Raw genomic sequence first — 144,179 nt, 5'->3', positions numbered from 1 at the left:
CAGTAGTACAACGTTACAAATCGGCCCGATTACAAGCTAACCAAACAATACCAAAGGAGTATACATCCGGGGAGAGACCAAGTGGTGATCTCTCCCCCAAACACTAAAACTCTCTGTGAACTCTCTCAATGAGCTCTCTCTCTCTCTCTCTCTCTCTCTCTCTCTCTCTCTTTGCAAAAGAACAAGTGGTGGTATTTATAGCCACAACCCTTGTCTTGCAAACACACATGGTCAAACAAATAACCCTCTTGTTTGACCACTTCAAACGAGCGGGTCAACACACATTCTTTTGACCTTTTCACTAACTATTATATTATCAGCATAAAAATAAAACTAATCTATTCGAACAGCATTGGACACAAAAACTGTACCAACCAATTCCCCCTTGTATGTTCCTGTCGAATGCTCAAAATGCAACTGCAATCAATCTTCAGTCGAGTATTTGTTGATGTCATCTTCTCTGTGTTAACAAATTCCCCCTTGACCGATGATCCAGGTAAGTAGTATCTTCACGTGAATCTTTATACCAAACCCTTGAATCTTCTCGTATAATATTTCCCCCTCAAAGTACACGTATCCGGTTGAGTGTTGTGCAATTTCCTTACAAAGCTAAATTGACCGATCTTCCACTGATCTTCCGATGCTCCAACCGGCATTTGATAAGGGTTCCATTATTTAAAAGCTGCATCAAGTCTTGATATTGTCATAAGAACTCCATTTCATTCAAGCATACTGCATTGGTAGAGTTTTTTGGGGAATTGTCTTCTGTAAACCATCTTTGTGGAATCGACCAAGTAATGCACTTTGATCTTCAGCACCAACACTCAGGAAGTCAACTAGACCAAGTATATCACTTGCAAGCTCAACTAGCATGCTTAGTTGAACTACATCCAGATCTCATTGTCTCGCCTTTGTGAAGTTGACCAAGTAATGCACTACGGATCTTCAGCATCAGTACTCAGGATGTCAGCTTGACCAAGTACATTGTTTGCGAACTGAACAAATTGAATTACACAGAGATCCTTGTAAAATCTCATAAAGATTCCCCAGGTCTTCAGTGAACAGCTTTTTGAAACTACTATAGACTTTAGAAACCTGTTTGTTTCCGTGCAAAATCCTGCACGCTGGCTGGAGAATTAATTAAAATACTCAAATATGTGTCTGTGCAAAACATTCCACGCAGAACCTTTGGTATCACCAGAAAAATACAAACTCCACCACCTGTGATTGCGTTTAGAGATTTACCGAAGAAATTCCAAAACATATGAAAATTTTTATCCCCCCATTTCTTTGGTAAAATGTCTAAACCTTGACAAATTCCCTCCACTGAGCGAAACTGTCGTCAGCTACAATGAACAGATTCTCTCCACTGAGCAGAATCTTTCAAATATTCTCGGTTTTTCTAAAAATCACGAAAGGAACTTTCTTCTTTGCATATTCTAGTTGATAATGAAAGTCCCCTAGCCCCGTAGGATTCGACAATTTTACCCCCCAAAGTTCTGCTAACACCTAATCCGAAAGCTTCCATCATAGGCGTAACTCTTCAACTTTGTGAACTCGTTAGGATCGGTCTTGGCTCTCTAGGTTCCTTCAATCGTTAACAATAAACAAAATTCTTTCGACCATTTACGAACACCGATAACAAAACAAATTTTCATGTGCGGAAGAAAAATATACCGTTTTTGGCCCATAATAGTCACGTCACCAATTTTGACATTTGCATCGGTAACCGTGACTACCCCACGTTTAAAAAATCAAGTTTTCATCATGCATCATCATCCTGCGCGCTACCGAACCCGTACGAATTTGACGTTAAAAATTAACTCAAAGATCTTTCGCGAACACCCGACCCCACTTTACAAATCATGTAAAATCCTTGTCCCAAATATCCAAGTGATCCTATCATTAGACATTCATTAGACTCCAAGCTCCATTCGGTTAACAAAAAAAAATATGAGCCACTTAAAAATTATTTGCAAAAGAATGTTCATGTTAGTTTTCTCATCGACCAAATATAATTACCTGATGTTTAGTAATGTACTAATTGTAGAGAACATCCTAAGCCCATGTGACTTTTTCTTGAAAACAATGCTTCAACAATTATGAGAACTTCATGCGTGACCCATTAATCTAGTGGAGCCCAAACAAAATACACTACTTCATTCAACGGCCCAATCAAAACAAACAAAAAAGGAGAATCCATCTGTGGGGCCCAAGTTGAAAAAGAAGAAACCTAGCTGCCAAAGTCAGCCGACATCTTCTTATGTTGTAACTCATCCAACATTATCTTCCAGGTATCTCTCCTCTTTCTCTTTGATACCCGCCTTTCTCCTCGAAGAACAACAATAGCTGATCAACCTGGAGCCGACATCAACCTGGTACAACTCATCAACACATCTTCCTCTTCCTTTCTCACATTCTTCTTCATCAGAACGAGTATCAGTCATAAGAACATACCATTGTCACCGAAGATTCATTCTTCGTTGGTTAACAACAAGCCACGAAGAGACACTGTTCGTCAAAGAGGAGGAATACACTGTTCGTCGAGCTCGAAGAATCCAAGCTGGCGAAGAGTGTTATGGTCTACGAAGACTCATGGTCCACGAAGACTCTTCAATTTTTCGTCCAATATTATGTGTGCAAACCCAATATAAGTGCAGGCCCACTGATTTCAATTAAACATGATGCCCACAATAAAAAAGGCCCACGAAGAGTCTTCATGAAGAAGAATGATAATGTCCACGAAGACCTGAAGTGTTGAAAGTCCTCGAAGACCTGAAAGTCCACGAAGACTGATGGTTCGTCAGCCCAGTCTTCGTCGGCCCATGGACTTTGGTTCTGATAACAAGGAGTCTTCGTGGTATGACGAAGAGTTGTAAGGTTGTTCGTTGTTATTTTCGTTGACGTTGAAAATGGAGTCTTCATCACGAAGTCTTCGTTAACATCATATTCAATGACGAACAGTGGAGTCTTCGTGTGGAGAGACTCTTTGCCATAATGAGTGGATTGTTCGTTGGAAAGCAATGAGTCTTCGTCCAACATGGAGTGTTCGTTGGGGAGTCTTCGCCAAGGTGGGCTTCTTCGCTGGTCACTTTTGGGTCGAGATCTGAAGAAACCCTATCTTCTCTCAACAGCCGCCACCAGACATCAAGAACATAGCGAATTTTTTACTTGCAGGTCGGATGAAAAAGCTTCAAAACAATATGAAAAACTTGATTTTCTGGTGTGAAACAACAAACCCAACCTTCGGTAAGAAACGATTCACTTCAGATCTGTATATCTCGGTCTAAATCTGGGTTTTCTTCATGGTTCCACTATTTTACATCTTGAACAAAAATCACATATCTAGAGCACATGTGACTTAGCAAACTGTTAGATTCACTAAATCGGGCACCATGGCTCCAATACCAATTGTAGGTTCAAGATTCTGGACCGAAACCGTGATTAGTGAGTGATTATGTTCAAGATGGGAGAGATTAGAGATAAACAAACAACTCCTTTGTATTAATCCGGTTGTATAACTTTACAAAGAGGCCCGATTACAAGATAACCGAACAATACCAAAGGAGTATACATCCGGGGAGAGACCAAGTGGTGATCTCTCCCCCAAACACTATAACTTTCCACAAAACTCTCTGTGAACTCTCTCAAAGAGCTCTATCTCTCACTCGAGTGCAAATGAACCAAAGGGGTGGTATTTATAGCCATACCCACTTCACTTGCTCATACACATGGTCAAACAAATAACCCTCTCGTTTGACCACTTCAAACGAGCGGGTCAATACACGTTCGTTTGACTGTTTCACTAACTATTACATAATTAGCATAAAATAAAACTAATCTATTCGAACAGCATGGGACACGATAACTGCACCAACATGCTTCACTACCAGAAAAAGGGGACAATTTCCTCCAGAAATTTCCTATACAATTTTTTTCGTCACAGATTACAACACATATGTGATGAATTTCCTACAAAAAAAAATCAAGATTTTGTTACAAATTTTCGATGCATCCACAACGAGTAATAAGTAAACCCTATGGGCGGTTCCTTGAGCCAAACTGGTTGGATCATTGAGCCAAACGGGTTTTACCGGTAATTTCACCGTCGTGCCTACGGCGGGTGGGTTACCGGGTTTTCCCCGGAATTGGTGGTGGACTCGGGTTACTCTCGGAGTACTCCGTTTGTCTAGTGGGTGCCCCGAGAGTGCTCGGGATTGAGTTTGTTGGCCGTTCAAAAAAAAAAAAATAAGAAAACCCTAATTAATTGGCAGTTGAGTCACAAATTTGTCGAAAATAACCTACAAAAGGTTAATTATTATTCTTTACCGAATAAATATTTATATAAGCCAAAAAAATAAGGGAAAATAATATCGTTTCCTACAATTTTTTGATGAAAAATAAGAAAAACCTAATTAATTGACAGTTGCGTCGCAAATCTGTTGGAAATAATCTACAAAAGTTTAATTATTATTCTTTACCGAATATATATTTATATAAGCCAAAAAAATAAGGGAAAATAATATCATTTCCTACACATTTATGATGAAATATTTATTTTTTAATTAATTTAAACCATCCGTCAGAATTCTATCACAACTTGTGACAAGTTTCCAACAAAAAAATAAGGAAACCTTAATTAATTGACAATTGCGTCATAAATCTGTCACAAATAATCTACAAAAGGTTAATTATTATTGTTTACCGAATAAATATTAATATATGCAAAATAAATAAGTGAAAATAATAACATTTCCAACAGAATTCAAACAAAATATTTATTTATTAATTAAAATTAGAGTGAATTGCAAGTTTTGTCCTTTATCTTTAGGCCATTTTGCAAGTTTTGTCCTTTATGTTTAAATTTGACGAGTTTTGTCCTTTATGTTTAAAAATCAAGCCCGTTTTACCCTTTGGGCCTTAAAAATCAAGCACGTTTTGTCCTTTATGTTTAAAAATCAAGCACGTTTTATCCTTTATGTTTAAAAAATCAAGCACATTTTGTCCTTAAAAATCAAGCACGTTTTGCCCCAAAGGGTAAAACGTGCTTGATTTTCAAACATAAAGGACAAAACTCGTAAAATTTAAACATAAAGGACAAAACTTGCAAAATGGCCTAAAGATAAAGGACAAAACTTGTAATTCACTCTAAACCATATGTTAGTATTGCTTCACAACTTGATGTCTTTTTGGAATTACGTTGAATTGTATTAGCTTACGGTTTAAACATATTGGAACTTGCGTTGTGACGCATGATTTTTGAATTTATGTCATTGTAACTTTGGTGAATTTTGTAAAACAGGTTTTTGGTATGACAAATTATTTCTGGAATTTTTCGCCAGAAAAATGCAGCAATATTAATTACTTTTTTGCAGTTTTTTTATTCGCCAGGAAAATGTAGAAATATTAATTATTTTTTTGCAGTTTTTTATTTAATAATTTAGATGGTTGGAAATTTGTCACAACCGAAATAATGAAGTTATTTCTTATACATCGGCAATGTGTCACAACATAAAAAGCTTTTGTCGGAAAACGCTCAAAAATGGTAGACCTTTTTTCTTTATTTTGTCAAAAATTTGTAACAAAACATACTCAGTTTTGTTGAAAACCTGTTACAAACAATACTCACTTTTCCCAGAAATTTATAACAACACTTAAGGCTGTAAACGAACCGAACGTTCAGCGAACAGTTCGTGAACCGTTCGGCGGGAAGTTCGTTTATGTTCGTTCATTTAATAAACGAACGAACATGAACAAGAAATTCCGTTCGATTAGTTAAATGAACGAACACGAATAAAGGTCTCGTTCGTTCAATTGTGTTCGTGAACTTCGGTAAGGTGTTCGTGAACATTCGTTCATTTGCATTCGTTTATGTTCGTATGTTTGTGTTTTAATTAAAGATTTTTATACTTTCATATATTTTATCTATACTTTTTATACTATTAAACTTTTATTTATATCATTACTCCAACAATTAAACTAGGAAGCCCTCTTTCACCTTGTTCATGCACCATTTCCCTTTCTTTTCTCATTATTTACATCGACGAATATGATCTACCTCCGTTCCACAATAAGGCATTCAAGTTCTAGTGCTACTCTCTGGGCCATCCACCTTTATCCTTTATCGCGTTCGCCAAATTTATTTGTGTTCGCTTGTGTTTGTGAACCGTTCGTGAACACGCTCATTTCCTTAATGAACGAATACGAACATAAAATCTCGTTCGGTAAGTGTTCATGAACCGTTCGTGAACACATTTATTTCCTTAACGAACGAACACGAACAAGGCCTTGTTCGTGTTCGTTCGGTTCGTTTACAGCCCTAACAACACTGCTTATTTATTTGTCGGTATTGTGTCACAATAAATACTCAGTTTTCGTAGGAAATTTGTAGCAACACTTCTTATTTATTTGTTGGAATTGGGTCACAAATACTCGGTTTCCTCGAAAATTTGTAACAACACTTCTTATTTATTTGTCGGAATTGGGTCACAAAAAAATACTCAGTTTCCTCGGAAATTTGTAACAACACTTCTTATTTATTTGTTGGAATTGGGTCACAGAAATACTCAGTTTCCTCGGAAATTTGTAACAAAACTTCTAATTTATTTGTCGGAAGTGGGTCACAAATAATGTTGTACTAAAATTTGTTAATTTTTTTCTTTTTTTTTTGTCAGAAATATGTAGCTAAAAAAATAAACCCTAAAAGATAATAATTAAATATATTGTAGGGGATTCGTAGCAATTTGCGACGTATTAGTTTCGTAGAAAACGTGTAGGAAATGCGTTGAAAACTGGTTTCCTACAAGGTGTTTTCCTACATCAGGTGTTTGTCATAAAGGCGTAGATCGAAAAGTCAGTTTTATGATGCACTTCCTACGAAAACTGGTGTAAGAAGTTTCAGATTTTCTAGTAGTGCTTTGATGAAGAAACAGGTACACGTATGAGTCGAGTTGTTTTGGGTCATCTGATTTGTTTAGTTTAATAATTAAGTTAGTCTATTAGTACTTTATCAAGTTTGTTTAAGGATGCTTATTAGTAGGAATAAGAAGTCTAGTGGGAGTCTTGTTTAGCAAGTAATGTTTAGCATAAATAGAGTGTTATGTATTTGGTTTATGGTGTGATTTTTGTTCTTTATAAAAGAAAGAGTCGGGGCTAGAGTTTTAATCATAAAACCGTGATGTTTGTGTGGAGCTCGATCCAATTGTTTTTAAGGGGTGGGGGTGCTCCACTTTCCATCACTCACCACACCCAATCATGTTCCGCCACATCATTGAACTTGTTTCCATCACTAGTGATGGATTTTAGTGGGGTGCCCATCACTCACCACATGTGAAGGAGAAGGAAGAAGGGAGTGAAGGAGAAGGAAGCAAGGAGTGTTTGGAAAGAAATCTTCAACGCGTTGTCACCACCATGCATGGTCAGATTCGATGGCGGAAGTGTTACACACCATGTACCGCCCCGTCTCCCCTAACAGGGACAACATATATTCTATAATGTCTCAAAAGGGGCCCTTATGCACATAATTCAATGATTGAAAATATTGACAAGAGTTCATGATTACCCCACGAATTGAAGTTCCCGTATGACTAGTCCCTCACTCCACACCCTAACCACAAATTAACAGCAGTCTCACGCAACTATCTCCCTTTAAAGTCACTGTCTCTAGCTTTTCCACTTTTTTTTATTGAAATAACAATGTGACAAAAATCGTGATAGGGATCTTTTATGAGTGTTCATCCGCTTTATTTAACACATTCAAGATTTGATTGTTTTTATTGTTTTGTAACACATGTATCAACTTCTCTTCTGTGGTACCAACAACATGTATGCACCACAGGCTATCACTCTCTTTCTTCATGTTAAGTGGTCACTTATGTTGAGTTTAACACTTACACATTTATCTTGGTTTTCAGGAGAAACCCACTGGACCTCAACAATCTACCTGATGATAAGTTCAATAGGGACCATAGCAAACAACCACTTAATGATTCCTCTTCTGCTGCATCTGGTATGTACTTATTATTTTTTTATTCTTCTTAGAGAGATCACAAATCTTAAGAGTTGTCTTTCAAATGCAGACCTTATAAGATCTCTCTATTGTGATGGTTTTTAGGGATCTACCGATCAGACATGAAAAACAGCTCAGAAGATCATGAAAGAGGGAAGGTTTACGAGTGTCGGTTTTGCTCCCTCAAGTTCCGGAAGTCTCAAGCTCTTGGTGGACACATGAACCGCCATCGTCAAGGTCTCTCTCTCACACGCACCGAGTGTGGTTTTAAGAAACTTGACGTCGAGTTGGTGAAGTTTCCTCATGGTTTGCCATGGAGTACAGATTAGGAATTGTTGTAGGAGATGTTTAGTAGTTTGCGACGCGGTAGTTTTGTAGGAAATGTGTAGGAAGTTGCGTAGGAAACGGGTTTTCTATGAGGTGTTTTGCTACATTACGCTTTTTTCACAAATACATCAGAAAACGTGATTTGTGACACATTTTCTATGGAAACCCGTGATGAAAATTTTGGATTTTCTAGTAGCGTAATGTTTCATCCCATGATACATTGTCAATAATGTTTTTTATTATCCTTTCTAGGTAGTTTATAAGCAATTAGCTCTTGTTTTATATGTATGGTATTTAATTTAATTGTATGTCATTGAATTCTAAATATGTTTCTTGCAAATAATATCTTAAAGTTTGTGATGGTGGAATCAGAGAGGAAGGCAGAATCACTAAACCAAGCTCGTCAACTGGTCTTTGGGACTGATAACATGCTAACCCCTCACCAACTATGGTACGTTTGTAGACTCCTACTTTTATATCTTTTAACATTTGTTGTTTATTTAGGTTATTTCAACCCATTGTTTGAATCTATTTTTGTGATACGGATTGATAGTTGTAATTTCCAAAGCCAAAAGAGGTCACAAAACTCTAGCTGAAAATTTTGAACATATTTTAGGAGAATTACCCACATATCCAAACATACTCCTATAAGTCATAAACAATAATAATAGCCAAAATTAGGGGTGTGAATGAGCCAACGATCTTGAGCTCGGCCCGTTTAACATACGAGAGCTTGAGCTTTACTTCTAGAGTTTGAGTTTGACCCATGAGCAGTTTTTGAAGGTCAAGCTTTGCTCGGGCGCAACCCAATTATTATTTATTCACATATATATGAGGAGGGTGAACGCTAAATATTGCGATAACCGTGAGAACAAATGAAAAAACCAATTGAAATCAATTTTTTTAATACAACATTAAAAAAATCATTTCTTCTATCGAGATCACTCTTATTTGATTTTTTAACAAATTTACACGAGTAAATGGCAAACGTTATGTGTACATTTTCAATATTTACTAATACATATAAATTTAAACGTATAAATTTAATTTCTAACAAATTTACACGATTTTTCCGGCAAACGCTTTGTTAACCAGACGTTGATAAGTGGCACATGCATTTCTTAAATCAAAAGGCATTTTTTGATAGCAAGATATACCTTTATCAGTGTGAAATGTGGATTTTCTTCATCTTTTTTTTATTATTAGAATCTGATGGTAACCCTTTTAGGCATCAAGAAAACACTTGAATGGGAAGCCTGTGAGCGAGTTACCCTTGAGGTCTATCTCGGGCAGCGAGTAGCAATTCTTTAGGCATGCTTTGTTCAAGTCTTTAAAATTGATATACATTCTCCAAGACTTGTCGGGTTTTCGAACCATTACGGGATTGGCCACCCATGATTGATACTTGACCTCTCGAAGGATTCCGGCTAGAACAAGCTTTTCCATCTTTTGTATAATGGGCTTATTATCAGATGGGATCCATAACTCATGTTTCAACAATGCTATGAGGGATGTCGGTCATATCTTCAGGGCATCAAGCGAATACATAGTGCAAGAGCAGCTTTTCAAGGTATGAGAGGGTTTCATTGGAAAGGTTAGTGTTTATCCTTATCCCCTGTTGAGGATATTTTGGGTTTATTACCAACCCTTGTTCATCGTCTCCGTCCTTTCTTGAGCTTTCCCCTTCAACCACAAAAGCTTCTTGGGTAGGTTGAAGGGTTGCTATCCCTTTTCTCGTGGGAAACTTCACAGTGCCTTGACCAACTGAAACTGCAATTCTGAACACACCTTGCCCTGGCCTTCCTATGATGATATCATAGTTGGAAGGGATATTGATCACCGCAAAAGTGAGTTGTTCGTTTCGTCCCTTTGTTCTCTTATTGAACAAACATAATGGGTTATTTGGCCTAAAGGCTTGATAGGTATGTCTGCGATACCTTCGATGGAGGATTCAGAGTGTTGAAGCTTTGAACGTTCATCATCGCTGAGAGGGTTAAAGCCTTTCTCAAACATGATTTTGGTGGTTGCACCGGTGTCAATGTAAGCCTTTTGTGTCTTGATGGTTCCTATGTTGGATTCCATCACCCGAGGGTTTGAAAGCAACTCTCCTTATGTTGATGTTCCCATGCCTCGAAATGATGGCGTTTGTGGGAAGCTTTGTTTTAAAGGTCGACCATGTTCACTATTTTTTTTTCCAACCATCTTATCCTTGACCCCTTTAACCAAGTGAGCCAGTTCGGACTTGATGGTTTCTTCGATCCTCTTTTTGGGTTCGAAGAAATCATTGGTATGGTGACCTTTCTATTCGTGAAACTCACCATAGTGGCTTGATTTTTCCGATCTTTTGTTTTTTGGCAAAGGCTGAGGAGGGTGGAAGTTGTGTTTTACCTCTTCGGTTGCCAAGATCTCTTGCGGAGTCTTGGTTAAGGCTGTAAAGTTTATGGTTTTTTCTCGGCTTGGAGGGTTCCGGCCTTCAGGCCTTCTGGAATCCGAACCTTTGAACCGTTTGTCATAAGAGCCATACTGGAAGCTCCAGTTAAGAGTTCTCTCTTTTTTTCTTTGATGTATACAGCTTATTCTCCTCGGATGTGGGCTTCAGCCCTTTCGAGTGTTTCTTCAAGGGTTTTGGGCAGGCATTTATTGAAATCTCTTGCGAGATATTTGGAATTTATAGCATTCATTAACCCTGCAACCCTAATCTTTTCATCGGCGTAAGTTAAAACTTCCTTCTTGTAACTTTTGATGAAGTCTCTGAGACTTTCATCATCACGTTGTTTGGTCTCGAAGATTACCGTGGCGTCATTGACATGCCTCTGTTGTTATAGGAAACCTTTGCTAAGATCGTCAAATGTCTGAACGCTTCGTCCAGGAAGGTCATTGAACCATATGCGTGAAGACCCTTCAAGGGTTTGCATGAACATGAGACAACATTCGGAGTTGGGTCATTTTTCAATTGTAGTCCCGGCGAAGATTTGGAGGTAGTCTTTAGTACTGTGATGGCATCTTTATCTGGGTTTGAAACTCGTAATCAACGATTTGTTGGGAGAAGCAAGACAAGTTTGTTAGGCTTGTAGGGTTTTTAGAGGTCTTCTACTACCCTTGAAGCTGGGTTACCGTTTGAGGTACCCTGGTGAGTGGTTGGCACTTGGTTGATGAAGTAAAGCTAAAGCCTTGAAGGCTTTCCGTGTCATCATCCAACTTTCACGTGCTTCAAAGGAAATTGTACCATCATCTGTGTCATCATCTAGGGCATAAGGTTAAAGCGTTAAAGGCTTTCTGATGGTACTAATAAAAGATGCCATTATCTGTGTTATAAGGTTAAAGCCTTAAAGGCTTACTGTATAAGGCATTCCCATGGATGTGCTCATGACCGCACGTCGAGCCAAAGGCAGGGTGGCCATGGCTTGTTTTCACGAAGTAGCAATGGGAGGGGGAACACTTGAAGCTGGTGACTGCCATAATTGATAAAGAGTGGTTTTATGCCCCATGGGTGCACCGATTGTAACGCGTTGGGAGGTATATAAGGGAAAAACGGTTGGACTTGGCATCCCGCAAAAGCTAAAGGGCTTGAGTGGTTGGTTTGTCACACTAGGACCAGCTTCAAGGTAAGATGTGGCTGAACGTGAGCTGCTAAAAGGAAGAGATGGAGGGCCATGTGATAATGAGGGTTCAGACTCCTCATAATTTAGTCTTATTCTCACCCTTTTTCCCTTTCTAAGCTCACATGCTAGTTGAGAAGAAATCTCAGTTGTAAGAAATTTCTAGCTACTCCCTCGGGTGTTAGATCTATACGTTCCGGTGTACGCATTACATTGATTTGAGTAGGTGCAACCCCTGACCGAGATGGGTTTGTGTTTGAAAAGAAGTGAAATCCGGGAACATATCCCGGTGGAGTACTTCCGGGAGTAGAAAGAGGTGTAGATAGGACCAGTGAGATCCGACCCGAATTTGGTGTTAAATCGGTGTTGTTAGGCACCTGATTTACCTGACCGAGAGACTCGCTTTCAGACATGGTGTAAAGAGAAAATGGAGCTACACAACTGGTCTTTAAGATAAAGTAAGCGGCGTAGCCCCACGGTGGGCGCCAACTTGTTGATACAACAAATACAAGACCAAGGCCTGTAGCGATATTTCCGGGGTAAAAGGGTTCAAGGTTTCAGTTAGCCTAACGCAGGTCGTGGTGTAACACCTTGAAAATTTGTGTCCAATAAAGTATAAACACGTGTCATAAGCTCTGAACGTGAGAAAGAATACTTTGGAGGGACTAAAGTTGACAAACAGGGAAACTATGTGAATATAAGGGTCCAAAGTGTCAACAATGGATAAATATATTCTAAAATAGCCCTACATAATGTTTATACCTTCCAACGAATAAATCATGGATCATACGAAGCGAAACATAAAGGAAAGTGAGGAATTACAAACTACAGGGGCTAAAAGTGTCAACATGTGCAAAGTATACCTCTGAGTGACCTTTTGGCAGACCCAAAGCTTTGTAACGGTAAAATATACTCACTAGAATATGTGGTTAAAATTTCATAAAGTTTCGTTATCGTATGAGAAAGTTATGATCAAATTCGTGTTCGAGGGGTTAAAAGCGTCAACATTGAATTCTATGGCCTTATGAGTGGTTACAAGGTTAGTCAAGGACTTAACCAAGTTAGTAAAAGTCCCAAGGCCCTTAAAAATCAAGTTAGGAGGCTGGAAATGCAAAAACAAAGCTTAAAACCATGTTACAAAGGACCAGGGACCAAAATTGCAAAGTTTGAAAACTTGTTGACTGATCAGACAGGTCAGGCGGCCCGCATTAGAATCCCTGGTAACCCCAGGCGGGCCGCATCAGACTCCCAGCATCATAATTCGTGGACAGCTGCCATTTCAGGCCTGTTAACCGACTTTGAGAGCTTGTTTTATATACCAGGGGCTGCCCCAATGGTATTTCATGCATAGGGGGTACCTGTAATGATCTTGTATCATGTGTAGACTTGTTTGGCACCATCCTATGAGATCAAAATTAGTATATAAGAAGCTTGAAGTTGTGAACATCACTTGCATTCATTTACAACTTTGCACAAGTTCACTTCTGGAGCTCTCTGGACAGCAAGCACTCTTCCTTAGGCTCTCTAATCTCAATTAGGACTCTTGTAAGTGTCCTTAACCCTTCCTAATTCGTTTTAGCTTAGTTAATTAGCTAAAAGTCAAACCGTCGTAATTAAGGTTTGACTTCGTGATTAATTAAAATGTGCTCTGTCAAATCACGAATTAAAAGTACCTTTAAGTAGGTATTTATGTGGGTAACAAACCCTTAAAAGGGTATTTCCAGATTCCCACTCTAACTATGCTAATTGTCGAGTCAAAGCTTATTATAAAAAGTCAACAGAAAGGTTATTTGCGAATTAATGCATAATTAGCAATGTAGGTTACATGCAACCTGTTTGATCATTAAAATAACTTGGTAATTAATGTAAGAACATGTTCCAACATGTTCAACTCGACAATTTTCAGTTTAGGCTCGGTTTGGAACCGAAAGTCGCAGAGTTTGACTTCTGCTTTGACTTTCAGTTCTGACCCGTTTAAGCCAAGGTTAGGATTGCCTTAGAGCTTCTTTTGAACCTATTCACATGTTAGTATAACTCTCTGAGATTATACAACTTGGTTCATTAGATATCCTATTCACATGCATGTTTCCGTTAATCGCTTATATGTTGACCATTATGCCCATTTGACCTTAAAACGTGATTTTTGAAAATGTAAAAGGGTAGGCACCTTAGCTACCGATTTATAAACTTGCACCCAAAATTTGAAGTCAGTTTGAGGTCTAGAGTAAGAGTTATGCTCAATAGCGTAATTAAGAGCTTCTTTACTAATTAAATGGCGTAAATTATGTTTAGCCTATCAAAACCCAAATTTTTATACCAAACTTTTTACCCACTGTTATAAAATAATATTTTGGGATTTTTGGAGATTTTTATTTATTATTAGGCTGAGCATAACTTAGTGTTCTAAGATTAATTCGGTTTATGTCGGTTTTGTCCTTTTTAACCATAAATTGAGTTTTACAAATCCTTTTGTTATGATAAATAAATTATTTTGAGCCTTCTGGAATATTAAAAATATCAGCTTTTTACAGAAAACCCGGAAATGGCTCCAAATCGCCTTTCTAGGCATTTTTAACGCATAAGTGTGCACTTGAACCTTATTAAGCTTAAAGGATTGAACCTACTGATTTAATTAGTAAATTTTTATATTTTAAACAGTAGGCAAATGTTCTGAACTCAGAATTCCAGAATTGACCTTTTAGGCACATGTGAAATTACCAAAATGCCCCTACGGTGCATAGTAAGGTTAAAGATAATAAATTTCACATAAATTTGATACCCTACTGTTATAACTTAGTAAATTAATTATATTTACTAATTTCATCAGACCTGTAACTCAGGTTATTATTTTAACCCTTTTTCACCTTATAAAATGACCAAAACGCCCTTTTGAGGCATAGTTTTGGTTTAAAATCATTTGGGGCATAATGGAAGGTATCATTCTGATATCACAACATATTTTAAGTATATTGACTTCAGAAACTTGTTACGCACTATACGCGTTCGGATCGGCTTATGTGACTAGTTTGGCCATTTTAGCCGAAACGGGTCAAACCATATCTTTTCGGTCTCAAAATCCAGAATGTGATTATATTACCCATAGTAAACAAGTATGCAAGCTTGTTGGGTCAAAACCACATTCTAAAACGGTCTTCGCTTTATTATGCGCTTAAAACCGTAATCTTCCTTTATAACTAACCGGTCTAAGCTTAAGACCCGTTAGAATTCTAATAGGTTATTAAAACCTTAATTTCCAGATCTAGGAGCCTAGTAAAAGCTACGTGCATTCGCTGTTTTTGAATTATACTTTGCGCAGGTAAATACGTTTAACTTATTTTCCCTATACGGGCTTGGGGTACGGTATATAAAATACCGCTTGGTCGGGGAATTGACCTTAACCGGTCTTGGTTATGTGCAGTCAAATTAACCCGTTTGAAAATGTTGTTTTGTTTGTTCAACGCCTTTGGGGGCTTAATGACCATGTCCCGGATATACTTGGCATCATTCAAAGAATGGCCACGACCTTAGCACTCGGGTGTAGGCGTACACCCGTAGTGCTGTACAACATGTATAATCGTCGGTACCAGAGAAGTCTCGCAGCGGAATTATATTAATTGGTGTGTCTATTAATCTTTAACCCGGCACGACCCGGGCTACTGAACGCAGAACGAACATGTAATTCTTTTACAAGATTATTAAGCAAATAATTATCCCAAGTTATAAAAAGTTTTATGCCACGAGCATTTAAATCAATTTTTAAACATTTTCAAAACGAGACATATAATTGTATTTACCAGTGTAAACTGACGTATTTTCCAAAAAGGCTAAGTGCAGGTACTACGCGTAATAGGCTGGTCACTCCTTAAGCATCCATAGAAGTCTCGCAAGCTTAGGATGCATGAAGTCTGTTGAAATGAAGTTCCTTTTTCGTTTGATTCTGCCTGTGGATTCTATTTCGACATTTTGTGATATTTGAATATTACAATAATTTAAGTTGAAATAAATCTATCTTTGCTTCCGCTGTGCATTATAATTTGTGTTGTTTGACTATGATGATATCAACTACGTCACGTTAGTCCCCCACCGGGCCCACTGGTGACACGTGGAAATTAGGGGTGTGACAGGTTGGTATCAGAGCCAACACTGAGTGAATTAAACACTAGCCTTTTGTGTTTAGTCTCAGTGCACGAATTGCATATTCTTCGAGTTCCAAGTCTAGACAACGAACATAGGACAAACTCTGTTTTGTTTTATTTTGGTCTTATTGTTATATGTTGTTGTTGTTATCTAAAACATGTATGCAGGTCAACATGCCACCAAGATTTCTTCGCGGTCGAGGCAAAGGACCAGTCACGGGTCACGATCACGAAGCCGGGCCTTCGCACCGGCGTACCCCATCCATTACCATGAGCACTAGTCCACAAGAGCCGTGGAGGCTCTATGTTGAACCCGGGAGACGGTCAGTTTCCCTCAGCTCTTCACCTTCTTACTAGCACTCCTTTGGGCCCCAATCGGAAAATGAGCCCAACGAGCAACCACCCTCTTTCATACCCTTGCAGAGATCCAACTCTCACCACTCCTTTGGCGACCCAACCCCAACCTTCCAGAGTCGGTTCAACCCGGCTAATATCTTTCCAGAACTCGTGGGTCATAACCCACTAGGACCTGAGGATCACTTCTCAGGCGACCACGCTGATGACATGGACGAAGACACGGACCCCGTGGAGCCCGCGTCTGGAACACCCAACCATCCGATAGAGATCTCTGACGGGTCATCTTTTCACGGATCGCCTTATCGCGGTCCGGACAGCTACGAGGAGAGGTTCCGGAACATCGATTGGTATTTTACCCCCTCACACCACTCCTCTCCATATCAGCAGCAGCAGCAACAACAGCAACAGGATCCTTCTCAGGATTCTCGTTTTGTGGCAGTCACTCCGCCACCACCACCACCAGTGGAACAGCAGCCGCCTCCGGAGCCACCGAGGCGGAGGAGATCAAACGAACGGATGTCCGTGCGAGAGGGTGTCCGCATCAGCACTCCCCAACCATCTAGTGGCAGCCATTATCCGCCACTCCAGGAGGAAGAAGAACCACAGATGGGGGTTCTATCAAACCCCATTCCAGAGGTTAACTCAGTGCCTATGGCACCTCCGTTGGGTTTTGACAACCCAATTCCTACTTATTCCGCGGCATACAACCCGTTTGAAATGCCGGGCCACAACAACTTTAATTATGCGGAGGTCGATCCATATCAAGTAGCTCGGGACTACAACGCTCTTCACCCTGAAGGGCCATACGGAGGACCATGGACCACTGGTTACCCAACTCACGGGTACCAGCATCCACCTATGTACCAGCCCCCGCAGCCACAGCTTATCCCGCTGGAGCGTCAGCAGGAGGTTCTTGATAGGTTGAACCAGGTCGAACGAGAAGTTCGAGAAGACCGCAGAGAGCGGCAAGGCTTCTTCAAGGGTCTGTCAGACTTGCTAAAGGGGAAGTCCAAGAGGAGGGGTCACTGAAGACCTTGTTGTTTGTTGCTTAGTTGTAGTTAGTCCCTGCATGAACTTGTTATTTCTGTATTCAGCTCCTGGGCGAGCTTGTCTTTTTGTATTCTGCCCCTGCGTGGGCATGTCTTTCAGTTAACCCCTGCGTGGGTTTGTTTTGTTTATTGTTTGTTGTATTTCGCCCCTGCGTGGGCATGTTGTTTGTAGAAGTCCCGTTTAGGGCAAATATTGTACTGTTGAATCTTTATTAATGAAATGTTGCATTTAAATTTTCATAATTGTTGTTAAATAAGTATATAAACTTAAAATAAACAGGTAAAAATGAAAATAACATTTCCTAAATTAAAGAAGACCTACCATTAATATAAAATGGCAAAATCTAAAAAGGGACAAAACCTAGCCACATGTCATTTTAAGACAAGGCCAAGATGGTATCTCCGTAATTAGATTCAGGTCCATAATTAAACGTCTCAACTTAGGATTGATCTGCGTTATAAAGAGAATCTAAGGGGTAAAACCTAGCCACGTGTCGTCGCAGACATGGCCAGAATGGTAGAACCTGTCTAAAAGATTCCAAATTATGTTAACATCAGTAAGTATGTTGATATATTGGGCAAATTGTGACACAGTAAAAATCACATAGGCCATCATTGAAAATTGGGTTAATTTAAAATTCCCTGTAAGTAAATGACCATTCCTTGAGAATGAAGTGCCTACGGGTAATAATTAATGTCCTAGGGACTAAGAGACAGTTTGAGTCTGCAACTCACTGTCTAGAATAGGGTAATGAACTGTGATTCAGACCCTAATACCATGATTCTGTAAGAATCCGGGTTATGAACTAACACTGTCCTTGTGACTAAATTATATGTTAATTCTTAACTATAATATAGGATTATAATACAGATCCTGAATTAATATTTGATTAATAAATTAACCTGCAATGGCTATTTAAAACCATGGTTAGTAAAATACATAAAATACTGTATTAGCTGTTAAATAAAACCTTGCCCATTATTGTTTATATGTAGCAGTGAAGCTACATGGCTAGGTCGGACGAGGTAAATAGTCGTCCGGTGGAAAACCACGATAACGCAAAGATACAGTTAACTGGTGCGGAGTTGAAAGCACTGGTAGATGATGCGGTTATGAAGGCATTAGAAAGACAGTACAGTGAGTATAGTGGGACCCATAGTAGGACCTTGTCTACACCGCATATCAAATCCAAGAACCATTCGGAGTCTCACGGCAAGCCACCTTCTGTCCAACCCAAGTCTAAAAAGGAAGAATCTAAGAAGGATGATGATAGACATTCTTCGAATGAAAATGATAATCACTCCAAGAAGATCGTGCTTTATGATGCCCCACGTGCCAAGGGTTGCACGTATAAATACTTTGTGTCTTGTAAACCCCGGGATTTTACTGGGGAGAAGGGGGCAGTGGACTGTATGACTTGGCTTAATGAGATGGAGACAGTAGTGGATATATGTGGCTGTGCTGAAAGAGATATTGTGAAGTTTGTGACACAATCTTTTAAATGTGATGCACTACAATGGTGGAAGTCGCTGATTCAAGCCACCGGGAAGATACCTCTATACAACATGTCTTGGGAACAATTTGTTGCCCTGATAAAGGAGAATTACTGTCCCCAACATGAGGTTGAAATGATAGAATCTGATTTTCTGTCCTTAGTCATGAAGAACTTGGACTGCCAGGCGTACCTCACAACCTTCAATACCTTGTCAAGGCTAGTTCCCTATCTTGTAACACCTGAGCCAAAGAGGATAGCCCGTTTCATTGGGGGTCTGGCCCCAGAAATTAAAGCGAGCGTCAAGGCCTCTCGGCCCACTACGTTTCGATCAGTAGCTGACATATCTCTGTCCCTTACACTAGACGCAGTTAGACAGAGATCCCTGAGAGCTGCAGATGCCGAGAAACGAAAACGCGAAGATGACGGTTCGTGGCGCTCAGACAAGAAGCGCAAGGGCAATGACGACCACAAGAAAGGGTCGGGATCCAGGAAGGGGGATCAACAGTAGGGTGAAAAGCCAGGTGCAAAGTTTGTAAGAAGCACCATTTCGGGAAATGCAGGTAGGAGTCTAGATCCCAATCTCAGCAGAAACTATATGGGATTTGCAAGTCCCCAGATCACAAGGCATTAGATTGCAAAAAGCTTAAGGATGCCACCTGCTACAATTGTAATGAGAAGGGACATATTAGACCCAACTGCCCGAAACTTGCCAAGAAAGCAGAAGAAGGAAAGAAGACTAATGCAAGGGTCTTCCGCATGGATGCAAAGGAAGCTATTCAGGATGATAACGTCATAACAGGTACTTTTCTCATAAATGATGTCTACGCAAGGGTATTGTTTGACTCCGGGGCGGATAGATCCTTTGTAGATAATAAGTTCTGTGAACTGTTGAAATTACCTGTTAAAGTTTTAAGTATGAAATATGAAGTGGAATTAGCTGATGGAACAATAGAAACAGTTTCGACTGTATTAGATGGATGTGTCCTATCCATTAGGAACCACTCTTTTCCTTTATCCTTGTTACCCTTTAAGCTAGCAGGCTTTGATGTAGTAATAGGAATGGATTGGTTATCGCGTAACCAAGCCCATATAGTGTGCAACAAGAAGCAGGTAGTAATCAAGACCCCATCTGGTGAGTCACTCACTATTCAGGGAGATACTCAACACGGAATGCCAGAGCATGTGGCCATGCTTAAGGCATCCGGATGCATGAGTAAGGGTTGTGTCATTTATATGGCACAAGTAACCATTGACGAGAAGAAGCCCAGGATCAAAGACATACCGGTCATTTCTGACTATCCCGAGGTTTTTCCGGAGGAACTACCTGGTTTGCCACCAGATAGGCAGGTGGAATTCAAAATTGACATCATCCCCGGAGCTGCACCAGTAGCCAGAGCACCATATAGATTAGCACCAACGGAGATGAAGGAATTAAGGACACAGCTAGATGATTTACTAGCTAAAGGTTTTATTAGACCTAGTTCATCTCCCTGGGGAGCGCCAATTCTGTTTGTTAAAAAGAAGGATGGATCAATGCGTCTATGCATTGATTACCGTGAGCTAAACAAGGTTACAATCAAGAACAGATATCCTTTGCCTAGAATCGATGATTTATTCGACCAGCTACAGGGAGCAAGTTACTTTTCTAAGATAGATCTCAGGTCAGGCTATCATCAATTGAAAGTCAAGGAGGAGGACGTACATAAGACCGCGTTTAGGACTCGTTATGGTCATTACGAGTTCCTAATGATGCCTTTTGGGCTCACTAACGCACCTGTCGCATTCATGGATCTCATGAATCGCGTATGCAAGCCTTATCTAGATAAATTTGTCATCGTTTTCATCGACGACATCCTCATCTACTCGAAGAACCAAGCTGACCATGAGAAGCATCTTCGGTGCATTCTTAAGCTGCTCCATCAAGAGAAGCTCTATGCCAAGTTTTCAAAGTGTGAATTTTGGCTTCGCGAGGTCCAGTTCCTTGGACATGTTGTGAGTGAACGTGGAATTCAAGTGGATCCCGCAAAGATAGAAGCTATTATGAACTGGCAAGAGCCAAAGACACCTTCAGAGATTCGTAGCTTCCTAGGTTTGGCTGGATACTATAGGCGTTTTATTGAAAGGATTGCTGCACCCTTAACGTCCTTAACACGTAAGAACATTAAGTTTAATTGGGGGCCTAAGCAGCAAGAATCTTTTGATATCTTGAAGCAGAGGTTGAGTAATGCTCCAGTACTGACTCTACCTGAAGGCATTGAAGAATTTGTGGTGTATTGTGATGCATCACACACCGGAATGGGTTGTGTGTTAATGCAAAAGGGCAAGGTTATTGCCTACGCTTCACGTCAACTAAAGGTGCACGAGAAGAATTACACCACCCATGACTTGGAGTTGGGTGCCGTTGTATTTGCACTTAAGCTTTGGAGACATTATCTGTATGGGACGAAGTGTGTAATCTATTCCGACCACAAGAGCCTTCAACACCTATTCAACCAGAAGGATTTAAACATGAGGCAGCGACGATGGATGGAAACCATGAACGATTATGATTGTGAAATAAGATACCATCCAGGCAAGGCCAATGTAGTCGCAGATGCCTTGAGCAGGAAGGAAAGAGTGAAGCCGATAAGGATCAATGCCAAGAGCATTGAAATTAAGAGCAATTTGAATGAAAGGTTGTTAGATGCACAGAAGGAAGCTGTGTTGGAAGCTAACTATCCTGAGAAGAAATTAGGAGTAACTGAAGAACAGTTGTCCTACGACAAGGATGGAATATTGAGGTTAAATGGACGAGTATGGGTTCCTGTATATGGAGGACTTCGGGATGTTATCCTCAAGGAAGCCCACAGTTCCAAGTATTCCGTCCATCCTGGAGCTGATAAGATGTACCAGGATTTAAAGGCAAATTATTGGTGGATAGGCTTGAAAAAGTCTATAGCTGCTTATGTAGCTAAATGCTTGACGTGTGCTAAAGTCAAAGCTGAACATCAGAAGCCGTCAGGTTTGCTGCAACAGCCTGAAATTCCCACTTGGAAATGGGAAATGGTGACGATGGATTTCATCACCAAATTGCCTAGGACGCCGAAGGGAAATGATACTATATGGGTCATAGTTGATATACTGACTAAGTCAGCACACTTCCTGCCCATTAAAGAAACATTCAGCTCTGACATGCTAGCCCAATTGTACGTGGATAAGATTGTGGCTTTGCATGGTGTACCAGTATCTATTATCTCAGATCGGGATACTAGATACACATCTCATTTCTGGAAGAGTTTCCAACAGTCTCTGGGCACTCAATTGAATTTCAGTACGGCTTACCATCCTCAGACGGATGGGCAGAGTGAGCGTACTATTCAAACGTTGGAAGACATGCTGCGTGCATGTGTGATCGATCTAGGAGGTAGTTGGGACAGGCATTTACCGTTGGTCGAGTTCTCCTACAATAATAGCTACCATACTAGCATTAAGGCTGCGCCTTTTGAGGCACTATATGGTAGAAAGTGCAGAACACCCATTTGCTGGGCAGAAGTGGGAGATACGCAATTATCAGGTCCTGACTTAGTCTTCGAGACAACGGACAAGATTGTCCAAATTCGCGACCGCCTGAAAGCTGCTCGAGACAGGCAAAAGAGCTATGCGGATGAAAGAGTTTGAGGTTGGCGATAAAGTTTTGCTCAAAGTATCACCTTGGAAAGGGGTGATGCGATTTGGTAAGAAAGATAAGTTAAGCCCAAGGTATATAGGACCATTCGAGATCATCGAATGTGTAGGATCAGTGGCTTATAAGTTAAACTTGCCTGAAGAGCTCGATGGTATTCATAATGTATTTCACGTCTGCAATCTGAAGAAATGTCTAGCTGATGAGTCGCTAGTCATACCACACACAGATGTGCAGATAGACGAGAACTTAAAATTTGTGAAAAAACCTGTGTCGATTGAGGATCGAACGGTAAAGAAGCTTCGAAGAAAGCTTGTGCCTATTGTTAAGGTGAAGTGGGACGCCCGCAGAGGTCCTGAATACACGTGGGAGCTAGAATCCTCAATGAAAGAGAAATACCCTCATCTGTTTCCTTAAATATCGAGGACGAGATTTCTTTTAAGGGGGTGAGGATGTAACACCTTGAAAATTTGTGTCCAATAAAGTATAAACACGTGTCATAAGCTCTGAACGTGAGAAAGAATACTTTGGAGGGACTAAAGTTGACAAACAGGGAAACTATGTGAATATAAGGGTCCAAAGTGTCAACAATGGATAAATATATTCTAATATAGCCCTACATAATGTTTATACCTTCCAACGAATAAATCATGGATCATACGAAGCGAAACATAAAGGAAAGTGAGGAATTACAAACTACAGGGGCTAAAAGTGTCAACATGTGCAAAGTATACCTCTTAGTGACCTTTTGGCAGACCCGAAGCTTTGTAACGGTAAAATATACTCACTAGAATATGTGGTTAAAATTTCATAAAGTTTCGTTATCGTATGAGAAAGTTATGATCAAATTCGTGTTCGAGGGGTTAAAAGCGTCAACATTGAATTCTATGGCCTTATGAGTGGTTACAAGGTTAGTCAAGGACTTAACCAAGTTAGTAAAAGTCCCAAGGCCCTTAAAAATCAAGTTAGGAGGCTGGAAATGCAAAAACAAAGCTTAAAACCACGTTACAAAGGACCAGGGACCAAAATTGCAAAGTTTGAAAACTTGTTGACTGATCAGACAGGTCAGGCGGCCCGCATTAGAATCCCTGGTAACCCCAGGCGGGCCGCATCAGACTCCCAGCATCATAATTCGTGGACAGCTGCCATTTCAGGCCTGTTAACCGACTTTGAGAGCTTGTTTTATATACCAGGGGCTGCCCCAATGGTATTTCATGCATAGGGGGCACCTGTAATGATCTTGTATCATGTGTAGACTTGTTTGGCACCATCCTATGAGATCAAAATTAGTATATAAGAAGCTTGAAGTTGTGAACATCACTTGCATTCATTTACAACTTTGCACAAGTTCACTTCTGGAGCTCTCTGGACAGCAAGCACTCTTCCTTAGGCTCTCTAATCTCAATTAGGACTCTTGTAAGTGTCCTTAACCCTTCCTAATTCGTTTTAGCTTAGTTAATTAGCTAAAAGTCAAACCGTCGTAATTAAGGTTTGACTTCGTGATTAATTAAAATGTGCTCTGTCAAATCACGAATTAAAAGTACCTTTAAGTAGGTAGTTATGTGGGTAACAAACCCTTAAAAGGGTATTTCCAGATTCCCACTCTAACTATGCTAATTGTCGAGTCAAAGCTTATTATAAAAAGTCAACAGAAAGGTTATTTGCGAATTAATGCATAATTAGCAATGTAGGTTACATGCAACCTGTTTGATCATTAAAATAACTTGGTAATTAATGTAAGAACATGTTCCAACATGTTCAACTCGACAATTTTCAGTTTAGGCTCGGTTTGGAACCGAAAGTCGCAGAGTTTGACTTCTGCTTTGACTTTCAGTTCTGACCCGTTTAAGCCAAGGTTAGGATTGCCTTAGAGCTTCTTTTGAACCTATTCACATGTTAGTATAACTCTCTGAGATTATACAACTTGGTTCATTAGATATCCTATTCACATGCATGTTTCCGTTAATCGCTTATATGTTGACCATTATGCCCATTTGACCTTAAAACGTGATTTTTGAAAATGTAAAAGGGTAGGCACCTTAGCTACTGATTTATAAACTTGCACCCAAACTTTGAAGTCAGTTTGAGGTCTAGAGTAAGAGTTATGCTCAATAGCGTAATTAAGAGCTTCTTTACTAATTAAATGGCGTAAATTATGTTTAGCCTATCAAAACCCAAATTTTTATACAAAACTTTTTACCCACTATTATAAAATAATATTTTGGGATTTTTGGAGATTTTTATTTATTATTAGGCTGAGCATAACTTAGTGTTCTAAGATTAATTCGGTTTATGTCGGTTTTGCCCTTTTTAACCATAAATTGAGTTTTACAAATCCTTTTGACCTCAAACCAATTTCTACTGATTTGTTATGATAAATAAATTATTTTGAGCCTTCTAGAATATTAAAAATATCATCTTTTACAGAAAACCCGGAAATGGCTCCAAATCGCCTTTCTAGGCATTTTTATCGCATAAGTGTGCACTAGAACCTTATTAAGCTTAAAGGATTGAACCTACTGATTTAATTAGTAAATTTTTATATTTTAAACAGTAGGCAAATGTTCTGAACTCAGAATTCCAGAATTGACCTTTTAGGCACATGTGAAATTACCAAAATGCCCCTACGGTGCATAGTAAGGTTAAAGATAATAAATTTCACATAAATTTGATACCCTACTGTTATAACTTAGTAAATTAAGTATATTTATTAATTTCATCAGACCTGTAACTCAGGTTATTATTTTAACCCTTTTTCACCTTATAAAATGACCAAAACGCCCTTTTGAGACATAGTTTTGGTTTTAAATCATTTGGGGCATAATGGAAGGTAACATTCTGATATCACAACATATTTTAAGCATATTGACTTCAGAAACTTGTATTTGACTCTTATGGTTACTCGTTACGCACTATACGCGTTCGGATCGGCTTATGTGACTAGTTTGGCCATTTTAGCTGAAACGGGTCAAACCATATCTTTTCGGTCTCAAAATCCAGAATGCGATTATATTACCCATATTAAACAAGTATGCAAGCTTGTTGGGTCAAAACCACATTCTAAAACGGTCTTCGCTTTATTATGCGCTTAAAACCGTAATCTTCCTTTATAACTAACCGGTCTAAGCTTAAGACCCGTTAGAATTCTAATAGGTTATTAAAACCTTAATTTCCAGATCTAAGAGCCCAGTAAAAGCTACGTGCATTCGCTGTTTTTGAATTATACTTTGCGCAGGTAAATACGTTTAACTTATTTTCCCTATATGGGCTTGGGGTACGGTATATAAAATACCGCTTGGTCGGGGAATTGACCTTAACCGGTCTTGGTTATGTGCAGTCAAATTAACCCGTTTGAAAATGCTGTTTTGTTTGTTCAACGCCTTTGGGGGCTTAATGACCATGTCCCGGATATCCTTGGCATCATTCAAAGAATGGCCACGACCTTAGCACTCGGGTGTAGGCGTACACCCGTAGTGCTGTACAACATGTATAATCGTCGGTACGAGAGAAGTCTCGCGGCGGAATTATATTAAGTAGTGTGTCTATTAATCTTTAACCCGGCACGACCCGGGCTACTGAACGCAGAACGAACATGTAATATTTTTACAAGATTATTAAGCAAATAATTATCCCAAGTTATAAAAAGTTTTATGCCAAGAGCATTTAAATCAATTTTTAAACATTTTCAAAATGAGTCAGTTAAATTGTATTTACCAGTGTAAACTGACGTATTTTCCAAAAAGGCTAAGTGCAGGTACTACGCGTAATAGGCTGGTCACTCCTTAAGCATCCATAGAAGTCTCGCAAGCTTAGGATGCATGAAGTCTGTTGAAATGAAGTTCCTTTTTCGTTTGATTCTGCCTGTGGATTCTATTTCGACATTTTGTGATATTTGAATATTACAATAATTTAAGTTGAAATAAATCTATCTTTGCTTCCGCTGTGCATTATAATTTGTGTTGTTTGACTATGATGATATCAACTACGTCACATTAATCCCCCACCGGGCCCACTGGTGACACGTGGAAATTAGGGGTGTGACACATGGGGTCCACCCACGTTTGCAAGACGTGGAGAGAGGTTCACTAGTGTTATTGTTGTTCTCCTTGAATTCTAGACTGATATGAAACCAGCCCAGAATGTAATCGTTGGAGAGGATGAATTATTTAGAGTGAAGAAGATAAGCAAGTATGAAGCTAGTTCTTATGGGAGAAGAAGAAGAGAAGCAAGCATGAAGCTTGTTCTCGAGAGGGAGAAGGAGAATCAGAGAATTGAGATAGTTTTCTGCTGATTCCAGAATGAAATGGCATGCTTGTCATGGGCTGCAATTTATAGGGGAAGAGCTTTCTCAAAGGAGAAACCTTTAACTAGTGAACCTGGCTTGCAGTGAGGGGCTTACACTTTTTAGGGGTTAAAGGGTTTGGACCTGCGGACAAAAGGGTGTGCTCTCCCACATGGTCCGGTTGCGGCTGGGCAGGAAGTTTCACACGCAAAGGGTGATGTGACAAGGCTCTGACTTGTCTTTTTACTGTTTATGACCGTTGGACCATTTCCGAACCTTTTAACCTTTTAAGCTGTTGTGTCTCTAATAAGTTTATTATGGTTTGAGCTACCCCCGTCATCAAATGCAAATTAGTATTACCGAATTACTAATCATTTAATTTAACTTTAATTATCTTGAGATTTTGATATTTAGTTGTGAAATCCATTGAATTTTTCTATACAGAGCATCTTATTTCCATTGAGATCTTGATATTTAGTTGTGAATCCATTGAATTTTTGATACATCCAGTAAGAAAAATTGAATCCTATTTGTTGTTGCATTTATTTTTTAGTTTTTGCTCAAAGTAGACCATGGATAAAAGTTCATTACACAATAGCTCCTTGAAAGGTGAAATGACAAGAAAGTCCTTATGTGCCTTGTATATAACCAATTTTAACAAAAAAATCTAACTGAGTTAGGGCTAAAGGACATATCGTGCAAGATTTTGAAACATAAAATACAAAATTCGTTAGCTTTTGCGGCAAAGGACACCGCCTGAAAAATGGTGTTAACATAAAGAACAAAACTTGTAATTTACTCTAATATTAACTAGCAAACGTGCCCAAACCTCAAGAACTATTGTACTCAAAAAAATGTTACATAAGGTTTTTTTGAGTTTTCTTAACTCAAGTGGGTTTTCTGTGTATCTCTCCCCTATACACTATACAGGGGAATTATATATATATACACTATACACTATTTTGGTGTGTTTTTTAAGTTTTTTAGTTAGTTTTTCGAGTTTTCGCGTTAAAGGTGGTTTTCATTTGAACCATCCCTTATATATATATATATAGGGAGGGGCTCATGCGAGAACCACCCTTATTGTGAGAACCTTGACAACCAATGTGAACACAACCTAAAATAGCTAAAAAAAACCTAAAAAAACCTAAAAAAACCTAACCCCCACCCCCCCCCCCAAGCTAAAATGCTAAAAACTAAACCCCCAAAAAACCTTAAAAAATCTAAAAAACATCAAAAAAAAATCTAAAAAATGTTTTTTGAATTTTTTAATATTTTTTATGTTAAAATCGTTACTTTTAGAAGCCAAAAAAAAATTAAAAAAAAAAATTTTTTTGGCTTCGAAAAGTAGCGATTTTTTATAACAAATATTAAAAAATTCAAAAAAAAAGGAAAATTGGTATTTAATAAACCAACCTTTGCCCAGTTGGTAAATAATAATCCAACCTACAGAATTGGTATATAATAATCCTACCAATCAATATGTTGGTACTCAATGAACCTTCGTTAGTATTTTTTAACTGAAGTTAGTTTTTAAGTTTTATTTATTACACAAACAGTCCCTGTAGTTGTAATTTACTAGTTTTAACTATGAGTTAATAGCCAAAATGGTCCCTGAGGTTAATAGCCACAGCACCGCCACCGCCATCACCACCACCACCGCCACCACCACCACCGCCACCACCACCACCGCCACAACACCGCCACCACCACCACCACCACCGCCATCGCCACCACCACCACTGCACCGCCACCACCACCACCACCATCGCCGCCACCACCACCACCACCATCGCCACAGCACCGCCACCACCACCGCACCACCAACACCGCACCGCGACCACCACCATCTCTGTCTTTGATCATCGACGCCTAAGGGGTTTGAATTCAGATGCAGCAACAGACGATGACTGACCAAAAACATCACAGATCCAACAGCTCTAGCGACGGTGGTGGTGGTGGTGGTGGCGGTGCGGTGGTGGCGGTGGTGGCACCGCCACCACCACCGCACCACCACCACCGCACCGCGACCACCACCATCTCTGTCTTTGATCATCGACGCCTAAGGGGTTTGAATTCAGATGCAGCAACAGAAGATGACTGACCAAAAACATCACAGATCCAACAGCTCTAGCGACGGTGGTGGTGGTGGTGGTGGCGGTGCGGTGGTGGTGGTGGTGGTGATGTGGCGATGGTTACGGTGGTGGAGGTGTTGTGGCGATGGTGGTGGTGGTGGTGGTGGCGGTGCGGTGGTGGCGGTGGTGTTGGTGGTGGCGGTGCGGTGGTGGCGGTGCTGTGGCGGTGGTGGCGGTGGTGGTGGTAGCGGTGGTGGTGGCGGTGGTGGTGGTGGTGTGGCTATTAACCTCAGGGACCATTTTGGCTATTAACTCATAGTTAAAACTAGTAAATTACAACTACAGGGACTGTTTGTATAATAAATAAAACTTAAAAACTAACTTCAGTTAAAAAAAAACTAACGGAGGTTCATTGAGTACCAACATATTGATAGGTAGGATTATTATATACCAATTCTGTAGGTTGGATTATTATTTACCAACTGGGCAAAGGTTGGTTTATTAAATACCAATTTTCCAAAAAAAAAAATTTTGTGTGATTTTTAGGCATTTTTGGTGTGTTCACATTGGTTCTCGCGGTTCTCACGATAAGAGGTGGTTCTCACATGATCTTCTCCCTATATATATATATATATATATATATATATATATATATATATATATATATATATACCTCTTATTGCGAGAACCGCGAGAACCAATGTGAACACAACCAAAAATGCCTAAAAATAGCTAAAAATCACACAATTTTTTTTAATATTTTTTATATAAAAATCGCTACTTTTCGAAGTAAAAAAAAATTAAAAAAAAATTAAAATTTAAAAAAAAAAAATTTTTGCCACTAAAAGTAGCGATTTGAGCATAAAACTATTAAAAAAAAAATTTTTAGATTTTTTTAGATTTTTTTTAGATTTTTTTAGTTTTTTGGGGGGTTTAGTTTTTAGCATTTTAGCTTGGGGGTGGGGGTGGAGGGTGGGGGGGTTAGGTTTTTTTAGGTTTTTTGGGGGTTTTAGTTTTTAGCATTTAGCTTGAGGGGGGGGGGGGTAGGTTTTTTTTTTTTTTTTTTGGGGGGGGGGGTTTAGGTTTTTGTTTGGGGGGGGGTGTGGGTTAGGTTTTTTTAGCTATTTTAGGTTGTGTTCACATTGGTTCTCGCGGTTCTCGCAATAAATGGAGTTCTCGCATGAGCCCCTCCCTATATATATATATATATATATATATATATATATATATATATATATATATATATATATATATCCTATCTATTATACTAAATGAATTCTCTTAGGCCACAAGGGCTATTCTTAACCAATCATTTTGATGATGTGGACACCCTCCTATGCTAGAGAATTAGCTTTGGGCGGCAATTCATTTTCCTTTTTATTAACACGCGCTCTCTCTCTCTCTCTCTTTAATAAAAAACCCTAACTCTTCATTTCCTTCGATCATCGCCCCTTTTCTTTATCACCGAGTTTCTTTTGTCTTCCCCCTTCATTATCCTCTGTAAACCCTAAAGGAATCTACATCAGTTCTTCGAGGATTACTGATTCAATCCGATGGAATAATGGATCTTTCAAATGTCGTTGTTGTTCTGCAAGCAACAGAGTCCCAATCGTGCTGAACGAAAAGCCGCTGAAGATAACCTCAATCAAGTATACAATTTCATCTATCTTCGATTTTAGGTAATTTGTATTTCCATTTTTTATTGATATAAATTATTTTAGTTTATACATCATTTGCTATGTGAAACATTAAATCCCCTATTTTCGAAGATTATCAACAACAAATATGCTATACAATGTACAGTAGACTATGGCGATTCGATTACAAACCCTAATTCAAAGATTGCCTTTTATTCAATATGTTTTGCTTTTTGTTTTCATTAGTTTTCTTATTTCAAATCTATATAATATGGTTCTGTATTTTATTCTATTAGTGTTCATCGAGATTATGATATAGAGGTTGAGAGTTTGGTTTTTTATCTTGATTTTGAAGAGAACTGAATATAGAACATGTTAGTGGGTCGGGTTCAATCCGTATAGGAGGGTATTTGATAGACTTTCCATGTGGGTACCATGTGTCACACCCCGATTTCCACGTGTCTCACCGGTGGGCCCGGTGGGGGATTACCGTGACGATGTTGGCAACAATATAGTCAAACCACACAATTATTTAATGCACAGCGGAAGCATAAGAATAATATATAAATTTCAACCTCTGATCATAATATCAATGTATTACAGAGTTGAATATCCACAGTGGATCGTAAATAAAGGTAAAGTATTGTTCCATTAGATACTGCAATCAAGCTTGCGAGGCTTATCCCGACGCTAGGGAGCTAATACCAGCCAATTACGTTTAGGTACCTGCACTTAATCTTTTTGGGGAAAATACGTCAGTTTACACTGGTAAATACATTCAACTGACACATTTGAAAATGTTTATCAAAATTGATTTGAATGCACAAGGCACAAACTCTTTTATAACTTGGGAAAATTCATAATGATCTTGTGAACGTTTTACATGTTCTTTTATGCGTTCAGTAGCCCGGGTCGTGCCGGGTTAAAGATTTATAGACACACCACGTTTGCGTAAAACCGTAGTACAGAAACCAACGGCTACGTCTTTTAGTTTTAATGTCGACACTTTATACCGGGTGTACGCCTACACCGGGATGTCGATGGTCGTGGCCATTTCGTAAAATGATGCCAAGGATATCCGGGACAACGGTCATTAAACCCCCCAAAGGCTTATAAGCAACAAAACTGTTTAAATGAGCCGATCATATTAAATCAATTAACCACCTAAGCGATGGAATTATATAATGCTCAATCAAGCGGTATTAACATACCGTAACCCAAGCCCATATAGGGGAAATAAGTCAAAAGTATTTACCTTTGCAAGTATTAATCCTTAATTTAGATCAAGTCACCGATAGCTTTTACTGGGGCTCCTAATCTGGAACGAAGGTTTTAATTAACCTCTTAGAATCCTAACGGTCCTTGTATTAGCCGTAGCTTAAACCGGTTGATTCCGATATATAGATATGGTTAATTCGCACGAAAAGGCGAAAACCGAGAATGGAGTATGATTTGGACCCAACAAGTTCAGTGACTTGTTTTATATGGGTTTATAGTTCATACTCTGGGTTTTGGGGTTCAAATAATATAATTTGACCCGTATCGGCTATTGCACGAAAACTAGTTCCATGAGCCGTACCGTGTGCGCAAATAGGCGAAACGGTTAACCATAAGAGTCGTACGCTTATTTCCTAAGTCAATATGCCTTAAAAGTATTTTGGTATCAGTAGGATACCTTCCGTAATGCCCGTAACGAGTTTAAGTTTATATTATGCCCCGTAGGGGCTTCTTGGTCATTTTAAAGACTTTAAAAGGGATTTTCGAGTTCTACAGGAAATCTGAGTTTCCCGAACAGCTTATAAAGCTTAAAATACTTTATTTATTATTTAAAATCAGTAGCAACTGGAATCGGGTCAAAAGACCTTGTAGAACTCCCGTTTTGGCCAAAAAGGGCATATTCGGTATTTACCGAACCGTAGCCATAACCGCAGGTTATGAGCAAGGTAAAAATTATTAAAAATCTTTAAAATTACCAAAATATTATTTTACCACAGTGGGTAAAAGTTTTGGTGACGAAAACTTGGGTTAGATGGGCGTTATGCTAATTGCGCCGTTAATTACAAAACTTTCTTAAAAGTGCGCCTTTTAGCATAACTCTCATTCTAGACCTCGGATTGACGTGAAACTTTAGGGACATGCTTATAATTTAACAAGCAAGGTTTTGGTCCGTTCACGTGTCCGAAATACTCGTTTTAATTTTAAAAGGCCGTTACGGTCAACTTTTAGGCGAATGACGGAAATGCGCTAAAGACTTGGATAACTCATGAACCGACCACAGAGGCGTATACCAACATGTGACCTGGTCCTAAGAGAGTCCTAAGGTATATTCATACCTCACTAAAACGGGTCAGAACTGAAGTCAAAGCAAAAGTCAAACTTTTGCGACATTCGGCTCCGAACCGGTTCTATATAGTAAATGATCGATTCAAACGAGCGCAAACATGTTTATATACATATTATCATGTTTTATGATTGTCAAAACAGGTTCCATAACATATATATCACAGATTATGCTTAAATTGCTAAAATAGCTTTCTGTTGACTTTTTAACCGCGCGTTTGACTCGATATTTGACATAGTTAGAGTGGTGATCAGGGGGAACCATTTTAGAGGTTTAATACCCACATAAATACCAACTCATAACCATTTTTGATTCGTCATAAGACTGAATCATTTGCAAGATATTGCAATGACAACCGTTAGTTACGACGGTTGCGTTTTTAGGCTATAACTATGGAAATGTGAAACCAAAATGGTTATGAACGACTTACAGAAGTTAACTCTTGATGAGAGAACAGAAGGGAAAGCTAGAGAGCTCTTGAATGATCAGATATAAGTGTTTTTGAGTTGTGTGAATTGTTATGCTTAAGGCATGCTATTTATAGCCAATGCCAAGCTTTGTTGATCATTGCAAGCACTACCATCTGACCAGAGGTAATGGTAGGTGTCCCCTAAGTGATATGGGTCATTTGTAGGGTGCCCATGCCTCTTTGTTTGTGGTTTGATCGTTCACAAGTTCCAAAAGTCAAGAAAACACAATTTTTCTGCATCTGGGCACTTTACGCGGCCCGCATGAGAGTTCCATGCCATTTTAACGCGGGTCGCCTAAAGTTCAAAAATCAGACGCGAAATAGAGGAGGCTCGCGGCCCGCCTCAACTTATGTTGAAACCTTACGCGGGTCGCCTAAGGTTATATTTTCTGAATTTTTAAATCTTTTTGTAATTATTACAGAATCTGGCCATTAATAACGAAATCTTTCGTAATGATTCGCCTGACCTTTCGGTTTTGAAGGGGTAACTTTGCGGTTTGGCCCTCGGTTATTTACCGATAGGGGCCTCGTGTTAATTACCCGCATTATTAAGTCCCCGGTTTATTTATTAATTATATTGGAAAGCCTTAACTTTCATTGTTGACGCTTTTAACCCTTCTTCTACGAATTCGATCGTAACTTTCTCGTTTCATATCGAAACTTCGCGAAATTCATATATATTATTTTAGTGAGGGTATAACACCGTTACAAAGTCTTTGGAACGTTAAAGGGTCACTCAGAGGTATTATTAAACATGTTGACACAGTTAACCCCTGTAGTTTGTAATCTCTCACTTTCTTCCGCGTTTCATTTTTGTACGATCTATAATTTATTCGATTGAAGGTTTAAGCATTATTTAGGGATACTATACAGTATATTTACCCTTGTTGACATTTATAACCCTCGAATTTATATACTTTCAAGGTTTGTCAAAATTAGTCCTTTATTTATTATAGATGCCACGTGTAAACAAATGACACGTGTTAACACATCATTGGACACAAAAATTCGAGGTGTTACATCCTCACCCCCTTAAAATAAATCTCGACCCGAGATTTACTCAAATAAATAGGGGTATTTTTCTTTCATTGTAGCTTCGACTTCCCACGTATATTCAGGACCTCTACGAGCATCCCATTTGACCTTAACAATCGGTACGTGCTTTCTGCGAAGCTTCTTCACCTGTCGATCTTCAATCGACAAAGGTTTTTCTATGAACTTTAAGCTCTCATCTATATGCACATCTGTGTGGGGAATCACCAACGATTCGTCGGCGAAGCACTTTTTGAGATTGCAGATGTGGAACACATTGTGAATTCCATTGAGCTCTTCAGGCAAGTTTAGTTTATAGGCAACTGATCCGACTCGTTCAATGACCTCAAAAGGCCCTATGTATCTCGGACTCAGCTTGCCCTTCTTGCCGAAACGCATCACCCCCTTCCAGGGTGACACCTTAAGTAATACCTTTTCACCCACTTCGAAGTGAAAATCCTTACGCTTTGGATCAGCGTAGCTCTTCTGCCTATCGCGGGCAGCCTTGAGACGTTCCCGGATCTGGACAATCTTGTCCGTCGTCTGGAAAACAATCTCTGGTCCCGATAATTGGACCTCTCCTACTTCCGCCCAACAAACAGGCGATCTGCATTTCCTACCATATAATGCCTCAAAAGGCGCAGCCTTTATGCTGGCGTGGTAGCTATTATTGTAGGAGAATTCGATCAGGGGTAGGTTTTTATCCCAGTTACCACCTAAATCGATCGCACATGCACGAAGCATGTCTTCTAGCGTTTGGATAGTACGCTCACTTTGGCCGTCCGTCTGTGGATGGTAAGCCGTACTAAAGTTTAAACGCGTGCCCAAAGATTGCTGGAAACTCTTCCAGAAGTGAGATGTGTATCTAGTATCCCTGTCGGAGATAATAGACACAGGTATGCCGTGTAAGGCTACAATCTTATCAACGTATAATTGGGCTAACATATCGGAGCTATATGTCTCCTTGATGGGTAGAAAATGAGCTGATTTAGTCAGCCTATCGACTATGACCCATATTGTATCGTTTCCTTTCCTGGTTTTGGGTAACTTGGTTATGAAGTCCATAGTTACGCATTCCCACTTCCACTCGGGAAGTTCAGGCTGTTGTAGCAAGCCAGACGGCTTTTGGTGCTCGGCTTTGACTTGAGCACAAGTCAAGCACTTTGCTACATGGGCGGCTACAGACTTTTTCAAGCCTATCCACCAATAATTTGCCTTTAAGTCTTGGTACATTTTATCAGCACCAGGATGGACTGAGTATTTGGAACTATGGGCTTCCTGGAGAACAACATCACGTAGTCCCCCATAAATCGGAACCCATATACGTCCATTCAGCCTAAGAATTCCATCCTTGCTAAGAGTCAACTGCTCCTCAGTTACTCCCAGCTTTTCATTAGGATAATTAGCTTCCAACACAGCCTCTCGCTGTGCAGCCAAAATTCTTTCAATCAAATTATTTTTAACTTCAATGCTCTTGGCATTGATTCGAATGGGTTTTACCCTTTCTTTCCTGCTTAATGCATCGGCGACTACATTCGCCTTGCCGGGATGGTACTTGATTTCGCAGTCATAATCATTCAGGGTTTCCATCCAACGGCGTTGTCTCATGTTCAACTCCTTCTGGTTGAACAGGTGCTGGAGGCTTTTGTGATCAGAATAAATCACAAATTTAATGCCATAAAGGTAGTGCCTCCACAACTTAAGTGCAAATACAACGGCACCCAACTCCAAATCATGGGTGGTGTAATTCTTTTCATGCACCTTTAATTGCCTTGAAGCATAGGCAATCACTTTGCCCTTCTGCATAAGCACACACCCCATGCCTGTGTGTGATGCATCGCAGTAAACTACGAATTCATCTGTACCCTCAGGTAAGGTCAACACAGGTGCGTTGCTTAGCTTCTGCTTCAGTATTTCAAAGGACTCTTGCTGCTTCGGGCCCCAAATGTACTTTTCTTTCTTCTTGGTCAAGGAAGTCAAAGGCGCAGCAATCCTTGAAAAATTTTCAATAAATCTTCGGTAGTATCCTGCTAATCCCAGGAAACTACGGATTTCGGTAGGCGTCTTTGGCTCTTGCCAGTTCATGACTGCCTCTACCTTAGCGGGATCCACTTGGATACCACGCTCACTCACAACGTGTCCTAAAAACTGAACTTCTCGTAGCCAGAATTCACATTTCGAGAATTTGGCGTAGAGTTTCTCACGCTGTAGTAATTCGAGAATGCAACGAAGGTGCTTCTCGTGGTCATCTTGGTTCTTGGAATATATAAGGATATCGTCGATGAAGACTATGACGAATTTGTCCAAGTATGGCTTGCAAACGCGATTCATGAGATCCATGAACGCAGCCGGTGCATTTGTGAGCCCAAAAGGCATCACTAGGAACTCGTAATGACCATAGCGAGTCCTAAATGCAGTCTTGTGTACATCTTCATCTCTGACCCTTAGTTGATGATAACCCGACCTTAAGTCGATCTTGGAGAAGTAGCTTGCTCCTTGCAGCTGGTCGAATAGATCATCGATCCTTGGTAAAGGATATCTATTCTTTATGGTAACTTTATTCAGCTCTCTATAGTCGATGCACAACCGCATTGATCCGTCCTTCTTCTTTACAAATAGGACAGGAGCTCCCCAGGGAGATGAACTAGGTCTGATAAAACCTTTCGCCAGCAGTTCATCCAACTGGGTCCTCAGTTCTTTCATTTCCGTTGGCGCTAATCTGTAAGGTGCTCTTGCTATCGGAGCTGCTCCAGGAATGATGTCAATTCTAAACTCCACTTGTCTATCTGGTGGCAAACCAGGTAGTTCTTCAGGAAAAACCTCGGGGTATTCAGAAATGACAGGAAGATCCTCGATCTTCGGCTTTGGTTCTTCAATTATCACCTGAGCCATGTAAATTACACAGCCTCTGTTCAAACACCTTGAAGCTTTCAGCATAGATACGTCTTCGGGCAATCCGTAATGCGTATCTCCTCGAATGGTAAGAGATTCACCACTCGGAGTCTTTAAAACTATCTGCCTTTTGCCGCAAATGATTTGGGCCTGATTACGAGATAACCAGTCCATGCCTAGCACAATGTCAAAACCCGCAAGTTTGAAGGGAAGTAGAGATAAAGGAAAAGAATGGTTCCTAATGGATATTTCACATCCTTCTAGAACAGTAGAGACGGTTTCTATCGTGCCGTCTGCTAATTCTACTTCGTATTTTACGTCAAGGGTTTTGATTGGCATATTTAGTAGTTGGCAAAATTTCTGGTCTACAAAGGACTTGTCAGCGCCAGAATCGAACAGTACTCTTGCAAATATATTATTTACGAGAAAAGTACCTGTAAGCACATTGTCGTCCTTGACTGCTTCCTTTGCATCCAAGCGAAAAACTCTCGCGTTTGTCTTCTTAGTCTCTTCTGCCTTCTTGGCATACTTCGGGCAATTACTCTTTATGTGCCCCTTTTCATTGCAATTAAAGCAGGTTGCATCCTTTATCTTTTTGCACTCCACTGTCTTGTGATCCTTGGACTTGCATAGTCCACAGGATGGAGTCTTTTGTTGCGACTGTGAACCAGACGCAAACCTGCACTTCCCGGAGTGAGGTTTCTTGCAGACCTTGCAGTAAGGTCTTCCATCAGCTTGCCCCTCCTTCCTTGCCTCCGACCCTTTCTTGCCCTCACCGTTTCCACGGTGCTTTTTACCGGACTTTCGTGAGGTATCATCCTCACGTTTTCGCTTTTCAGCCTCCTTGCTCCTTTGCGCCCTCAGACGGACAGCATCAAGTGTAAGAGACAAGGAGAGGTCAGTAACTGACCTGAAGGTCGTTGGCCTAGAAGCCTTTACGCTGGCCTTGATCGCCGGCTCTAAGCCCCCAATGAATCGGGCAATTCTTCGTGGTTCTGGTGTCACAAGATATGGCACCAGGCGTGACATAGTGTTAAAGCTTGTCAGATAAGCTTGACAATCCAGGTTTGTCATCACCAGTGAGACAAAATCTGCCTCAATCTTCTCAACCTCGTGCTGAGGGCAGTAGTTTTCTTTTATGAGGGTAATAAACTCCCCCCATGACATTTTGTACAAGGCAGACTTACCTGAAGCCTGCACCAGAGCTCTCCACCATGCCAGGGCCTCGCCCTTGAATGATTGGGACACAAACTTAACCACGTCCCTCTCAGCGCACCCGCTGATGTCCACAATCGTGTCCATCTCGTCCAGCCAGGTTATACAGTCAACCGCACCTTTCTCCCCTGTAAATTCACGGGGCTTACATGATACAAAGTATTTGTAGGTGCAACCCTTAGCACTGGACGCATCAGTGTATTCTCTATCGCGATGAACGCTGTGCTCAGTAGACGAATGCTTGTCGTCATCTTTCTTGGGTTCAGAGGGTGGTTTGGAGTGTGTCTTTGGTTTAGAGGGTGGTTTTGACACAGATCTGCCTTGAGACTCAGTATTTTGACGATCAATAGCTGCCTGGACAGCATTGTTGATCAGAGTCTTTAGCTGTGCGCCTGTCAAATGTACTGACGCATTGTCATAGTCATCTCCATTTGTGTGGCTGTTCTCTCCATCGGGATCCGCCATTTGTAACTTGAATCTGTTACAGAAGATAACAAAATTTTAATTTAGGAGATTATTATATGATTGTCTTTTATGACAATTTGTCAACCATGGTACAGAGACCATATTCGGTTAACTTATTAACTCATTAAATATTAGGATTTGAATATATCCTATTTTAACTATATAAATAGTATTGGCGGCATAAAGCCTAATCACGATGATGTTTTATAATATTAGCCGAGATTCCAGAGAATCAAAGGCATAGAGAGTTGAACCGTAGTTCTTTTATCTCTTTCTGACAGAGAGTCATAGACTACTACTGCCTTTTGTCTTATAAGACAATTATTATGGCCCATAGGCACTACACCTCTAATGGATGTCTTGATATGGTTGGCCCGTAGGCACTACATCACTAATGGATGTTTTGATAATATTGGCCCGTAGGCACTACATCACTAATGGATGTTTTAATAATACGGGCCCGTAGGCACTACATCGCTAATGGATGTTTTAATAATACTGGCCCGTAGGCGCTGCATCACTAATGGATGTCTTTGTAATATTGGCCCGTAGGCATTGCATCGCTAAATGGATGTCTTTATAATATTGGCCCGTAGGCATTGCATCGCTAAATGGATGTCTTTATAATATTGGCCCGTAGGCATTGCATCGCTAAATGGATGTCTTTATAATATTGATCACCTTTATTGGTGATTTAACCCACGATTTATATATCATTTAGTTGGGTTTTGAAATCCTCAAAGGATTATTGTATAGGAATGACGTGCGTGATTATAACGAATCACATCTGCCATGAATGTTAACATGCGTACAGAGGTTAACAGGGAATCAGAATCTTTTCAGCTAGGTCGTACCATCTTGACTGATCTTAAAAGACCCCAAGCTAGGTTTTCACCCCCTTAAGATTCCTTATTAGGCAGATCAATATAAAAGGAATGGTTTTGATTTATTTTTATATATATTAAAACAAAACTCATAACATACATTCCGAAATTTCAAATACAATTACATATTGCCCTAAACGGGTCTTTCAAATAATACATACCTCCATAGAGGTTTTTAAAATAAGTGACAAGTCCACGCAGGGACTAATATAAGATAGGTGTCCATGCAAGGACTAAAGATAAGTCCACGTAGGGACTGAAATACGATAAGTTGTCCACACAGGGACTTATTTCAAAATAGAAATTACATTCGTACTACTATTAAGGGCTAGTGGTCACGTTTCTTCTTTTTGCCCTTTAGTAGGTTCGCCAAGCCCTTGAGAAATCCTCGGTGGCTTTTCTTTTCTTCCTCGAACTCTCTCTCCACACGATCTAGTCGATGGAGTATTTCTTCCTGTTCAGGAGGAGAAAATCGTGGTTGTGGCGCTTGTTGCGGAACTGGAGGTCTGGGAGGTATTGGATACCCATGAGCTGAGTAGTCCGGTGGTCCCATGTTTCCATGTGCTCCGTCAGGGTAGCGCGCATTATATCTAGCCGACACCACATATGGGTCGCGCTCATAGCCGTAGTTGTATTGTGCTTGAGACGGTTCAAACGGGTTGTAAGCCGTTGGACCTGTGTAAGCTGGTATGGGTTGGTCATACCCAAATGGTGGCGAATTTCGTGCAGTAGGTGCGGAGTTCGCCTCCTGTATAGGACTTGAAGGTCCTTCTTCTTGTAGCGGCGGATAGTGGCTACTACTAGAATGTCGAGGAGTGCTGAAGTGGTTACCCCCTCCTCCTCGTGTAGACATACGAGCATTGGTCCTCCTACGCCTCGGCGGATCAGGTATTACTGGTTGTGCCGGTGGCGGAGGTGGTGGCGTAACTGCCTCAAAGCGTGAATCCTCAGAGGGATCCTGTGGATGTCTCGGTTGCGATGTCTGATGAGATGGTGTGTTGTACCACTCATGTCGGTCAAACAAAGCCATAAAGCTGTCTGGGCCTTGATACTGCGGACCATGATATGAAGATCCATCAGATACTTCTATCGGATGCGTGGGCGTACCACGAGCTGGTTCAGTTGGATCCTCATCTTCCTCCATGGGATCTTCAGAAAAGTGGTCTTGTGGCCCTAGTGGAACAAAACCTGAAGGTTCCTGTATGTAGTCAGCCGGATTAAACTGAGCTACGTAGTATGGACTAGGGTCGTCATAATTCCGGTGCGAAACCGAACGTTGTAGAGGTATGAAGGAAGGTTGTGGGTTGTTGGGATTATTTTCTGAATCTGGCCCAAAGGAGTGCCGGTAGGATGGCGTCGAGCTGTGCGAAGTGGAATGCCTCGCTGGTTCGTAAAGATCTCTTCGTCGTTGTGGCTCTTCGCTCCTTGTCATCGAAGGATGTCTTGTACCAGATGGTCCAGCTTCTTGATTGTGATGTGTCACGATTTCTCCTCGGCCTCTTCGTCCCCTTCCTCTTCCTCGGAATATAACAGGTGGCATTTTCCTGCTCCAAAACTTATTAAAAATCAAATCGAAAATAAAGACAAAAATGGAGTAGTAATCCGAATTTGTCCTAAGTTCTTGTCTAGACTCAAGTATGTGCAATTGTGTCACTGAGATTAAACACATTAGGATAGTGTTTAATTCACTCAATGTTGGCTCTGATACCAACCTGTCACACCCCGATTTCCACGTGTCTCACCGGTGGGCCCGGTGGGGGATTACCGTGACGATGTTGGCAACAATATAGTCAAACCACACAATTATTTAATGCACAGCGGAAGCATAAGAATAATATATAAATTTCAACCTCTGATCATAATATCAATGTATTACAGAGTTGAATATCCACAGTGGATCGTAAATAAAGGTAAAGTATTGTTCCATTAGATACTGCAATCAAGCTTGCGAGGCTTATCCCGACGCTAGGGAGCTAATACCAGCCAATTACGTTTAGGTACCTGCACTTAATCTTTTTGGGGAAAATACGTCAGTTTACACTGGTAAATACATTCAACTGACACATTTGAAAATGTTTATCAAAATTGATTTGAATGCACAAGGCACAAACTCTTTTATAACTTGGGAAAATTCATAATGATCTTGTGAACGTTTTACATGTTCTTTTATGCGTTCAGTAGCCCGGGTCGTGCCGGGTTAAAGATTTATAGACACACCACGTTTGCGTAAAACCGTAGTACAGAAACCAACGGCTACGTCTTTTAGTTTTAATGTCGACACTTTATACCGGGTGTACGCCTACACCGGGATGTCGATGGTCGTGGCCATTTCGTAAAATGATGCCAAGGATATCCGGGACAACGGTCATTAAACCCCCCAAAGGCTTATAAGCAACAAAACTGTTTAAATGAGCCGATCATATTAAATCAATTAACCACCTAAGCGATGGAATTATATAATGCTCAATCAAGCGGTATTAACATACCGTAACCCAAGCCCATATAGGGGAAATAAGTCAAAAGTATTTACCTTTGCAAGTATTAATCCTTAATTTAGATCAAGTCACCGATAGCTTTTACTGGGGCTCCTAATCTGGAACGAAGGTTTTAATTAACCTCTTAGAATCCTAACGGTCCTTGTATTAGCCGTAGCTTAAACCGGTTGATTCCGATATATAGATATGGTTAATTCGCACGAAAAGGCGAAAACCGAGAATGGAGTATGATTTGGACCCAACAAGTTCAGTGACTTGTTTTATATGGGTTTATAGTTCATACTCTGGGTTTTGGGGTTCAAATAATATAATTTGACCCGTATCGGCTATTGCACGAAAACTAGTTCCATGAGCCGTACCGTGTGCGCAAATAGGCGAAACGGTTAACCATAAGAGTCGTACGCTTATTTCCTAAGTCAATATGCCTTAAAAGTATTTTGGTATCAGTAGGATACCTTCCGTAATGCCCGTAACGAGTTTAAGTTTATATTATGCCCCGTAGGGGCTTCTTGGTCATTTTAAAGACTTTAAAAGGGATTTTCGAGTTCTACAGGAAATCTGAGTTTCCCGAACAGCTTATAAAGCTTAAAATACTTTATTTATTATTTAAAATCAGTAGCAACTGGAATCGGGTCAAAAGACCTTGTAGAACTCCCGTTTTGGCCAAAAAGGGCATATTCGGTATTTACCGAACCGTAGCCATAACCGCAGGTTATGAGCAAGGTAAAAATTATTAAAAATCTTTAAAATTACCAAAATATTATTTTACCACAGTGGGTAAAAGTTTTGGTGACGAAAACTTGGGTTAGATGGGCGTTATGCTAATTGCGCCGTTAATTACAAAACTTTCTTAAAAGTGCGCCTTTTAGCATAACTCTCATTCTAGACCTCGGATTGACGTGAAACTTTAGGGACATGCTTATAATTTAACAAGCAAGGTTTTGGTCCGTTCACGTGTCCGAAATACTCGTTTTAATTTTAAAAGGCCGTTACGGTCAACTTTTAGGCGAATGACGGAAATGCGCTAAAGACTTGGATAACTCATGAACCGACCACAGAGGCGTATACCAACATGTGACCTGGTCCTAAGAGAGTCCTAAGGTATATTCATACCTCACTAAAACGGGTCAGAACTGAAGTCAAAGCAAAAGTCAAACTTTTGCGACATTCGGCTCCGAACCGGTTCTATATAGTAAATGATCGATTCAAACGAGCGCAAACATGTTTATATACATATTATCATGTTTTATGATTGTCAAAACAGGTTCCATAACATATATATCACAGATTATGCTTAAATTGCTAAAATAGCTTTCTGTTGACTTTTTAACCGCGCGTTTGACTCGATATTTGACATAGTTAGAGTGGTGATCAGGGGGAACCATTTTAGAGGTTTAATACCCACATAAATACCAACTCATAACCATTTTTGATTCGTCATAAGACTGAATCATTTGCAAGATATTGCAATGACAACCGTTAGTTACGACGGTTGCGTTTTTAGGCTATAACTATGGAAATGTGAAACCAAAATGGTTATGAACGACTTACAGAAGTTAACTCTTGATGAGAGAACAGAAGGGAAAGCTAGAGAGCTCTTGAATGATCAGATATAAGTGTTTTTGAGTTGTGTGAATTGTTATGCTTAAGGCATGCTATTTATAGCCAATGCCAAGCTTTGTTGATCATTGCAAGCACTACCATCTGACCAGAGGTAATGGTAGGTGTCCCCTAAGTGATATGGGTCATTTGTAGGGTGCCCATGCCTCTTTGTTTGTGGTTTGATCGTTCACAAGTTCCAAAAGTCAAGAAAACACAATTTTTCTGCATCTGGGCACTTTACGCGGCCCGCATGAGAGTTCCATGCCATTTTAACGCGGGTCGCCTAAAGTTCAAAAATCAGACGCGAAATAGAGGAGGCTCGCGGCCCGCCTCAACTTATGTTGAAACCTTACGCGGGTCGCCTAAGGTTATATTTTCTGAATTTTTAAATCTTTTTGTAATTATTACAGAATCTGGCCATTAATAACGAAATCTTTCGTAATGATTCGCCTGACCTTTCGGTTTTGAAGGGGTAACTTTGCGGTTTGGCCCTCGGTTATTTACCGATAGGGGCCTCGTGTTAATTACCCGCATTATTAAGTCCCCGGTTTATTTATTAATTATATTGGAAAGCCTTAACTTTCATTGTTGACGCTTTTAACCCTTCTTCTACGAATTCGATCGTAACTTTCTCGTTTCATATCGAAACTTCGCGAAATTCATATATATTATTTTAGTGAGGGTATAACACCGTTACAAAGTCTTTGGAACGTTAAAGGGTCACTCAGAGGTATTATTAAACATGTTGACACAGTTAACCCCTGTAGTTTGTAATCTCTCACTTTCTTCCGCGTTTCATTTTTGTACGATCTATAATTTATTCGATTGAAGGTTTAAGCATTATTTAGGGATACTATACAGTATATTTACCCTTGTTGACATTTATAACCCTCGAATTTATATACTTTCAAGGTTTGTCAAAATTAGTCCTTTATTTATTATAGATGCCACGTGTAAACAAATGACACGTGTTAACACATCATTGGACACAAAAATTCGAGGTGTTACACCATGATTCTCTTGATTGATGATTCATAATTATAAATTCAAATTTCAAATTTGAATTAATTATGGGGTCAAAGATTTGATGTAATTAGGTATTGATTAGCTGCATGATTTGATTGTAGATAAAGACGATATGTTCTTAAAGAGGTGGGTTCAATGAACCTGGACAATCAATGCATAGTTATATGTTAACTCTACTTATGTTATAATTCGTGTTGATATATTTACATTTAATAATGCATGTTAACTCAATAGGTAAGCAGGTTCTTCATTACGCATTATTGTATGTTCATGTTTTATTTGAGATTGTTAGATACAATGTGGAGGGGCGTATCTCTATTTTATTAGAAACCCTGAGTAATCAATTGATAAGTATAATCACTATGTTTGGGGTTTTATGTTTTTTCTTAAATTTTTTATTACAAATAGATATAACTCCTCTGTTAGCATTAGAGATGAGTTAAGAGGGGTAGAAATCTGTGTTGGTTGTTACATTTTTCATCAGATGATCATTATCCACCTCTAATTTCGGCAGCAGAAAAGCGATAATCAAGGGTACTGGTATGAAGGAAGAAACTCAATATAGAGTCGTCAAGATCGTCATTAATTATGTGATTAATCGCTTTTGTTTCATTAAATTTTTGATCTCATATTACTTCAGTCCCAATGAAATTATCGTTTGTATAATTTGGTTACGTTTGTGCAGGTGTTTGAGAATTGTAGTGTGGAGAAGGATGTCGCAGAATATATAAAGAAGAAAAACTTTGGTAAATTTATATTTTGTTATAATTTATGTTTCGCTTCATGACGAGCTCACAATTATATCGGGACTCAAGTAGCTTATATGGACCCTTGCTGATTGAGTTATCATACTTTTATATGTTTTTCAGTGATTAGTGTTAGTAATAATTTATAGTTGATTTTGAAACATAGATCTAATAATTTGGGCAAAAATAGCATCTTGAAAAGCTCTCAGTGAGTAGGATTGGTTAAGATCTAAGCATGGCGTCGCCTAATTGGAAGACGACAAGTTTCCTATCGATGGTTATGGTGAGATGATTGATTGTTCGGATATATGTTTTGAACATAATGATATTACTTTGAAAAAAGATCTCAAAATTGTTTGGATATGCAGGACATTTTGTAGTCCTCGGTAGGATTTGCAAAGGTTTTAACTTTTATGAATGGTTTATGCTGTGAATGATATTATTGTTATGTTTGGTCTTGCAGATGTTATTGCTGATGCCAGCAAAGCAATGGAATTGGACCACTCAAATCCAAGGCTTATTTGCGCAAGGGGTGAGTTTTTTTTAACAAAATAGAGTTTGTTATTATTAAGTTTTTGCATAATACGTTTATGTATCCGTGTTATGCACCAAGCTACTTAAAAGTGCGTGTTATTTCTTCTTGTGTGGTGATTTCAAAGTTTAACAGAACAATGAAACAGTGGTTGTTCATGAGATCTAATTTGATTGGTAATGGAGTTTCTTGGCTGTATTACAAATATGTGAACTATAATAATTTTGTAAGTTATTTTCTGATTTTAGGCCAAAAATCAGATCATATTGTTGTTAAAAAAATCAGATACATATCTCAATCAGGAAGTACTGTACCTTTTATTGTTGGTTAAAGCCACATTGTAGAGGTTTTTATCCAAGATGCATGCGTGTAACTTTTCGGAAGACTATGTAACCATCTAAAATTTTCTGCATTATTCATCTTCACCTAATATTTTATGATAAGATGTCTATTATGAGAACAATTATAAGATTTTTTATTAATAGGGAATTGAAACTATTGACAGTTCTTAAATTAGGGTTTTAATCAATTTATTCAAATAACAGTTATAAGATTTTGTTTGTTTTGTGAAGAACACTACTTTGACTTACTAAAGATCATGAAAAGGCCAACTCAGCGGCTTTAGCTCAAGGTACAAAAAGATGGCAAAACAAATTTCTTTGCATCATAGAAAGCGATGAGCATTTGGTACTGTACCGGTCATTTTCGGTATCGATACCCATTTTTTCGATACCTTTTATATCGGTACTGGTACTTGCTCATCCCTAATCATAGATAGACTTTGGTTCAATCTTTTAATTAGTTTCAGTGGTACTTGCGATTTGATGAAGATTTCTGCTCCGTGGTGTTCTGCTTGTGTAGAAATGGCGGTGAATACGGATAAATTTGAACTGTACTTCAAACGAGCAGATGTAGATCAAGACTGACGCGTTAGTGGCTCTGAAGCTGTTTCGTTCTTTCAAGCCTTTGGTTTACCTAAGCCGGTTCTCGCACAGGTTATTGATGTTTAGTGATTTTGCTTTACTGTTAGAATTTTGTGTTTTTTTTATTGAGTCTGTTTGATGTATACGATCATGTAGTCGTAGGATTGATTTCGGTTAGATTTAGGTCAGATTTGCTTTGTTACAGATTAGGATGCATATGTTAAATGTGAATTTGCGTGAGTTACATTTAGGTATAGAGTATTGACAACTGATTAGGTGTTTTTGCTTATGGATTTTGGAAATGATCGTTTGATTTAAGTTGTTAGAATTTTTGCATTTTACCATGTCAAGTGAATCCCAAAAAATTGGTGAATGCAGGATAAAAAGATGAAAATGGCTGCTTTGGCTTTCGGTGAAGATCAAAGAGGAACTTCAACTGCTCATTTAACCAATGAATATTTAAGATTTTTGTTCATGGGGCACGTTAAAACTTTCGATTAGTCAGGTGGTATTGTTGGGCATTTTGTTGAGATAAAATGCTCATTTGACATATATATCAGATGCAAATCACATAAAAAACGACACCTTTGAATTTTTAATCAATAATAAATAAGAAAACATTTTTTTATGGGAACGTGAAAAGCGCACGGGAAGATGAACTTAAACTTAAAAGCGGCAGAAACAATATGAGGAAAACGTTGTTTAGAACGTGTTCGGGTCTATATGTGTTTTGTGCAAGACGAGTTCAGATGAAAAAGGTGTCGTTTTGAGTACTGATCTATTTTGCATGTTTTTCGATATGTTTGTTTATTTCAACAGATCATGATAAATGTCTTCATTAACATTTTGAAACTATAACGCAGGCGGAATCCTCGATCATTGGAAACACAAATAAAAGCCATTCAGGAACATTATGCTGGTGACAGGTTATACCTTTTTTCCTATCCTTTTCAACTAATTCTTTGTGTATTTTGAAAATATGTCGATTACGTTAGATTGATCCACACATATGGGCAAGTAATCAACAAAAGTTTTGGACATTAATCTTGAATATTGAATAAGTAGATTTCGCGTCTGGTTATCTTTATAAGTTTACGCATGGTTTCTTAAGCGTGTAAATGTTTTCATACACCTAATGATCTTTATTTCGGTTCGTCTCTTTTGTTAGGGAAGTTGATTGATATATTAATAAAAAGGGTTGGGATTGATCTTTACTTGCTCGGCGGTTTGCTCACAATGTGGTTTTGTGCATATCATGTGTTCGACGAAATGCCAATGTGGTTTTAACATTTTTTTATGTCAAATATTTTATTAGAGAATCCAACTCACAAATCAGCTTCTAAGAAATCATGTTCTATATATTTTTATGTAAATATTACGTCAACTTAAGTGTAGTTTAATTACTTTTTTACTGTGTTGTTGTAATCAAAATGGCAGAGCTTATCTTCTGCCTTTAAAATTTCTAACTCTTGAAATATTGATTCTGGACACTAATGGTATGGATACCGGTTACTGAATTACCCGAAAAGTACTGATTCGGGACATTTTCTTGGAATCGGTTTGGTACCAGTATTTATCGGTTTTTACCTTCACATACTGGTCCGTACCAGTACTGAACCGTACCAGTACCGAACCATACCGCACCGGGTATTTTCGATATTGGTACGGGTACCCATTTTTTTGGGATTTTTGGTACCGGTACCTGTTGGTACCGAGCTCATCCCTAATGAAACATATATCTACTCATTTATCTAATTTGTTTCCCTTTTATATCTGTATGAATAATTATTGGGTATAATGGTTCAATATTTGTAATTCATTGTCTTATTTACAGATTGTTGCAACCTTTTCCATCCATATTAAATAAAGAACATTTTATTTGATGATGTAGCCAACAGTTAAATAAGGTAAAACCTTGGGTGTAGATCTCGCTTTTGAAATTGATGTTATGAAATTGGATTTAAGACCAGTAATTTCAGATGCTAAATTCTCAAAGGAAAGGTATGTGATTTCATACGCCTAATGTTTTCATGCATTTTTTTTTGTTTTTCTTGGATAATTTTCGTTTATTTTATGAACACACAACAGTTTGATAATATTTATGCGCAGAAACTGATTCATATTTCTTTGAATGTAGTCTTGAAACAACCCGTCATGTGTCTGTGATTACAGTTACTTTATCAAAGAAGGAGCTTGATTCGTCATCTGTCGGGTAAGATAGAGTTGTCTGCTAGTTTTTATTTGACTTCTATGGATTCGGTTTCGAAGTGTGTTGTATGTTTTTGTCACGGCCCCCGACCCGGTTTGACCCGTTTCAGGAGCCGCGGGACAGGAATCCCGTGGTATTTAATTTAGGTGACAGCGGAAGTCTTTTTAAAACAGGATCTTTCAATAATTTAAACTGCTCGTTTCATAACTTACGGATAAATTCCCGTATTTTACAATAATGTGATTTCCCAGGGAAATCTTTATTTTCAAAACATGTTCATTTTATTTATTTACATTGAGCCACTTTTCTAAGCTGGGAGTGCTCCGTGGCACTTTCCTTTGCTCACACCAGCTCACCTGAAACATGTTTGAAAAAGGTTTTGTCAGCGGGGAAATACTGAGTGAATCATTCATTTTACTGAAAACGACACATTTGTTATAATCTACAGTATTAAGGGGAATTACAGTGTTTCTGATATCAAACCAACTACCCACAGTATTTGTCACTCGACTACCCATTGGCTATCTCGTTGTCCAAATGGTGTCTGTGACTGTGGTCAGATCACCCCTTGGCTAACTCGTTGTCCAAGTGTGACGGGAAATAAGTAATGTATACAAAACCCCACATACCGGCTGTAACTTGGTGATTACATAGACTTAATCACTGTAACTATAACTTTGAAAATAATTTGGAGTTTTGTAAAACAGTTGATAAAAAGAGAATGACTCACATTGCAGATTTACGAGCAGAGTATAAGCTTTACTGATTAGCCTTCTAACCTAATTTAAATAACAATGCACACACAAACGGGATTAGTAACTAATTCAGCAGTTACGTCAATTCACGAGATTAAACCCTCACAACTATTATCAAGTGCGATACTTAACAATCCAATGGATTTACAACGAATGACAGAGCATAGTCCGAATTCGAACAGCACTCAAACATTCAAGTCGAAATCACAATGAATAACACAGTATAAGCTCAATTTGAGCAGCACTCGGACAATCGTTGGATAGTTATAATCGATCGGACGTTGAATCGTAATAGCGATCGAGTTATTACCCTGATTGCGGCAGCGTTCCGTGATTTGTGTGTGTTTGATAGTAATTTACGTATAACTCAGTGTATATTATGAGTTTTAACGTCGAAGTGAGCAATCTGATTCAATCCCAGACCCCCCCTATATATACCCGAATTTGGTACCTCCCGCGTGTCGCGACAGGTTTGCCCGTGCCTGTCGCGTATCACGGGGCACACCCCTATGGCCTAGGGTAGCCTTGTCGTCTGCATAGCCTAGGTGAATCAGTTGTACGATTAGTTTTAATTTGCACAACGAATTTTGAAGATAATTATCATTTAGGGTTTAACCCCCTTGAGTTTTAGGGGCCCTGATCCTGATTCTGATTATTCTGAAAATTTTAGGGTTAGTGTAGAATTACTTGGGTGTCTCAATTAGGGTTTTCTTATTGACTAATTATCGTCCTAATTTTTGATTTTAGTGGCAGTTGTTACATCCTCCCCACCTTGAGAAAAATCTCGTCCTCGAGATTTACTGAAATAGATGAGGGTACTTTCGCTTCATTTCTGATTCCAGTTCCCAAGTGTACTCTGGTCCTCTCTTGGATTCCCATTTGACTTTCACTAGCACAAGTCGTTTGTGTTTGAGAAACTTAATCTTCCGGTCTTCTATTTGTAAGGGTTTCTCTACGAATTTCATCTTTTCATTTACCTCTATATCTTGAAGAGATACTACCAGGGATTCGTCTGATAGACATTTCTTGAGATTGGATACATAAAACACATCATGTACTCCAGCTAATTCTTAGGGTAGTCGTAAACGATAAGCTACTGGTCCTATTCGTTGGATCACGGGGAATGGTACAACATATCTGGGACTCAGTTTTCTTTTCTTACCAAATCGTACTACTCCTTTCCAAGGAGATACTTTCAAAAGTACATTGTCTCCGACTTGAAATTCTAACGGCTTGCGGCGATTGTCCGCATAGCTTTTCTGGCGATCTCTGGTTGTCTTTAATCTTTCCTTGATTTGTGTTATTTTGTCAGTGGTTTCTTGCCCAATTTTTGGACCTGATAACTGACTTTCTCCTATCTCTGCCCAACAAACGGGAGTTCGGCATTTGTGTCCATACAGTGCTTCGAATGGAGCAGCTTCGATGCTCGAATGATAACTATTGTTATAGGAGAATTCAATTAACGGTAAATGGCTATCCCAATTACCACCAAAGTCACTTACACATGCTCGAAGCATGTCTTCCAAGGTTTGTATCGTCCTTTCACTTTGTCCGTCCGTTTGAGGATGATATGCAGTACTTAAGTTAAGTCGAGTTCCCATTGCCTCCTGGAAACTTGTCCAGAAACGGGAAGTGAAACGACTATCTCTATCTGATACAATGGAGAGTGGGACTCCATGTAAGGATACTACTTCATCTACATACAACTTGGCTAACCTTTCCATGCTAAAGGTTTCCTTTATTGGTAGAAAATGAGCTGATTTGGTTAATCGATCCACAATTACCCAAATAGCATCATTACCTTTTCTGGTTTTGGGTAACTTAGTAACAAAGTCCATTGTTATGAGTTCCCATTTCCATACAGGCATTTCTAGCTGTTGTAGTAGTCCTGAAGGTTTCTGGTGTTCTGCCTTAACTTGTGAACAACTAAGACACTTGGTTACATATTCCGCTATGTCCTTTTTCATTCCTATCCACCAGAAATTATTTCTTAAATCTTGGTACATCTTATTGTTTCCTAGATGTACAGTATACCTCGATTTATGAGATTCTTCTAAAATCTTATTTCTTAATTCTCCTTGTTTAGGTACCCAAATTCGCTTCTTGTGGAATCTCCAAATTCCATCTTTTCCTTGTTCTAGTTCTTTTATGTAACCTTTCATTCCCTCGGCATCGTTCTTGATTGTTGTTTCCTGAATTTTCTTCAATTGTTCCATTAAATCTAATTGTAGATTTATTCTAAGAGCACGGACTCGTCTTTGCTTTTCATGATACTTACGACTTAAGGCGTCTGCGACTACGTTCGCTTTTCCTTCGTGATATTGAATATCACAGTCGTAACCACTTAGGATTTCCATCCACCTTCTTTGCCTCATGTTTAACTATTTTTGCCCAAATATGTACCTTAAACTCTTATGATCCTTATAGATGGTAAACTTACTTCCATACAGATAATGTCTCCAAATTTTAAGGGCAAAAATTATGGCTCCTAATTCTAGGTCATGAGTCGTGTAATTTTCCGCGTGCTTTTTCAATTGCCTAGAGGCATATGCAATTACCTTTTTGCGTTGCATCAACACACATCCGTATCCTAATTTTGAAGCATCACAGTAGACTTCAAAGTCTTCTGTTCCTTCGGGTAAAGCTAAAATTGGAGCATTTGTCAATTGGTGTTTTAGAATCTTAAAAGCTTCTTCTTGTCTAGGTCCCCATTCAAACTTAACGGCTTTACAAGTCAGCTTAGTTAAAGGTACAACTATCCTAGAGAAGTTCTTAATAAATCGTCTATAGTATCCAGCTAAGCCTAGAAAACTTCTAATTTCCATAGCTGTTTGCGAAACCTTCCAATTTGTGATTGCTTCTATTTTAGCAGGATCTACGTGAATTCCTTCGTGATTCACCATATGACCTAAAAATTGCACTTCTTGTAGCCAGAATTCACACTTCGAGAATTTGGCATAAAGCTTTTCCTTTCTTAACAAAGTTAAGAGTGCATGCAAGTGCTCACAATGTTCTTCCTGGCTTTTAGAATAAATAAGTATATCGTCAATGAAAACGATCACAAATTTATCCAAGTATGGTTTACAAATCCTATTCATCATGTCCATAAATGCAGCTGGAGCATTTGTTAATCCAAAGGGCATGACTGTAAACTCATAATGTCCATACCTAGTTCTGAAAGCAGTTTTAGGTATGTCCTCTTCTTGCACTTTCAGCTGGTGATATCCAGATCTTAAGTCTATCTTAGAGAAATGCCTAGCTCCTTGCAATTGATCAAAGAGATCATCAATCCTAGGTAGTGGGTATCGATTCTTAATTGTAGCCTTATTCAACTCTCTATAATCGATACACATTCTCATCGATCCATCTTTCTTTTTCACAAACAACACTGGTGCACCCCAAGGGGATGAACTAGGTTGTATAAATCCTTTGCTTAGTAATTCATCTAATTGCTTTTTCAATTCTAGCATTTCAGTAGGTGCTAATCGATAAGGTGCTTTAGCTATTGGTGTAGTACCTGGAATTAGATGAATTCTAAACTCTACTTCCCTATCCGGTGGTAACCCAGGTAATTCTTCTGGAAAAACATCTAGGTATTCTGAAACTATAGGGATGTCTTGGAGTTCCTTACTTTTAGTGTTAATGATTACAGAAATCATATACACCATTTCTTGTTTCCTTGAATAACTAGCCAATTTCATTACTGAAATAAATTTCAGTGGCTTTCTAGGTCTATCTCCTGTAATTAGAATTACTTCTCCTGTGGGGGTACGGATTTCTACGGAGTTCTTATCACAAAGGATTCGAGCATGGTTGGCTATTAACCAATCCATTCCTAACACCACATCGAATCCGGCTAATTTCATAGGTAATAGGTTTGCAGAAAACTTATGACCTAACAATTCTATCTTTCCTTCTTGTAAAACCTTGTCTATGTTGACAGAATTTCCATCTGCCGTTTCAGCAGTAAAGATCTGCCTAAGGGTGGTTAGAGGTAAGTTAAGAGCTTGGCAGAATGAAGTATTAATAAAACTTTGGTTTGCACCAGAGTCAAATAATACTTTTGCATAGACGTTATGTACTAAAAACGTACCCGCTATCACGTCTGGAATGAGTTCAGCTTCTTGAGTGGTCAGCTGGAATGCGCGAGCAATCTTCTTGGTTATTCCATCGGCCGTTTTAGCTTTATTGTCTGCTGGTTGGGCTAACTTAGGACATTCAGGTTTGATATGCCCTGTTTCTCCGCAGTTATAACAGATTCTTGTTTTCCTTCTGCAGTCTTCTTCCCGATGTCCTTTCGCCTTGCAGAAGTTGCAAAATATATTGCACTATCCATAGTGTTTCTTTTTGCAATTTCTGCAGAAAGGAGATGACGAGGATTGCCCGGTTCCTCTTTTCTTGAATTTATTGCTATTATTACCCACACGAAATCCTTGGGTAATCTTCTAAGCCAATTCTTTCTTTCGATCTTCTTCCCTTGTGCGTACTAGTTCATCGGTTAAGGTATTAGCTAATTCCACAGCATCGTCAATAGTGTGTGGTCTTGCGGCCTTAACGATGTTACGGATTTCTCCGATTAATCTCCAAATATAACGGGAAATGAGTACCGGTTCTGGCGAGGCCAGGTTAGGTACCACCCTCGCATATTCAAAGAATGTCGAAGTATACCCTCGACAGTCTACACCTATCATACGATGGCTCAGGAACTTGTTGGCGATTTGTTCCTTTTCGTATTCGGGACAGAATTTTCTTTCTACAAGACTCTTAAATTCTTCCCAATTCATTGCATAGGCCACCCTTCTTCCTTTTGCTTGTAGCACCGTGTTCCACCATTCTAGTGCCCCTTCTTTAAACAAGTTTGACGCATACATCACTTGATCTTCTTCAGCACATTTACTTATTGCAATTACTGCTTCGGTTTTCTCTAACCAACGCAGTGTTGCAGTTGCCCCTTCGTTACCTGCAAATTCTGCGGGTTTACAGGCAAGAAATTCTTTGTAAGTGCAACCAGGCGTTGCAGCTTTCATTCTCTTAGGGAGTGGGGCCTGTTGCGGATCATGATCGTTATGATTGCCGCCTCCATTTATGCTGTTACTGCCGTTATCTTCCGGAGTACGTTTACTAGGAATTAATTGTGGTTCGGCAGGTTTCTGAACAGCAGCCACAATTTCTGGAATAGCATTGGCTATCCCTTGAGCAATAAAGTGCTCAATATCTTGTCTAGTTATATATTGATCTTCCTGATTTTGCTCAGACTGATTAATTGGTTCACTGTTAGCGTTTTCCATCTGCTAATTATTAGGGATTATTAGTGTTTAATTATTGATAATAAAATCACAGATAAACACATAAATCATTATAACATGCAAGCATAGCCAAAATTGTCGATGCCTCGACTTTTGTTTTATTTTATATATTATACCTGCTTCAATACACACTGTTTATCTTACATTGTTTTATTGCCCATTTTACAGAGTCAGTTTTACTATATTAGTTATAATACAAGCAAACTTCTCCAAACCCCTCCTATCTTTTGGTTCACTGGCAGTTTCAGTAACGACGCTCCCTCTCGTCGTACTTCCAAGAGATCTGTTCCCCCATTTCCCGGATCCTATTCCCGGTGCCTATCAGTTCTTCACCAAACTGACGCAGTTCAGCTAAATTTTCATAGCTCATTGGCGGATTAGGGACAGGTTCTGGATCAAATTATGGGAGAAAACTATGGGGACTATTGACTATATTTTGGAATTTCCAGTCATTGGTCCACCATTCCTCCATTTGGCCTAATGGTCGGGTGTGAACTAGTGGGTCTGGAATAGCTGGTTCTAGGTTTATTGGGAATTGGGCTGTAGCAGGGTAAGAGAAGAGATTATCGTTGATAGGCTCTAGTACATCACAATTATCCAGCAGGCGGTCTATTTCGTCCTGGAATGTGATTTCTTCAGGCTGTTTAGAGCTTTCTCCGATCTCTATTCCCTTTTGCTTTAGGTCTATCCCTATTCCTGCTGGTTTGGAACTTTCTCCGGTTTCTATTTCTTTTCCCTTGCTCACACTCACAGGATTTTCTATTTTAGGGATTCTCCTAGGTTTCCTTCTGCGCACCTTTCGCCACACTACATATCTTCTCCTCTTTTTAGGTTTTGCTTTTTCCAGCGGTGGAGCTTGGAATTCCAGAGGTTCCTCTATGTCAGCAATGTAACCAGTGAAGTTGTGGGAGACATCAATTGGCACAGGATAGAGGTTGAGGTTCTGAAACGCCTCGGATAGCTCACTCATGCTGTGTAGCATATATGCAAAATGCACAAAATGTTAAGTTAAAACTTTGGAACAAAGTTTAACAAATAAACATTTTTATTGCACATTTTAATTTGTACAACATAACAGTAAACAGAACACACTCAAATTTATTTATTTATTTACTGGGAAGTACTTATTTCTAGATTTAGAGTTTAAAGATTTGCATTTTCTGCTACGGTAGCGAGCAGATACAAATTTGCCCATTTTTCTTCTAGGTTATTTTCCCCTGGTGGATTATTGCTAATTTCCTGAATTTCTGGGTTAAACCTCACTCTCTTGGGTTGGGGTTTCTTCTTCTCTAAACCCTTTTTAAGAATTGAATTCCTTTTCTCCGGGGTAAGAGGGTTTTCATATTTTGCCTTACGGACAAAGATTCCTTCTTCTAAATTGGTAGGAGATTTGGAGGAAGAGGTTCCTGGTTCTTTAGGTGTACTATCCAATTTGTGGTAGATAGCAGAAATCTTTTGTTTACCCATACTGTAATTTTAACAATTAGTCAGTTAATGCACACATATTCACAGAATGGCAATTAGAATTTTCCTAAGTACTTAAAACAGTGAGCTTAATCAGTAAGCTTAAAACAGTGGCTCTGATACCACCTTTTCCTGTCACGGCCCCCGACCCGGTTTGACCCGTTTCAGGAGCCGCGGGACAGGAATCCCGTGGTATTTAATTTAGGTGACAGCGGAAGTCTTTTTAAAACAAGATCTTTCAATAATTTAAACTGCTCGTTTCATAACTTAGGGATAAATTCCCGTATTTTACAATAATGTGATTTCCCAGGGAAATCTTTATTTTCAAAACATGTTCATTTTATTTATTTACATTGAGCCACTTTTCTAAGCTGGGAGTGCTCCGTGGCACTTTCCTTTGCTCACACCAGCTCACCTGAAACATGTTTGAAAAAGGTTTTGTCAGCGGGGAAATACTGAGTGAATCATTCATTTTACTGAAAACGATACATTTGTTATAATCTACAGTATTAAGGGGAATTACAATGTTTCTGATATCAAACCAACTACCCACAGTATTTGTCACTCGACTACCCATTGGCTATCTCGTTGTCCAAATGGTGTCTGTGACTGTGGTCAGATCACCCCTTGGCTAACTCGTTGTCCAAGTGTGACGGGAAATAAGTAATGTATACAAAACCCCACATACCGGCTGTAACTTGGTGATTACATAGACTTAATCACTGTAACTATAACTTTGAAAATAATTTGGAGTTTTGTAAAACAGTTGATAAAAAGAGAATGACTCACATTGCAGATTTACGAGCAGAGTATAAGCTTTACTGATTAGCCTTCTAACCTAATTTAAATAACAATGCACACACAAACAGGATTAGTAACTAATTCAGCAGTTACGTCAATTCACGAGATTAAACCCTCACAACTATTATCAAGTGCGATACTTAACAATCCAATGGATTTACAACGAATGACAGAGCATAGTCCGAATTCGAACAGCACTCAAACATTCAAGTCGAAATCACAATGAATAACAAAGTATAAGCTCAATTTGAGCAGCACTCGGACAATCGTTGGATAGTTATAATCGATCGGACGTTGAATCGTAATAGCGATCGAGTTATTACCCTGATTGCGGCAGCGTTCCGTGATTTGTGTGTGTTTGATAGTAATTTACATATAACTCAGTGTATATTATGAGTTTTAACGTCGAAGTGAGCAATCTGATTCAATCCCAGACCTCCCTATATATACCCGAATTTGGTACCTCCCGCGTGTCGCGACAGGTTTGCCCGTGCCTGTCGCATATCGCGGGGCACACCCCTATGGCCTAGGGTAGCCTTGTCGTCTGCATAGCCTAGGTGAGTCAGTTGTACGGTTAGTTTTAATTTGCACAACGAATTTTGAAGATAATTATCATTTAGGGTTTAACCCCCTTGAGTTTTAGGGGCCCTGATCCTGATTCTGATTATTCTGAAAATTTTAGGGTTAGTGCAGAATTACTTGGGTGTCTCAATTAGGGTTTTCTTATTGACTAATTATCGTCCTAATTTTTTATTTTAGTGGCAGTTGTTACAGTTTTAGAGTTAACTGATAAGAATGTATGTTAAGTGTTTGTAGAATGCCTGAGTGAATATGATGTGTGATTTTGAGTTTAGATGTCAATTAGGTGTTTTAATTCGAATGTTTAGAGTCTATGTTCAGTGTTTGCATAAATGCCTAGGTGAAAATGATGTTTGATTTTGAGGTTCGATCTTGGTTTTAAAAAGCGAGAGGCGCACAAAAGCGTGCTTTGTGGAAAACCCAAAAATTGTGCTTTTCTTGCGCTTTTTGGAAAAGGTGCGTCTCGGGTGACGTTAGACGCTGAGGCCTGCACCTTAGTGCGCCTCACGCCTAGGCGCGCTCCATGCGTGCTTTTTAAAACCTAGGGTTTGATGTTTATTAAATGTTTTATATGACTATATGTGTGGATTGCAATGACTGTAGACAAAAACCAGCTATGATTTATCATGATCAGTTGTTAAATATCTGGTCTTTGAACAACAACGATCGAACGTCTGATCTGAATAGTAATAACCCTTATCAGAGCACTAGAATTCAGTTGCAACAACAGAAGAATCTAGATTCTGCGTTATACTCAAGCACCGCCTTCTGCTCGACCACTGGCAGGACTACTCAAACTGTTCCTAAAAGCGAGATACCTGCTAGAGTTTATCGAACAAGGAATTATGCTGGTTCTCAGTTTGTTCAGGTTCCTTCGAGCCAACATCAGCATCCAAAGTTGCTAGGAGACAAATCAGGTGGTATTTTCTTGCCAACGTGCTGGTACTCTTGGTTCCCTTTTTGTTTACTTTTGAAATTGTTATTATTATCATTATTGTTCCTAATTTATTCACATCCAATATTACCTGAAATTAATCACAAGTTTCAAGACGCTAATGACAAATCATAATTTTGTGGGCTGCAGGTAAGTGATAATTCGAGTAGATGCAAATCATATGGTGCCTCGCCTATTCAACTTTTTCATGTACACACTTCAACTATATTCTACAGGTTCTTATTGCCAAAAGGTTATAGGAAAATTGACTATTATTCAAACACTTTCCTTTCTCATGGGGCAAAGCGAGTAGAAGTTTTTGGGTTTTAATCATGTACAATTTTAAAATAATATGCGGATGTTCACCTGTTGAAAATACATTTGACTGAGACGTTGAACCGCGTGATATAGGGGTATTTCTTTCTTAAGGATGAACAAGATAGCCTCTGATGACAGGTCATATTAGTCAACTATTTCAACCATAAATAAAAATTAATATTTCTACTTTAGAAACAGTGAATCTGAATGGGACAATTCAACAAATAGGAAGTTTGGAAGGTCTCACGTCACTACAACAAAAATGGCTTTTTAGGACCTTTTCGGTGGGACGCTTGTAAAAGAGGGTCCTAAAAAACTATTTAATAGGACTAATGAACTTTTGGGGTCCTTTTATAATGTACTCTAGTAAACCGGTGTCCTAAAAAAACTATTTAATAGGATGAATGATTTTTTGGGATCCTATTATCATATAATTTAATAGGACACTTAAAATGTAGATCCTAATAAAGTATTTTATAAGACACTTAATTGTTAGTGTCCTTTTATGTGGTACTGTATTAGGACACTTGTTCATCTGGGGTCCTATTATAACATAACTTAATAGGACACGTTGTAGTTAAGTCATAAATGTTCAGTGTCATAGGACCCTTTCTAGTCGAAGTCATATTAGAACTTAACTTAATACGACACTTAACACTTGGGTCTTATAACTTTAAATTTTATAGGATGCTTAATCATTGTGGTGTTATTATAATACACTGTAATAGGACGCTTGATATTTGAGTCATAAAACATTAGTTTTATAGGACGCTTATTCGCTAGTGAAGCTTGACACATTTACTAAATAAACTTATTTTTATACATAAGATCCGATTAAAGCTCATTTAAGCTTAACTCATATCAAGTTTTTTTTTCAAATGGAGCTCGAGTGACTTCATTTAGACCGTGAGGTATGGTGGAGCGTGGGTTAGAGACATGGTGCGACACGTGAAGTATGGTGCACCCAACCCCGCCCCATACCCCATAATCTTACACAGATAATTGAAATTTTGAAGCAATTTTCTAAAAAGTTTTCTTTTCCCTCCTTTAAACCTTTTAATAAAATTCCACAAAATTTCTTCCCTCCCAGCTAATATTAGAAATTTTCAAACATTTTTAAGTCTTCTATGTCTCCCCCCAAATTCACGTTTCATCAAATCAACTTCCCTTTGCAAACTAGGGCAACTCCAATCCTAAAATTTCTTCCATCCCCATCTCCTAACATCAGATTGCTGTCAAATTCCCTCACCGTCGGGCGTCGTTGTTTCTGTTGTCGCCGTAGCGGAACTCGTCACCTGGATACCAGAATCGAGTGCTAGCAGCGATTGGTACCAGCGAATGATTCCGTTGATGCTGATTGGCGGATATTAGTCAGATTCGGCAGATAGGTGTCTGAAAGTGCATTAACTGCTACAATTTATGATCTCATGGTAAAAACCCTAATTTTTTTCTTCTTGTTTTCCTAGCAAATTAATCCCCTGTCATTTGATTTTGGCATAAATTTGATACAAATACTTGTTCTTGGTAGTTTATTACATCTTTGATAAACTAAGTTAAATCAAATTTGTATCTTCATGATTCATGTACATGTAGAATGTTAAAAACTTTGACAGATTAAATTCTCTTATTGGAGTTCATGTTAACGTAAACTTTATAGGTGATCCCTCCGTTACAAGGTCAGGGAATCTGGAGAATGATTCTTCAAAGGATCCTAAGGTCTGTAAATTTAAAGAATTCTCATGTTCTATAAGCGTACTACTTCTGCTGGTTCTACTCGTAATTCCAGCCACACGCCGAATCTACACTCCTCTCAACTGCAAACTTTCACGGATCGCTTGACGCGTATCGCCAACCTCAAAGAAGATCGTTGCAAGCCGAAGAAGTGTTGCCAGGAATGCAAGAAAAGCTGCCCTGTTGTTAAAACTGGTAAAATTGCATGATTTTGTATCGATTTTGGATTATGAACTTGTTATGTGTTGTCTTATGGTTGTTTTGAAATGAGATTTTGGCTTTATTGATGATATATGATAGATTTGCTTTGTTACTATGTGTTGATTTGCCTAGGGTTTGTTTTTGATGATATATAGGGTTTAGTTTTTTAAGTAGGTATTGATATTCAAGTTTCTGGATCAAGAGTGATTTACTAAGTGACATAGTATTGGATTCATCTCTGATTGATGTCTGCTCTAATTTTAATGAGTTTCTCCTCTTTGTTGCTGTGAGAGTGGAAATAGGATTGAAATGTGTTTTTCCTTTGGTTTTTGTATGCAAAGCGTAATTTATTTATATAAACAGTTATTAATTCTTTATTGGTTTCTAGCATTAGTTATTTGAAGTTTAGACATGAATAAGCACTATATATGGTTTAATATGTAAATAGTCTATATGTACACCTTTAAAAAGCTATATGTACAACATTTTGACGCAAAAAATGTTACTTCGTATGAAAGGCGCGCCTGGTGCCGATTTTATGTGTGCTTTCTGCGCCTCAAGTGTGCAATCTGTCCACCCGTCTCTTTTTTTGTAGTCTAAAGAGCAAGCCTATGTGCCTTAGTTATTTTTAATTTAAGAATTTTTTGCTTGTAAAAGATGACCTGAATCCAAGTTAGAAGGGTATAAGTAGGCGGAAAGATGTAATCAGTTTTTCAGTTAATTGGAATTTATGTTTGGTAAGAAATATATCTTCAATTATGTAATAGCTGATCTATTGTTCATTTTTATCACATTTTATAACTTATGCTCATATAAGTTATAACCTTGTTGGTAATTATACCGCTCCGGTGTAAGTGACTGCATTTATAATTGGAACATGAGTGCTCCATGATCGGTGGAGTTCTGGTTCAAGAATAAGAAACAGAGCTTTATCTCATACTAAAAAATCGAGATTTGATCATACTAAATATACCAGAGATGCACTTTTGGTTGTCCTAAAAGTGGTTTAGAGTTAAAGAACACGTATCAACTAACTTTGATGCTGGATTAGTTTTATGAATTGTTCACTGACTTATTATTATTTAACCACCTGTTTGTTGGATTTAGTGAAGGCCTTTGGGCCTGGGGCGATATTAGAAGTCAATTGGGACCGACTTTAATTTAATTAATGGGTTGATTTGTAAGTTAAAATTCTGGTGTCGTTTTGTATTCTGTTTGCTTGTTAATCTGTTTGTGCTATTTGTGTGTGTTAATTCGCTTCCACTCCGCATACCACTTTGATCCTAACACTATATTCTGTATATGTTTATAGTTTCAGGTGTTATGTTCCTTGTTTTTGTATTTAATGTTTTAAGTATGTTTTATGATTACGGATTAAGAATTCAAAATTTGTCATGTATTACTAAAATTTTAGTAATTTTTATACTGAATGCCTCACATACGTGAAGCTGGGACCTAAATGTCTTGAAGCCCTTCATGCTTTTGTTTAAACTAGGTTCGTTTTCGAGCCGAGGGTCTCTCTGGAAGTGGCCTCTATCCCTATAGATAAAGGCAAGGTCTGTCTACATCCCACCCTCCCCAGACCCTATAAGTAGCTCTGCTATTTGTGGGATTTACTGGGTATGGTTGTTGGTTTTTGTTGTCATGTTCTATAAGTTTCAGAAAAGGGGTACAGTTTGAGAAACAAATGTCAAATTGTGTTTCTAATATGCTAATGGTAGTTTCATTTTGTTGCAGATTGCTTACAAATATAGGTATATTTTTACACTTAACAACTTAATTAATAAATTTGGGTCTAATCTTTTGCTAGCAAACTTACCAAACACATCGGTAGGTTGTGAATTCTTTCATCTCAATATATACCCAAGTTGGATCTGCAGTACTCAAGCACACAAACTAAAAAAAGCAGTGAGCAAAAGGATTGCGAGTATAAGCGGCGTTTGGTGATTCGGGTTCTTCTCAAGAGTCGATCGTAAGTATTCTTTTCCTGTAACTTGTAATCGACTTCTTCTTTGTCAGATAGGATGTTGGGCTAGTCTATTCGGTTGAGTCTAAGATATGATTTCTAATTGTATGTTAATAATGAATTGATGGCTTAGAATCTGTATGCTTTCTTTATGCAACAAGATTACTGAAAAGTTGAATCGACGAGAAAGTGTTATTGGTTCAGTTTAAGTAATGAGATTATGGGGCTTAAAAGGGAAAGACATTTAAATCAATTTATTATATCAAACAAAAGTTAACATCATTTTGAGATTAAAATAGAGACCTGATAAAGTTGATTTGATTCAAATAAGATCAATATGTATTAAATTTTCTTTTGCTTTCTATTCTCCTGGTCAGGTAGCAAATGAGTTGGGTTTATTTTGCTTCTATTTACTCCTTTATTAATTGATGGGTAGCAGGTGCTACAAGTCAAAGTTTTGCTAATAGCTGCAATATTTTTAGTTAGTCAAAGGTCTTTAACTATATGGGGTGGTTGTTAATTGAATCTCATTTGCACTCTTAAGGGTGCAAACGAGCCGAGCCCGAGCTCGACCAGGCTCGAGCTCGGCTCGAAGGTAATTTTTCAAGCTCGAGCTCGGCTCGGGCTCGACTCGTTTAGTATTTATTAATTAATTTATATTAGTTATAATTATTATTATACATATAATTTAGTTATTTTTTTATATCTATATAAATGGTAATTATTATTATATAAATATATGTTTAATATATTAATAAAAAATATTTAAACAGAAAGCTCATTTAGGCTTGCGAGCCGGCTCGAGCTTGATAAGCGAAGCTAGGGCTCGTTTAATATGAATCTGTAAATGTAAGTAAGAACTTTTGATCTATGTTTAAATGTTAATAGGTCCGTGCTCATGCTGTTCGTGTTCTCGAAAGAGCTGATGATGAAGAGCTCCAATGTTATTTACATCAACTTGTTCAAGCTATGCGGCTTGAACGCTCAGATAAATCTTGTCTTTCTCAGTTTCTGGTGCAGCGTTGTATGCCAGCTGTAACATCTATAAAAGTGGATCTTAATTTTAGTTTTCTACTTTCTGGAATCTGATAAATTTTTTATTTTATTTTATTTTGCAGCATTAACGAACATCGAGTTTTCTAGCTTCCTTAGATGGCATGTTGTCGAACTTCATGATCCTGCATACGCGAAATGTTTTTATTGTACGTACAAGATGCTGGAAGAAAATATGATAAAGGTAAGGTTCTGTTTGGTGATTACAGATAGAATTAGTTAAAAGTCAGCAACTCGTGATCACTTTATGTTTGATGTTACAGTTGGGAATGGTGGCATTTGACGGTGGATATGGCTTTAAGTTATGGCAAAGTCTCGTTCGCCAGGCAGAATTGACAGCTCAGCTATGTTCCATAATGCGAGACGTAAGAAACGTACGAGGCGGAACTCAAAAGAAAATTGAAAAGCTTCGGCATCTTCTTTCGGGACTTCTTAGTGAACTTACATACTTTATGTTAGATAATGTTATAACTTATTTATGGGTAGTGTTTTTGTTATGAACATGCTTATTTGAAATATAATGATTCTTTCATTAGTTGATGTTATACAATAACTATTAGGATGTTATATGTTGATGGCCTGTTTATAAAATTGGTTTTATAATCTTATTTGGGATATTAGGACCATTTTCTTGATATTAAAGTAGCTATAACGTTACATCATAAGGGTCCTATAAATTAATTTTTAAGGACGCATGTATGTGTATCAAAAGATTAAAAGTAGGTAATCACATATTAGAACATTGTAAAAGTGTCCTAATATGTTCTTTTTAGGATGCTATTTAAGTTGTCTATAGACATATTATTCGACCATAAAATTGGTTTCATAATCTTATTTGTTATATTAGGACCCTTTTCTTGGTACTAAATTAGCTATAATGTTACATCATAAGGGTCCTATCAATTAATTTCTAAGGACGCTTGTAAGTGTATCAAAATATTAAAAATATGTAAGCACATGTTAGAACATCGTAAAAGTGTCCTAATATGTTTTTATTAGGACACTATTTTGGTTGTTCAAAGACATACCACGCGACCATAAAATTGGTTTCATAATCTTATTTGAGATGTTAGGACGCTTTTTTAGTTCCGGGACTTATTACGACCCCTTTACATAAAACGCTTTTACCGTTGGTCCTATTAAATGAAAGGTCCTATAAGATAGCATTTTAGGACGCTTTTGCGCGTACTAAAAGCCCAGTTTTCTTGTAGTGCGTCATGGTAAAACCAATTCCAACCCCCCCCCTCGTGCTTTATTTCAAGGCACTTTGGTAAATATAACTGAACATAATTTGTCAGGTGATGGCCTGATAGGTTGCATATAGAATTAGCCAGACTCAAGTTGATACATTCTCATTAGCTGACTTCTACACAAAGGATAGTTATGCTACATGCTACCCCTATCATTATGAAACAAGTTCCCATTTGACTTTTGAGGTAATATTTATCACTTTTGCACTTTATATAAGACAAAACCAATTATTTGAAAAAAAAAAATCTTCTTTGAAGAACACAATTTCTTTTTATTAATAAAGGTGATAGATTCGCTAAAGACAGCCTCATGCTTAATATAGAGAAATTCCATGAACGAATTCCATCTATACCTTCTGAGCTAAAAAAATGTTCGTATGTATCACATCTGAATATTTTCATCATTCCTTACTTAACTATAGTCGTTCTCAAGATCGGTTCAATATGGTGATAGCAAATAAATTTAAGGAGATCTACAATTTTGCATTCGCCTGAGCAAAGGAGAGGTATGTAGCTAACTTAATCCATTAGGTTTTTCTTTTATTATCTTTCCTAAAGCTTTTCACTTTGGTGAGTTAGTTAACGGGTCAAATATCAATGATAATTTGGGTTCCATTCTTTGATTTATTTAATTCAATCTGATAAAAGATAGTATTGCATGATGGTGAACCGTGAACCCCATTTAAAAAAAGGTAAGCAACTTGGGCTTTTGAGCAACAAGGTGGGTTAAAATGGGTTAGGTGTAACATAGATTAAGCAACTTGGGCTTTTGAGAAAAAAAAAATTTGTCTTGTGTGAATACATGAATGAGATGAATGTACAATATGGTTTACAATTATGTGTAGCACTTAATTTGTTTAACATATTTTCACATAATTAAAGTTATTCCTTAATTTATTGAATTTCTTAATTTATCCGTAAGTAAATTTGCAATGCAGACAATTCTATGAATCTCGGGTTCACTTACAATGTTCTTACACATTTGTTGTCTAGATTATGGGTTATTATTTTTATTATTGTTATTATTATTATTATTATTATTATTATTATTATTATTTATTTATTTATTTTTTGCAGTTTACATCAGTTCTCCGATTGATGTTGTAGTGATGAAGTATGCTACAAGAATGGAGGGCCACTTTCAACTCATCTAACGTTTTATGTGTGCCCGTTTGATATAAAGCACAGCCCATTTCATTCATTAATATAACTTTGTATTTTATTTTTTTATACACTTTAAATTTATATAATTTAAAATGATTTCAAAAGTATGGTTTATTAGATGAAATAATTTCTCAAATGGGTCAACCCAACATGCCCGTTTCAACCCTAGCATGTCTTAATCTGTTACCCATCATAACCATCCTGCTACCTCTAGCATGAACGTTTATATTGAAATATTAAGATATTTTTTATATTGAAATATTACTGATGATGTAGTCGTACAACGGATTCTAAATCCTACCTTATTCATTCCTGAGTTGGACCATCATTCATATTGGAAAGACAACAGGTGAGTAAGATTATAGAATGAATTGGGAGGGGGTAAACCCATTTGGCAATATTCTAATAGGGATTCATAGGTCTGTTATTACCTCAAATTTTATTTAACTTGTGATGGATACTTGATGATATGATGGTGATCAATGATTAGATGTATGGGGCATGCCAGTTTGGTAGTACCTTTTTATATAAAAATAGAAGAGTAAAACGTTGGGAGACCAATTAAGCATTTTCTTAGCTTTTGATGTGTTTCTTTACGCTCTTCGTCTAGCCTTGGCTATGAGATCCTGTGATTAGAGAATTTCCCGCTGACAAAGGTCAAAGACATGGTCCGCAACAAGCAAATTCTATTGTTAAATCATGCTGGTAATCATATTAAAGTACCAGATTCATTGACAAAAACCATGAAGTGCGGCGCAACGCGTGCGGGAATACCCCTATTTAGGCTAAAAGATTTAAAGTATAAACTAATATTAGATTGTTCTATATAATATTTGTGTTGTATTTAACCTTTTTTTTTACTAAGGATGAACTCTTGCAACTGTCTGCCACAACTTCGATTAATGTAAATTAAAATTTCCAACCCGTGAAGTTCATGTTTTCAATTACGTTAAAATATATCTTAACTACAAATGTAAATACAAAACAAGTATAAAAAAATAGTGTTTCAAAACGTGTCTTTTTATTTTATTTAATGATGTAATTCAATTAATATAAATAAATTTTTCGTGCCTGGGAAGTTCCCTGGACTTTTTATTTTATTTAACGACATAATTCAATTAGTACAAAGTAATCTTTCCTATGGATTTAAACAAGTTGATTGGAAAGATGTTTGCTTTTAAAATTGAGATAACAACTTATAATCTGACTAACTCTGATAAAATGTATGTTGTTACAAACATGACCGATGATGAGTCAATTATTAAAGAGCTCAAAGAAAAGATGAAGATTACTGAGGTATTTTTTATAAAAATAGATGATTCATATTAATACATTAATATTTAAAGATTATGTAATTCTATTATTAGTAACTTAGTTTTGACATTTGTCTCGGGGAAACAATAAAGAATTTTATGTAAAGAAAAAGTCATATTCCAAACGTTAAGAATGATGATGCTAATACCAGTTCAAATATCAATAAAATCAACAAGCGTAAATTGGTTGATGTCAAGGATTCGGAGAAGGTTAGCAAGAAAGAGACTTAGCTCCCATCTCTATGAATTTAAAGCAGTTTTTATGATTTTTACGTTTCAAACATTGGATTTTTTTGAATATTTCAATTTGTTTGACGTGGTTGTTTGATCTTTGTATGCCTTTTTATATATATGAATAAATCTATCATTTTAACCAATATTTTTTCCCTTTCAACTTAATCAACTTATCATTTGTCGTGTAAGGATTTCATTACAATGATCAGAGTACCAAGTTTGACATTAATCGATGAGTCTTAATAAAAGAAAAAAAAACAAAATACATACAATTTCCTAAAACACGTTGTTTCTAATATGTTTATGAATTTTATTAGTTGAAAATTCAACTAAAAGAATAATATAATTTAAAAACAAACAATATAATATTTTGTATGGGTTTACGAAACATTTTTTAACTGAGATCTCATTACACATGAAGACAAAGTTAGGATACTGATGAAACGGAACAAATAAATTATTGTGGGAAGAGAAAGAAGATACTAATGAGTTTGAAAATATTGTTTATGTACCTTTTATTATTGAAAACTAAATTTTCCTAACCCGGGTTAACCATACCGCTAAACCGGTAGAATATTTGCAACTGGTTTTTAGTACATTTAATTAAGATTCGAATGTGCTAGAATTAATGATTGGATGTGTACTGATATTATGCTTGGATTTCTATTAAAAAAATAGTAGTTACTTTTTTCGTACTTTGTAAATATTTACTTTTATGGGTAGATTTAATTCTTTTTTTTTATTTAAAAAAATCAATAGGAAAACGAGGGGCTCATAATCAGCACTCATCGAATTCAAAGGTTTGACATAGAAGATTTGGGATCATAAGCTATGGTATGAATTTCTGCTATTTTTTTATACTGTGAAAATTGTGTGAAATGGGGAAGTGGAGTTAGTTAATATTTTTAGGTGGCACCACGTTGGATATTTAACCAGATGCCATTGCATCTGGGCCAGATACTGCTACAGTGTGGATGCCACATTACTTGAATAACTTGATTACTTCGTTTGTTCGATAGGCTTAGACTTGGAGAACCATGTGACAGAATAATGGATTTGGTGACCACTTAATTTTGAGAAAATGCTATTTTTTTAATTAACATTTATTAGTTTTTTTTTAGTTTAACTTGTGACATTGGGCTATGAAAAAAAAAATTAAAAAGATAGAACAAGATTTGCAGCCATGTTTAGAGTTAAAGCCATGTTTTCCACAAAAAAAAAAAATTAATAAAACAAAATTTGCAGCAATAGCCATGTTTTGATATAACCTGTAAAATTAGTATTTGTGGCCAAAATGTGAACCTACAATATGCACCCAACTTGGACCACTTAAAAGAATATCTATTGAAACCATTATCAAATAATAACGTTGCTTGCACAAGTTTTATGTTCTTCTCCCTGAGCTAACTGGTAGGTAGACTGTTGATTGATGAACATGTTGGTTGAATTTGTTAATACGCTCAGCTTATAATAATTCCATTAAAGAGAAAAAAAGTTGCAGGTTGTTTAGATGTACAATATTCAAATGCTTGAATCTTATCTATCTATTTACTATACGAAAAGAATTCTCCTTAGCCACGTGGCCTATTCTTAGCCAATCATTTTGTTGATGTGGACACCCTCTTAGGCCAGAGAATTCCTCTTGAGCGCCAATCTCTTTTCCTCTATGCTCCTTCACTCCTTCTCACGTAAGTTTCTTCAAACCGCCAGCTCTCTCTCTCTTCTGTCCCATTTTTATTTCATCTTCCATACACGCACATTATTCACATTCATCTTCCACCGCTTTCTCTCTCATCTTGCTTTTCAGAAAATACCGATTCCAATTTTAGGGTTCTTCCATTCCATTATTGTTGATTGCATCTATGGCGATTTTCAGAAAACCCTCATTCCTTTGGTTTAGGCGTTAAAAATCTATTCCTTTTATCACACGCTTTTGACCGGATGATCTCTGTAACCAGACTTTCTTTTTTACTTCTCCCCTTTTCTTTCAATCATCTTACAATCACCAAATCTAAATCTCAGCCGTATCCTACTTTGGCGCCTTCATATGACAATTTCAGATACATCAATTTCATCTTCAAAGAAACCAGGTAAGTTTATAAATGAAATCTTGAATATGTTCAGAAATTAGGGCTTTTTTATGATGGTGATGATTATGATAATATGAGAACTTGTAATTTGATTCTTCAATCTTGATTCGTCTGATTTTATGTATCTTTCATGGGCTTTAAACTGAGTTTGACGGGTCTGGTACTGATAGTCGCCGGTGTGTTTGGTTTTGTTTGTCGGCTATTGTTCTGATTGAAGAAGGATGAAGAGAAAGAAACACTTTGGTAGTTGCACTATTAGAAATTGCAAGTTAGTGAAAATTAGGAAGTTGGTTTTCTGTTACTCTATGTTGTACACAGCCTTTGGATGTGGATACTTGAAAATGTCTAATATTTAAAAATGGTATACAAGCTAACTGTATATGTATTGCCGTGATGCATATGATGTTATGTAATTGGGCAAAATATGCACAAATGTAAAAGCTGATTTTTATGGTTTAATCCATTTGAATATGTTATGTGAATGTATTAGTTTGATTTTCATAGTTGCAAATTGATGTACTGCATTACTAAATTGTTGACTTTGTGAACATATTTTGTTTGAAGATGTATATTGCGCTTAAGAGTTAAGCTCTTATATCGGTGGTGTCGAATTATTTAATGAAAACAACTCAATTATAGATGCAAGTGCAGGGAAATGTCCAGGGGATTGACTTCTCAATGTGAACAGGTAATACACTTTGGTTCATTTAAATCTCAAGTTTATGATTATTAATTAAATTTAACTTTGTACCATCTTGATTTTGTTGTTTTTACAATATACAATATCCAAAAGCTAGAACTATATCTGCCATTGTTGGGAGAATTTGGTTCAACATGTTGATTTGATTGTTGATGATCGTTGGCTGATCACACTGAAACTAAGATGTCATGTTAGTTGTGATATTTTGAAGGTTATTCCAGATGAACATGGTTTTATTGCTTAACTAAACGAGTGTTGGTACCTCAAAAAATGACCAAAGAAGTTCCAGTCCAATCATTAACCCATGAACTGTTGACCCCTTGATGTGATGTATTTTCTTCTTTCTGACAAATTTTTGGTCTTAGGTTTTTTTTTTACAATGTCTTATGGACTTTTCCTTTTTTGACTTGTGATATATCAAGTGTATCCTAATTTCTACTTCCAAATCTTTTACGCAGACTAAGTTCTTGGATGAAGTGAGTAGTAACCTCAAAAACTTATGAAGACTGCGTATAAAAACAACGAGGAGGTGAGTTAATATTGTTTTTCAGCATGTAATGTTGCATTCTTTAGCTAACTGAATGGCCAACACTGGAATTGTGTTGCTTATTAGATGTGGTTGTTTCTTATATTTGTCCCGCTGCTGTGAATTACACTTGGCTATATGTATATTTACCATGTCTCTATATGGAAACTGCCTGCATTTGTATAAAAATAGACATCTTGATGCTGATCTAATAATATATTGCAGGTAGAAAAGATTACAACAATTTGCTCGGGAAAGAAAAGGAACCATGAAGAGGAAGTATACTACTATACACCAAATCAAACACCCGTTTGATCCTTTGCGTAAGTTTTTCTAAAGCTTCCTTTTGGTCATGGAACTGAATACCATTGAAGCCTGATCTTTATTTGATCGGCTTCTAAATCTTGATGTTTGTTGTTATCAACATATTACATTGAGTAAAATGTCATTTTCGTCCCTGAGGTTTGGCCAGTTTTGCGACTTTTGTCCAAAGGTTTGTTTTTCCGCATCTTTGTTATCTGTACCTGCCCAGGTAAGCAATATATTCGTGCGGAAGTGGCTAATGAAATTGACAAGAATAAATAGAAGCTTGCTGAAGAAGCTAATGATCGTATTGATTGACAGGAAGATGTGGTTTCGGCTTTGTGAGTTTTGATTCGGGATCGGGTATGTGTTACTAACCGGCTGCCCACTTTTATTTTCAATGCAATATTGTTGATTAGAGGAGATTTATATATTTATATACTATAATTGAGGTAGATTAAGGAGATAAAAGTGCTAGGCTGGAATAAGAGGGGGTGCGTGGTTAAACCAAGGCTTTTTGGGTTGATAATGGTTGTGAGTTTTACTGCTATAATTGTATTTGGCTGGGCATGGATATGTGTAGGGTGGACTGGAGGTCTTAGGATTCGAGTTTTGGGAATTCACCTGCCCACATCGTCAGCACCAGTTAGTTTCTAATACTTATGAATAGGTTGATTTGGTCTATGCATTAACTTTAATGGGTCATATTTTCTTAGTACAAGGTCTTTAAATTACTGTACCCATTTATGTGATGTTTTTTCATATATTATTATAGGTTGATGGTATGATTAAATTTAAAGAAAGAATGTTATTTAACTACTTTGTTTAGTTTATATATTTTTTGTAACAATTTATTCACATTATGTTCTTATTCATGATTCGTTTCAATAAATTTCAGTTTTATTGCCTTTTTAGCTTGGTTTCTGTTCTATTTGATCCGAACATTATGACAGAAAAAAAAGAATCATATTCTCATGTCTTCTTTTTTTATTCAAAATTTGTTCATGTTAGTTTCTAATTATTTAACGAGTTTATAAATCTTGACTTCAATCATTCATCCAATTTCTATATAATTAACAGCAACAACACCAAGTAAGCTTTGTATAATACGATACTGTTCTCATGAGTTAAACTTACCTAAATTGATTGTGCTATTCTTTTATTTTTTTGTATTATTTTAAAGATAAGGCTCAATATACAAAATCCAATGTGAGTGCTTAACTTGATGTGTACAGATTGCATGTCAACTTAATTGTTAAATTGAGACGGTATATAGTCTAATTAAATCAAGAATATCAAATTAGAACTAAGATTGAATGGGTCAAATGGAATGGGAATGAAAAGAAAGAGGTAGACTGAGACTTATAATGAGATTTTTGAGCTTAAAAGCAAAAGAGATAATATCACATCGATCGCCAACATTCGGAGTGCATTTTTGAGCTTAAAAGCAAAAGGGATGTCCATACATGGAAGCATTGTATGTCCTCTGTTTGATACTCCTTTTATTTCCATACGGGGTCAAACTACTCATACTTGACAACAACGGAAAACCTACAGATAAAACAACTAATGTGGTGTATAAAGAGATTTTCAACGAATTGTGATGTCTGCATATTCATGGTTAATAAAAAGTTTTTACATGATCCGTTTCAACACGTGTATTTATTCATAACATTTTATGTAAACAACGATGATGATGAGATATTATCTTTAATCAACCCGTATAACACACGGGTTCTTAGGCTAGTATATATATATATATATGCTACAAAGTGTACAAAGTCATCAAACACAATAATACATCGTTTTAGTAATACACAATAACGGAGTAAATCTTCACTTTGTTATTTTTAGGTTTTGAGTGTGTTTTATGGTTAATATTACAGTTTTTTTTTTTATGATTTTGTACACTTTGTAGGAAAAATGGACTTTGTAGCCAACTTCCACCCTATATATATATACACACAAAACAGTTTTATATAGTGGAGGGTTCAAATGAGAAGAATTTTTTTGTAAGAAGAAAAAGGAAGAATTTTCAACCAATAAGAATGCTTCATTTTACTTTATTTAATATTTGCATTTAATTTTAATGTAAGGATATATATTGGTAAACTTACAAAAATCATTAAATTGTATTCTCCCCCTTTAATAACTAACTAAATTAAATTTGTAACTACTTTTCAAAATATATACTTTTTCCAAATTAAAAAAAAAACAACTTAATTTAAAGTGTAGAATAAATTACTAGTTGTTTAGGATAAATTACGAGTTGTGTAGGATATATTTCGAGGTGTGTAGGATAAATTTCGACTGTGTAAGGATAAAATTATATAATTTGTAGGGTATATGTAGGAAATTTTTTATATGTATAGGTTTTGTAGATTATATGTAGGATAATTAATAATTAGTTGACTAATTAATTAAAGAGTTAAAAATTAATAATATGAGTTATAAATGAAATAGTATTTTACTAATATCCTGTTTCTTCTTTTTCTTCTCACATTAAATTTATTTTAAAAGGAACCTTCTAAAAGGAACCTTCCCTAAACTGTTTATTAGCGTAAAAAACACGTTGCTAGACTGAATGTAATCCAATTGTTATAGTCCTTGCATGACTTTTTATAGAGAGGTTGAGTAGTTGACTAGAAAAGCTAATTAAATATCTACTTGTAAATGAATGATGTCCTCATATATAACGATGATAAGTGTTATTCTCGGTTCGAGTATATTAGCATGACTAATTAAAGCAGGAATGCCTACCAAGAAGCTTACAACTATTTAATTTCCAGACTCATGTCTATCTTAATATGCTTCTTTCTTGCTTTAGTCCCTTATGCAACTTCGATTACCTTCAATTTCACAGATATTACTCCAAAAGATTCCAGCGATATAGTATTCGAGGGTGATGCAGTTTACACCCCTCAGGATGGAATCCATGTAACCCACCAAAGGGATCGTGATCGAGGTTCGTTTTGGTTAGCAGGTCGAGCCAGGTACATCAGACCTCTTCATCTTTGGGACAACGACTCTTCCGATCTGGCCAGCTTCTCTACCAATTTTTCATTTGTGATCGACTCAAACATGAATTTCTCATACGGTGATGGCCTCACATTCTTCCTTGCTGAGGAAAACTCTGTGATATGTTCTGGGGGAGCCATGGGACTTCCGTTCGATGTACCAGCTAATATCTCCAGACATCGATTTGTGGCTGTAGAGTTTGATACTTTCTGTAACTACTACTGGGATCCAAAAGATCCCCCTGAGTCTAATGTTTGCATACGCGATCATGTAGGTATAGATATTAACTCTCTTACTTCTGTGGCGTCTCGAAAATGGTTTAGCAATATAACATACGGCAAAGAGTGTAGAGCCTCGATAAATTATTATTCTGGTTCAAAAAATCTTAGTGTTTCATTCATGAATTTTAAAGATAATTTACCTGTATGGGAAACTGGACTTACTTACAATATTAATCTAAGGGATGTGTTACCTGAGTGGGTTATATTTGGGTTCTCAGCTTCAACTGGAGATCTTTTTCAGAAAAACAATGTAAGATCTTGGATGTTCGATAGCACTGAAATAAAAGTTGACCAATCAAAGGGGCAAACCAAGACGGGGCTTATGGTGGGATTAATCGCTGGAACGTTGGTTATAGTTATCGTTTTAGCTATAGTGGTATGGTGGAGGAAGAAAAACAACGGTGCTAAAGTTGTGAAACTTGGATCTTCTGGGAATGAACTTGGATCCGTTGTGGAGATAAACAATAAATTCGAAATGGAGGCCACCATGCCTAGAAGATTTTCTTACGGTGAATTAGCTCAATCAACTGCTGACTTTGCAGAGACGCGGATGCTTGGAGCGGGGGGTTTTGGCGGAGTTTACAAAGGTTTTCTGAAAGATTCTAGTAGGTATGTTGCAGTAAAAAGGGTGTCCAAGACTTCCAATCAAGGGATAAAAGAGTATGCAACCGAAGTAAAGATTATTAGCCGATTGAGGCACAGAAACTTGGTGCAACTCATCGGTTGGTGCCATGACAAAGGTGAACTACTGGTTGTTTACGAGTTTCTGGAAAATGGAAGTTTAGATTTACATCTCTTCAAGGGAAAAAGTTCGTTGACATGGAACACAAGGTACAAAATTGCCCATGGTCTGGCTTCTGCTTTGCTATACTTACATGAAGAATGGGAGCAATGTGTTTTGCATAGAGATATCAAGTCGAGTAATGTGATGTTGGACACAAATTTTAATGCGAAGCTTGGTGATTTCGGGTTAGCTAAGTTGGTTGACCACGAGAATGGTGCTGAGACAACGATGGTTGCTGGAACCATTGGTTACATGGCCCCGGAATATGTAATGACCGGCAAGGCTAGCAAAGAATCAGATGTTTTTAGCTTTGGAGTTGTTGCATTAGAAATAGCATGCGGTAGAAAACCAATCGACTCACAGGCTGAAGAAAGGAAAACAAAATTGGTAGAATGGGTGTGGGATCTTTATGGTAGTGGGAGTCTTCTAGAAGCAGCAGATCCATGTCTAGGCTCAATTTTTGCAGAAGAAGAAATGACTTGTCTAATGATTGTTGGATTATGGTGTGCGCACCCCGACTCAAAACTACGCCCCTCGATGAAGCAAGCTATTCAAGTATTGAATTTTGAAGCGTCCCTGCCTATGCTCCCGTCAAAGATGCCTTATGTGACTTATTCTGCACTTCCCGATTTCTCATCATATGGCGAAACTTTGAGTAGCGGCTCTTACAAGCGTTCCTCAGATTTCTCAACATCTTCAACCACATATCAGTCCACATTTAGTAAACAAAGCTAGTCCATAAATGCATGTGTTGAATTCATGCAATTGTTATTTCTATTTTGTAAGTGTTTTTAGCACATGAATTGAAGTTAGGGTTTTTTATAAACCGAATACTGGTACCCTTCATTGCCATGTTCACAAGCTTTCTGGCCGAACATGAGTTTACTTTGCATGTGGGTTTTGGACCGTCAATTCACTTGTTTACTTACATAGCGAAGAAATTAAGTTCACAATCTACCAAGAGTAATCCGTAACGTAAAAATGCGCCCACCACAAACCAATAGGGGTCCGACCCTGCATTTTGCATAGCTAAGACATCAGTAAAACAAATTCATTTACGGATGGAAACTGGTCTATGGTTAAAATATTGAGCCAAGAAAGCTTGTTTAAAAAAAAAAAAAAAAAAAGCTTGTTTAAAAAATGGTGGCCTAAATGCAACCCTTTTTTACTAATCATACCCCCTCTCTAAAAATATAAGTTTAAAAGAAGTGAAATTTTACCCCTTTAAAAAAAAAAAAAACAACATTTTTGTATACAAAAGATGCTATCTAGTTAACTATAATTTTATTATAAATATAACTAGTTTAGATACCGGTTACAGTTGAAAAAAACCAAAACAATAGAGGAGGAAGCATGATAGCTTATGACAATTATTTTTAAAACAAATTTCTCGTATGTATGCTAATAACAACCTGAAAGTTCACTTGAAAATGTATGTTGAATCTAGTGGAAAATGCTTGGTGTGTTGTCTAAGATTTTGCGTTTTTTCCAAGTTTCATATGGACAAATGGTGTTGAATTGAGAAAAAACCTTACTTTTATAGTCTTACCAAAAGAACTCCCATGATTTTAACTATATCAAACATGAAATTAAACGGTATTACATGTTTTAGTAACTTATAAACCATTAACTAATTAATATATGGTTGTCACTAATGACACTTGTTGCACCTGTAAATTTTATTTGTTTTTAACTTTTTAGGTAGATTTTTATTTAAGGTACTAGGATATAGACTTGTGTATTACATATTAAACCACTGTTAAGTCCTCTGTGTTGCGGCGGGGGCCTAAAACCATGTCAAGTTGTACACTTGTATCAGTATCACACTATAGCCAACGACCACCAATACCGAAACAATTCGTATTAAAAAAATTAACAAAAAAAAGAAAATAAAACAGAATGAAAAGAAAAGTAGACGTAAAAATGTTGAATCACACCCATGAAATGTAAAGCATAGAAAACTATAACTAAGTCGATCTAAGACCTGCGCATTGCAACGGGGCTGTTAAACGGGAAAATTAGGCGTAAAAACGTTGAACCACACACGCACGTTGTGATGTGTTAACTCGCAAAATTTAGACCCAAACGTTCAAGGAAAAATTTGTAAATGGTGAAAAGTATAGGGACCAAGGTTGAAAATAAAAAATATTGGTGTTAAATTGTAAAAGATGTAAAAGTACTAGGTTAAAATAAAATAAAAGTAAATCAAGTAGGGTACAACAATTTATGTCAAAATTACAACCAACAATGCAACAAAATGTGTCAAATTAATACATAGTTAATAAATAATAGAGTAAAATGCACGGATAGTCGCTGTGGTTTTGCAAAATAACACCTATAGTCTCAAACTTTTGAAAATTACACCGGTGCTTCCTGTGATTTGACAGTTTGTTACTCGGATAGTCCCTAGAGTGGATGACGGTTAGTTTTCTCCGTTAAGTGGATGTGAAATGACAAATTTACCCTTCATTTTCCCCCCTCTATAAAAACAAAACAACTCCACCCCAACCCCACCCACCCCTCACCTTTTTCTCTGTTTCCCCCATCATTAACCACCACCCACCTCCCACCTACACCAAAAGGAACCACCTTCACCGTCTTCTCCTAGTACGAGTCTTGTTTAGCTAGACTAAAGCGTCATTGGTAGGGGCTGAAGTTGGGGGACATGAAAAAGTCATGAAGGTCAACCTGGTTTAAGCATACCCAACGATTGGAATGATAAAAGAATCTGAGCCTGATGGAAATACCCGAAATCCAAAACAATCGGAATGGGTATCCAAATATAGATTGGAAAAAAAAATATTTTGTGCGTATGGAATTAGGTGATACCCGGCCCGATTACCTAACCATATCCCCGAATCCTTTACCCGGAAAGCTTTAATTTTAATTTTTATTTTCCATTAACTCTTATTTATTAATTCTCCATTCTAGTAGGTTCATTAGATTAGAAAAATTAACTTGACTTTTCTTTTAAATATGTATTTTGATGATATTATTTGAATTTGTATTTAGAAAGTATGGAATCAGAATGAAATTTACACACTTGATGTGCATATCATTAGTCATTGTTTGATTTATTATAGTTGTTAAAAAATAAATATCTATATATTAGATTTAAATAACCTCAGCTTTTAAAGATTGGTCAATAACACTTTTAACTTTCGATTTGTACATCAACACTTCCAGCTTTCAATTCAATTTATTGGCTGATAACACTTCCTAATAAATTAAACCCTAACCTAGTTATTTTTTGCTAATGTGGCCTCTTTTGCTGACGTGACATATGATGTGACAGCTGATGTGGCAGCTGATATGACATTTTTTGATGATATGGTAGCTGACATGATATTTTTTAATGATGTGGCCGCTGACATCAGCAGACTGGGTTAGGGTTTGGTTAGTTAAGGAATGTTATCGGCTAATAAGTCGAAAGTTGAGAATGATTGTGTAAAAATTGAAAGTTGAGAGTGTTATCGACCAATTGATGAAAAGTGAGGTTATTTAAATCCAACATAATATCCCAAAATTTTATATACGTCTTAAAACTAAAATTCAGTAGCTAATTAGCTGTCAGTCTGTCACCTTTTCATAGATCGGAGGATTGTAATAAAGAATGGATCAATAATACATTTGTATTTATGTGATCATTATTCACATATGGTCTTGGCTTACTAAAATTAATTATCTACACATAATTTAATATATTTTTATAGGGAAAAGATGAAATAGGAAGTTAATTTTGGCTAGGAAGGATAGTAAGCTATAGGATTATGACATGTGACAAATTTTAAAATAAAGAGAAAGGGTATTTTAGTCAATCTCATCATTTCTTCTTCCTTCTTCTCCCCAGTTACTTCAAAACCCACCATTTTCAAAACCCACCATCTCCAACCTTTTCTTCACTTACTATCTCAATAATCACTATATTATAGTGTGATTTTCGTCATCAATCAATGATTCAACCACCCGATCACCGTGTTTTTCAGCTTTTTTCGAAGAAAACCCAGTTTAATTTCATTCAAAATCTCGTTTTTTCTGGTGATTTTGAAGATAATCACTCGATTTGTTCGATTCAATCGCTGATAAGTGCTTCTATCATTCAAATTTCGTCAATTGATGAAGAAACCGGCTTCGATCCATGTAATAAATTCTTTAATTTCATTTTCACGATCTGGGTTTTTATTTAGTCATTGCGTTTTACGATCTTGGCGGGGGTCCGGGGGCGGCAGCCCCTGGTAGCGGGGTCCCAGGACGGCAGTCCCTGGCGGGGTCCAAGGGGCAGAGCCCCTGGCTGGGGTTGAGCTGCCTCGATTAAATTGCTGTACTAAAAACGCATCAGAAAAATTAATTTTCCAGAAATTGGCTCATTTCGAAGACAGTAATTCATAGACAATTCAGACAGTTCACAGACAATTCACAAACAGTTGACAAACAATTTTATGTGTCCATTGCGTTTTAGAAATAAGAGAGTTTTATGTGTTTTCTGGCTATTGCGTTTAAGAAAAAACACATTTTAAGTATCTTTAGTCATTGCGTTTTAGGTAAAACACATTTTTGAAGTGTTTTTAGTCATTGCGTTTTAGGTAAAACATATTTTTAGGTGTTTTCAGTCCATTGCGTTTTACAGAGAACACTTTCTTTTGTTTTTTTTAGGTCATTGCGTTTTAGAAATGAGACATTTTTAAATGTTTTCTGGCCATTGCGTTTTACAAATAAAACATTTCTTTGTGTTTTCTGGCCATTGCGTTTTACAAATAAGACATTTCTTTGTGTTTTTTGTGAATTGCGTTTTAGGTAAAACACTTTTTTATGTGTTTTTAGTCCATTGCGTTTTAGAAATAAGACATTTCTTTGTGTTTTCTGGCCATTGCGTTTTACAAATAAGTCATTTCTTTGTGTTTTTAGTGCATTGCGTTTTAGAAAAATGTCATTTTTAGGTTTTTTGTTTCATTGCGTTTTACGTAACTGGTGGTTTTTCTATTGCGTTTTACACAACTGGGTTTAAATTTTTTTTTTAAAAAAATATAGCAATAGTATACTCGTTTTAAAGATTAAAAAACGCTCGTTTTTTGGTGCAATTTTTATAAAAAATAATGCCGTATGAAAGAGTTATTAACGTTTAAAAAATTGGGGGGGGGGGAATTGGAGGAGAGAGAAACTATTGACTTGGATTGACTAGAATGCAGTTGAACAAACTCACGCGCCTCTTTTCTTTCTTTCAATTTCCCTGATTTAATCTTAGCCCTTGATTAACTTAATGGATGGTCAAGATCACTTCCTAGCCTTCCTAACCAAATAAACTTTCTATTGTATCTCCACCCTATTTTCATAATATAAATTAGAAACACATTGTTATATTGTGTTGTTGTACTGCAAAAATAGGGTGTTTTTCATTTTTTTTTAGTAATTTTTTACTTTTAACCCAAAGGTTTTCATCTTTTGTATTTTAACTCTCTTAATTTATTTACTTTTAACGAAAAATTTTTCATCTTTTGTAATTTAACCAAAAACTTTTCATCTTTTGTAATTTAACCCAAAACTTTTTTATTTACAACTTTGGTCCCCCATACTTTTTATCTTTCGTAAGTTTTTCGTTTTACGTTTCGTTCTAAAATTTGCGAATTAATACGTCACAACGTGCGTGTGTGGTTCAACGTTTTTACTCTATTTTTTCACATTTGACAGGTATGTCGCAACGTGTCTACTTTCCCCCTTTGGCAAGTTCAGCGCAACGGGCAGATCCTACATCGACTTAGTTATTATTTTCTACGTTATTTTGCGAGTTAACACGGCGCAAAGTGCGTGTGTGGTTCAACGTTTTTACGTCTATTTTTTCCATTTAACAAGTTTATCGCAACGCGCAGGTCCTAAATCCACATAGTTATTTTTTATATGTTATATGTTTCAGTCTTGTTTCTTCGCATTAACACGCCGCAACTTCAGTGTTGGTGGTCGCTACCAGCGGTGTGACATTGATTTTATTTGGCATAGTTTTAGGCCCCCGCCGCAACGCGGGGGTGCTTAATTTTAGTTATATCTTAAAAAGAGAGGTTTATCCCTACACTTTCTAAATTGATACCTACATCTCTTTCTTTAAATAAGTTATAAATTCACTTTTAACTTTTGATAAATGACAACATTGGCTCATCTAACTTTTCTACATAATACCTTGACATCTTATTTTGTTAAAATTACTTTTAAACCTTTACACCATAACATGCGACACGTATTATACTTTTTTTTTATCTATGCCTAACCACGTTAATTCTTAAATTACTTTTACATACTGTTTTTTTTTTATCTTGGTGACATTAAATTAGATCGGATATGTCTAAACACACGTTTTGATATGGTTAACGCATCGCATAACGTACCGCTAGCTATGAAAAACTAAGAAGTCGCCGCCTCAACGCGCGACCTATGTCAACAATCTAGTTATAATTAAAGGAAAAAATGTCCTCGAAAATCACAAGGAGTATTTTTTTAATAAACTCAATGGTATACCCAAAACTAGCGGGTATGTTCTCTAACCAACCAACATCCGTTGTATATGGGGCCGTGTATAAGACATGTTTTTATAATGGCCTAATGGGGTCTAAGATTGAGATTACCAATATTCGGCTCATTGGCATCCCTAACTAACGAAACCCAATGAAATGACGAGACAAGTCAGGGATTCAGTGTTATCGATGTGGGGATATTGGTCACTTTGCGTATGAATGCACGAACTGGCAATCAAAGGAAAAGGTGGCCAACTTGGCTCAAGGAGTCGGCATTGCTTTGATGAAGAAACAGGTACATGTATGGGTCGAGTTTTTTTGGGTCATCTGATTAAGGGGACTCGGGGCAGTAGCGTGATGGCTCTTCATCACGCGTGGAAAACGAACGGAACACCGCCGCCGGTGATAGTTAAACGTGTTGAAGTATAACGGCGTGGATCCGAGCACGCGTTGAACTTTTGAAATTTTCGACCGTTGGCTTTTATTTGACCGTTTTAAAACGGTAAACAATAATTAAAAAAAATTATCCATTTTATCTATTTATATATCTACATTTTAACCATTTTACACACATCAATCCACATATTTTATACCAATTTAAACCTATTTCACACAATTTTTATATCTTTCTCAAATGGAATTCCCTAAGGATTCGACGTTTCCGATGTCTAGCGATACCGATACCGAGTCGTCTTCCGAAAACGACACGCTAAACTATTTTGTGTCGGTGTATAATGAGCTTGATGCCGAGTCGTCCCGCCCAAAGAAGAAGATGGTCGACCGTGATCGTATAAGTGCCAACGAAGTTTTGATGAACGATTATTTTGTGGAAAACCCGCTATACAATGCCGAAACGTTTAGAGATCGGTTTCGTTTACCCAAAGAATTATTTTTAAAGATTGTTGGAGACATCGAAGCAAGCGAGGAATGGTTTCAAGAACGTTAGGATGCGAGGGGCAAACCAAGTTTCACGCCGATACAAAAATGCACGTCCGCCATTCGCCAACTAGCGACAGGTAACCCACCCGATCAATATGATGAATACCTAGCTATGTCTGAAAGAACTTCACGTGAATGTTTGCAATTTTTTTGCAATGCGGTCATTAAGTTGTATGCTAACGAGTTTTTACGTAAACCGACGAGCCACGACATCTCACGTATTTACGCCGCACACGAGGCTAGATGGCATTTTCCCAGGATGCTCGGTAGCATCGATTGTACACATATCGAGTGGAAAAATTGTCCAAGAGAGTTGCGATGGGCGTATGTGAGGGGAGACATCAAAAGACCAACCATCATACTAGAAGCGGTGGCGTCGAATGATTTATGGATTTGGCATTCGTATTTCGGTGTTCCAGGTTCAAACAACGACATCAATGTGTTGCACACGTCGCCGTTGTTCCAAAGCGTAACGGATGGTACCGCACCTTCCTCTCCTTTCTATGTTAACGGTCGACATTACAGACGAGGCTTTTATCTTGTGGATGGTATCTACCCGTCTTGGTCTGTTTTTGTGAAAGCTCCCTCATTTCCTGTCGAGGCTAAAGAAAAGGCGTTCAAAAAATTGCAAGAATCGGCAAAAAAAGATGTTGAGAGGGCATTTGGTGTTTTAAAGGGTAGATGGGGTATACTACACCGACCGGTTCGTTCGATGACCAAGAAAGCAATACATAGCATAGTGTATGCATGTATCATATTGCACAATATGTTGATCAAACACGACGGACGTGCAATATCTCCGGATTGGGTGCCGGATCCTCCTGCACAAGTTCAAGTTCCACAAGATATCCATTTACAATTGCGTAACGAAGAAACTCACTTTCGGTTGAGATTCGATTTAATCGAACTAGTAGGTTCTCTAGGTTTGGAGTTTCCGGATTCGGACGAGGATTAGTTTTTTTTTTTTTTAAATTGTATGATTCTAGTATGTTAAATTGGAGTAGGGGTTTTTTTTTTTAAATTGTATGTTTCTAGTATGTTAAATTGAAGTAGTATGTTTTAAATTTAATGAAATTTTTAATTTTAGTGTTCTATTGTTAATTTATAATTTTAAAATGAAAATTAAAAAAAAAATGGGAGGGAGTGATAGAATTTCATCACTAGTGATTCCACCCCTCCTACATTTCTATCACTAGTGATGGAAATTTGATTGATGACATGGCATGAGTTGATTGGATAGTGAGAGTGATAGATTCTATCACTAGTGAACCACCCCTAGTCCCCTAATCTAGAAAGAGAAAGTAAGATAAGCTTAGTTTAGTTTAATAATTAAGTTAGTCTATTAGTACTTTATTATCAAGTTTATTTAAGGATGCTTATTATTAGTAGGAATAAGAACAGGGACAACATATATTCTATAATGTCTAAAAAAGAGGCCATTATGCACATAATTCAATGATTGAAAATAAATTGACAAGAGTGCAAGATTACCCCACGAATTGAAGTCCCCCTCCACACCCTAACCACAAATTAACAGCAGTCTCACGCAACTATCTACCTTTAAAGTCACTGTCTCTATCTTTTCCATTTGTTACTGAAATAACAATGCGACAGAAATGGTGATAGGGATCTTTCAAGGGGAAGCCTGCGTGCATGTGATCAACTTTTCATACATTTACGTACCTGATTAATCTTTTATGAGTGTTCATCCGCTTTATTTAACACATTCAAGATTTGATTGTTTTTATTGTTTTGTAACACATGTATCAACTTCTCTTCTGTGGTACCAACAACATGTATGCACCATAGGCTATCACTCTCTTTCTTCATGTTAAGTGGTCACTTATGTTGAGTTTAACACTTACACATTTATCTTGGTTTTCAGGAGAAACCCACTGGACCTCAACAATCTACCTGATGATAAGTTCATTAGGGACCATAGCAAACAACCACTTAATGATTCCTCTTCTGCTGCATCTGGTATGTACTTATTATTTTTTTATTCTTCTTAGAGAGATCACAATTCTTAAGAGTTGTCTTTCAAATGCAAACCTTATAAGATTTTTCTATTGTGATGGTTTTTAGGGATCTACCGATCAGACATGAAAAACAGCTCAAAAGATCATGAAAGAGGGAAGGTTTACGAGTGTCGGTTTTGCTCCCTCAAGTTCCGGAAGTCTCAAGCTCTTGGCGGACACATGAACCGCCATCGCCAAGGTCTCTCTCTCACACGCACAGAATGTGGTTTTAAGAAACTTGACGTCGAGTTGGTGAACTTTCCCCATGATTTGCCATGGAGAACAGATTAGGAATTGTTGTAGGAGATGTTTCGTAGTTAGCGACGCGGTAGTTTCGTAGGAAATGTGTAAGAAGTTACGTAGGAAAAACCACATTACGCTTTTTCACAAATACGTCGGAAAACGTGATTTGTGACGCATTTCCTACTGGTGATGGAAATTTTGGATTTTCTAGTAGTGTAATGTTTCATCCCATGATACATTGTCAAAAATGTTTTTTTTATTATCCTTTCTAGGTAGTTTATAAGCAACTAGCTCTTGTTTTATATGTATGTTATTTAATTTAATTGTATGTCATTGAATTCTAAATATGTTTCTTTAAAATAATAACTTAAAGTTTGTGATGGTGGAATCAGAGAGGGAGGCAGAATCACTAAACCAAGCTCGTCAACTGGTCTTTGGGACTGATAACATGCTAACCCCTCCCCCTCACCAACTATGGTACGTTTGTATACTCCTACTTTTATATCTTATAACATTTGTTGTATATTTATGTTCTTTCAACCCATTGTTTGAATCTATTTTTGTGATACGGATTGATAGTTGTAATTTCCATAGTCAAAAGATGTCCCAAAACTCTAGCTGGAATTCTTGAACATATTTTAGGAAAATTACCCACATAAATCCAAACATCCTCCTATAAGTCACAAACAATAATAATAATAGCCGAAATTTGAGGTGTAAATGAGCCGAGGATCTTGAGTTCGGCCCGTTTAACATACTAGAGCTTGAGTTTTTTTTTTTTTGAAAAGAGAACTTCATTAAAAAACACCTAACTCGAAACCCGAGCCAGGCAAGAACAACAAACAAAAGAAGCTACAACAACGAAAAATTACACCAATCTAACCATGAGATATGGTTGTTACTAGATCTATACTTGAACCACAAATACCCAAAGGACTTAACATCGCAAAAGATACTCTCCACTTTGGCCTCAATACCCGAGAAGACAGCCTTGTTCCGGGCCTTCCATAAGCACCAAATAGCTGAAAAGATGATCCCCTGAATAACCGGTTTCTCGACAACTTTGACATGGCTTGACTTGTACACCTCCAACAAATCATGAAAAGAAAACGCAAAGATAGGAGGAATGCGACACCACAGACTCACCTTTTGCCACAGAACAATCGCGACGACACACGACGTGAATAAATGTTCGACCGACTCGGCCTCCGACTTACACAGAGGACATAGCCCGTCACCCACCTGCATCCCTCTTTTACTTAAAGCGTCTGCCGTTGGGATTCTGCCCATCTCCGCTTTCCAAACGAACAGATTGCACTTACTCGGCACCCACTTATTCCAATCAAGAGCTTGAGTTTTATTTCTAGAGTTTGAGATCGACTCGTGAGCAGTGAAGGTCAAGCTTTGCTCGCACTACTAGAAAAGTGCATAATTTCCCACGGAAATTTTCTACACAATTATTTTTGTCACAGATTCAAACATATTTGTGACAAATTTCCTACAATTTTTTTTCCAAAATTCTGTGTCAAATTTTTGACGCAACAATGACAGAAAAAAAACCCTAATTAATTGACAGTTGCGTCACAGATCTGTCGGAAATAATCTACGAAAGGTTAACTCTTAAATCATTTCCTACAAATTTGTGACAAAATATTTGTGCTTTAGTTTAATTAAACGTTCCGTCAGAAATGCGGCACAAGTTGTGACACATTTCCGACAACTAAGTCATATTACTTAATTTTGTTAAAAATAAATAAAAGGATATAAACTTTTATATTTATAAATAATAGTAAAATTAATATAATAACTAAAATTAATTATATTTCCTACACATTTGTGACAAAATATTTATTTTTTAGTTGATTTAAACGTTCCGTCAGAATTGTGTCACACCTTGTGACAAATTTCCGACAAAAAGTTATTTTTACATTATTTAATCAAAAGTAATAAGAAGGATATACACTATTATATTTATAAATAATACTAAATTTAGTTTATTAATAAAATATAATTATATGGGGAGGGTTATCTTGATAATGCTAAATATTGCGATAAGCGTGAGAACGAATGAAAAAACAATCGAAACCAACTTTTTTAATACAAACCTCATTGTAACTAAAATGTAACATTAAAAAAAGAATTTACAACATTAAAAAATCATTTTTTCTCTCGAAATCACTCTTATTTGATTTTTTACACATGTGTAAATATAACAAATTTACACGTGTAAATGGCAAACTTATAGATGTGTAAATTTTCAATATTTATGTCTACATGTAAATTTAAATGTGTAAATTTAATTTCAAACATTGTATTCGAATAATAATGATAAGTGTAAAAAAATTGAATTTGAATTGTTTTTGACCAAATTCTCATGATTTTTTCATTTGTTCTCACGGTTCTCACAATATTTAGCGTTTTTATTTAAACCCTCCACTATATATATATACATTTATAGTTGTTATATATATATGTGTGTGTGTATTTCCAATTAATATTTTTATATATAATATGATCAAGTTAGAAATCTGTGTATTGCAGGGGTTAAGCTTAGTTCATGATGAAAATTTAGGAAATATAAAACGATATTTTGAGATAGCAACTAATTGAAATTAGTTTTTTTTTTAAACTAAAAAATAGAATAAATAGAGTGAAATAAGAGAAGTGGAAGAAAAAATCTTAGTATGATAAAAGTGGATACATGTTGTAACTAGTTACTTATTTATTAGGTATATATAAATATATGTTATTTTGTTTGTTTTTATTAAAATTTTATGTATACTAAGGGCTATAATGTAAATATACATTTAATAAATTAAATTAATTTTTCTAAATAACATGCTTGTTTAGACCCGTGAGCATACTCTAGCTCAATAAATGAAGCTTGCGCTCGTTTATTAAACGAGTTTATTTCTAAAACAATATGCTTCTTTAGACTCGTGAACGTACTCGAGCTCGATCTAAAACTAAACACGTTCTCGAATAGTTCGCATGCGTTTAGGCTCATTTACACCCTTACCCAAACAAGCACACCATCTATCACTAACTTGATGACCAAATCTCGTTTTTTGAGTGAAGATATTTGAAGGCTATGATTTTTGCTGCAGTCGTTTTTTGAGTGCATTATATCTTTTTTTGTTATTATAGTTCCCTTGATATTGTTTCTGTTATGTCTTGTTTTCTCGTTTATATTTAAGACAACTTATTAATACTCGTACTGATGTCCTAATGTAGTGGGCAACCAGTGATGCATGGAGGCTATAATTATGCAGCAACAGGCTTTAACATGGGTGGTACTGTTTATCCTACAAGATTTTTTTCCGGCAGTTCCACCACCATCTTACCTCCTCCTATGCCACCAACATTGCCACCACCACCACCACCACATCAACATATGCACACTTCTCTGGCATCTCACCTCGGCAATGCAGAGTTGCCTCGATATTCTAACTCGCAGTTGATAAACGACTACTTTGTAGACCGATATGTCTCTAGCAATCCACAAGTCAGCTTTCACTCTTCCCGGATTTGACCTTCGCCGCTGTATTAACACCTTATAATTCTTAACTTGATGGTGGTATTGGTTGCAGAGAAGCCCTATATATATTATTTCTTGTGGATTTACTGATTTAGTCAAGTTGATGTATCTTGTTACGTTTTCTCTATTTTTTTTCATATGTTAAGTCTTGTTACGTAAAAATTAAGTTTAATGCATGCACTACTACAAAAATTGACCATTAGCGATTGCTAAAATGTGGTTTCTACTATCTAGTAGAGGTTAAATAAACCAAAATTCTTTAATCTACCTTTTATTCATGCTAAAGCAATCAGCATCAATGAAATTGTTACAATATCTATGTTTTATCTAGTAGAGGTTAAATGAACCAAAATTCCTTCAATCTACCTTTTATTCATGCAAAAGCAATCAGCATCAACGAAATTGTTATAATATTTATGTTTTAGAATTGAATAAGGTTACATCATAGAAGGTACTATAGTTATTCCTAATTAATTAAGCGGTTAGGATCAAATACAAAGTCTCCTAAAAATAAGAAGTCGTAAAAGAGTATCAAATAGATTTCGATTGTCCTCAGTCAAGTGGCATTGGATCCGTCTCATCAAACTAGACGATGTGATATTTAGGTTTGTTTTTAGATGTTTAGCTTGTAGACTTTAGAGTTTTCATTTACATTATTGTGTTTTTTATTTATCATTGTGTCTTTTCTATATTTGCGTCATTGTGTATTTTCGTGACTCATTATGTCTTTTTTCTTAGACATTGTATTATATTTTTCGGCATTGTGTTTTATTTTATTCGATATTGTGTTATATTTTGCAATACATTGTGTTTTTGTACAAGTTTTTATTTTTAGAAGACTTTGTAGAATAAGTTTACCCTTAGTTAAGATATAACTGTTTGAGAAGCCTAAAAAGCAACCTAGCTAGCTAGTAAGGAGATTAAAACTAATGACTAACAATCATGTGTAGATTATGACTGGATTAAGTTAATTTTAGGTCTCTCAATCATGTTTTTAAATGGAGTTGCTATGATAAGTAGAAAAAATGGTTAAATGTAAAATTTCTATTTTACTAATTAAAAAATTATTTAGCTTTCTTAAGTTATGTGTTTAGTAATACAAATGGTCTTATTATTAATCTACAAATCATGAACAATTCTCTAACAAAAGCAATGCATTCAGGTAGGAGATGGTTTATGCTCGTGTTATGGTTATCAACTGGAAACTGTTGACCATATTCTAGTCACTTGTACGATGGCAAAAGCGATATGGTAGGCGATAGGAGTATGGCTGAAATTCAACACTTTATATGTTTGTTCATCAGTAAAGGAGATATTCAAAAGTGTGGAAGAAATAAAGACAACGAAAAGAAAAAAAGAAAGCGACCAGATGTGTTATGGCGGCTACCTTTTGGAAGATTTGGTTGAATAGAAATGATAAAGTGTTCAATGGAGTAAAGAAGACAAACACAAAACTATTAGAAGATATTGAAAGATATCAATAATGGCTAAATTGATTGCCTCCTTTCTCATTCATTTGTCGTATATATGTACATCGTAATCTCCTATACTAGGTAAAGATATAACTGAATATCTTAGTTACAGGGGAAATGATAATTACTTAATATAAGTATATTTCATCCCCGTAGTCGAAGCGGGAGGGGACCATATGCTAAGACTGGATCGGAAATCGTCAAACACTACTTGGGGTAACCCTTTGGTGAAAATACCGGCAACTTGATAACGAGATGGCACATGAAGGATGCGAACTTGACCACTTTGAACTTGCTCCCGAACAAAGTGAATGTCGAGTTCGTTGTGTTTGGTGCGCTAATGTTGAACAGGGTTGCCAGACAAGTAAATAGCCGCTAACGTTGTCATAGTAGACAATAGTGACGTGTAAGTGAGGACGATGCAATTCAAGTAACAGGTTGCGTAGCCAACATATTTCTGCAACAACGTTGGCGACCCCATGGTATTCGGCCTTGGCACTTGAGCGGGATATCGTTGTCTGTCGTTTTGAAGACCAAGAGACAATTTTGTCACCGTAGTAAACACAATACCCACTAGTGGAGCGGCGGGTGTCCAGACACCCCGCCCAATCTGCATCAGTATAAGCTAGGAGTGTCAAATTTTTGGAACCGACGAGAAGAAGTCCCAACGATCTCGTGCCTAGGATATATCGGATAACACGCTTAAGAGCATTCCAATGAGCATTTTTTTGGTGCATGCATGTGCATACAAACCTGTTGAACAGCATAACTGATATCTGGGTGGGTAAATATCAAGTACTGTAATGCGCCAGCTATGCTTCGATATAAAGTTAGGTCATCGAAGTTCGTGCTAGTAGAAGAGCTTAGCTTAGCGTTTGTGTCAACGGGTGTGTGTTGGTTTGCAAGATTGCATCCCGGCCGCTCTATAATGTCATTCGCATAGTTCTCTTGGGATAAAAACATTGTATCCTTGTGTCGAGTAACCGAGATACCGAGGAAGAAACTAAGAGCACCGAGATCTTTCATAGCAAATTCCTTTGAAAGGTATGTCACTAACGGTTCCCGAAGTTCCATTGAGGATGTAACGAGCAAGATATCGTCGACATATAAAAGGACGTAGGCGGTATTATGCCTATGATTTAGAATGAAGAGATAGGCATCACAACGACTTTGAAGAAATCCCAAAGTGAGAACATAGCTAGTGAAACGTTGGTACCACGCTCGTGGAGCTTGCTTTTGTCCGTAAAGTGACTTTTTTAGACGGCACACATGATCCGGAAAATCTTTGTGTCTAAAACCCATTGGTTGATGCATGTAGACTATCTCATTGGACTCTCTCATTGAGATTGCCATGCAAAAATGCATTAATAACATCAAGCTAATGAACCGCCAAGATTTAGATAATGCTATAGACAAAACGGTACGAATGGTGGCCGGTTTTACGACTGGGCTAAAGGTATCTCACAATCTATGCGAACCCGTTGTAAACTTCCGTCACATACCAAGCTTGCCTTGTATCATTCGAGAGAAGCATAAGATTTGAATTCGTGTTTGAATAACCACATGCTTCGAATAACATTCATCTGTGGGTGACGTGGTACTATCCCAAGTACCACTGCTAATAAGAGCATTGAATTCATTGGTCATGGCATTTTTCCATTTCGGTATAGACAAGGCAAGTGTCAGGTTTTTCAGGATTGGTGCAATGGTGGTGGTGTGGAGATTCAAGAGTTGTTTCGGTTTAAGGATTCCAACCATAGCTCGTGTTCGCATAGTACGAAGAGTTAAAGGTGGTGGAGGTGGGGCAGTAAATGAGGGAGTAGAGTGTTGAGAGGTTGGCGTTAAAGATGGGTCAGTAGGTGGGGCAGTGGGTATGTTGGGCGAATTGGATGGACTCAAGTTCTGTGTAGGAGGGTGGACTGGTGGCAAGTCAGTGGTTGGGCCAGGGGCGGGTGGGTAGGCTGGTGGGTGGGAGGGAGACGCTGGTTGGTTATGTTGTAGTAGGGTGAGGAGTTGGGTCGAGAGATGTGGGGTGTGTGTTTTTGGTCCGGGAGTGTTGGGCCAAGAGTTTGGGCGTGGGAGGTGGATGTAGAAGGAGGTGGCGAGTGCACAGTGGGCCATAGATGAGTGCGAAATGGGGGTGTTAGAAATTCGTAATTAGAGGATGTGGAAGGGGGACCAATAGAATTAAAAGGAAACACAGTCTCATAAAAACAACGTGTCTGCAGATAGTTATTTGTTTTGATTTTACGTCTAAGCACTTGTATCCCCGATGAGTCGGTGGGTAGCCGAGGAAAATGCAAGGGTACGAGCAAAAATCAAGCTTGTGAATGCTTGTAGAAGGGATGAGAGGGTAGCAAAGACAACCGAAAACGCGAAGGTGATCGTAAGTCGAGGATCGATGGTATAGAAGGTGATTTGGGGTGTTGTATTGGTGAGTTTTGCTAGGTAAGATTTTTAGAAGGTAGGTGGTGGTGTCTAAAGCGTGATGCCAAAAACGGTTAGGTAGGAAAGAATGTGTTATGAAGGTGCGGATCATGTTGTTAATTGACCGGATTTTACATTCCGCTTTACCGTTTTGTGATGACGTGTGAAGGGGTATGGTCCCAGATCTCGCGTCAGCATCGACCGCGAGTGACCATTACCCTTATCAAAACCCCCACTAGCTAACAACCTACTTGTGCCCATGCGGGAACGCGTCGACACAAGGGTTGAATCCAATCTATCTAGTAACAAAGGAGGACTTACATGGAACATGAGAACGGTAGAGTGATGCGACATAGCATCACATCTGGTGTATGAAAACGGAAGTATTCACAGCGATGCGGCATCGCACCGCATCCAGTGAACACTTCTATCAATACAGGAAAGCCTTACCTTAGGCATAGAAGAAGATGAACGTAGCGGTACGGCTGACACCGCACCATACGGACATTTTCGTCACGACAAGGGATGCAGGCAAGACGACGATGCGGCTAGCACCGCATCTCGCGTATTCCTTGATCACAAGTAGGAGACGCGGTAACTTCAGATGTTACCGCACGTAGCGATGCGGCTTGCACCGCATCCTATGCACTCAAGCAAGTGGTACTGACACCACAGTGCAAGTGGCACCAATGGCAGTTACCTGTCAGAGCTACGTAAGCAATGGACTGACGTGGCGTAACCTCCATAACCGACGAGCCTGACACACCTGAAAAGGTGCAGCACGTCGTCAGTCCATCCATCATCATCCTCCTTCACTCCTCGGCTATAAATACCAACCCCAAACCAGGTTTGAGGTATCTTCTCACAACTCTCTCACTACTACTACTATCTTACTTTGCTTCCCAAGCAAACTACTGATTCTCACGCCGGAGAGTGGTAACAAGGAGCACCCCCCACCCCATCCTCCTTGTTACGAGTCACGGCTTGTTTCCTTGTGCAGGAGATCAACCACCGGTGAACCAGCCAGCGATCCTCGAGAGGAAGGGATTAACCCTTCTTGACGAGACCAGTGTGTTAACCCTGCCCGGTTAACCATTGTTTCATCATTGGCGCCCACCGCTACTCTTAGCATTTTCTAAACCATCCTTTTTCCTCTCTCACGATCATGACTGATCACCAAAACAACACTGCGGATAACCAAAATCCTCCAATCCCAAACCCGGTAGGGGTCAATGCCTCGACCTCCCAACCCGGACACATTGGCACGTCCACACAAAGGAGCCCCTCCTTTATGTTCGGCCATGACTTATCACAGTTCCCGTCTGTGATCCCACCAGGCATGACCATTCATGCCTGGTACGAGCAGCAGGCAGCCACGCTGACTGCAGCATACAACCGCGCTTGTACTGAAGCGAATATACGAGCTGGGCTTCCCCCAGCACCACACACCCCTGTTGAGCGTATTTTACAATACGACGGCAGGATACATTCACGCCCGGCTTCAAGAAGCCGACGTGAAGAACGGGGATCGTCTTATTGTTCGGTCCACACCCTCAACGAGGATGATTCCTCATACGGGTCCCACACCAGAGGACCGGTACATACCCGCCTTGGCCCCCATGGCGAGGACAGGAGGCGATCAACCTCCAGACGCGGCCCAGGCATTCAGAGCCGATTGGGCCCACAACCATACACCGAAGGGTACGGTCATACCGACCCTGACGACCATAGCTACCGCGGTGATTCGCATGACACCAGTAGCAGACCGGGAGGACGCAACTATGTTCCTCCCAGTCATCCCCGCAACACATACCTTAGGGCGGCAAAGCGCCCTGCGAACGAACCATACAGGCCAAAGGCAGCGGCCGAAAATTCCAAGTTCAGCACGCGGATTGCCAACGCCCATGTCACCACGACAAAGTTCCCATTCAATGTTGGGAAATACAGTGGTTCGACCGACCCGGACGACCACATGAACGTCTTCATGGGCGCGGGCATCAACGGCCAGTGGGATGAACCCACTTGGTGTAATTTTTTCCCCCAGACCCTTACGGGCCTGGCCAGGGCATGGTTCGATTCTTTGCCAGTAGGATCACTGGATTCATTCGAGGACTTGCGTACCAAGTTCCTCGCACATTTTTGCCAGCAGCGACGCCACGAACGAGATTCGTGTGACGTCATGAACATCTGGCGAAGGGACGACGAATCGCTCGAAGCATTCGTCGTCCGATATAATAAAGAGTGCCTGGAGATAGGTGACGTGGCAGACCAGATGGCACGAAACCACTTCATCCGGGCCGTCAAAGACAGAGAGATGATCATGACCATCTCTGGCAAGGAGGGCTTGCCCAAAAAATGGGAAGATGTCATGACCGCGGTCAAGACATACGCCCAGACACAGCGGTCACTCGAACCGCATGTGACAAAGGCAAAACCCCAAGCCGAAACATCCCAACAAGGGTCCAAGCGTAACAATAAACGCAACCGGGACGTTGGAAATCGCGATATTTCCAAACCATACTTCCCGCGAACCAACACGTTTGACCCAAAGAACTACAACCCCGCCCGAGACAGTCGGGCGTTAAAAAAAGAATCTCGGGACCGCAACTGGACCGAGATCACCATGTCGCCAAGTGAGGTCCTCCTTGCGGACCCACAGTTCTTGCGACCGGCCCAACCAATGAAGTCCAAGAAAAATCAGGACCTCACACTCTACTGTGAGTACCACAAGGACTCGGGCCACACCACCAACAATTGCATCAGTCTCCGACTGGAGATTGAGCGCGCCTTAAAGGAGGGGAAACTGCAACATCTTTTGCCAGGTGGGCAAAAACCCACCAAGCGCATTGCCCCTCATGGCGAAGGTACCTCCTCCGGGAAGAGAACCATGCACGTGGCTTCCACCCACATGATCCACGGAGGCAAGGGCAGGCCGCGAAAAGCGGCAAGAAGGCCGGAATGTGACTGGAAAGACGAGCAAGTCGTCTTTCCAAAAGTCCGAGGCGGACCGCGCGATAGGCGCGCCGTCGTCATTTCAGGCCAACTGGCACACTACTGCACCGAGCGTCTATTCATCGACCCGGGCAGTACATCTGATATAATCTACGAACAATGCTTCAACCAGTTCGACCAGGAGGACAAAGATCGGTTGCAAGCAGTAGATTACCCGTTAACCGGGTTCGCAGGGGAAACTGTCTTTCCCCTAGGCCAGATTACTTTCCCTGTGCGTCTTTCCAGCGGAAACCGCACAAGGACAGAAGAGGTAAACTTCATGGTTTTACCTCACACCTCCAGATATGACGTACTCCTCGGGAGAGAATCCCAAGGAGATTTCAATATGATTACGTCGGTCCCCCACTCTGCGGTTGGTTTCCCAACCGAATTGGGGGTCGCGATAATCTATGCCCGCAGGGACGTCATGATGTCGGACGAAGTACGCCCGACCAAGGTCGCAAGGCCCACTCCCAACGACCAGCCAGAAAAATGGGTTCTCAACGCGAGATACCCAGAACAAAAGGTCACATTGGGTCACGCCTTGTCCCCGACCACCAAAGCGCAACTGAAGCAGCTTCTCTTCAGGAACCAAGACATCTTCGCGTGGACACCCGCAGACATGACCGGGGTCCCACGTGATATTGCGCAACATCACTTGAATACCATGCCAGGTATTAAGCCAGTGATCCAAGGCCAACGCCACCTTGGGTCAGCTAAAAATCAGGCGATGCAAGAGCAGATCGAAGAACTGCTCTCCGCTGGCATCCTGCGGGAAGTCAAATACCAGACTTGGTTGTCCAACCCAGTCATGGTAGAAAAACCGTCCGGGGGCTGGCGCATGTGCGTCGATTACAAAGAACTTAACAAAGCCTGCCCCAAGGATTGTTACGCGCTTCCAGAAATCGACGAAAAGGTCGATAATCTCGCACCATTCAGGTGGAAGTGTTTCCTCGATTGCTACAAAGGATACCATCAAGTACAAATGGCAATCGAGGATGAAGACAAAACGGCATTCCGGACTCCCACCGGAAATTACTGCTACACAAAAATGCCGTTTGGGTTGCGCAACGCGGGCTCAACCTACCAAAAGTTGATGAACGACACTTTCCGCGGCCAAATAAGCAAAAGTGTCGAAATCTACATGGACGACCTGGTCGTCATGAGCATGGAAGAAGATACCATGCTCACAGATATTGAAAGAACATTCCAAACTCTGCGAAGCGTTAACATAAAGCTCAATCCAGGGAAAAGCTCGTTTGGAATGGAAGAAGGCAAATTCCTTGGATTCATCGTGACTAAAGATGGATTCAAGGTAAACCCGGAGAAAGTCCAGGCGATCGAGCGCATGCCATCGCCTTCATCGATGAAGGATATGCAACGGCTAGCCGGCAGGCTAGCGGCACTCAACAGATTCTTAGCCAACCACGCAGCTAAGTCTTATCCGTTCATCAAGACCCTGCGGAGCTGTTCAAAGAAAGAACAATTCCAGTGGACCGCAGAGGCTGAACAGGCCTTCCGGGAAATGAAGGAGTGTTTGATACAACTCCCAACTTTAACCGCACCACGCAAGGATGAGCCACTCATACTATACCTATCCGCCGCGGACAATGCGGTGGGTGCGGTATTAATAGTGGAGCGAAAGGGGGTTCAAACACCCATCTACTACATCAGCAAGATGCTCAACGACCCAGAGACGAGATACTCAATAATGGAGAAATTGGTGCTAGCATTAGTGCACGCTTCAAGACGGTTGCGACGCTACTTCGTAAACCACGTCATCACAGTGCTAACCAATTACAGGATCGGCCCGATCCTCTCCAAACCCGACATCTCTGGGAGATTAGCGAAATGGGCAATCGAGCTGGGCGCGCACACGATACATTATAAACCGCGCCCCACGATTAAAGGCCAGATCTTAGCTGATTTCGCCGCCGAAGTACCGGTGAATCGCATCCAAGAATGCGAAGAAGCACAAACTCCTGCACCAACGCCACCCTCCTCAGAGACATGGGCACTCTTCACAGATGGTGCCTCCAACGACGAAGGGGCGGGTGCAGGTCTGCGACTCGTCAGCCCTGACGGCCAAGAACTTACATATGCAATCCGCCTCGAATTCAAAAGCACAAACAACGAGGCAGAATATGAGGCTCTGTTAGCGGGGCTACGTTTAGCAGTCAAAATCGGCGTGCAACATCTGGAAGCCCACGTCGACTCTTTGTTAGTTGCAGGCCAAGTACGCGACGACTATGCCGCAAAGGGGGATATCATGATCCTCTACCTCGAGCAAGTCCTGCAACTAAAATCCAAATTCGCTTCGTTCAATATTCGCCATATTAATCGAAGCGAAAACAAGTCCGCAGATGCACTATCGAAACTTGCATCTACCAGCTTCCAACACTTGGCAAAGGAGATACGCATCGAAATCCTGCAAAATCCTTCGGTACCCCTGCGCCAAGTCAACGTCATTCAATACGGTTCAACATCATGGATGACACCTATTATCGCATATCTACAATCAGGTGTGACTCCCGAAAGCAAATCAGAAGCACGCAAACTACAATACAAAGCGTGCCATTATCAAATGGGAGACGGTATCTTATACCGCAAATCATACCTCGGGCCACTACTACGATGCGTCAACCCCCAGGATGCCACATACCTCATTCGAGAGATACACGAGGGCATATGTGGCATACACGCTGGACCACGCATGGTAGTGGCCAAAATCATGAATGCCGGGTATTACTGGCCCGGCATGCACCTGGACGCCGTCAAAGAGTTGCGCAAGTGCATCGACTGTCAACGTCATGCTCCAAAAACCTTGCGGCCAAAAAACAACTTAGTCCCCGTCACAACCGCATGGCCCTTTCAGAAATGGGCAATTGACGTTGTGGGACCTTTCCCTGACGCTCCAGGTGCGGTTAAATTTATCATAGTGGCGGTTGATTACTTCACCAAATGGGTAGAAGCAAAACCACTCGCCTCAACCACTGCTATGATAACAAGAAAGTTCATTTGGGAACACATCATCTGCCGTTTCGGATTACCAATGTGCATTGTCACCGATAACGGCACCAACTTCGCTGCCGACGAATTTCAAAAATGGCTAGAAGAACTACATATTGAGCACATATTCTCATCAGTCGCACACCCGCAAGGGAACGGCCAAGTCGAGAGTATCAATAAAAGCCTAGTCGAAGGGATCAAGGCACGGTTGGGAACGGCCAGGCGTGGCTGGGTCGATGAACTCCCAAGTATCTTATGGGCTCATCGTACAAGCCCAAAAACAAGCAATGGGGAAACACCCTTCAGCCTAGTCTACGGTTCAGAAGCGGTGATCCCCGCAGAAGTAGGTCTCCCCTCTCCTAGAATGTTGGCTATCGAAAAACTAGACAACAACATGGAACGCAGGATCGATTTGGACCTCTTGGAAGAAAGGCGCGAAAACGCTGCCATCAACGAGGCCAAATATAAATCCAAACTTGAAAAGTACTACAACGCGCGCGTCCGCGTTTGTACTTTCAACCCAGGAGACTACATCCTACGCGACAATGAGGCATCTAATGCCGAGCGCCCAGGCAAACTCGCCCCCAAGTGGGAAGGACCCTACCTCATCAAAGAGGTCTTAGGGAAAGGCGCGTACAGATTGCAAACACTAGAAGGCGAACCTATCGCACGCACATGGAATGCACAACAGCTTCGACGCTGTTATATGTAAGCCATGTTCTTACATTTCTCTATGTAACCTATCGGGCCGCAGGCCATTTGCAAATAAATAAATAAGCAATTTTATACATTATTGTTTGTTATTACTATTACAAATGTGTGTTCCACTTTGCGGTATCCCAAAAACAGATTGGCAAAATCTTCATTCGCGATACCCATACAAAGTGGTAACCACACACAAATATTGTAATAGGCCATCAAAAGGCAAAAAGACTTGCATGATCATCCGGCCGGATAAACAAGGTTTTGTTAAACACTTAAACACAATTCCTGAGCCCAAAAAGGCAAACAATGGAATTGACGCGGACTCATACGACAAAGGTATGGAGTACACTTGACCCCATTCACAAATGGGTAGAGTCCCGGATATATAAGCTTTTACAAAGCTTAAGCAATTCTAAAACCCTCACACGGTAAATAACAGAATTGATGCGTACTCATACAACAAAAGTATGGAGTATACTTGACCCCGTTCATAAATGGGTAAAGTTACGCATACATACGTTCAGACATGCAAGAATTAAAAACACTTGTACACACTGAACAAAGAAACTTTGTATTCAAAACATTCAAGCACCTACATGATGCTTAAATAAATTTACATAAAGTTCCTATTCTATACAAGAGGAATACAAAAAGGAGGCACAATAGCCAACCTAAACCCTATTTTGTACCGCTGGTTCCCGCATCTCCTCCGGCACCACCAGCGGGTTCTTCCTCTTCCACATCCGGATAAAGCATCCGCAAGCGGTCAACATAGTCCGCAACCTCCAAACAATCATCCAGTTCCCCTACACAGGCAAGGGGCGTATCATAAAAGGAGGCTACGGCCGCTTTCAGGCGACCTTCGGTATCCACATCACGGAACCCGGATGCCTTATCAGTATAACCACCTGCGGATAATACATTGATATGCCCAATGCAGCGGTTATAACCAGCCTTAAAGCCAGCATCGCGCGCACGTTCCTTAACCAGGTCCAAACCAGATGCGGTCTCAGGGGCATTCATGATAGCCTCAACAATCTGCAATAAAAAGATCATAAGTCTTGGATACTAACCCAAGCAAATGCAAAGGCAACGGATACTTACACGCGCGATGCCGTGAGTCCGCAACCACTCACGGTCAGCTTCCAGCTGGTTAAAAGAGGACACCAAGGCATCCTTGGCCTCAGCAGCGGCGTCAGCCCGTTTCTCCGCAGCAGACACGCGGGCAGTAAGGTCTGTAACCGCGACCTCCCGGGCCTGAACATCAGCCTGTCAAAAAATAGTAAACAGTTTACACGATAAACATTTACGAAACACGAAAGGAAATATACAACAGAGGTAACGAAACATACCTGCAGGCTGGCAACAACTTTGTCCAAACGAATGCGCTCCGCATTCGCCTCTTCAAGAGCCTTAGAAGCACGGCTCTCCCTCTCTTCAGCCTCCTCAAGGGCTTTCGCGGTACGAGCACCGGCTTCTTTGGCCTCTCCAAGCGCCTTCAGGGCGTCGGCCTTTGCCTGCAGCGCTTTAACAGAAATGGCCTCAGCCGCAGCCTTCTCCTGGCTCAAGGTAGCGTTCGCTGCCTTGGCATTTGTCAACTCCTGCCGAGCATGAAACAGAATGTCATTCTGCTTAGCCCACGATGCATTCCACTTCTTGCGCTCATTGGACATTTTTTCATTCCAACTCTTGCGCTCATCAGCAAGAAGTTTAGCAAGGGTACGCACCTGTTTCAGCTGGGCAGCGGCAGCCCATTCAGAAGTCTGCTTCTGCTTCTCAAAAGCAGCCTTGTCCTTCTCGAGCTGCTCCGCACCCACACGAGCAGCCTCGACCAACTTCTCCGCCTCAGCCCGCATGCGAGCAGCTTCCTCCTCGCGGCGGCCCAGCACCTTATAATCTTCCAAAATGGCATTTGCCACAATGGAAGTCCCTACCAGCATTGATGAGAGCTGGTTTATACGCAGCTCTCGGGGTGCGGCACGGGCCCGCTCGACTTCAAAAGGGGTGCCCAGACCACCCAGAATCTCCTTACATGTCGCAGGGTCATTCGAGATATCGTCCCCCTGCATAACAGTCCAGGGAGGTCGGTGATACACCATACTGCGACCCGGGGAGTACGTGCGGTAGTAATACTCCAATTCAGACTCCCCAGGCTGAATTGGCGGCCCGTCATAACCCGCACCACCAGCAGACGAGCCGCTACCCTTCTCCCCAGCAGGAGACTTCTGCGGCTCAGCATCCTGCTGCCGTACCTCAGCATCAGACTTCTGCTTACCGGCATCTGAAAACCTCAAGTCCAATCCATCACCCTCATTAGGAGAGATCAGATTGTCCGAGGAATCCACAGTGTCAAAAATCCGGTCAGCAGTCGTCTCCACCGTCTTCTCCAAGGGGGGATCGCGAACCGGCCCAACAAAAGGGGCCGTAGGCTCCTTGGGCGCGACAGTCTCCTTCGACACACCCGCACCCGCAGCAGCGGTATGCGGAGGAGACGCGGGGAAGTCGAAGAAAGAATACCCCGCATCTCAGGATTCTACAATACAAAGAGCATTAATGAGTATTTCCCACCCATTGTACATACAGAACAAGGAAAAGGAATATACTTACCAGCAGCAACTGCAGGTTTCTTCTGCGCCGGAGCAACTCTCCTGGTCTGCAGTCTCCGGCGTTTCGGTTCACCACCACCAGCAGCCTTCTGCTCTGGTCCCCTTTTCTCTCCAACAACGGGGGGAACCACAGCAGTTCCACCCGCAGCCGCACCACTACCTATAACACCCAAACCCTCAAGGGTGTCAGATACTACGATGTAATCGGTGTATCCCCGAGAACAAGATTGATAGGTACCTGCGGCTTCAAAAACTGAAGAAGGGGCAGCTGAGCCTTCAGCACTCCCCTTGCCACGACCCCGCACGGTCTTCTTCACCGTTTTCTTCTCCACAGTCTTTTTGGGGACACGTTTCTCAAACTTCCCCAAATCCGCAAGGATACCTGGATTAACACAATCAACAAAACCAGTCAAAAAGATAAACTGAAAAAACTAATGTCACGTAAGACGTACCTCTTGCGTCTCCCGGAACCGGGGCATCCAGCACCGCACGCGACGGCACGCGGAAGTTCTTAAGAATTTCAAGGTTGAAACCTTTCTTCAGCTCAACCGCAATCAGTTCAACCTGGCCCTTGAAATCGGGCTCAAACATTCTCCACAAGCCAACCGCATCCGCTGATACATGCATGCAGGTTATTACAAAGGCTTAGGAAATAAAGAAAATAACAAAGTGTAAAGAGCTTACCACCACCCTGTTCCCGCAAAACGGGCCTTTCCTTCCTATCCGGTCTGGAGAGCATCATCCGCAATATCCACAGTTGATCATTATCCAACTTCTTGAGTTCAATAGGCCGCAGCCTAGAGAACCAGTCCACGGTCTTTGCGGAAGCAACAGGAATATCTTCATCAGAAACTCCAACGTTGACATTCCTGAAAGACATGGTAGCATAGACCGCACAGGCTTTCACGTAGAAGAACCTCTTCTTCCAGCCTGTCACACCCTTAGGGGGCGTCATCAACTTCAGACTCCCATGCCGTTGAGTAAACGAGAAAAAACCGGTGTTCACCGTCAACTGGTAGAACCGCCGGAAATTCTCCACTGTAATGGGCAAGCCATGGGCACGGAATGTGTATTCAAAATTCCTAATTCGGAACATTCCGAAAGGACTAAGTTGGGAGATATGGAGGTGATAATACTCCAATACCTCCGCAACAAACACCGTCACCGGCAACCTAAGGTTGCCGTCGTTGAAAAAATCAGCCCACAAGGTTATATAACCGGCCGGAGCATCGGCACCGGTGTCCCCCACTTGTGGGTAGGTAGCATTCCAATCTTTGGCCATCTGCACAGTGGCCATCAGGGTTTTAAAACCACCCTTTGACCATTTCAACACCGGTAACCCACCACCGGGAACGTCAACGTCATCATCTTCGTCTTCATCAGCCGATACTACCGGCTGTTCAGGGTTTTCACCCTCCACATTGTGTGGATTTGATGGTTCAGCCATCAGAAAATATCAAAAATATGAAGGAACGTGAGTCGAAAAACCAAAACCCTCACTGGAACTTCGAGGAATTTCGTCGGAGAAGACAAAGAACAGGTTTTCTCTCACCGGCAAATTTTTGAAATTTCAAACAAGTGAGGGGAAACCACGAACGGTTTCCCCTTATATACCCATCGCAATTAATGCGGAGGGAGAAAACAAATGATCACGTTCAAAAAGGGCGAATCGTATGACACCACGTGTCGAGCGCCGTTTCCGCTGACGGTTATCACGCGCGCGTGGCCGCCCACGCGCCTGACACAAGAGACGTTTACACTCTTCGCTACAGTGCATTTAATGCCTCGGGCAGTGCAAACGTCCTTTCATTTCAGCACATGCCAGGAAGATCTCACCAACTTCCACCAACTCACACGTGCGTCCAGCCACGTATGCAACAAAAAGCGACTACATTATCCAATTATAAGCGGCATGCGGTTTCTCTGGTATACCGCACCATAACCCATACCGCATGTCGTTTTTTAACATACCCCTAAAAATAGGTAAAAATATATATCTCTACACTAAAAGGGGGTATAATACCTATCCGCACTACCCACGAGCACACGTGGAATATGCGGACATGACACACACGAGCCCGTTCAGGTGTGTCAGATGCTCAGAACCAGCGTTGGCCGTTGGACTGAACCGCATCTCAGACACAGGGGAACCGCATTGCCTTCATTCTCTTCAAGCTTCAAATCCCTCCTGTCCGGTTCACAACCGCAGAGGGTACATGAACACCTTCTTTAACAAAAGGAAGGAAGGGAATGCACGCGAACGCACATCAGCAACCCTGTCTCCTGAACCTTCAAGAGCTACATCCGAGCCACACCCGCTTCGAGCAAATGTGGTAATGCAAAACCACAGACACTCACGAGGAGCTACGGACATAACCATAGCTTCCGCAGAGTGGTTGCTACGGAAGAGCCAAGCTCACTCCACATCACCGAACAATGCCACTGCAAGGCAAACTCGGTATTGGAGCGGGAAGGTAAGTGGCTCCAAAACGAACGCAGAACAGCGCTCTAAATAAACCCTCGTCGAACAACAAGCGTCCGAACAGCGGTAACAAGTCTGCTTATGACTTTGTTAGCCCGACTATGGGCCGCATAGAATAAACAATGGTGGGCATACCCTTGCCTATGACCATGTTTATTTACCCATAGTACGAATATACATTGTTCGACCAAACATGGCCAACAATGACGCAACGAGGTAACCGCAAAGAACGTGCGGTTACTAGAGAGCTATGACGATAAACACGAAAACCCAACAAAAAAGGGATCGTCGTCTCATAACTAGATGTTGAACATAGAGCTTGAGCAAAGCACTTGCAAGCATCAACAACTCTTGATCCCAGTCTCAAAGATTGGCCCAAAAGTTTCTTTTCTTCTTCATGCACCAATTCAACAATTGGTATGAAGAAAAGACCACCTTTAAAGGATGGGAAACCTCCACATACCTTCGAACCACCATCTCAGAGGTTGGTTCGAAGTTTGTGCAGCATTGCTAACAATGTCTCCAAGAGACCTTCGGCACAACAACAGGTGGCAAGCCACCTGGTGACATAAATCGGCTGAGAATCTCGCATCAGACGAAGATTCCTTCACCGATACGGAAGAGGCGTCAGATGACCCTTCCAGACCTCCAGCTTGATTTACATACAGAAAAGACCACACATGGTCTAGGATCTTCTCCAGACTCCAAACTACCTTCCAAACACCATAGTCCAGTACTCCTCCCACACACACCTTGTATGTGGCAGCAACACTAGACTGGGGGGACTTGAAGGGGTATGGTCCCAGATCTCGCGTCAGCATCGACCGCGAGTGACCATTACCCTTATCAAAACCCCCACTAGCTAACAACCTACTTGTGCCCATGCGGGAACGCGTCGACACAAGGGTTGAATCCAATCTATCTAGTAACAAAGGAGGACTTACATGGAACATGAGAACGGTAGAGTGATGCGACATAGCATCACATCTGGTGTATGAAAACGGAAGTATTCACAGCGATGCGGCATCGCACCGCATCCAGTGAACACTTCTATCAATACAGGAAAGCCTTACCTTAGGCATAGAAGAAGATGAACGTAGCGGTACGGCTGACACCGCACCATACGGACATTTTCGTCACGACAAGGGATGCAGGCAAGACGACGATGCGGCTAGCACCGCATCTCGCGTATTCCTTGATCACAAGTAGGAGACGCGGTAACTTCAGATGTTACCGCACGTAGCGATGCGGCTTGCACCTCATCCTATGCACTCAAGCAAGTGGTACTGACACCACAGTGCAAGTGGCACCAATGGCAGTTACCTGTTAGAGCTACGTAAGCAATGGACTGACGTGGCGTAACCTCCATAACCGACGAGCCTGACACACCTGAAAATGTGCAGCACGTCGTCAGTCCATCCATCATCATCCTCCTTCACTCCTCGGCTATAAATACCAACCCCAAACCAGGTTTGAGGTATCTTCTCACAACTCTCTCACTACTACTACTATCTTACTTTGCTTCCCAAGCAAACTACTGATTCTCACGCCGGAGAGTGGTAACAAGGAGCACCCCCCACCCCATCCTCCTTGTTACGAGTCACGGCTTGTTTCCTTGTGCAGGAGATCAACCACCGGTGAACCAGCCAGCGATCCTCGAGAGGAAGGGATTAACCCTTCTTGACGAGACCAGTGTGTTAACCCTGCCCGGTTAACCATTGTTTCATCAACGTGTGTGGGCAGGATAGATGAAATCACATACCGTTTTGGTCAAAGAATTGTTTAAAAGACGTGTTAATGTATTCTTTGCCATTTTCATATTGGAACGTTTTTATTTTCTTTTGAAATTGAGTTTCGATTTTGGTGAAGGTGTGAAAGATGGAGTAAACTTGAGATTTTCTAGATATGGGGAATGTCCATAGAAAATTGGTAAAATCATCCAAGAATAGCACATAATATCGGTGGCCTCCTGAACTCAAAACTGGTGAAGTCCAGGTCACTGTGTATAATATCAAAGGGTCGTAAAGTGCTAGTACTAGTTAATTGAAAAGGCAATCACACACTTTTGCCAAAAACACAAGGTTCACAAATATTTTTATCGGGTTTATTGAAAGAAATAGAACTTGAGTTTTTCAAAGACTGTAATAACGTAGGCCTTGGGTGTCGAGATGTTGGTGCCAAAGATGTGATGACTGAGCAACAAAAGTGGAAGGTGTGGAGGCCTGCGACCCGGTGGAAAGTGTGTAAAGATCACCGTTGCTGTTGCACCGGAGGATAGGGGCCCGGGTCTTGTAATCCTTCACAAGAAAACCAAGGTATCAAACTCAATAGAAACAGAATTGTAACGTGTGAAACGATGAACATATATTAAATTTCGAATAAGTTTGGGGGCATAGAGTACACGTTTAAGGATGAACGGTGGGAAGGGTGGTGGTATGGTTTGGGTGCCATGTCCGAGTACCGGAATAGTCATGCCATTCCCAACGATAATATGTTGATTTGTGCTATTATTAACAAAGGTACGAAAGTTACCTGAGTTGGGTCCCATGTGGTCAGTAGCTTATGTGTCCATGATTGAGTTAGGATCGTCCTGGTTAATTGTCATGTTGTAAAGGGTTTGCTAGATATTAGTAGGAACATAAGAGGCAATGTAGGCTTGTGTGGGCCTGGGCCCGAGAATTCTGTTGCCACCATTATTTGGAGTGGGCTGAGCAGAGATGGGATACGGGAAGGCTGGTGGTGTCCAAGACTGCCATGGGCTTGTCGCATTTGGGCTGGGCTAATTAGGTGGAATCATGGCTGAGGGTTAGCCCAAGGGTTCTGTGGTGCCGTCCAGGGAGGTGGAGAAGAGCCGTTGTACTGTCGGGTTGAATACCCACCGTTGTTGCCCCGACAGCGCTTAAAGTTCCCACGTCCGCGGCCCCTTCCATGCAATCTACCCCGACCCCTGGACCTCTCCGGGTAGTAGTTTAATGACTGTTGTGAAGGAGCAGGAGTTTTGGCGGTAGTGGTATTGAGCACATGAGTTGCCGACTGAGACGCACATAGTGCCCTCTCGGCCTTCTGAGTTTCGTGTAAGATAAGTTGGGAGTAGGCTTCGCAGAAGGTGGGAAATGGATCTTTTTGCTGTAAGATTATGGAGATACTTTCGAATTGTTCCGTGAGACCGGAGAGAAGTTGTAGGATAAGGCGTTTGTTATCGACTTTGTTATCGACTGGGGCACCCACGTTGGCGAGTTGATCAGCCAACACTTTCAAGGCTTGACAATAGGATGACATATTGGGAAAGCCATCCAGAGAACTTATGCATGAGGTGAATCGCACGAGAGCTCTTATTATCTTTAAAAATTCCTTGCAGAGTGGTCCATGCTTCATGGGCTATGTTATCGGGTTTCAAGATAGTGTGCAACAAGTCGCTAGATATAGTACTATATATCCATTGAAGAACAATGGCGTCTAAGCGATCCCATGAATCATCTGTTGCAGCTTTAGCAGGGGCTTTGTCAGCATCTTTGGTAGAAGTGGTTTGAGCAGCTGTTTTAGGAGAGAGATGGTCGATGACCATGCAGGCCCGACAATGGTTTTCGAAAAGTTCACACCATGAGCCGTATTGACCCCTTTCCATTTCAAGGGTGACGGGGATCAGGTTTTTGATATTGCTGACACTGACAGTCAGGTGAATTTTGGAGTCCATTGAGGAAGGGTAAGGGAGGGGCAGGGGAGATTACGACTAACCAAGAGAAAGAGGGAGGCTGTCGGCTGAGCAAGAACGGAAAAGAGGGAGGGTTAGGTCAGGATTAGAAGGTCTCTTGATACCATAAAAGATAACAATAATGGCTAAATTGATTGCCTCCTTTCTCATTCGCCTGTACATCGTAAAGATACAAGTAAATATCCTAGTTATAAGTGAAAGGATAATTACTTAATATAAGTCTATTAGATATAAAAGAATGCACTTTTTTGTGGTTGATGAACGGAGCTAAAATGCAAAATATTGACATACAGAAATGGTTAAAAGAGGATATAGATGCCGTTGATGAGTAAAATGTAATTATACAAAAACATGTAAAATCTTGTAATTATGGGCCTTTTGGTGTGTTTTTTTATATTCCCTTTTATGTTCAAAAAGGAAAAAAAAAAAAACAAAAAACAAAAACAAGAGCAATGGATCCATGATGAAAACAAATGGAAATCCACATAGTGATCTCAATTCCTCCAAAAATACTCCTAATGAAGCTGATGAATTTGTTGCAATCATGACCTGCCATTTCATGATATTAATTGGCAACCAACAGGTATATTTTTTCTTAAACAGTAAATGTGTGCTCCTGACAACATTTAAATACTGGACTCAACTCTGTTGAAATAATACTTGATCACATTATACTCTGGATCATTTTACAAAACCAAAGCAATATTATAAGGGTGTACGGTGCGTAAGCGGGGAACCCATTCGGTGACCGTTGTCCCCGATCGGGAACACCGCCGCCATCAACGCGGGGACCCGAATCAGGGAGTGAGATCGGTGTGGAGTCACCGCTGTTATTGCACGAAGATTGAGGAACGGTAACATTGCAACGGTCCGATTTTTAAATAAAAAAAAATTCACTTTTTTAAAACATATATAAATAACCATCCCATTCACTCAATTTTTTTATACTCAAACCATATCAACCTCATACATTTTTTATACTCTCCAACCACACCCACTTCACTTTATTTTTTATACTCTCAAACCACACCCACTTCAAACCGAGCAATGGAGAACCAACCCCGCGAGGCCAAGAAAAAAACTAAGGGACGGGGCTCGCAACCGTCTCGTGGTGGTTCGAGCGGTGCAAGTGCTCAACCACAACCCCCTTTCGGATACACTTCACAACCCCCGTTTTTTTTTTCCAACAACCTTCACACCCCTCGTTTTACAACACCCAACAACCCAATTTCGGCTATTTTCAAAATTTGTTATCAATGGACGCTCCTCCTCAATCCCCCGCCTTCGACCCATATGCTGTTCGTACCCCACAAGTTCCATCTACACGAGGAATGTCGAACGTCCTCTACCTATTTACGAAGACGAGGACGATGAGGTAGTGCCCGAAACTCAAAATTTGGGCGACGATGACGAGGAAGATGAATATAATGTGGATGAAGACGCGGGCAACGAAGAAGATGACGCTCGGGAAAAAAAGGGAAAAACGAAGAGCACAAATTGGACAAAGGTCGAAGAAGAGGCGTTGGCAAAGGCGTGGGTACATTGCTCTACCAACAAAAAGAAGGGCATTCAACAAAACCGCGATAGTTTTTGGCGTAAGATTTTAGATTATTTTAACAAAACCGTCGGTGGAAGTAACTGGACCGTTCATCAAGTACGGTCTAAATGGAACCCGATGATGGCGAAAATAAACTTTTTCAACGGCCTATACCAACAAGCGGTAAAAATTATATTTTTTTTAACATTGTATATTTTTAATTTTCTTTACTAAGTTCATATTTTTTTAACACTTATTATTTTATATTGTATATTTTTATTATTTTATAATATGTAGGATCGTACACGAGGAAGCGGATGTAAGGATCTCGACGTGATGAAAGTCGCGTTAACAGAATTTAAAGATAGATTTCCGAACGGTTTTCAACATGTCGAGGCGTGGGAGGTCGTTCGAAGACACGAGAAATGGGCCCAAGTCCCATTGTTGGGTGAGGAAGGTGAAGGTTCGGCATATAAAAGAAAGCCCGTTGACGTGGACCCTTCGATACCGGATATGAACGAAGACCCCTCGCCACAAAGACCACAACGCCGAGACAAGCGTCAAGCTACATCGTCCGAGGGAAGCTCGGCCGAGTTGGCGGCACAATTCAAAGAGTACACCCCCATGAAAGAAGCGAAGCAAGCGGTAGAATTGGAGGCGATCGAATTGAGGAAAAAAAGAGAGTCGGAGGCTCGAGAGCTCATATCGGAACAACGCGAGACGATGAAAAACTACAATTACGATCGAGATATGAAAACATTCCTCAAGCCGCACGACGATGCTCCGCCAAGTATGTTGCCGTTCATCCTCGCCCGAAAGCGCGAAATCGCTAACAAGTACGGGTGGCCATGCGATTTCTAAAATTTTAATTTTCTAGTTTTAATGTAATTTTCATTTTCTAGTTTGAATGTTATTTTAATTTTCTAGTTTGACTTTAATTATTATTTTCTACTTTGAATTTAATTTTTTTTTATTTTTTATTTTAAAATGTCTTTTGTTAAATTATATTTAATTTTTATTGATATTTTTTTATAAACATGTATATTTTCAACAAATAAATAAACAAAAAAAAAATTAAAAAACCGAGTCACCTATGAGGGGAGTACCGCCATCAATTTAGGGTGTTAGGGGAGTTTAAGATGAGAGTTGACGTGACACAAGACGATTGGTTGTGCGTAAGAGAGGGGACTCACCTCTTAGGTGAGTGCCCCTTACACCCTAATATTATACATATAAGTACTGACATGTATTTCTTATTTTTTAAGTTGATGCAGTTAAGAGTGTTTGTCCTTTCTGCTCTAAATATAGCAAAGTCTCCCAAGTAGTTGCATACTTTGTTTGATATTTTACCTTTTTCAGGGCCCTTGTTAATAGACCTTTACCTTTGGCCAAGATGAAGAAAGGTACAGCACACTAGGGGAGTGGGGGTGGTATCACTTGCAAAAATTCTATTACTCACAAACATCCAATCAAGTTCTGCCATGTCATCAACCACTATTCTATCACTCACAAGCCTTTTTGAGTGGCGGTGGTTATCACTAGTGATGAAATTTATTTTTAAAAACATAACAGTTTCTGTTTTTTAAAAAATTAACAGTTTTTGAATTTTTTTATTTTATAAAACAGTTTCTGTTTTTTTTTTAAATAATAGTTTTCAGAATTTTTTTATAAAACAGTTTCTGTTTTTTTTTTTTTAAAATAACAGTTTTCTGAATTTTTTTTAAAAGAATTCTGTTTTTTAAAATTCAGTTTTCATAATTTGCCCAAACGTTCATAATTCAAGGCCCAACGTTTTTTGATTCCTTTTTCCACGTGTGATCCTTTCCACGCGTCAACTCTATCACTCGTTGAACTTGGTAGTGGCGGCAGTGTGCTATGTTGAATAACGAGTGATGGAGGCTCCATCACGGACCACCCCCAGTCCCCTTAATGCCACAATCATATTTTACCATTGAGGGTTTTTTTTTATAATCAAATTAATAAACATGATTTTTTCTAATAAGTTGACAGCAATTGTGAATTCAAATCAAAGGAAAAGAAATTAATGGGCCAATACTTTTGGTTGAATATTTCTTTAGTAATTAACAAGATTAAGTTTACACAAATTAAAATACACTCATTAATAACACCACACAAAAAATAAAAGTAAAAGTAAAAGAAAAGTAAAAACAGACTGATAGTTCACAGCTTGACACTATAAACTTTATCAAGTAAAATTAGCTTATTCTTTTCTCATTAAGACTAAGATCAACCAACTGAGCAGCAGCTCGAGCAGCAGACGACGCACGATTAGCAGCAGCAATAGCAGCTCGAGCTTTCTCCAAAACATCAACCGACTCTGAAGAAACCGGTCTTCCCTCAGCTGATACTTCTTTCGATTTGGTGGGACCCACTGACACCGTGGTTGCACCAGTCTTAAGATGTTGAACCGGGCCTCGTTGGCCGCTAGTTAACGGCTCATGATGTGCAGCTTTTGGGGATTCTTTACGGCTCTCGGGGATTTGAGCCATTGTTGATATTTGCTTCGGTCCGTTCTACAAGTTAGCAAAGCAACTATAATATATGGAACAAATTTATCCACCACTTTTTTTATTTATAACAATCCTTATTAAGTTTGATATATTATATGCAGTTAATGCGGTAAAATATCAGATATCGGTCAAGGACCGATATTTGAGTATAGGTTATCTTGATGAGATATCGGTGGGATATCGGTAATAATAATATAATGCAGAATTTACATATATAGAATTTATGTCGGTCAAATATCGGTCAATATCACCGATAATATCGGTACTGATATTTTACATGAGGACCGATAACCGATATATCACCGATATTAACTGCATAGGATATATTATCTACATTTTCCCAAATAAAACCATGACTACAAACATTATACATATAAAAAAAAGAGTAAATTGCCATTTTAGTCCCTGGGTTTTTGCCAAATTGCCATTTTAGTCCAAATAGTTTTTTTTTTTCTCCTCTGGGTCCCTGACTTTTAATTTTTCTTGTCATTTTGATCACATTGCCTAACTTAGTCTAAAAACCAGGTTATAATCAGGGGTATTTTTGGCATTAAATTATTATGAGGTTTATAAATTACGTTGTACCCTACCCCTGGTTATCACTACACAACAGTTATGCCAAAAATACCCAATGGCAAGAAAATGGAAAAGTCAGGGACCCAGAGGAGAAAAAAAAAACTATTTGGACTAAAATGGCAATTTGGACCAAACCTCAGAACTAAAATGACAATTTACTCAAAACAAAATGAGAAAAGCTGAAATTACCAAAAGATCCTCGGGCTTTTTATTAAATTCAGCTTCGGTTTTGGAAGAGTCCCATAAAATATTGTACTCTTGGGCGATTTCTTTCAAGACGTTGAGCTTCACCTCACCAGAGGGAGTATATACCGAAAGTTTCTCAATTATCTACAAAAAAAAAAAAAAAAAAAAAAAAAAAAAAAAAAAATCAAATTATACCAGTTACATCAAATGCAAGTACATCTTTAATCTCTAATAGCATTAATAAATGAAAATGAAAATTAAAATAAATTAACTGTACGGTTGACACTAGTATCGGGGCGAAGCTCAGAAGCAGCTAATATGAACTCTTTCCCGTATTTTGTACCGAATAAGTTTCTAACGGTTAATAAATCCGGTAAATCGGAGCATCTGGGAGCTGCAAAGATAATACTTGCAACTGCCTCCTTCAACTCCAATGGACATTCCCTGTTTTTAATAAAAAAATAATTACAAAACCGTAGCTTACGACACCTACGTACACGTATCGTATACGACCACATTGTAAGTGTAAAGTTTTTTTTTTTTTTTTTTGTTCGAATGGTTTTACCGCTGGCTTTCAATAATAGGAACGCGTGCGAGAACAAACTCGCAGAACATCTCCAAGATCTCGTATGCAGCCCATATATTTTGTTCTCTTATAACATGCTCCACCTAAAACAAATAAGAATCATATAACGTATGGTAAAAATCGAAAAAAGCAAAAGGCTTGATCAAGAAACATAAAATGACTTACTCGTATTCGAGCAATCGGTTCTTGCCCGGATTGAAGAAACTGGGCTATTTCTTTGCGCATCAGCTTCAGTTGTGTGTCTCTCTTATTTTGAAGCAATTTAATCCGTGAGATCGCCAATGTTAGGCATGTTTTACTGCAATAACACACAAAAAAAAAAAATCAGTACTTTTTTCATCTGTTCCAAATTAAGCTAAGTAGTTAATGCAGTAAAAGATCGGATATCGGTTATCGCGGTGGGATATCGGTAATTTTAATATCATGCTAAATTTATATATATAGCAATTTAATACTAACAATTCAGTATACTCTCCTAACATTAACAAATTAACCTTTTGCGACTTGCAAAACACTAACAATTGTAGCATGTGGGAACTGACTAAGACTTAAAACACTAACATTTAACAGTAACAACTAACAGTTAAGACTTAAAATACTAATAGCAGCACTAAGAAGAAAGACGAATGGTAGAACTAAGAAGAAAGGTACTCATATCAGGAAAATCGGTGATATATCGGTCAAATATCAGTCCAATATCGGTCAAATATCAGTCCAATATCAGCCAAATATCAGTCAATATCACTCTGATATTATCGGTACTGATATTCTGACTGATATTTTGTACCGATATCTTAGCAGGGGACCGATAACCGATATATCACTGATACATCGGTGATATTAACTATAAGATGAATGTTGACTTTTTCGGTCAAAATGCTCAACTTATACAATCCAACTGCATCCTCATTACTTTCTTTTTTTTTAAGAAATTGCAGCATTTTTATGATACTCCATTATTATAGTTTTTCATACTATTATTGTTTTTACTAGATCTGAACAAATATGCATCAATTTCAATATTAGAAATAAAATCGTTGACCTTAAAAAGTCAAAACCTGTTCTAAGTATAGTGATTATTCAGATTAAATACACTGTAATTATTCATGGGTTCAAATTTACAAAACAAAAGGGAACGGTGTTTCATAAAATTGCAGATCTTGAATACCCAAATCACAATATCGGTATGTAACAAGAAAGATTAACTAATACAGAATTTGGGATTTATAAAATTTAAAAAAAAAATTGGTCAAAAGATGAAGCACAAATAAAACCTAACTTAAATTGTAAGAATCTTTAGAAATTGAGAATTGGGGAAATTGGTAAACTAATTGAACTAACCATTTTGGGCCAATAAGACCTCTATTGAAGATTTGATTCAAAAGCGACATCGACGCCGGAGAAATCAGTTCCGGCTGCGCAGAGACGGCGGCGACAGTGGGTTTAATGATTTAAGCAGATGATTGATTGTCGATCAACTCCGTCTGTTGATCGTCGTCAATTTGGTTATTTTGGTTTTGATTGTTTACATATTTAGTCCCTTGACTTTTAACACATTACGTTTTATATATGTTGCAATGTTGCATAACTAAGAACACCCGTAGTGGGGCATTATTTAGGCATTATTTTCAAAAAAAAACGCCCCCCCCCCCACCACCACCACATTACATAGGGCGTTTTTGGGCATTGTTTTTGAAAAAAAAGTTGGATTGGCGTTTTTAAAACAACGCTCAAATTGGAAGAGAACATGTTGACTGGCCAATGGGAGTGGTCCACTAGTAGTTTCTTTTTTTTAATCTCCTCTCTATAAAAAATAATTGTTTAATAATTGGAAGGGACGTTATTGAGCATTATTCTCACTACGTCACTTTTACAATAACACCCAATAATGCCCCATGCTGACTGGACTGACACGTGTCGCAAAACGCCGCATGGTGGGGGCATTATTGAGCTAAACCACTACACATGGTCTAATGGAATTGCTATGGGTGGTGGAGTGGTTGAGGAAAGAATTGAGTTTTTTTGTGACCCCAGGTTTGATTCTCACTCTCCTTATTATTTTCTGTGGCATCTAGGTGAATAGCGAATACGGGTGGCGTCGGCTTGACTGGGATGGGAGGCGAAGTTTTACCGATTATTCCACTATCGTGCCTTCGGACGGGTGGAGGTATATTAGTACCATAATACAAACCGATTTTCAAACGCTTTGTATGAATAGTACAAACTCTCATGTTAATACAAAGATGAAACAAAAAGAAAAAAAATATATAACTGGGCGACCGTATTTTTTTCTTAGAAATTGAAACTTCCATAACACTCAGCACAAGGCAAACAACAGAGAATCACAAATTAAACTATAATTAAGCTATAATTAAACTAGTAACCGATGTATAAAGCCGTTAGATCGGGCTATACATATAATATGACCGTTATATAGCCATCGAAAAATGGCATTATGGCCGTTATAAAGCCATTAGATCGGGTCTTTTTAACCATTTTCACCCCTATAACATGTATATGTGTGTGTTGGGTTGGTCACAAATTCTTCCAAGCTAAAAAAACACTTACTATATCAAAAACCGCAAAACACGTTCAAAGTTTCGTACGTTTGAAACGACTAGCTCAAGCGCTCAAGATTCGATTGGTCCCATTTGTCAAAATATTACAAGGCGGTGAAAAACAATCCCACTTATGATCAAGCACATTTATCACGAGATGGGGGCAAATATATATTAGAAATCAAATGTATTCGATGTTTTTATCTTTTCTTTCAAGTCTATGTAATGTTAGTAATTAAATTTAAAAAAAAATAAATAAAAAGGGATGTTAATTGAGTTTATTTATATGCTGTATATTTTTTCTGGATTTTTTATAATGTTAAGAAAAAACCCAAAATAATTGGTTATATATAACCGATTATAGGTTACTGATTTTAAATAACCTATAGGTTATTATATGTTCGGGTTTTTAGCCTTGGAAAACAACTGAACCGGTTAAAATAATAATCGGTTTGAAATTTTATAAAAAGTTATCAATTAGATCGGTTAACCGAACCAGTTAAAAAACTGAATTGCAACTCCCCATATAAGGGCCGCCTGTTTTTTCTAACAACACATTTGAATCACAGAAACCACTAAAGTATTATCGTGTTATCAGCAGAATAACCTGATCAATCAATCATATTTATACTTATACCTATAGACTTTAGCCCCCAATTCTCCAGGCCCTGAATTATTTTTATAACTTATTTAAAAGTGGGCTACACATTAACAGCTTCTTCTTCAACTACGCTATTGGAATTTAGAAATTAGTTCAGACAGAGAGGAATGGTAAACGAAATCGATAACGATAACTTCTTTTAAACTTCTGAAATCACGTTGATTGCTTCTATTCATTTGCAAATCTCGTGATCTCTTCAAAATTGCGAAAGTTCTTCAAAACTTCTCACCAAAGTTCATTCTTGAAGAACGATTTATCTCACTTTTGCGATCATGTAACACCCTAAATCACGTCCAGCAAGTTCAATCTCAAATAACCACACATGGGTTCGAGCACAATCAGTTTATCACGCCACGACTCGTGTCTGCGTGCGCTAAGTTCAAAAACATGGGTTATGCACGCCAGTTGTTCGACCAAATGCCTGACCCAAACATTGCTCCATGGAACGCCTTGTTCAAAGGGTATATCGATAACGAGATGTACATGGATGTAGTGGTTTTATTTGGGCATATGATACATGTTAATGTGAAGCCCAATTACTTTACAATCCCCATGGTTTTGAAATCGTGTGTGAAGTTATCGGCTTTGAGAGACGGTGAAAGAGTACACTGTTTTGTCGTAAAGGTTGGGTTTAAGTCGAACCCGTTTGTCGGGACAACGTTGATTGATATGTATTGTAGTGGGGGTAAGGTTGGTTATGGATATAAAGTTTTTAGTGAGATTACATTGAGGAATGTAGTCACGTGGACGTCGATGATTCGTGGGTACATTTCATGTGGGGACGTAAGATCCGCACGCCAACTGTTTGATGTATCGCCTGAACGAGATATTGTAATGTGGAACATTATGGTTTCTGGTTATATAGAATGTGGTGACATGGGTGCAGCTAGAAAGCTATTTGATGTAATGCCGAATCAAGATTTAATGTCGTGGAACACTTTACTGAACGGGTATGCAAATAACGGGGATATGGAGGGGTGCGAGAAACTATTTAACGAGATGCCCGAGAAAAACTTCTTTTCTTGGAATGGGTTGATTAATGGATATGCTCATAATAACCGGTTCATGGAAGTTCTTGATACGTTTAAAACGATGCTAAACGAGTCCAACGTGCAGCCGAACGACGCGACACTAGTAAGCGTGTTATCCGCTTGCTCAAAGCTAGGAGCTTTAGAATTGGGTAAATGGGTGCATTTATACGCGGTAAACAATGGGTATAGAGATAATACATACGTAGGAAACAGTTTAATAGATATGTATGCAAAATGTGGCGTGATCACAAGTGCGGTTGATGTGTTCATGACTATGAGTAAAAAAGATTTGATTTCATGGAACACGGTTATAAACGGGTTAGCAATGCACGGTCATGGACCCGATGCCTTGAGAATTTTTCACGAGATGAAAAGTTCGAAACAGAAACCAGACGGTATAACGTTCATAGGTGTCATTTGCGCTTGTTCGCACATGGGCTTAGTTAAAGATGGATTTAGATATTTTAACTCTATGGTAGATGAATACTCGATTAATCCGCAAATCGAGCATTATGGTTGTATGGTTGATCTATTATCTCGAGCTGGTTTGATAGAAGAAGCGGTCGAGTTCGTTAATAAGATGCCGATAAAACCCGATAATGTTATCTGGACCAACTTATTAGGGGCGTCGAGAACTTACAAAAACATTAAAGTGGCTGAATTGTGTCTTCAACGTCTTATTGAACTTGAACCCGAGAACCCGTCTAACTATGTGATGCTGTCGAATATATACGGAGATGCTAAACGGTGGGCTGATTTGGCCCGATCAAAAGTTGCAATGAGGAACACCGGGGCTAAGAAGTTACCGGGCTGCAGCTTGATTGAGGTGGATGATGGTGTGGTTGAGTTCTATGCATTTGATGAGAGGCATTCAAAGACAGAAGAGATATATTCTGCTTTAAAAAGCTTGATAAAACTGTCAAAAGATACTATTTATATGCAACAACTTATGGAACATTAGGATCATTTGATTTCATACCACTGAATCTTGTGATAGGGTGGTTTTCTGATTTGTGGTAATGTTATATTAATTATTTTGCTATTGTTTATTTAGAGCTATTCTATATCCCAACTGGGCTGAGTTCAATTTGATTTTTTGGCTTAAAATTCAAGACTAATGTTAGATATTCAACATAAAGAATTAACATTTTTATTGTATCACTTGTCAAGGGGTGCAAACGAGCCGAGCGGCTCGCGAGCTACTCGAGAAAAAGCTCGAAACGAACTGAGCCTTATTGAGCCCGAGCCGAGCTTGAGCCTCAACACAAAGCTCGTTTGTTTATCGAGCCCGAGTTCGAGCCTCACATGTGAAGCTCGTTAGGCTCGTCGAGCCTTATCGAGCCTTAGTGTAAACGAGCCGAGCTTATTTAAACTTGTTTACAAGCCGATCTCGAACCTAAAAATAAGCCCGAGCCCGAGCTTTACTTATCGAGCTCGCAAGCCTAAAAATTCTATTATTTATATTATTTTTATTTAATATACTAACTAATAGATAATAAACGAGCCCGAGCCGAGTTCAAGCTTGAAAAAATACAAACGAGCCGAGCTCGAGCTTTGAAAACAAAGCTCGAATCGAGGCGAGCTCGAGCCCGAGCTATCATAAGTTAATCGAGCTCGAGCCTGGCAGAGCTCGGGCTCGGCTCGGCTCGTTTGCACCCCTACTTGTCATAGTTTTTGCTCAATTGAATGAAATGACAAAAGAGATGTTATTAACATTTTTTTCATGGGCGAAACTAGAGGAGGGTATGGGTCAGTTGACTCTTCGGCCAGTATTTTGCGTTTTAATATGTATATAAAATGTTATGGTATGTATATAAACCGATTAACCGGACTAAACAGTGCACATCCCTACTCATCATGACATCATATACTACTAAAGTTAGTGTTAAGCATGAAGAAAGATGGGCATCCAAATGATTGTTTCCCTTGGTCATCACACTGATGTTCAGACGTGCAAACAAAACTAGATCAAAGTTATAATTATGGGTTGGGACATAACAACTTAGGTCCCATTTCCTATGTTTGTTTTAAAAATTATGGGATGGAGTTATTAATTGTAGTTGGAATGTTATATAGTTAAATCTATGTAATTGTAATGGTTCTCAAATCAAAATCAATAAAATCATTATGGTTCTAGGTGAAGTTTCATTGGTTCTTTTTGTCACAATCGCCTTACCATTGCCGCAGTTGACTTTTCCCAACACTAAGTAAACCCTTCAACCTTCATATATATCACATTAACACCAATCCAAATTACCCTCATATCTTTCTTCCAGAAACAAGCTTTCTTTCTTCTGCTTAGCTAAAATTTCACGAATGACTTCTTCAAAATTTTATGATGGTGATCACAAACAACAGTTGAAAAGCAGGATCGTAATCAACGGTCCGCGACCGTCGCCATTAAATATCAAGCAAGAATCTCACACTATCCACAAACACCATAACCATCATCATGAGAATCACCAGCAAAAACAAATCCGAAAGCCGGTGATAATCTACATTCATTCTCCGGAGATCATCCACACGAAACCTCATGAGTTCATGGCTCTTGTTCAGAAGCTAACAGGTTGTTCTAGCTCCAATGATCAACAACAACAACAAAAGAAGAAGAATAATAAGATGAAGAATAAAACCCTAAAGCAAGATGGGTATGATCTTAATGTTAATCAACTTTTTAATAATTCTGGTATCACACATAAGATAGATGAAAGTATGAAATCCAAGAGTCCGATGTTTAAGACGCCTTCGAACCCGTATGTAGCGGATGTCCCGCTTTTTACACCGAATACGAGTGATCACTTCTTCTCGCCTCACCGTTTCTTGTCACCTGGTTCTATTCTAGAGATCATAAAAGAGCTTCCTGAATATTGACCAAAGTGTGTGTATGATTCTTTTCATTCTTATTTTGTTTATAGACTTTGTTAAAGTTAGATTTCGTGATTAACTTCAGAACTAGTTGCAATTAGGGTTTGGTGACTTGGTCTATAACGAAATATATTTACGTGAATATGTGACTGATTGTTTAATTTGTTCTTTGTTTCGTGTATTCAAATTTCAAACACATGGGTTTTGCCTATATATAGTGATCCAAATATGCTTATGATAATCCGCACGCCGAACTATTTGATGCATCGCCTAATCAAGATATTGTAATGTGGAACATTATGGTCTGGTTTTATAGAATGTGGTGACATGAGTGCAGCTAGAAAGGTGCTTAATGCAATGCCTAATCAAGATTTGATGTCATGGAACACTTTACTGAACGGATATATATGCCTGAGAAAAAAGTTATTTTCTTGGAATGGGTTGATTAATGGATATGCGCACAACGACTGGTTTATGGAAGTTCTTGATACGTTTAAAATGATGCTAAATTAAACGAGTCCAATGTGCAGCCAAACGACGCGACACTAGTAAGTGTGTTACCTGCTTGCTAAAAGCTAGGAACTCTTGAATTGTGTTATATAATTATTTTGCTATTGTTATTTTATTAACACTTAAGAGACATCTATATCCCAATTGGGTTGAGTTAAATTTGATTTTTTGGCTTGAAATTCAATACTAATGTTAGATTTTCATCACATAATGAAATAACATTGTTATCGTATGCATCACTTGTTATAGGTTTTGCTCAATTGAATGAAATTACAAAAGATATGCGATTAACAATTTTTTCATCGGCGAAACTAGAGGAGGCTATGGGTCAATTGACTTGTCGGCCGACAATTTGCATTTTAATATGTATATCATAACATGTGACAGATATTATTAGAAGAATTAGTATAGTGTTCAATTTAATCACGTAATGTTTGAGGAGTGTTTGTTTTACAAATTACCTTTGTAAAATATTATCTTTCCTAATCCAAAATCCCTAGTTAAACATCTATTTCGCCTCTCAATTTAAATATTTAAGTTCCATCACTAATTAAAATTGACGTGCTTCTTATGTTATTAATTAATATTTTGATGTTTGCCACATTTGTTTTGAACCTATAAAAATAAAAAAGGAATATTGAAAGTAACACACATAAATTAAGTTAGATATTTACATTTAGAAGGATTTCATATTTTATAAGAAACTTCTTTTTGTAACTTCTTTATTTAAGTTTATCAAATTAAAAGTTTTGTATCTTCTTTTTTTCTTTATTTTTGACATAGACAAAATATTACTTAAATCAAAGACATGCATTTGATTAACCTTAACTTAACACGCAACATGTATGTTATTCCAATATTAAATCAAATGTCAATTTCCAAATTGTTTTAGCTGACTTTTTCACTAAAGATCAAGGCATAAAAGTCAAAAGACAAATAGAGTTGTTTTACTTTGTTTATATAATAATGGATTAAAACTAATGATCTCTTGGCCTAATGGTTAACGGGAAGGTGAGAAGTTTTTCTTCTTTTGAAGGTCATGCGTTCAAGTCCAGGTAAGAGGGGTTTTAATATTAACTTGGTGATACTAACATTCTTACTACTAACCCGGTTAGCGATTTTTATTGTCAGGAAAAAGAAACTGCAATTAATATACTAAAAACATGTTTTATTATATTTCTCATTAACGGTTGAAATTTGAGCCAACTCGTTTCACTAACGATCGATTTGTATAATAAAATATGCAATCAAGAAACAAAAGCCATGACAATATAAAAATTGAGACTTTAAAGTAACAAAATATGCAATCAAAAAACAAAAGACCATGACTATATAAAAATTAAGACTTTAAAAGTTAAAAATCACATATTGCAAACTCTACTAAAACCATGGTTAATAGTTAATGACTTTAAGGGGTATTTTATGCCATATTAGCGCCAACTCATCATCATTCTTTTTAGCAAAATATACTAAAAACTTGATGTCATATTTCATTAAGATTTAAAAACATAAAATATGGCATTAATATTTAAAAAAAAGAACATAAATAACAAAAATACTTTAAAAAAGCTAGATGCACCTTAAAAGAGTTAATTGTTATCTGTTTCTGTGTTGTTTGATTATGGGTTTTACCATGTCACTTAGTTACATCCCTAACTCAACGGGACCTTGCGAATGTGGATAGGGTTGTAAACAAATCGAACAAACCTGATAAGGTTTTGTTCGTGTTCTTTCGTTAAGGAAATAAATGTGTTCACGAACATTCATGAAGACTTACCGAACGAGATTTTATGTTCGTGTCCATTAATTAAGGAAATGAATGTATTCACAAATGGTTCACGGACACAAACGAACACAAATAAAATCGGCGAAAGCGACATAGACTAGAGGTGGATGGCGGAGGAAGCAACGCTAGAACTTGAAACCATAATAGTGGAACAGAGGTTGATAGTGTTCATCAATGTGAATATTGAGGAAGGAAAGGGGAACGGTGCATAAGCACGGTGGGAATAGGGATTTCTATTTTATTTTTTAAAATAGTAATATAAATAAAAGTTAAAAAATATAAAAAATTTAGATAAAATAATCAAAGTAAAAAAAAAAAACTCATGAACAACATAAACAAACAAACATGAAGGAATGTTCACGAACAAAATTGAACGAATGAGACCTCTGCTCTTGTTCTTTCATTTAACGAATAGAACGAAATTTCTTGTTCATGTTCGTTCGTTTATTAAGTGAATGAACGTAAATGAACTTCCCGCCGAACGGTTCACGAAATGTTCGTTGAACGTTCGGTTCATTTACATCCCTAAATGTGGATACTTTGCAAGGGTTGTGAAAGTCACTACACAAAACATGTACTCAAGTACGGGCAGACATAGCTAAAGTGGAAGGGTTGCACCTGCTATGCCTCAATTTTTATGACGAAGTGCAAATTTTTTTTTTTTACACTTTTTGTATTTTGTTACCCCAGAATTTTTTTTATGTTACCCTTGAGATTATTTTAGGCTACCCCTAAAAACTTGAGTTTCTTTATTGAAAGCTCAATCGCAAATTTATGATTAAAAGCACACTACCAAATGGTTAAAAATACCTTTATAATTGAAAATCAATAGCCCACATGAATGGTTAAAAGCCCAAGTGATTTGGGTATTGGGTTCTTTGATTTTTGAACGTGAACAAACGATAGCGCCAGCGCGCAACATCATCAACATTGGCCTTAGGTGACCTCCCACCTTCATTCTCTACCTTCTGCCCTTTACCACTCCGCTTCCCACTACCGATTGCCGAACGCCGCCCTATGTTGTCTCCAAGGTTCCACCATCATCCAATTCCACGCCTTCAAATCTTCAATTTCCATTGTAATTTTGTAAAGAGGGTATGTGCAACTGGTTCTGTGCAAATTCTAGTTTTAAATTCTAATTGATTATGTGCAAATTGCAAATGTTTATGGTTTTGTTGATGGTTTAGAATTTTATATGGAATTGATAGGGTCATAGGGATTTACGTAAAAGTGGGTTTAGAGTTTATGTACAATTGATTGGGACTTAGGATTTATAACTTTATGTGCAATTGATTATAGTTTACATTTTGTTTCTTTTAAAATTGAGTAAAATGCACGGATGCTCCCTGTGGTTTTGTAAAATAACGCATATAGTCCCCAACTTTTAGAAATTACATTTGTGCTCCCTGTGGTTTAACAAGTTGTTACTCGGATAGTCCCTAGAGTGGATGCCAGTTAGTTTTCTCAGTGAACTGAGTGTGAAATGACAAAAATACCCTTACTACAAAACAAAATAACTTAAACTACTAAATAAATATATATTTATTTGTGGGACCCACTTCTTAAAAAAATAAATAACAATCCCACCCCAACCCCACTCCCACCCCTTTCTTCTCTAGGAAAACTACCGCCGCCACCGGCGACCTCCCTCCCCCATTAATAGTTAGCCACAAAAACCACTCACCATCGAACACCCTAACTGCTGATCATCGTCTTCCTTCAATCACCTGCTAAACCCCGATCATTGTTTACGAGGCGAAGAAGACGGCTGAACGAATTGATCGGGAATATTCTGTTGGCCAGCGGCTCTCCACTGTCGCATAGTCGGCGTCTGACAGTGATTATTTGATTACGCATAGGTGGCTACATACGCGGTTCGTGCCGGTTCTTGAAAGGGCTGCGGCTTTGAACAAGGTTGTTGATCTTCAAGATCTTCTTGAAAGGTACTCTTTTGATAATATATATAAGGTGGCCTTCAATTTCGACCCAGATTGTCTCGCCGGGGATGGAACTTCCGGTAGTGAGTTCATGAAAGCTTTTGAAGAAGCTGCAACACTTAAATTAGTTCTGGAAGATTTATGTATGTTACTTGAATAAGTTAATTTAATGTTTTAGCAAGGGCAAGGGGTAATTATGTCATTTCACAGTCACTTAACGGAGAAAACTAACTGTCATTCACTCTATGGACTATCCGAGTAACAACTTGTTAAACCACAGGGAGCACGAATGTAATTTCTAAAAGTTGGGGACTATATGTGTTATTTTACAAAACCACAGGGAGCATCCATGCATTTTACTCTTTAAAATTAGGATACATGGAACTTAGAAGATGAAATCACATTCTGAACAAGTTCTTATTAGCAATCTTTTTAAAAGAAAATTCCAAGAAAATGATAATATCGGTACAAGTTCAAATATTGTTAACGAGCATAATGATATGCAAGAAAATGAAGATCACGAAATACTATCGATTTAAATGATCTTCCTTTGGATCCGTCTGATCGACCACCTATTGTTAGTTATTACCCTAATCAAATAGATGACAAAAGAGGAGCATATCTTGTCAAAAAGGCTTTTCAATCACGAGGTCATCAATTTGAATGGATAAACTATGCTAATGGCTGGAGAAATCTATTAGGTATATGTTTAACTTTATTAATTATCGTGTTTTTTTTGTTTTATTTACCTTGTATGAAAGTTCGGTATAATTTTTTTAACAGTACCCTTGAAATTTTAGTCTAGATCCGCTATTCTACTTAAGCCATCATGCACTAACAATTTCTCTTTTAACAAGTTATTATGCTTCTTTGCTATTTTACCTTTATGTTTATTCCAATATTTTTAAATAAAAATAAAACATAATAAAAATTCAATGCCATATTTCATTAACAATTAAAAAATAAAATATTTCATTAATAATTAAAAAAGGACATAAAAAATAAAAAACTTTAAAAAACCTAAAACCCATATTTTCCCGAATTTTTCGATGCATTTTTCTCCTAACTCACGTTGCGGTCCGGTAAGATGGGTTTCGTCAACATTTTATAATCTATAGCCATTTGTCGATCCTTCTTGAGTTGAAGATGCGCTTGCTTATTCGCCTCCTATTTTTGCTTTAACTCTAGACGTTTTTGTCCGACGTCCGTTAAATCTCCTAATTTTTTAGTCATTTCTTGAAACCATTCATGTAGTCGACACTGGACGAGGATGCCATTCGTTTTCCTATGTCCCCCTCCTCCCGGATGAACATGGCGGTTCTTCTGTTCTTCTTGTTCCTCATCCTCAGTCTCGTTTAAGTCAATATTAACCCGAGCACGGAAAGATTTACCTGTGGGTTTGACGGACGATAATGTTTTAGTTCTCTTATGTGTTTATCGACCCAGTCTAGTCCCTGTTTCCATTAACAGGATGAGATTCCACTTCGAGCTACCTTGAAGAAGCTCCCAAATTTTGATGCATCTGTATAGGACTTTGGCATTTTGGTATTCTACCAAAGCATCTTATTTGATTTGAACGTCGTTTTGTCAACTCTTCCGATTGTTCCACATCCATTGGTATATGTTATTGTATTCCGTATACTTCACGCGAATATCCCTCCACTTACTAGAAATCGTATCTGGTGTACGATAAGAATAAATTGATCATCTAAAAAACGTTATTCTGGATTCTTTACCAAAATTCACTAAGATTTGATAGTTTGCTAAAAAAATTATAATGTTAGTAAACAAAAAAAATTAAAGTATTAAATAAATATTTGAAAAAGTATTTCCCAACTACCGGGTCCTTGGCTACGTCAAGCAAACAACGAGCCAAAGCGTATTCCTCACTTGATGGCCACGACATATGCGTTTTTTTGGCCCTCGGCTAGTCGGTTGATTTTTTCTCGTGTGAACGTTTCCGAGGTTGCGATAGCTCCGCTTGGTCAGTTGCGTTTTGGGTATAAACACGGGATCTTGTTGCCTTTGTGCATGTGGCGATTGATAACCGATGATATCATATTGATAACCAATATAAGGCATTGGCAAATTATCCATCATTCCAAAAAGATCGACATTTGTCATCTCATTTCGCTGAGGATACTCCACTTGAGTCGGCATGGTTAGCGTAGTTTGCGTGTTTTGTGTAGTTGTCATGCGTGGACCGGGTTGATTTTGGCCAGTTTGTCAAGGGGGTCAGTAATTTGGATTGTATGGTTGTCTCTATGGAATTTTTTTTTTTTTGATGATATTGCTTAAAATTTCGACAGTGTTTTTAAATAGATGAAACTCAATACACTGTTAACCAATGGTCTAGTGTAGGGTTTTTTTAGAGTTTAACTAGAGTGCCTAGGTTAGTTTTTATTTAGTTTAGATCTTTTTTTTTTTTTTTTTTTTTTTAAGAAATGGATATTCTTTTCATTCCACACGAAAAAGGGCAATTACAAAGCAATGGCAGGTAGTCGGGCAACAAGTTGCGCCGCCACCCCCTTTTGAATAAAAAAACCAATTCTACTAAATACAAAGTTTGAAACCTTTAGCGACGAAGAATTACTATTAACGACTTTTTGAACCCGATTCAAAAGGCGCACAGCATCAGGAGCGAGACCACCAAAGGTATCAAACGCAAACGGGACAAACACATGTTGATTCTCCAGGCAGGCTTTCTCATGTTTAGATCATACTTAGTGTATCAAGTTAACTTCGATTAGTATCTTTATTTGGTTTATCTGTTTTACTTTCTCTTTTGTTTTTAGTTATTTTTCATAGTTTGTTATTAGTTTTTTTTTTAATTTATTTTAATTTCTTTTCATTTTCTTTTGTGTTTCGAGTGTAGTTTCATCTTATTTTATGTTATTTTGTTATATCTCACCTGCTCCTGTAAGAAAAATAAAAAAATGTATAGATCAAAAGGCAATCAAACAATGGAGATGCAATTAAATATGAACTTTATAGTAAAAGAAGTATTTACATTGTTGTTGTACAAACTAAGTATTTATACCCTTTACATATTTACAAAATTTACCTTCTAGAATAACTATTTACACTATGCCTAATAGGTGGGTGTTTGCTTGAGTCATAGGTTCTTCAATAATTGGGTTGGGTTGCATATCAAATAAGGTTAATGTCATAACATGTTTGGTCAAAACAAACAAGTTTAAAATGATTTGAAACGTATAAGGCTGGGTTGACTTATTTAACGTCCAAACAGTTTGTTATAAATCTGAAACATAATGTTTGGACGTTAAAAAAATTCAGGCATAGTTTTTGTCTTTCAAAGTATTATCTATTAATAGAAATAAATTTGAATATTAATTTGGTGTTGTTAGGATCTGAGTTTGGATTGATTGTGATTTGTGTTTCAATTTAGATGAACAAGTGAAAGAGTAGTGCAGCGGAATTTAATGAAACCAAACTTTTCACAATCAAACAGAAGAAATGCTATCAATCATACATTTTCTAACACTGAATCAAATGATTAAATTTATTTTTAAACTCTGATTACAATGTGTGTATGATATGCAAACTCCCCCTCAGCCTGAGCTCAGTGTTTGTTCGTGCAGAAAGAAGATGGTGAATGAGCTAAACAGAACAGTACAGAGTACTGTTCTATTTAAAGGCACTTGCAAACCACTGAGCATCTAAGCTGACGTCACCATGAAAGTGACCTCTAACCTCCTAACAAACTCTAACCTCTGATCTATACAAACACTGCTATGCTAACTACTGATAGTACATTTCAATGCATAAACTAAACATAAACTGCTACTGCATCCTTCCACTGCTGTGAACCCAGCAGTACTTGTCATGATCAGCAGAGCTTGAACCAAGGCAGTAGATTGAGCAGCAGAGCTTTAGTTCTTCTATCAGACTTTGTCTTGGTCAGCAGTTATAGGTCAGCAGATTGCATGATCAGCAGATAGGAGGTCAGCAGATGTTGAAACCACTTTCAAGGGGAGAGACTTGCAACCAGACATCTGCTTATTTTGAATCTACTGCTGTGATCCAGTTTTGGCTTTTATTATCTGTTCCTTTGGTAGGGTTCAATCCCAACAATCTCCCCCTGGAACAGATAATGCCAAAACTCTCCATTATTGTAGATTTTTATTGCCTCAACAACTGTTCCCTTATTTGCCCTTTGAATTGTAGTTCGAAGGTTAAGGCATCTGTATCATCTTCATCCCGGCTAAGTGGAAGATCAAGGAGATCCTGCAAATCTTCAAGTCTCATGCCAAGAGCTTGTTCCCTTGTAAATTTCTTCACTTCGCCATCTGCCCTGACCATAGTCAATACGTGGTTCTGTTTGTCAGTTTTCCACTCTTGTATTTTTAGGCGAGATGGGTTTCTTGGGAGATTGTTATTTGTTGAGGAGTTTGGTGAGGCTGGCCTATTCATAACTGGCTGAGCAGTATGTGCAGATTTTTCCAGTTCAAATTCTTCTTTCAACATTAGCAACGTGCCCGTTTTCACAACGGCATTTCCAGTAAGAATCTCTTGAACTGTTTCAGAACCTAACTGGCTTTGTCTCCTTCTTTTGTAGATGGCAGTACCAGCAGGAGCAGTGGTTCTTTTGAGATGTGGCTTTGATGATCCTTTCGAAACCTCTGCTTTGGAGTAGTCAGGCTTTTGTGGAGCTTTTGGATCTTTCTTCGTTAGCTCTTCCAAACTCTTGCAGGTGGCCCTGACCCTCGCTTCTCCCCACTTAGACACAGAGTTCTTTGACCCATATTCAGCAATTATCAGCTCCTCTTTCATTCTCTTCAGCTCTAAAGCTTTATCAGCTTCAACCCTTTTGAATTTTTCTGGGGGAGTCTGCTTGACTTTATTCTTGATCATTTCATGAATCCTGGCTACTTCCTTTTCAAGCTCAGGAATAGTCCAGTTTCTGAACATGTGCTTCTCCCCCTTGTATGTCTTGTAGGTCATGATGTTTTCAATGTAGTCTTTTCTCAAGGACTCATCTGCCTTTTCTGAGATTTGCTGACATACATTCTTTGCAAACTGTTCCAAAGCTTTGACCTGTGTAAGTAGAAACTGATAGTTTTGTTGATACTCTCTATCAGATTTCCCTTGTTTGTTTTTTATTGAGATATCTTCTGCTTGCTTGGCCTTGATTTTCAAGTATTCTTCAATATTGGTTGGCCTGGGATATCCTTCAATCGATGGCAACCTCCTTTTGGCAGGGTCATCCTCATAGTAGAAGGACTTAATATCTTCTCTAACTGTTACAAGTTCAAGAGGAAATTGAACACCTGCAGGAGGTAAGGGTTTGTATAATTGAGCTGAAGAGAGAGGAATGGGTTTTGAAACTGTGACAAGTGCTTGGGATTTTGAAGCTTTTGGTGGTGGAGATGGAGAATCATCATCTGATATGACAACCCTTTTCCTTTTTATTTTAGGGAAGTCAGATGATGTTTTCGGTGGTTCAGTGGTTTGTGGTTGACTAACAGCTGTTGAAACAACTGGTGCTTCAACCACTGTTGTCATTACAGCAGATGTTTTGTCATCTGCTGTCTTCTGCTTTAGGGCAGGAACAGATGGTGGTGGTAAGGCAGTGGTGATGGTGTGTGTTGAAGTGGTATGTGTTTGAGTGGGAGCAGTTGTTGTAACAACTGTTTGGGTGGAGGTTTGATGTTGGTGGCTTTTGGGCAGTGATTTTAGAGTATGCTTTTGAAGGCTGGATGGTGTGAATTTGGGTTTCCTTACTTTTCTAGTAAGATTTCTTTTTGGAATCGGATTTTGATCATCCTTTTCACTAGAACAACCCTGCGCATTCATCTTCATGAAAGCTTTCTTCTCCTCATTCCACCTTGACAAGGCCTTTGCCGCTCTATCCCTCTTTACACTAATGACAGCATCATCAAGTGCATTCTGGGTAACATCAACCTTTTTACTACCATCTGGCAAAGGAATATCTCTGAGCATTGCACCTGTTACTGTATCAAGATATAACCCATTTTCTATCCCCTTCTTTACCCACTCCTTCATTTTCTCCCCCTTTTTGGCATTATCTGCAGGGACGTCATCAATATAAAGCACAGTAGGAGGAGCAGTGCCAGTGGTTGTCAACAACTGGGCCTTGATCGCCTTGATGTCATCGTTTGTATCCCTGAACCTAGACTCCATTGCCTTTTTGAGATTTTGAACATGTTTTTCATGTTGTTGCTCGGCCAACTGAAATTGTTGATGGAGAAAAGGTTGGAAGAGGTTCCAGAGCTCATTTGTAACATCTGCTGGTGGTGGGGCAGGTGTTTGAGATGGAACAACAGTGGATGGTACCTTTGGAATTGTTAACAACTGTTGCAGCATGTCTTTAATTTCTGCAACAGATGTGTCCAATTTTTCAACACGTTTCGTCAATTCTTGGTACTTTAAACCATCACCCAATTTAATGGGATCATCTGATTTCCCACTAGCAGTGGTTTTATCAGAAGTTGAAGTAGGGAGTGTACTCCAAACATCAACAACTGATGCCCCTTTTTTTAACCAAATCATTGAAAATTGCCTTGGAGTAGTTAAGATTTTCGTCTTGTAAAATAGCATACCCCAAGTTTTGAATTTTCATTGGTATTTCATTAAAAGAAGTGGTTTTGTTTGAAACACACATGAGAAGGGTATGAAATAAAAATCTGATTGCAGAAGGGAAGAAACCTTTTTTCTAAGGTATCCCTCTTCATCATTGTGTCTGCATACCCTCTCTCAATGAAGTCAATTTTTAACTCGTTTTTAGGGAAAGAGTCTTTACCTTGCAGATCATCGAGTTGAAAGACTTCAGATATGGATTGCGGTGTTATTCAGACTGCTTTCTTCTGCAGAGTAGAGTTAATGGCTATGACATCTTTTCCTTGTTTTTCAAGGATGCAATTTTTCCAAAACTCTCTCTGAGTTTGCAGGTAAATTGGTGCATCAGCGGTCAACAAAGTTTTGTACTTTGAAGCGTTGATAATATCGAGGATGGAATAAAATGTATCGATATTGCCGGGTTTTGTGAGAAGACCCAGTAGATTGTGAGATGGTTTGTGTGGGATGTAGGTGGAGGTAGCCTTTTGAGAGGCCCCTTTTGAAGAGGATGATTTCGATTTTGTCATTTTGAAGATGAGGATCGAAGATGAGATTGTGGAGTGATTTGAAGAAATGTGATGAAAACTGCTTTGAGAAGAGAATTTTTGAGAATTCAATTCGACAGTGAAACCCTGTTTGGGTGTTGAAAGGGGGTTTTATAGAGGAAGAGTGAATGCTGACGTGGCAGCAGTTACAAAAGGTCTGACCACTAAGTACTGTTCGCATGCCATCCCCTGGTGAAGTGAAGGATGGCACTTTTGAACAGTACTTTTTGTGAAAACAACTGGTGAAAGCAGTAGTTACAATGGAAATGGAGGACAGTGGATGCTTTTCACTATCAGTAGATAGCTCAGCAGTGGATGCAACACTGATTATGATCATCAGTGGTTATCAAGAAAAATGAGAACAGGGGATGACTTTCAGCAGTGGACAGACTTTTGTAGCAGCACAGACTTTTGAACCCATCAGTGGTTATGGCAGACTTTTAAGATTTTAATGAAAAATTCATTTTTAGCTATTTTTAAGGATGGATTTTTGATTTTCTGAAAACATTTTAATGCTTTTATTCATAGAATAACAGGATTTTGCCTGTTATTCCATGTTGAGCATACCAATCCTAGAGATCAAGCTTTCAAAGGTAGATGTGTCTAATGCTTTGGTTAGCACATCTGCCAGCTGATCCTTAGTTGGAACATGATGCAGAGAAATCAAACCTTTTTCATAGCAATCCCTCACAAAGTGATGTCTGATGTCGATATGTTTGGTGGTTGAATGGGAAAATGGATTTTTGATGATATTTTCTGCTGCCTGGCTGTCCAACATGAGTGGTGTCTTCAAGGCAGTGATACCAAAATCCAGTAACTGATTTTGAAGCCAGAGCAGTTGGGCTGTACAGCTTGCAACAACTATGTATTCTGCCTCAGCAGTGGATGTGGAAACAGCTGCTTTCTTTTTGCTTTGCCAAGACACTAAGCAATTGCCTAGGAATTGGCACCCTCCTGAAGTGGACTTCCTTGTTTTATCACATCCAGCAAAGTCACTATCTGAGAAACCTGAAAGCTCAATTTTACCATCAGCTGGATACCAGATACCTAGTGTGGGAGCACCTTTGAGGTATCTGAATATCCTTTTTACAGCAATAAGGTTTGACTTTCTAGGGGATGATTGGGATCTTGCACAGACACATGTTGCAAACATGATATCTGGTCTAGATGCAGTTAGGTACAATAAAGACCCAATCATGCTTCTATATAAGGTTTGATCAACCAAATCATCCTTTTCTTCAGACATGATCAATTTGTTGGTTGCAATGGGTGTACTACATGGCTTACAATCATCCATATCAAATTTCTTTAAAAGTTTTTTTGCATATTTGCCTTGATGGATGAGAGTGCCATTTTGCAGCTGCTTTACTTGGAGACCAAGAAATCACTGAAGTTCACCCATGGCACTCATTTCAAACTCAGCTGTCATGAGTTGTCTGAACTCTTCACACATTTTATTACATGTGCTTCCAAAAATGATGTCATCCATATAAATCTGGACAATCATCAAATCCTTCCCTCTCCATTTTAAAAACAGTGTTTTATCAATCCTGCCTCTGGTGAAACCAATGGAAAGTAAAAAGGTGGAAAGAGTTTCATACTAGGCTCTGGGTGCTTGTTTCAAGCCATACAAAGCTTTGTTTAGCTTGTAGACATGATCTGGATAAAATGGATCCTCAAAACCTGGAGGTTGACAGACATATACCTCTTCTTGAATCTTACCATAGAGGAATGCACATTTTATATCCATTTGGTACACCTTGATATTGTGGTTGACAGCAAAGGCCAGAAAGAGTCTGATTGCTTCAAGTCTTGCAACAGGAGCAAAAGTTTCATCATAATCAATTCCCTCTTCTTGTCTGTAGCCTTGAACCACAAGCCTGGCTTTATTCTTGACAACAATGCCCCTTTCATCAGTTTTGTTTCTGAAGACCCACTTTGTGCCAATAGGACTTACATTCTCTGGCAGTGGTACAAGCTCCCATACTTGTTGTCTTCTGAACTGTTGGAGCTCTTCTTGCATGGCCTCTACCCAGCTGTTGTCTTTTAGTGCCTCTTGGTACTTAACTGGCTGATGGAGTGATAGAAAGCCAGCAAAAAGACAAATGTTTTGGGATTGCTTTCTGGTAAGCACCCCTTCATTGATGTTGCCAATAATTTGATCTGGTGGATGAGATTTCAAGAAGATTAGCTCTCCTTGGTAGGGAATGATGGCATTTTGTGGTGAAGGTTGCAGATGTGTATCATCTGAGCTAACCACTACTGATGACTTTGATGACCCAGCAGTGGCTTCAAAAGGTGGAGGCATTGGAGGTAAAGGTGTGAACACCTGCTGACTTTGATCCACTGTTTGAGGACTTTTGTCAGCAGTGTTTGATGAGGTGGAAGCAGTGGTTAAGGGGCTACTTTGGTCAACAACTGTTGAGGTAGCAGTGGTTGAGCTTTGACAACTGTTTTGAACAACTGATGCTCCCCCTCTTGAGGCAGACTTTTGAGGAATGATGATTTCATATCCATAGTCTGGTGATGAATCCTCTGATGGACCTGCAGTGTTAGTCTTGACAGCAGTATTTTCAAAGGTGAATTTTTCAAAATCAAACAATTCTGCAGGATTTGCAGGGATTTTCAGTGATGAAAGTTCATTGAACTTTACATTCAAGGTCTCTTCCACTGCTTTGGTCCGTGTATTAAACACTTTGTAGGCCTTAGCAGTGGATGAGTATCCCAAGTGATATCCCATATCGATTTTGGCTGCAAATTTGGAGATAGAATCTTTTAAGTTCAAAATGAAGCATGGGCAACCAAAAACTTTGAAATATGAGATTAATGGCTTTATTTTATACAGAATTTCATAAGCAGTCTTTTTGTGCCTGGAGTTGATTAAGACTCTGTTTTGGACATAGCAAGCAGTGTTTACTACCTCTGCCCAAAAAGTTAATGGCAAACCTGAATCTGCAAGCATGGTTCTGGCAGCCTCAATCAGCGTTCTGTTCTTTCTTTCAACAACTCCATTTTGCTCTGGTGTTCTAGGGATGCTGTACTGCCTTACAATCCCTTTCTTCACACAGAAGGCATCCAACTCCTTATTTTTGAATTCTGTGCCATTGTCACTCCTGAAGACTTTTTGTCACACCCCGATTTCCACGTGTATCACCGGTGGGCCCGGTGGGGGATTACCGTGACGTAGTTGGCAACAATATAGTCAAACCACACAATTATATAAATGCACAGCGGAAGCTTAAAGATAAATATATACTTCAACCTCTGGTTGTAATATCAAATGTATTACAGAAGTCGAATGTATCCACAGCGGATCAAAATAATAAAATATTGTTCATTCAGATACGGCATCGAGTTTGCGAGACTATTCGTGATGCTTAGGAAGCTAATACCAGCCAATTTCGTATAGTACCTGCACTTAATCTTTTTGGGGAAAATACGTCAGTTTACACTGGTAAATACATTCAACTGACACATTTGAAAATGTTTATTAAAAATTGATTTGAATGCACAAGGCACAAACTCTTTTATAACTTGGGAAAATTTTAAAAATCTTGTGAACGTATTACATGTTCTTTTATGCGTTCAGTAGCCCGGATCGTGCCGGGTTAAAGATTAATAGACACACCACATTGCGTAAAACCGTAGTATAAAAACCAACGGCTACGTCTTTTAATTAAGTGTCGACAATATATACCGGGTGTACGCCTACACCGGGATGTCGAGGTCGTGGCCATTTCGTAAAATGATGCCAAGGATATCCGGGACAACGGTCATTAACCCCCCAAAGGCTTTTAAGAAACAAAACTGTTTAAATGAGCCGATCACATTACACAATTTAACCACCTCAGCGATGGAAGATATGATGCTCAATCAAGCGGTATTATTATACCGTATCCCAAGCCCGTATAGGGGAAATAAGTTAAAAGTATTTACCTTTGCAAGTATATTCCTTAATTTGATTAAATCACCGATAGCTTTTACTGGGGCTCCTAATCTGGAACGAAGGTTTTAATTAACCTCTTAGAATCCTAACGGGTCTTATATTAGCTGTAGCCTAGACCGGTTGGTTCCGATATATAGATATGGTTTAATCGCGTGAAAGGGGAAAACCGAGAATGGAATGTGATTCTGCCCCAAACAAGTTCAGAGACTTGTTTTATATGGGTTCAATGTTCACACTCTGTATTTTGGGGTCAAAATAATATAGTTTGACCCGTATCGGCTATTTTATGGAAACTAGTTCCATAAGCCGAACCGTGCGCGCAATAGGCGAAACGGTTAACCATGAGAGTCTTACGCTTATTTCCTAAGTCAATGTGCCTTAAAGAGGGTGTGGTATCAGTAGGATACCTTCCGTGATGCCCGTAACGAGTTTTAGTTAATATATCGCCCCGTAGGGGTTTTTCGGTCATTTTAAAGACTTTTAAAGAGCTTTTCGAGTTCTACAGGAAATCTGAGTTTCCCGAACAGTTTATAAAGTTTAAAATACTTTATTTATTATTTAAAATCAGTAGCAACTGGAATCGGGTCAAAAGACCTTGTAGAACTCATGTTTTGGCCGAAAAGGGCATATTTGGTATTTACCGAACCGTAGTCATAACCGCAGGTAATGAGCAAGGTAAAAATTATTAAAAATCTTTAAAATTCCAGAAATATTATTTTACAACAGTGGGTAAAAGTTTTGGTGACGAAATCTTGGTTTAGATATGCGTTATGCTAATTGCGCCGTTTATTACAAAAGTTTACTTTAATTGCGCTATTTAGCATAACTCTCATTCTAGACCTCGGATTGACGTGAAACTTTAAGGACATGCTTATAATTTAGTAAGCAAGGTTATGGTCCGTTCACGTGTCTGAAATACTCGTTTTATTTTTAAAAGACCGTTACGGTCAACTTTTAGGCGATTAACGGAAATGCGTAAAAAACTCGGACAAATCATGAACCGGTCACAGAGGGTTATACCATCATGTAACCTGGTCCTGAGAGGGTCCTAAGGCATATCTATACCTTACTAAAACGGGTCAGAACTGAAGTCAAAGCAAAAGTCAAACTTTTGCGACATTCGGTTCCGAACCGGGACAATATAGCAAATGGTCGATTCAAACGAGCGTAAACGAGTTTATATACTTAATATCATGTTTTATGAGTGTCAAAACAGGTTTCATAGCATATACATTACATATTATGTATAAAACGGCAAAATAGCTTTCTGTTGACTTTTTAAGTGCACGTTTGACTCGACATTTGACATAGTTAGAGTGGTGATCAGAGGGAACCCTTTTAGGGGTTTATTTCCCACATAAATACCAACTCATAACTACTTTTGATTCGTCATAAGACTGAACCATCACGGATTTATTTTAAAGTCAAACCGTATTTACGATGGTTTGGTTTTTAGCTATTTACTAAGTATAAATCAAACCACAAAGGATTTAATGGACTTACAGAAGTTGAGACTTGATTAGAGAGCAATGAAGTACACTTGAGAGCCTTTAGAATGACCAGAGAAGTGTTGTTGTGTTGTGATGAAACTTATGAGCACAAGGGTTCTATTTATAGCCAAGGAAGGCATCTAAGATCATCACACAACACCCTACAACTGATCATGGATGGATGGCATGTGTCCTAGAGGGTTATGGGTCGAGTAGGGGGCACCCATGACTCTGAGAAACCCATAAATTCGTGTTTTGGCGCTTAAAACAGCCAACAGCCAACAATCTGTCGATGGGCGTTGCTTACGGACCGTATGGCTTCGGCCTTGCGGTCCGTAAGCAATAGGCGGATCAAATTTAATCATTCACCTCCTTACGGTCCGTAAGGCATACCCTTTACGGTCCGTAAGGGGTTAAAAATAAATCTTTTTCAAATGATTATCAAATCTTTATAATTAATATCGCATCTTCGATAATTAATAACCTGACCTTTCGGGTTTGAAGGGGTAACTTTGCGATATGGCCCTTGATTAATTACAGTTAAGGACCCCGCGTTATTTACCCGCATTTTTAAGCCCCCGGTTAATTTATTTATTATCCGGAAAGCCTTAAATTTTATTATTGACGCTTTTAACCCTTCTCGTACGAGTCTGATCATATCTTTCTCGTTTTAAAATGGAACTTCGCGGAATTTATACAGTATATTCTAGTGAGTGTATAATACTGTTACAAAGCCTTGGGAACGTTAAAGGGTCACTCAGAGGTATAATTAAACATGTTGACACAGTTAACCCCTGTGGTTTGTAATCTCTCACTTTCTTCCGCGTTTCACTTCCGTACGATCTATGATTTATTCGTTTGAAGGTACAAGCATTATTTAGGGTTACTTTACAGCATATTTACCCTTGATTGACATTTATAACCCTCGAATTTATATACTTTCAAGGTTTGTCAATATTAGTCCTTTATTTAATACCAATGCCACGTGTAATCAAATGACACGTGTTAACACATTATTGGACACAAAAATTCGAGGTGTTACATCCTCACCCCCTTAAAATAAATCTCGACCCGAGATTTACTCAAATAAATAGGGGTACTTTTCTTTCATTGTGGCTTCGACTTCCCACGTATATTCGGGACCTCTACGAGCATCCCATTTGACTTTTACAATCGGTACGTGCTTTCTGCGAAGCTTTTTCACCTGTCGATCTTCAATCGACAACGGTTTCTCTACGAATTTTAAGCTCTCATCTATATGCACATCTGTGTGTGGGATCACCAATGATTCATCGGCGAAGCACTTCTTGAGATTGCAGATGTGGAACACATTGTAAATTCCATTGAGCTCTTCAGGCAAGTTCAATTTATAGGCAACTGATCCGACACGTTCAATGACCTCGAAAGGTCCTATGTACCTCGGACTCAGTTTGCCCTTCTTGCCGAAACGCATCACCCCTTTCCAGGGTGATACTTTAAGCAACACTTTTTCACCCACTTCGAAGTGAAAATCCTTACGCTTTGGACCAGCGTAACTTTTCTTCCTATCTCTGGCAGCCTTGAGACGTTCCCGAATCTGGACAATCTTGTCCGTTGTCTGGAAAACAATCTCTGGTCCTGATAATTGGACCTCTCCTACTTCCGCCCAACAAACAGGCGATCTACATTTCCTACCGTATAATGCCTCGAAAGGCGCAGCCTTTATGCTGGTATGGTAGCTATTATTGTAGGAGAATTAGATTAGGGGTAGGTTCTTATCCCAGTTACCACCTAAATCGATCGCACATGCACGAAGCATGTCTTCTAACGTTTGAATAGTACGCTCACTCTGACCGTCCGTCTGTGGATGGTAAGCCGTACTGAAGTTCAAACGCGTGCCCAAAGATTGCTGGAAACTCTTCCAGAAATGAGACGTGTACCTAGTATCCCTATCGGAGATAATAGACACAGGTATGCCGTGTAAGGCTACAATCTTGTCAACATAAAGTTGGGCTAACATATCGGAGCTGTACGTCTCCTTGATGGGTAGAAAATGAGCTGATTTAGTCAGCCTATCGACTATGACCCATATTGTGTCGTTTCCCTTCCTGGTTTTTGGTAACTTGGTAATAAAATCCATCGTTACACATTCCCACTTCCACTCGGGAAGCTCAGGCTGTTGTAGCAAGCCAGACGGCTTTTGGTGTTCGGCTTTGACTTGAGCACAAGTCAAGCACTTTGCTACATGGGCGGCTACAGACTTTTTCAAGCCTATCCACCAATAGTTTGCCTTTAAGTCTTGATACATTTTGTCTGCACCAGGATGGACTGAGTATTTGGAACTATGGGCTTCCTGGAGGATAACATCTCGTAGTCCTCCATAAATTGGAACCCACATACGTCCGTTCAATCTAAGGATTCCATCCTTGCTAAGAGTCAACTGCTCCTCAGTTACTCCTAACTTTTCATTAGGATAATTAGCTTCCAACACAGCCTCTCGTTGTGCAGCTAATATTCTTTCAATTAAATTGTTCTTGACCTCAATGCTCTTGGCATTGATTCGAATAGGTTTTACCCTTTCTTTCCTGCTCAGGGTATCAGCGACTACATTCGCTTTGCCGGGATGGTACCTGATCTCACAATCATAGTCATTCAAGGTCTCCATCCAACGGCGCTGCCTCATGTTCAACTCTTTCTGATTGAACAGGTGCTGGAGGCTTTTGTGATCAGAATAAATCACAAATTTAATACCATAAAGATAATGCCTCCATAATTTCAGTGCAAATACAACGGCACCCAGTTCCAAGTCGTGGGTGGTGTAATTCTTTTCGTGCACCTTTAGTTGTCTCGAAGCATAGGCAATCACCTTGCCCTTCTGCATAAGCACACACCCCATGCCTGTGTGTGATGCATCGCAGTAAACTACGAATTCATCTGTACCTTCAGGTAGTGTCAACACAGGTGCGTTGCTTAGCTTCTGCTTCAGAACTTCGAAGGACTCTTGCTGCTTTGGGCCCCAAATAAATTTTTCTTTCTTCTTGGTTAAGGAAGTCAAGGGCGCAGCAATCCTCGAAAAATTCTCAATAAATCTCCTGTAGTATCCTGCTAACCCCAGGAAACTACGAATTTCGGTAGGCGTCTTTAGCTCTTGCCAGTTCATGACTGCCTCTACCTTAGCGGGATCCACCTGGATACCACGCTCACTTACAACGTGACCCAAAAACTGAACCTCTCGTAGCCAGAATTCACATTTCGAGAATTTGGCGTAGAGTTTCTCACGCTGTAGTAATTTGAGAATGCAACGGAGGTGCTTCTCGTGGTCAGCTTGGCTTTTGGAATATATAAGAATATCGTCGATGAAGACGATGACAAATTTGTCCAAATACGGCTTGCAGACGCGATTCATGAGATCCATGAATGCAGCCGGTGCATTTGTGAGCCCAAAAGGCATCACTAGGAACTCGTAATGACCATAGCGAGTCCTAAATGCAGTCTTATGTACATCTTCATCTCTGACCCTTAGCTGATGATAGCCCGACCTCAAGCCGATCTTTGAGAAGTAGCTCGCTCCTTGCAGCTGATCGAACAGATCGTCGATCCTTGGCAAAGGATATCTATTCTTTATGGTAACTTTGTTCAGTTCACGGTAATCGATGCACAACCGCATCGATCCGTCCTTCTTCTTTACAAATAGGACAGGTGCTCCCCAGGGAGACGAACTAGGTCTGATAAAACCTTTTGCCAACAGTTCATCCAACTGGGTCCTTAGTTCCTTCATTTCAGTAGGAGCTAGCCTGTAAGGTGCTCTAGCTATAGGAGCTGCTCCTGGTATGATATCTATTCTGAATTCCACTTGTCTATCTGGTGGTAAACCAGGTAGTTCTTCGGGGAAGACCTCGGGATATTCAGAAATGACAGGAAGATCCTCTATCTTCGGCTTGGGTTCTTCAATTATCACCTGAGCCATGTAAATGACACAGCCTCTGTTCAAACATCTAGAAGCTTTGAGCATAGCTGCGTCCTTGGGTAATCCATACTGCTTGTCTCCTCGAATGGTGAGCGATTCGCCACCCGGAGTCTTTAGCACTATAAGCCTTTTGTTGCAAACGATTTGGGCCTGATTACGGGATAACCAGTCCATGCCTAGAACAATGTCGAAACCCGCTAGTTTGAAAGGAAGTAGAGATAGAGAAAAAGAATGGTTCTTAATGGACATTTCACATCCCTCTAGCACAGTGGAGACGGTTTCTATCGTGCCGTCTGCTAACTCTACCTCGTATTTCACATCTAGGGTTTTGATAGGCATATTTAATAGTTGGCAAAATTTTTGGTCTACAAAGGATTTATCGGCGCCTGAATCGAAAAGTACTCTTGCAAATATATTATTTACGAGAAAAGTACCTGTAAGCACATTGTCGTTCAGCACAGCCTCCTTTGCATCCATGCGGAAGACTCTAGCATTAGTCTTCTTGGTCTCCTCCGCCTTCCTGGCATTCTTAGGGCAGTTGCTCTTGATATGCCCCTTTTCATTGCAACCGTAGCAGGTTGCATCCTTGATCTTCTTGCAATCCGCGGTCTTATGATCCTTGGACTTGCACAGTCCACAGGAAAAAGTCTTTGGCTGAGACTGTGAATTCGACCCAAACCTACATTTCCCAGAGTGGGGTTTCTTGCAGATTTTGCAATTGGGTCTTTCACCAGTTTGCCCATATTTCTTCGTCTCCGACCCTCTTTTGCCATCACCGTTTCCACGGTGCTTCTTTCCTGACCTTCATGAGGTATCATCCTCACGTTTCCTCTTCTCAGCCTCCTTGCTCCTTAGCGTCCTCAGACGGACAGCATCTAAAGTGAGAGACAAGGAGAGGTCAGTAACTGACCTGAAGGTCGTCGGCCGAGAGGCCTTCATGCTAGCCTTTATCGCAGGCTCCAAGCCCCCAATGAAACGGGCGATTCTTCTAGACTCTGGTGTCACAAGGTACGGAACCAGGCGAGACATCGTATTGAAGATCGTCAAATAAGCCTGGCAGTCCAGGTTCGTCATTACCAGTGACACAAAGTCAGCCTCGATCTTCTCAACCTCCTGCTGAGTGCAGTAGTTTTCCTTAATGAGAGCAATAAATTCCTCCCATGTCATCTTGTACAAAGCAGACTTACCTGATGCCTGCACCAACGCTCTCCACCATGCCAGGGCCTCGCCCTTAAATGACTGGGACACAAACTTCACCACATCCTTCTCTGCGCACCCACTGATGTCCACAATAGTGTCCATCTCATCCAGCCAGGTGATACAATCAACAGCACCCTTCTCCCCTGTGAATTCCCGGGGCTTACAAGACACGAAGTACTTGTAGGTGCAACCCTTGGCACCAGACGCATCAGTATATTCTCGTTCACGACGAATACTATTCTCAGCGGACGAGTGGTTATCATCATCTTTCTTGGGTTTGGAGAGTGGTTTGGATTGTGACTTTGGTTTGGAGGGTGGTTTTGATACGGTTCTGCCTTGGGACTCAGTATATTGACGATCCAGAGCTGCCTGAACAGCATTGTCAATTAGAGCCTTTAACTGTGCACCTGTCAAATGCACTGGCGCATTGTCGTAGTCATCTTCATTTGTATGGCTATTCTCTCCATTGGGATCCGCCATTGTAACTTGAATCTGTTACAGAAGATAACAAAATTTTATTTAGAAGCTTATTATGGAATTGTCTTTTATGACAATTCGTTAGCCATGGTAACAGAGACCATATTTGGTTAACTTATTACTCACTTAGTTTTGGGATTTGAATACATCCTATTTTAGCTATATCAATAATATTGGCGGCGTAAAGCCTAATCACGAGGATGTTTTATAATATTAGCCGAGATTTCAGAGAATCAAAGGCATAGAGATTTGAACCGTAGTTCTTTTTATCTCTTTCTGACAGGGAGTCATAGACCACCACTGTCTTTTGTCCTTATAAGACAATTATTACGGCCCATAG

At 39.0% G+C, this 144,179-nt stretch overlaps 6 protein-coding genes, 1 long non-coding RNA gene and 1 other non-coding gene across 14 annotated transcripts; 6 read left to right on the top strand and 2 right to left on the bottom strand.

The window, feature by feature from the left end:
* The first annotated feature begins 59,197 nt into the window (after positions 1 to 59,197).
* Positions 59,198 to 65,922, top strand: LOC118481174. Its single transcript, XR_004864677.1, has 3 exons — positions 59,198 to 59,280; positions 59,448 to 59,507; positions 65,865 to 65,922. It is a non-coding gene; the product is annotated as an uncharacterized LOC118481174 (long non-coding RNA).
* On the top strand, positions 60,665 to 65,102 carry LOC110869559. 7 transcript variants are annotated; one of them, XR_004864676.1, is made up of 7 exons: positions 60,688 to 61,045; positions 61,273 to 61,541; positions 63,285 to 63,301; positions 63,382 to 63,519; positions 64,402 to 64,537; positions 64,632 to 64,750; positions 64,830 to 65,102. It is a non-coding gene; the product is annotated as an uncharacterized LOC110869559 (transcript). The 7 variants fall into 7 exon arrangements; XR_004864673.1 differs by having other exon boundaries at positions 60,666 to 61,045; positions 61,273 to 63,301; XR_004864671.1 differs by having other exon boundaries at positions 60,681 to 61,045; positions 63,043 to 63,519.
* An 8,934-nt stretch (positions 65,923 to 74,856) lies between the features above and the next one.
* Positions 74,857 to 77,055, top strand: LOC110872079 (L-type lectin-domain containing receptor kinase IX.1). The gene is made up of 2 exons (XM_022120846.2): positions 74,857 to 75,438; positions 75,664 to 77,055. Exons 1-2 carry the CDS (start codon positions 74,940 to 74,942, stop codon positions 76,962 to 76,964), a joined length of 1,800 nt encoding a protein of 599 aa, XP_021976538.1. The 5' UTR covers positions 74,857 to 74,939; the 3' UTR covers positions 76,965 to 77,055.
* An 8,325-nt stretch (positions 77,056 to 85,380) lies between these two features.
* Positions 85,381 to 89,588, top strand: LOC110870829 (zinc finger protein JAGGED-like). Its single transcript, XM_022119948.2, has 5 exons — positions 85,381 to 85,464; positions 85,554 to 85,648; positions 85,754 to 85,885; positions 86,322 to 86,406; positions 89,164 to 89,588. Exons 1-5 carry the CDS (start codon positions 85,430 to 85,432, stop codon positions 89,459 to 89,461), a joined length of 645 nt encoding a protein of 214 aa, XP_021975640.1. The 5' UTR covers positions 85,381 to 85,429; the 3' UTR covers positions 89,462 to 89,588.
* Positions 89,589 to 108,400: 18,812 nt separating this feature from the next.
* Positions 108,401 to 108,853, bottom strand: LOC110869544. The gene has a single exon (XM_022118788.1). The coding sequence runs from the start codon at positions 108,851 to 108,853 to the stop codon at positions 108,401 to 108,403; it is 453 nt and encodes a 150-aa protein (XP_021974480.1).
* Positions 108,854 to 112,449: 3,596 nt separating this feature from the next.
* On the bottom strand, positions 112,450 to 115,790 carry LOC110872054 (IST1-like protein). The gene is made up of 6 exons (XM_022120811.2): positions 115,629 to 115,790; positions 114,453 to 114,585; positions 114,267 to 114,370; positions 113,974 to 114,145; positions 113,705 to 113,845; positions 112,450 to 112,942 (listed from the first exon to the last, which is right to left on the bottom strand). Exons 1-6 carry the CDS (start codon positions 115,676 to 115,678, stop codon positions 112,625 to 112,627), a joined length of 918 nt encoding a protein of 305 aa, XP_021976503.1. The 5' UTR covers positions 115,679 to 115,790; the 3' UTR covers positions 112,450 to 112,624.
* Positions 115,791 to 117,468: 1,678 nt separating this feature from the next.
* Positions 117,469 to 119,629, top strand: LOC110872055 (pentatricopeptide repeat-containing protein At3g29230). Its single transcript, XM_022120812.2, has one exon. The coding sequence runs from the start codon at positions 117,894 to 117,896 to the stop codon at positions 119,496 to 119,498; it is 1,605 nt and encodes a 534-aa protein (XP_021976504.1). The 5' UTR covers positions 117,469 to 117,893; the 3' UTR covers positions 119,499 to 119,629.
* Positions 119,630 to 120,853: 1,224 nt separating this feature from the next.
* On the top strand, positions 120,854 to 121,408 carry LOC110869545 (VQ motif-containing protein 8, chloroplastic-like). Its single transcript, XM_022118789.1, has one exon. It carries the CDS (start codon positions 120,854 to 120,856, stop codon positions 121,406 to 121,408), a length of 555 nt encoding a protein of 184 aa, XP_021974481.1.
* Positions 121,409 to 144,179: the final 22,771 nt, after the last annotated feature.

This window comes from Helianthus annuus, chromosome 8, assembly GCF_002127325.2.
Source record: "Helianthus annuus cultivar XRQ/B chromosome 8, HanXRQr2.0-SUNRISE, whole genome shotgun sequence".
NCBI lineage: Eukaryota > Viridiplantae > Streptophyta > Magnoliopsida > Asterales > Asteraceae > Helianthus > Helianthus annuus.
This window is presented reverse-complemented; position numbering and strand designations above follow the sequence as displayed.

Excerpts from the sequence above, each read along its gene's own strand:
- LOC110872079 (XM_022120846.2), top strand. The coding sequence starts at position 74,940 with ATGTCTATCTTAATATGCTTCTTTCTTGCTTTAGTCCCTTATGCAACT. Across the intron at positions 75,439-75,663 it reads TTGCATACGCGATCATGTAG|CTTCAACTGGAGATCTTTTT; the intron begins GTATAGATATTA and ends TTGGGTTCTCAG.
- LOC110870829 (XM_022119948.2), top strand. The coding sequence starts at position 85,430 with ATGTATCAACTTCTCTTCTGTGGTACCAACAACAT. Across the intron at positions 85,465-85,553 it reads TTCTGTGGTACCAACAACAT|GAGAAACCCACTGGACCTCA; the intron begins GTATGCACCATA and ends CTTGGTTTTCAG. Across the intron at positions 85,649-85,753 it reads TTCCTCTTCTGCTGCATCTG|GGATCTACCGATCAGACATG; the intron begins GTATGTACTTAT and ends GATGGTTTTTAG.
- LOC110869544 (XM_022118788.1), bottom strand. The coding sequence starts at position 108,853 with ATGGACTCCAAAATTCACCTGACTGTCAGTGTCAGCAATATCAAAAAC.
- LOC110872054 (XM_022120811.2), bottom strand. The coding sequence starts at position 115,678 with ATGTCGCTTTTGAATCAAATCTTCAATAGAGGTCTTATTGGCCCAAAA. Across the intron at positions 114,146-114,266 it reads CCTATTATTGAAAGCCAGCG|GGAATGTCCATTGGAGTTGA; the intron begins GTAAAACCATTC and ends TATTAAAAACAG. Across the intron at positions 113,846-113,973 it reads ATACTAGTGTCAACCGTACA|ATAATTGAGAAACTTTCGGT; the intron begins GTTAATTTATTT and ends TTTTTTTTGTAG.
- LOC110872055 (XM_022120812.2), top strand. The coding sequence starts at position 117,894 with ATGGGTTATGCACGCCAGTTGTTCGACCAAATGCCTGACCCAAACATT.
- LOC110869545 (XM_022118789.1), top strand. The coding sequence starts at position 120,854 with ATGACTTCTTCAAAATTTTATGATGGTGATCACAAACAACAGTTGAAA.